Source organism: Crotalus tigris, unplaced genomic scaffold (genome assembly GCF_016545835.1).
Source record: "Crotalus tigris isolate CLP2741 ecotype Arizona unplaced genomic scaffold, ASM1654583v1 scf7180000017639.5415321, whole genome shotgun sequence".
In the NCBI taxonomy this organism is placed as follows: domain Eukaryota; kingdom Metazoa; phylum Chordata; class Lepidosauria; order Squamata; family Viperidae; genus Crotalus; species Crotalus tigris.
Genome location: NW_024096532.1, coordinates 1,178,687 through 1,311,348, shown reverse-complemented (window position 1 = coordinate 1,311,348; position 132,662 = coordinate 1,178,687). Strand labels below are relative to the sequence as shown.

Genomic DNA, 132,662 nt, shown 5'->3' with positions numbered 1-132,662 from the left:
CAGAATCTGAAACTAATGGTTGAAGCAACATTTCTCAACCTTAACAGTTTTAAGATATCTGGATTTCAACACCCTAAATTCTCTAGTCAGCATGCTTGCTGGGGAATTCTGGGAGTTGAAGTCCAGACATTTTAAAGTTGCCAAGTTGAGAAATATTGGCCTGAATTGTTTTGTTGAGAGTGTACTCTTTCTTAAAGTCCAAAACTCTTGAACAGAAATTGGGAACCAAAAGTCTTCTGTGTATTGTTAGAGACCATTAGTCCACAAATGAGTCATCATTTCAAAAACTATCTGGCTTTTTTTCCCCTTAAAGGATAAACAAGAGCAAACTTCCCTCACTATAAAATTGTAATATGCAGATGGGATATTGGAGATCTTGATTAAATTTTCTTTTTTTCCCCACAGCTTCCCTAGTTCCTTCCCCAGGTTTCTATGTCAATTTTATTTTTTTGGGCCACATTTGGCAATCAGATTAAAAAAAAAAAATCTTATGTTCCGAATATCCTTGTGTCTCCTCTTCCCACCTCCCACCCATCCTTTCTCCACCACATGGTCTTTGATGTTGGTTGGCTGCCATGCTCATCCAGTGTGATTGCTGATACAATTCTGCAATGACTGTGAAAAATTACAGCAGTTGAGATCAGACAAATTGCAAAGATCTGCTTGAACTCTGGGGAGTGAATCATTGTTCCCCATTCAGGAGAAAAATCTGTTCACTTGGCATTACTCCATAGTGAAAAAATTATGGGCTGACCCCAGCAACCCATATCTATAGCTTCAGGAAGTAGATAATTGTCTACCTCATTTGCTTATCCTTTTTTTCTCTTTGAAAATAATTGTTCATTGTACTGTTGGTGCCACAAATAACAAACTCAATTGGCAACCTAGAAAAAGCTAAACGTGAGCTTTTACCAAACGGCAGATGTAGCTTCAGTGGATGTTCAAATGGGTATCCACTGCACATTTGGTGAAATCCAAGCTTGGTTGTTGAGAAAAATCATAACACAATAATACTATCATTGTATCATATTGTGTGTCTCACTTACTTTGGCCATGTCATGTGGGGGAATTCACTGTAGAAAGAAATTATGTTTGGAAGAATTAACAGTAAAAGTAAACAGGGCTGTCAAAGAACACAGCTGGACACTATCAAAGCTGACACCAGCCAGAGCATAGCAAAACTCAAAGGAATAGTACAAGATCAGAGGATGTGGCGAGACCTGGCCCATCATCATCATCATCATCATCATCATCATCATCATCATCATCATCATCATCTCCTCCTCCTCCTCCTCCTCCTTCTTCCTAGCAGAGATTATTTTCAGGTTAACAGGAGCTCTCCATTAGAAGAGATGATGGCCATGGGTTTGAGCAACAGACCCTAGTTCATTCTCTCCAAGCAGAGAATTTATAGACCAGGAATCTCAAACCACAGGAGTCCCCAGTGGCTAGTCAGCATATCTGGAGTAATGGGTGCTCTCACAAAATGATTGCTATCTTAGATGTGGTACTGGGCCCAAGGAACAAGAACTATACAGAGTTACTTCTGAGTGGTTTTCTTCATTGTGTTAACCTTTTGACAGAAATCTTGCCAGATTAAAGCAATTATCTGCTTAGCTATTAGATAGACTCTGTGAATTGCTAGGGAGGTCTGCCTTAGCTCTTTTCCTGCTTACTAAAGATTCTTTGATATCTCTTTGCTCTTTGGGAAAGGGGCCCTCACTCTTGCGACCAGAGTTGGTTCCTTGAGTTAACACCACATCTAAGATGCCAATCGTTATGTACATTTCACTAATTATTGCCAATATGAACCCAAGGGCAAACTAAACATTAGGTTGATTTTCTCTCTTGGTGTGCATGTTGGCTCTGGTAGGTCAGGTCAGGAAACAGACACCCCTGGGATTCCAGAAATCCAATTTAAGAAGATAGTGATAACATTTTAAATGATGTCAACAACCTTCACTGCTCCCTTTGAAGGACAAAGGGAGGACAATAAGCCATGTTCTGAGTCTCCCTTCTCGTCCTTCTACATTCTTGCAACTGATAAATTGTTTTATCTCTCCAACTTTGTGCTCGAGGCTAGAGCTAAATTTCCCTATAGTGCAGAATCATGGAGGATTAGTTTTGTTCTAATGAAACTGTAGCTCCCTTGCCAGCCAGTAGAACTCAGACAAAATAATCATGTAGGCTGCTGGCATTTCCACTCTACATTCCCTTGAGTAAGATATGGCTCTTGGTCATTTACGAAGTTAGATTATCCAGTCTCTTTCAGTAGTGGAGATATAAACACATATATATTTAAAAACTTTGATCACATTAAAAGTAGGGCAGAATTCAGTTGGAAACTGAACCAAGACAGAAAAGCATAGATTATTGTGCTCTTAACATTCTCAGATTATAGTTTAATATTTCCAGGTAAAAGGAGACACAGGAAACATCGGTTTAAAAAAGATTTTATTTTGTATTTACTAGGTAACAAGTGCAACAAGGAATTTGCATTAGGACTTTTTGTTTTCCTGTGCTATGTTAATGTGCCACGGATTTTAATTCTCTGTGGAAATTTAGAAAATGCTCAAGCTTCTATCTTTTGTGCATACTGTGTATCAGGCAAGCACAGGAAGATGCTTCTTTTATGCAGAATATACTTGTGATCTATAATAACAATTTGGAATCTCTCAGCATCTCTTCTGCTAGAAAGCATTTCTTTGTAGCAGACCACTGCCATCTTATGATTTGCATGAAGTATTGCATTCTCTTTCAGAATGTCTGTGGAGGTTCTCAAGTCATCCAGGTGTTGGTTGTCCCAAAGGTGCTTCTTCAGGAGGAAACTGGACTTTCTTGCTTTTCTTTGAAGACATTTTGCTTCTCATCCAAGAAGCTTCTTCAGCTTCAAAGAAAAACAAGGAAGTCCAGTTGCCTCTTGAAAAGAGATCCTTTGGGATCTCTTTCAGAATGTTCTTTCATAAGATACAACATTTGTGTGATCTGATCAGCTGCATAATTTATCTTTACCAGCACTATTTGAATGTTAATATCTAAAGTATTGGGTATTACATTTATTTTTTATTTTTAAATAAAGTTTAGTTTTTTTAATATCTGGTGAGATTAATCTGTGTTCCAGGGAGATACTTAATCATCAGCCTCTATGCTCTGTGGTGAGGAGTTGCATCATTAAAATTGTTTCACTGTTTGCATTTTTAACATTTAATTTCCAGAAAAGTAGCAGAGGTTATTGGAACCCTGTCTCTTATGGTGTAGCACTCCCTGAAAGACATGGGGCTTGCAAGTACTATGAAGCTGCCAGCCCAAAGGAGGAGGCAGGACCAGGATCTGAAAACAGAAAGGACTTCTGGGAAAAGAACTTTGAGACCACCTTCCTTCCATTCCATAGGCTCAGCTATCTGCTGCAATTGCATTCCAATATCTTATAAGCCAACATTTCAATACCAATCTTTAAAAAAAAAAACAACTCCAGCCCTATATTAGATTTTTTTTTTAAAAAAATGAAATTAAGTACCTTTGATATAAGAAGTTTGACAAAAAAAAACCATGATGTAACTTCTTAGAATATTGTGATATACAACTCAAGTCCTTATAATTATTTTCTGTTCAGAGACATCACAGGACTTCTGACTTTCTGGTTGTTGTTTTTTCTTTGTGGGGGAATAAGTAGGCTTTATTTTACTTATTTCTCATTAGATTTCTGTTTTCTTTCAGTAATGAGGGAAAACTAGCAATTAACTATCATCATTCCACCACCAGCAAAAATTGACTAACGGAGGGGCAATTTCATTCCTTCCATACTGTAGCAATACTGAACAGGATGCAATTAGAGACGGAAGACACAAGGAAGATGCTTTGGGATGATGTGCTGGGAACAGGATTTATTTCCCAGAAAACATGACAGAAGGATCTTGCATTGTAGATTCTGCAAAAATGCTTCAGCTGTCCTAAAATGTTTAGCACAAAAGAAGATTTAATTAATGGGCAAATGATCTTGAGACTGGTCACTACTGTAGATTTCTTCTTTTCTCTCTGACCTCTAAAAGTATCATAATTACAGGTAGTTCTCGACTTACAACTATTCATTTAGTGATCATTAGATGTTACAACAGCACTGAAAAAAATGACTGAGGACCGTTTTTCACAGCAGCATCTCCCAAGGTCACTTCATCAAAATTCGGATGCTTGGCAACTGGTTCATATTTATGACGGCTGCAGCGTGCCCAGGAGTCACGTAATCCCCTTTTGCAACCTGCTGACAAGCAAAGTCAACAGGGAGGCCAGATTCACTTAACAACCCTGTCACTAACTTAACAACTGCACTGATTCATTTAAGAACAGAAGCAAGAAAAGTCATACAAGGGAGCAGAACCCACTTAACAATTGTTTTCTTTAGCAACAGAAATTTGGGGCTCAATTGTGCTTGTACGTTGTATATGTACTTGTCAAGAAATGCAATTTAAACCATATTACTTTAATTGTTCAAGAATGGTGTTTTAAAACTGGCTCAATTCGAAAGGAACTTGAAAGGAGCAGACTGCTAACATTTCTTAGAGCAGTTTTTTTCAAAAGAAAAAAATGTTTTTCACAGAAATTAGAAGAGTTTTGGGGCAAACTATACATGTGTAAAAGGATGAGGAAGAGACAGAGACTAAGTTCTCAAGATAATTGATGTCATATTGTGGTTTGGCTTCACCAAGGTGTCACAATTTGAAACACTAATTAAGCTGCTGTACAGCAGAGAGATTCCACCTTAACACCATTTAATCATGTTTTCTGGTAGATATACTCATGCAAACCACAGATGAGCGTTTGTCTGAACCAAGACTTGGGGGGGAGGAGAGAGAGGTTTAATCTTGATGTGATACTGTGAAGGACCTGAACTGGGCAGAGGATTTGACTAGATCAGGGGTCCCCAACCTTTCTGGGTTGGAGGCCCGGTAGGAAAGGAAGGGGCAGGCACTTGAATGCATGCATATGCACACATGCTAGTATGGAGGCACACGGATGTGTATAAACAGGGCTGTGAACATGCATGCTCTGCAAATGGGGCTGCTAGCACCGGCACGAGGCTCGCAGCTCGGCTAGTACCGGCATGAGGCTCGGCTAGCACTTGCACGAGGCTCATGGCTTGCAGCTGAGCTAGTGCCAGTGCAAATGGGGTAAGCATGCATACATGTGTGTGCACTGCCAGCCACTCATGCAGCCCGGGGGGGTCAAGATCCCATGGCCCGGCAGTGGGCCGCGGCTCATAGGTTGGAGACCTCTGGACTAGATGTCTTCAGAGATCATTCCAGTTCAAAGATTCTTCATGAACTTCTCCTCCAAGATTCTGGACATAGACTTGGGCTGGAGAAGCTGTCAAAGTGTTGTCACTCTCATCTTTTTTTCCAGCTTCAGGCTTCTGGAGATGGTGGCATGAAACAGGGTTAAAAGAGGGTGCAGGTAGCTCCAGCTTCTGACACTTCGTGGCAGGAGCTCCCTCCCTTTATGGGCCACCTCATATTTTGCTCTCCCCCCTTCCCCACCTCAAATGTTAAATAAAAGAGAAAACTAGCAGGTTTTGGGTTCCATGCATCTCAAATATGACTGGGATGGTGATCAAAACAAACTGAGGTTGTCTAGGATCCGCTATGCTGCTCTATATTAATGTTTTTCAAGCATGGCAACTTGAAGGTGCGTGAACTTCAACTTTCAGAATCAGCATTTTGGGAATTGAACTCCACACGTCTTAAAGTTGCCAGATTTGAAAGTTGGGTAAGTAGCTTATTGACCTCAGTGAGAGCAGGAACCTGGGCGCATGATATGCTGCATGGACATGTTGGGAGAACAGAACCAAAGGGGTGTGGCCAGAGGAAAGTCATAGCAATACAGGTAGTCTTCAACCTACGAGCACAATTGGAACTGGCACTTCCGTGGCTAAGCAAGATGGTCACACACATTTCATGACCTTTTTGCTGCAGTTGTTAAGTGAATCACCATGGTTGTTAAATGAATCACATGGTCATTAAAGAAATCCAACTTTGCCCATTGACTTTATGTTAGAAGCTGGCTGGGAAGTTTGGAAATAGCAGTCATGTGACCCCAGGATGCTATAACCATTGTAAATAGAAATTGGTTGCCAAATGTTGATTGTGCGATCGAGGGAATGCTACAATATTCGTAAGTTTGAAGATTGGTTGTTAAGTTACTTTTTTCAGCACCATCATAATTTCAAATGGTCACTAAACTAATGGCTGTAAGTCAAGAACTATCTGTACCAAAGTTGACTCAGCCTTCCATCCTTCTGAGGTTGGTAAAATGAGGATCCAGTTTACAATGCTGACATTGTAAACTGCTTAGATCAGTGGTGGTGAACCTATGGCATGCGTACCAGAGGTGGCACTCAGAGCCCTCTCTGTGGGCATGCACGCCATTGTTCCTGACAGAGGGACATGGGCACGGGCTGCTCCCATCCCCCTCTCCATATGCACAGAGTCTGGGAACAGCTGCAAGAGCTGGGCAGGGAGAAGGGAACCTATAAAAGGAGCAGGTTTTGGCAGAAGAGTGAGCGGTCTTTGGAAACGATGGTGGGCAGCAAGCGAGCGAGCACATGGCCTTTAGAAATGACCAGTGGTGGTTTTCAAATAATTTAACAACCAGCTCACCCGGCTGCCCCATCCACCAGAGACCCCCTGGAACTCCCCCAACCCTGCCTGGCTCCCACCATGAACAACATCAAGGTGGCCACACTCACCCCGGCCATGCCCACCCAGTCTGCCATGACCTCTGCAGCCATGCTCACCCAGTGGACCATGCCCACCTGGCCCCCGGAGATAAATAAGTGGGTTTTGGTTGCAGTTTGGGCATTCGGTCTCTAAAAGGTTTGCCATCACTGGCGCAGAGAGTGCTGTAAAACACTATAAATAGGTATATAAGTCTAAGCCTATTGCTATCGCTATTGCATCTAAGCCTGGAATGAAATATTCTGGCACAGAGACAGCTGATTTTTGTGTATGTGTTTCTGTGTATGCACATGTATGTGAAAGGAGTCAGTCTGATAAAGACAGCAGAGTGTTGTTGCATTACAAGCCTTGCCTCTTTTGCATGCATGGTGTAACATCACTCAACTGAAAGAGGGAGAATTTGCAAACCAAGAACACAGCACTGTTTTTGTCACTTTGGCCAAATGCAGCAGAAGTCTGCAGATATATTCCTGCTCCTATGTGTCTGCATCTCATGACATTGCCTTCATCTCATCTTCAGCTAATGAGAGAGACAGGCTTAAACTGTCCTTAGCTATATTAAAACCATGTTTTGCCCCTTAAGCCAAAGGCAACTCTTGGCCCTTCCAAGATATGTAAAATCGAATGTACTTTGCTGACAATTGTGTTGGTAGTGAAAGAAGAGTTTGGTGCCTACCAGTCAATACACAGGCATTTCTCCTCTCTTCAGCTCCCAGCAGTTTTCTGCTGCTATTCTTCTTTCCCCTTCTGGCAGAAACAGATCTCTGCAACCTGCCAAACAGGTGTTTGATAGCTATTGAGGGGGCTGCCAGGGGTTGAAAAAGTCATCTTTCCCTTTAGCATGTAGCTCTCCTAGGTTGCCAAACAGATGCTTAGTAAACTGTGAGGAGCTGTGGGGCTTCGAGTGTAGGTTTAGATTTGGGGCAGGCAGCCTCTCCTGCATTGATGTGCAGAGAGAAAAAGGAGAAGAGGTGGGTCAGCTGCCTATCAAAACTCAGCCACTGCCCGAGTCCCATTTCTGCATCTGTGTCCTGACTGGTTGGCAAGCAAAGCCACTCAGCGGTTTTGCTTAATGTGACCTGTACATGAGAAATCAGGGCACCACCATTGAGGGGCAAGCCAAAAGAGGTCAACAGCTCCAGGCAGGAAGCAGCACAGGGACCTCGAATTTTATGCCAATGTGGTTTCATGCTGACCTCAAAGATAGATGGAGAGCAATTTAACTTCACACTCCAACTGGAGAGCTTTAGAACTCATGTTACGTTCCTATTCCTTGATCTGTTCCCGATGAGGACTATGGACCTTTCCATAGGGGGATTCTGCACTGCTTCCAGAACAGCTCTATGATCCCACCGTACTGGCCAACTCAAATTACACCAAAGAACTTATCTGACTTTTTTTTTTTTTTTTTTGCTACAGGGAACCACTGCAGAACTTGTGGGATATTTGTTCCCCATTGTGTGTGTGTGTGTGGGGGGGGAGGGCTTTTGGTTCACCTCTTCTCCTGGCTCTTGAGTTTTAATGCTGGAGCAAGTTCCTTAAGGAGAATGAAAGCTTGACTTCACTGAAATCGATGAGATTATGATTGTTGTCATCTGCAGGGGAAGGGTGTGTGTGCTAGCTAAAGTATAGATCAGTGATGGCGAACCTTTTAGAGACCGAGTGCCCAAACCACAACCCAAAACCCACTTATTTATTACAAAGTGCCAGGGCCGCATCAGCATTGTGGTGTCCTCAAGGGAGGCATGGGGGTGTGGCCCACTGGGTGGGCATGGCTGCAGTTGTCATGGCAGACTGGATGGGCGTGGCTGGGGTGGGCATGGCCACCTCGATGTTGCTCATGGGGGGGACACCTGTGGGGGTCGGACAGGGTTGGGGGAGATCCAGGGGGTCTCTGGCAGGTGGGCGGTGGGCAGGAGGCCCAGCATAGATGGGGGGAGGCAAGCAATCTTAGCTGTGACTGTGGGGCCATGGCGCTGATGGGGATCTGGCTTTCCCTTCTCGGGGTGGCCTTTGACTTGTTGGGTGTGGGCGTGCTCTACCACCTCTACTCGAGCTTGCTAGCTGGCCACTTCGCCTGGGGTGGGGCTGCTGCTCTGGGCGATGGCAGCGGTGGCCTAATGGACCTGAGCAAGCTGCCGGCAGCGGCAGCACACGTGCCCACAGAGAGGGCTCTGAGTGCCACCTCTGGCATGCGTGCCATAGGTTCGCCACCACTGGTATAGATGAAGCACAATAAAAACAAAACACAGCCTAGCAACTGAAATAGCACCAGTACAAAAGTGTTTGAAGCTATGCAAGGAACTTCAGGAGGAAGGCGGCAAATTTAGAGCTCTTGGAAGAGAGTTGCTGAGATCTGAAGTGGCTCCGAAGACTAGATCACTTATGGGAAACCATTTTGTCCCCAAATGCAATTTTGTTGAGTTGGAATTCTCAGGACAATATTTGTGAGCTCCTTGGCGCTCTCTGAACTTGGTTGTTTTCCTGCAGATATTTCTTTACCCAACTAGGTAATGTCATCAGTGCTACCTAGAGTTACTTAGTTGGGTAATGCAAGAAAACAAGCAAGCTGAGAGCATCAAGGACCCCACTGTTTAACCCTGAGCTACAAATATTCTCTTTTATTAGGACAGTGCTTGTTGGGAAGCTGTGTAATAACAGATTCAGTAAACCTGAAAGGCATAAATCATTTTCAGTGGATCTCAAGACTATGGAGAGGTTTAGGAAAATAACAACTGGTTTGACCAAAAATTTTAGGATTGTCATCAAACACCTATGGCAGCTGAACTGTCTCTTGCTAAACCTAATAGGGAGAGGAGTGACTGTGCCCTCCCGTTGACATCTGTCTGCATGCAAGGAAGTGTTTCTGCGCTGAAAACCTGAAAAGTTTTAAATGGCAAAACACTGAGCTGAGTCAATTGGCCTTCCTCAAAAGATTTGAAGTCCTATTGAATGGGATTTACCTCCATTTTCAGTTTTGTTACTTTCTTCAATTGACTGGACTACTGTACTCAAGAAGTTGCCAAGGAAAAGGCTGGTCTCTTGGATGATTTTTCTCCAGAAAAATCCCCAGTACGAGGAAGAGGAGGAGGAGGAGGAATTGAGGAGGCAGAGAGAACTGGCACTAAATCCAGGGCAGGTGTTACCTAGGTGTCCAACACCCACATGCCAGTGTTGGCAAGAAAATTATCCTTTCAATGAAACTTCCTGCTAAGACCTGCCTACTTTACTTCTGACTATAGGATCATATGCTGTGTGCAGAAATTTTTCGTGATGAAAAGAAATGGGAGGAGGGGCTTGCATTCCCCGCAGAGGCAAAAAGAGCTATGCCCAACACCATGCCTGGGATCGCTTCCCACTCTTGTCCCTGCATAGCTCCTTGTGCCAGTATGGCATGGAAAGAAGTAGGTAGTGAACAAGAAAAGGGGCCCTGTTGGGTACCACAGCACTCCCTGTCCCCATGGCAACCGGATGATATTCCTCACACTGGGAAACATCAGCTAATTGAGCCCAATTGCCAATCCCCAGCCCCCTTCCTCCGGGCCGGATAAACTTAGGAATGGGGTTGAAGAGGAGGGGTAGAGGGAACAAGCAGCCTTAAAGCAAGAATGCCTTGCCTGGCATCACCATGTGGCTGTTTCTGGGTGGGGGCGGCTGTTTATATGCAGGAAGAATGTCATGAAATGCGATTCTGGGCCTTTCCTGTCTAGGAGAGATGGCTGAATGCCAGGACTAGCAAAAAAGGAGCTGAAAGAAAAAAAAAAATAGAAATCTTTGGGAAGGGGAAAGGTGCTGAAAGACAATCCCATTTGGAGACCTGCAAGGGCAGAACAGAGGTGGTTAAGCTGCAACTGTTCCTCCTTTAGCACCTCAGATAATTAAATCTGAGCATTTAATATATAAATATGCAGAGAAAAGAAGGACTATGGGTGACACAATAGCAGTATTCCAGTATTTGAGGGGCTGCCACAAAGAAGAGGGAGTCACCTTATTTTCCAGAGTACCAAAAGACAAGACAAGAAACAATGGATGGAAACTAATCAAGGAGAGAAGCAACCTGGAATTAAGGAGAAACTTCCTAACAGAAAGAACAATTAACCAGAGGAACAGCTTGCCTTCTTCAGAGATTGTGGGTGCTCCATCACTGGAGGTTTCTAAGAAAAGAGTGGATAGCCACTTGTCTGAAATGGTATAGGGCAGGAGTCTTCAAATGTGGCCCTTTTATGACATGTGGACTTCAACTCCCAGAATTCCTCAGCTAGCATGCCTGGTTGAGGAATTCTGGGAGTTGAAGTCCACAAGTCATAAAAGGGCCACGTTTGAAGACCCCTGTTATAGGGTCTCTTTCTTGAGCAGTTGGATTATAAGATCTTCAAGGTCCCTTCCAACTCTGTTCTGATTGATGATGATGATATGATGACGACGATGTTATCCATTCAATCGTGTCTGACTCTTGGTGATTCTGTGGGCCAGGTCTCTCCACATTTTCCAGTCTTGGATTACTTTGAGTTTTTCCATGCTCTGACTGATGTCAGCTTTGATGGTGTCCAGCCATCGTGTTCGTTGACAGCCTGGTTTCCTTTTACTGCTAACTCTTCCCAACATAATTGCTTTCTCTGGTGAACTCCCGCTGCCTGACATGGCCAAAGTAAGTGAGACCCTCAGGGACAGCCTCAAGCAAAACCTCTGACTATGGCTGCTATTCAAGAAAGAGCTTAGGAAGGTTGGTAACAGATCTCTAATTGACTCTCTCTCATACACACATATGCACATACCCTCCACACACAGATTCAGGATAGCAAGAGAAGCAGACTTCTATCAGCTTAAGGCAAAGAGCTAAGCCACCTCTGTGAGCATCAGATGCCCTTTTACCTTCCGAGCTGGTATTGCTCCTAAGGCCAGGCTCTTAAGCGATTGATTTTCTGCATCTCAAGTTTCCTCTGAAATGGCATGGATGCCAAGTGCACATAGACTCTCCTCTACAGCCCTGCGGCAGTCTCCATTTTACACTAACACTCAGAAGTCACCAGGGTGATGCTGCTGCTTGAATTCAGCTGTGGCTTGAAAAACAAATAGTCCAAACAGCAGCAGCCTTGGTCAAATTTGCTGCATTTCCAGACATAGAACCAACATACAAAGAACAGAGGCCTGCCACATCTGTGCTGTGACCCACTTCGCCGATGCACAATCCTACCCCAAGATGTTTGCAACCTAATGCAACTTCCACTTCATCTTTCCAGACACAGCAGTTTCACACATCTCCCAGTTATGAGATAGATAGCTGACAGGGGAAGAATGCATAACCTTCTTCAAAATCCTGGTGGATTTGGCATTTCAAAAGAATAGATCCTGCATTAACAAAGGATATTTTGTCCACTAGATTTTATAAGGAGATACCCAGTTTGGATAATTATAGACAAAGGGAGGAGGGATGTTGGTATTGAAATGGGCCAGCTGTAACAAACAATTAAGACAAACAATTGTGCCAGTATTAATGACTTGACAGCAAACATATACTATACAACTATGCTATTTCTCTATGTTATTTTTGGGTCTCTGAGTTGCTTAAGGACATGTTTGTTACTACCCACTGGTTCCATGTTAGTGGAGTTTTTAAAAAGTAGTGTTTTTTTTTTATACCCTTTCTTTCGATTTATTCTCCATAACACCTGAGGACAAGGAGCAATGAGTGGAAACTCATCAGAGAGAGATTCAACCTGGAACTAAGGAGGAATGTCCTGATGGTAAGAACAAGTAATTAATAGAACAGCTTGTCTCCTGGAGTTGTAGATGCTCCGTTGCTGGAGGTTTAAAGAAAAGATTAGATAACCATTTGTTCAAGTTGGTATAAAGACTCCTGTCTTGGGCAAGGTCTCCAAGGTCCCTTTATTTACCTATATTTCACACTTCTTAACCACCCATCTCCCTTCCAGCTCCCTTCCAGATCGCAAAAGGGGATCACATGACCCCAGGACACTGCAACCGTCATAAATATGAGCCAAGCATCTGTATTTGGATCACATGACCCTGGGGATCACATGACCCTGCAATGGTCGTGTGAAAAGCGGCCATAAGTGATTTTTTTTCCAGTGCCATTGTAACTTCAAATGGTCACTAAAGGAACTGTGAGCTACCTCACAGAACTACTTTGAGCTCCTGAAGGAAAGGCAAGATGTAAAAATCTAACTGATAAATTAATCTATTTGGTTATGTTAATTTAATAGCATACATACATACCCTCTTTCATGTTTTTTTTTTCAAATGCAGGAGTCTTAGATTTGTATATACCAGAGGTAGGCAATCTTGGCTCTTTTATGACTCATGGACTTCAACTCCCAGAATTCCTGAGCCAGCCATGCTGAGGGGAAAGGGAGAGATTTCCATGCTGAGCCCTGCTGGCTCAGGAATTCTGGGAGTTGAAGTCCACGAGCCATAAAAGACTGGATTCATGCAGTCTCATTCTAATTTGAAAATTAATCTTATCAAATATAATTTTATTAGCTGTCAGTCAAAAGGGATTCATCATTCCCCCATCAGCCTGCTGAATGTAGGGATAGAATGCAGTTTGAATAAGAAAGAGTTAGAAACAGAAAAAAATTGGTTGTTTCTTCCATTACTTGTTCTGTTCCATCTCTGTTTGCTCTCTACTGGATCCCAATGGATTCCTAGTAGATTCCAAGATAATGCAGCAGCCTTCCATAAACAATGTTCCCATCCTTTCTTTCAAGGAAGGTCACCCAGTGTCAGTCTAGATTTAATCTGTTATCTGCAGTCACTTCCAGCCTCTAATTCTCAAACCTACTGTATATGCACAAAGGACTATGTCTGTGTAGGGCTACGGGTGTCTCTGTGCATGTATCTGAGTGTGTGTGTTTGGGTTTGTAGATAAACATTGGTGACTTTGGTCACCACGTCATGTGGTTTTATCAATTCGATATGCCAAAGATGATTTTGAATACAAGTGTTGGAATAATCCTTCCCCCACATTCTGATTTCATTTGTGAGTGCAGAAGAGCATCTGGCTGGGGAATTCTGGGAGTAGAAGTCCATACATCTTAAAGCTGCCAAGGTTCAAAAACACTGCTCTATGACCATTTTAGATCAGTGCTGCATCAAATGCATCCCCAACCCGGATGCCCCTTCAACTCTTTCTAGAATCAAGAGCAACAACTGAGGATCATGTCTGGTTCTTCTTGGCAAGAGTTACTAGGATTGCATTTGTGGAGGACTTCCGGTCCTGTGTGGTAGTGACTGATCGTGGGCTTGCAGATCGCCGCACCCCCATGGCTAACTTTTGTCCTGCCTGGAGACCCTAATGGGTCCAAGCTGCCCCAGAGAGGTGGCAAAGAAAGAAGGGTGCCCAGTGACTCTGGAAGCCTTCTAACCCAACAGGAGAAAGGCCATATTTCATTGATCAGCCAAGCTACTTGCAACCGGAGTCCAAAAGAGCTAACCAGCACTACAGTAAACAGTGTGCTTGAAACTGGGTGAGGAATCTGATTTTTCCTTTTCTATCCTACATTTAATTTCCTGGAAAAGATCCCCAAGAAGCAAAATACCTCCGAAAGTGAAGGAGGGGGACGTCCACCCCATCCTTATACTAACGGAAGTGGCGAATTAAAATTTCTATGGAGGATCAAAATATATGGTAGTGAAATAAATTTATAAACTTGAAAGCTAAAATTTAACTTTGGACGAGTCTAAGATTGTTGAATGGTTAAGACTCTCATTTTAAAGACCATTGTTCATATTGAAAACTAAATAGATCCTGACACCTAGTGGTGGATGAAGATTATGACAGCTATGATTTCCAAGGAGAACTTGCCAAAACCTGGGAAAAGCTAATCTGTGTTTGTGTTTGTGATCTTCAAAGCTTTAATAATAAAGAACAGCTGTGACAAAAAAGATAACAATCTGGGCTGCAGACAAAGAGAGAATTTCAAACTTTAGAAAAAAATCTTTTTTGAACTCTTTGGATTACAAATATCTATTTAACCGGGTCTCTAAAGCTATTTGCAGATAAGAAGGACAACTTCAACTTTTGGCCATAATGGATCAGAGACATGTAGACAGAACACACCATGAAAACATAAATACCTCTCAGGAGGGAGATATATAGTATACTGCAATTAATTCAAATAACACTGAGTTCAAATCACAAAGAAATCCAAAATAACTTTGAAAATACAAATCAATCTATCTCTAAGTTAACTTTACAACAAAAATACTTCCAGGAAACAACAACAGAGAAGAAGCAGACAAAACAAATAAGTGGACATAAAATTGAAAATAGAGACTCAAAGATGGAACTTAACAAAGCAAGAAAACATGATTTAATCCTAGTGGGGAATTTTTTTACAAGAAATGGACAAAACAACTCATCTATTAAGATTACAAAATACATCTGAGGACAAAAAAACAGATTGGATAAAATGGAATGTAGAAATGTTGAAAACACTAGAAAGAAAGAAAGCGATAAGAGAAGCAAAGAAGGAGAAAAAGATTTTCAAGAAACATGGAAAGGCAAAAGCCTCACATAAAGACACTTTATTCGATTTACTTCTTATACCTACAGCAACAGTCATGAATATATGGAAAAACTTTTTGATTCAGCAAAACACATTAAGAAAGATACTGGTCAAAGGAAAAAGATCAAAGTAAAAATTAAGAAAATAGATGATCGGATCTACCAGAGAGAATATTTAAAAAAGGAACATTTGTTTGACTATGGTTAAAGAAATAGAAAAGATTCTGAATATATTCTAAGAGAGATGAATTTCTTAAATGATACTGTATGCTTCCCCTCCTTTTTTATTTTATTTCTTGATATAAGTAATATAATACTGTTGAAATGACCTAGATGGAAATGTTTTAGATAATTAAATGTGTCTGAATTTAGGGAAAGTATAATGTATAAAAAAGAAAAAATATTTTGAATAAGAGTTAAAGGATTAGATGACTAGACACAGAATATTTAAAGATTAAATATATTTTTAATCATGGTTAAAAAGAATAAGAAATTTTGGGAATGAATATATATTAGTTTAGGAGGAATATATATTTTAAGTAGTATTTTACTTTTTATGTTTCTTTACTCTTGCTCTTTTTTCCTTTTCTTTACCGTTTTTACCTATTCTTTAAGAAATGTAAAAGTGTTGAGATGGTTTATATGGGAAAAATGGATTTAAATCTTTAAATGTAATTATCTGTTGAGAAAATCTTAACCAGCAAGAATACTTTGAACTTTATGGAAGAAACAAATCTAAATAAGGACTGTAACAGGATATAAGATGAGGCAACCAGAATGATTAGATAGAAAAGAAATATTATATTGATGTGATCATTATTTCTAGGAATATTGGGAAAAAGTCACATATGTAACTGTTATTTTTCAAAATAATAAGAACTGTATTATTTCAAGGTTTGCAAAGAAGACATTTTTGGGGAAAGGGGAAATCAACTAAATATATTATGTGGATTATGGATTATAGAAACCAATTGTTAATGATTTTTCTTTACAAATGTAAACCCAGCAAACACACTGTTTACCACTTATTAAGTGATTAATGTTTTAAAAAATCAGTAAAATATATGGAGGGAAAAAGGATTGCATTTGTATTTTTCAGCTTGATATGAGACTCTTGTAATGCAATTCACGTAACTACTGAAGCAATCGTAGCACCAGGCTGCTGGCTAATTCAGGTCCTAACTCAATCAAGGTAATTGCTTATGTGCTGATAAATCTGTACTATATAAAATTTACAACTGCTAGAGATTCCACTGGGTACAATAATTAGTTGTCCAATCACCTCTTTTCTCCTTGGGGACTATTTTAAAAAGCAGAGATAATAGTCGAAGAAAGCAGTGTTATTTCTACATAATATTCTGAAAACTGGCAGATAGAGTCATTCTGTGGCTTCCTGATCACTTACCTGGCAAGGGAAATACCCTGCTCATACATCCTGATCTTTCTTCAGACTACAGGTACCAACATTTCTCTCCCTCCGCAGAAATGCACTGTGCTTATAATAATTGCCACGTCGGTTGAAGTGCAACAGGTGAAGTCTCCCCATCCACTGCGGTTGCCCTCCTCTAGGTGACTAGTTCATATGTCAAAACTGCCATGACTGATAATGAAATCTTTTCCCCTAAAGCTGAATCAAAATCAATTGTAATTGAAATGTAATTGAAAACTATTATTCCGTATCATGCTCAATATCATATCTCCTCTACTTATTCTCTCCTCAGGGCTAAACCTTCCTCATTCCTTCATGCTTCCTTACTGGGAAGATTCTGGAAAAGATAATCAAACAATGAATTAATGAACACCTAGAGGCAAATAAAGTCATTACCAAAAGCCAACATGGGTTTGTCAAAAACAGATCATGCCAGACAAATCTTGTTGCATTCTTTGACCAAGTGACAAAATTAGTGAACCAGGAATGCTGTGGATATAATTTACTTGGACTTCAGTAAGGCATTTGATAAAGTACTCGATAAGACAGAAAAATGTGGGTTAGACAGCATCACCACCAAATGGATTCATTGCTGGCTGACCGGCCGTACTCAGCTTATGGTCCTCAATGGAGGGAAGAGTGTAGTAGGGTGCCCTGGGGCTCTGTTCTGGGCCAAGTGCTCTTCAACATCTTCATCAATGATTTGGATGAGGGGATAAATGGAGAACTCATCAAATTTGCAGACGACACCAAGCTGGCAGGAATAGCCAACACTCCAGAAGATAGACTTAAGATACAGGAGGATCTTGACAGATTTGAACATTGGGCGCTATCTAATAAAATGAAGTTCATGAAAAAAGTAAGGTTCTACATTTAGGCAAGAAAAACTAAATGCACAGGTATAGTATAGGTGGTACCTTGCTCAATAGTAGCAACTGTGAGAGGGATCTTGGAGTTCTAGTGGACAATCACTTAAATATCAGCCAACAGTGTGCTGCAGCTGCCAAAAAAGCCAACACAGTGCTAGGCTGCATTAACAGAGGGATAGAATCAAGATCACGTGAAGTGTTAATACCACTTTACAATGCCTTGGTAAGGCCACACTTGGAATACTGCATCCAGTTTTGGTCACCACGATGTAAAAAAGATGTTGAGACTTTAGAAAGAGTACAGAGAAGAGCAACAAAGATTATGAAGTTTTTAAGAAGAGACTGGACAGCCGTTTGTCTGAAATGGTGTAGGGTTTCCTGCCTGAGCAACAGGTTGGACTAGATGACCTCCAAGGTCCCTTCCAACTTTACTACTATTACTATCAGGGGACTGCAGGCTAAAACATATAAGGAACTATTGCTGGAATTCTAGTTTAATGAAGAAAAGCACGAGGGGTGACATGATAACAGTGTTCCAATATCTCAGGGGCTGCCGCAAAGAAGGAGTCAAACTATTCTCCAAAGCACCTGAAGGCAGGACAAGAAGCAATGGATGGAAACTAACCAAAGAGAGAAGCAACCTAGAACTAAGGAGAAACTTCCTGACAGTGAGAACAATTAATCAGTGGAACAACCTGCTTCCAGAAGCTGTGAATGCTCCAACACTTGAAGTTTTTAAGAAGAGACTGGACAGCTATTTGTCTGAAATGGTATAGGGTTTCCTGCCTGAGCAGGGGGTTGGACTAGATGATCTCCAAGATCCCTTCCAACTATTATTATTATTATTATTATTGATGATGATGATGATGATGATATTGGTTCTTTGGATTCTTTGTTTACTACAATTATATTTCCCAGTTAAAACTGTTTGCAACTGAGCTTTTAGCACCTGTTTTTTAAGGAACTCCCTCATATTCTCCTATCATGGAATTAAAATCACTTTTAAGAAGTCTAAAATATGTGTCCAATTACATTCCTTAGTCCCTTCAAATCAAGTATTCAAAAATTATGTCATTACTTTCTCCATCATTCCTGTTACTACCATTTTGGTAGTATTAAGCTTTTCCTATTAGTTGAATCTTCTTTCTGAAAGTTGTCAGCAAGACAAGTGAAGAATTTCCTGGAAGACTCATACTTGGCAGAGATTATTTTCTAACATATGCCTGAGGTATTAAAGTCCCCATCTTCAGCTCTTGCCTTCTACCAAGACGAACACAATGGTAAGGGGAAAAATAATCTGACTTTACATTGACTAGACAAGAAAAGAGTCCACAAATTTGCTTCATCACTTCTAGCCCAAGGAGTTACTCAACTGAAGCTCACAGCTTCCCTGGGACTAAAAGCTAAAAGATACTACAGTAGAGTCCAGCCCCCTTTGTTGACAAGTGAACTGAACTATAACCCCTGCAATAAAAAAAAATCAAACAATAATCCCACTTGGTCAGAATACCACTATCTCCCTGTTAAAAAAAAAATACTGATATAGGCACAGGAGAACAGGGACTGTTACATGCTTCCAAACTTTATAGAATTGTAGCATTGCAAGGCAGACTTCTGCTGATCTGCAAATGAGCTAGAAGTAAATTGATTCAGCTGCCAACAGCCATAGGATCCCAGTTGAGCAGATCCAGCGTGTGAACACTGCTGAAGTCTGTTATAGGCATAACCCTAATTGCTACAGAGGTGACAAAATAGCTGCCATCATAGGGATGCCAAAAGGTAGGGTATATTTGCAAGATAGTGCAGACTACATACTATCAATTCTTCCACTATGGTTTTGGCAGATATTCAGAAATTCCCTCTACAAACACCACCTAGTGAAATATCTGGTGGGGCTGTGAGGTTGGGACCAGTTGCCACTGGCTGTTTTGTCTTTTGAAATGATTTCTACAGCAGTTCATCTCCTTATCTTTATAACATTTATGCAACATAACCTTCCAACTTTTGTCATTCCTCTCCCTTCCAGATACCCCTAGCCCAGGGGCAGGCAACCTTGGCTCTTTTATGACTGTGGACAAGTCATTAAAGAGCCAAGGTTGCCTACCCCTGCCCTAGCACTAGCCCATTGTAAGGTTCTTCTCAATTGTCTATGGAGCTTCTCAATCATCCAGGTCATGGTTGTCCTGGAGGTGCTTTTCAAAAGGCAACTGGATTTGTTTTTTCTTTGAAAACTGAACAGAACTGAAGAAGCTTCTTGATTGAGAAGCGAAGTGTTTTCAAATAAATCCTGTTACCTTTTGAAAAGCACTTTGGGGATGGCCTTCTCAGCTGTAGCCCCGATATCATGCAGTGGCTGTACCAGGAAAAAATTGCCTGTTCCCAGCTCTTACTAAATTTTAACGACAACCTTATTAACTCTTCTTATGCTGAAGTTTATTTATTCTTGCATTTGATGATTCTTTTTCTTTGGATGATTAATTAGCCATTAGTCAATGTTGTTCTTATGAACTGTATCAGTGAAAGTTAAGGAGAAGTATAGATTCTGTTCTGTATGACGGATAGTTATTTTTAACTATAAGATGACTTTGGGTGCATCTTTACTTAAGCAGCTATTCATAGCTTTAGCATTTCTTCCAGTCCTTTTTCATTACATTGAACCCACCATTTCCGATTCCCCAACTCCATCAGTCACAGTGAAATCCTGCTCTTCTGAATTATTTATAGCACATTTAGGATAGTCTAATTTATGAATTTTAGGGATTTATTACTTGCTTTTCAAGAAAACTTAAAATGGCAGCAAAACCCTCCCCAAAAAATGCAATGTAGGACAGCCGCCCAAAAAAGATTGGCAGAAACAAATATAAAACAGCATCAAATCAATCAGCAGAGGAAATAAAACACCATCTGCTTTAAAAGTCTGGGGAAATTACAGAAGAAAAAAAAATACTGGTATCAAAATTACATTGAAATAGGTGCCGTTTGGTCAGTGACAACCAGTATGGGTGCAAAACCCTTGCTTTTTCAAATTTTGGAGCAAAAGTAAATTTGTGTGTACAAAAATTTCTTTGTAAAATCTACAAGAAAAACTAAATCATGCTCTCTTTTTTCCATTCTTGTAAATGAATAGCTTTTAAAAAAAAGACACCAGAACATATGCAGATGCAAACTGCTCCACTCTTTTTCTCAAATGCAAGCTGTTTTTTATGTGTTCCCTTGGAATCATTCATCGGATCATCTATATTCAGATAGGAAAGGCTTAGGACTATTTCGGGAAAAGTCCAAATAGCCAGGTACATTGATCAAAACTTCAGGATTTTCTAGATCTCTTATAGATACATCGATTAAACTTCTCTTTCCTATCCTTTCCCAGAGCAGAGACAAGGGGGTGGGGGTGGGGATAGGAGGGTGTATATGGAAGAGCTAAAACGTGGATATATTGGGTCTTCTTTGACTGACAGATATCCCTGTCCAATCCTAGGCTTTTACATCTCTCTTTCTTTGCCCCATCTTCTTCTGCTGGATGTTCACCCGTTTTGTTAATGAATGCTCTTCCCACTCACCCTTTCCACTCCTTTGGGACTTGAATGCAGTTCAGAGGAAGACACGCAGGTTTGAGTGAGGGGCTGCGGTTCCCGTCGAGCGCATTTCCTTCACCAATCAAAACACTTCGCTTGCCTGCCAACCGTCCAATGGAATTCCTCAGGCATCTTTTCTAATTCATCCCTTGCATTTCCTTTCCAGAGTGAAATTTCATTTTTTTAATAGAAAGCACCGACTTTGGAAGTGGGATTTTCTCCCCCCCCCTCACTAAATGCTTCCTTCTTGAAAGGTGGAGAGGACCATCTAAAATTTCTGGTGTTTCCCTTTGAAATCAAACAGCACTCAGGAGCTGCAGAGGCAAAAAAAAAAAAAAAACCCTATACCACAGGCGAAGTATTTTGTATGGGATTCTTTTTTAACAGATCAAGGTAAGGTTTTGGTTGCTATTTCCTACTACGAGGCAACAATATTTTTGATAACCTGGGTTGGGTGTTTTGGGTGTGTCAGAACAGTCTTAAGTCAGAGAACGAGACTCCAGAAAGTTAGCTATAGATGTATTGTTGGGATGGTGTTACATATCAAGCGTGCCTTCAGATTTGACAATGTATGCTTGTAAATGTCAAAGTTTCAAGCAGGTGTTTCCCCCAGAATTTGGGCATACTTATGTGCATTTGGCAGAAAATGCTATTTTTTGCCTTTGATTTTACTATCTTTCTGATAAGCAATGTATTTACACAATCAGAAGACTGCATTCTCTGCTCCCTCGGTACCCATTCTGATGCAACTGCACCCGGGTTTGGTGTATAAGGCAGAATTGGTTGTGGGGGGGATTCGAATCAGCTGTGGCAGTGCTGTTGGGATGGTGTGATAGGATGGGATTCCTGATTTAACGTGTGTGGTGGGATAGTGTGGTGGGATAGCAGGGGATGTTAGCTTTGCATAGGGTTGTATCAATATGTGGGATTTGAGAGGGGGCTGGTTGTGAAATTGGTATTTTTTTATCCACTTGTTCGTATTTAATTTTCAGTCAAGCCTGATTGTGTATGTTTGTTCTATTTTTTTTAGTGCAGCTGATCTAGGTAGGTCAATTATTAATCATTGTATATGCAAATGTGTGAGAGGCTTTTTTGTTGCTGTTTGGGGCTTTTATAAGGTTTGTGTGTGTCTGTGTAAGAGAATGTGTTGTATTGCTGCAGTTCTGGGCATGTGCCAGTTCCTTTGTGTGGATATGCATATCAAATCATAAACTGTGCATTACATTTCCTGCTGCTTTGTATCCGTGGCAGCTTGTGTGTGTGACAGGTTGTGAATGTGTTACTTTGTATACGTGTGTGTGCGTGCATGTGTGCGTGTGTGTATATTCCTAAATATATTTGAGAGTGTGAGGCATTTTCAAAAGATCAGTGCCTATTCTTTTCACCCATGAGAATTCCTGATTATTGTACAAATCTTTCTTACGCACAGTCACACTCACTTTTTCTCGCAAATATGCTGAATGATGATACAAGCTGCTCTTATATTTCACAGGCTGGCAAAGCCGGCACAAATTAACCACAGCATTACTGTTTTATTCCTCACTCCCCCCACTTTGCAACTATCCAGCAGAAAATGGGTGCTAGAGATGAATTTGAAAGGCGCACATGAAAGCAACCATTCATGGCTATTACTTAATAAGCTTTCATCTACTGAAAACTGTTTCCTGGATCTCTATTTGAAAAGGGTTGATTCTGTATATCATAGACTTTGTGTGTGTGTTTGTGTGTGTGTATGTGTGTGTGTATGTGTGCGTATGTGTACGTCTGGTATGTTTGTGCTTGAGGCACTAAGATTCCTAGATAATTGCTGTGGGACTATGGGATGGATTGCACAGGTGGGCGTTCAGGCATGTGTGAGAATACAATGCACATGGCAGAGGTTTGTGCCGATCTGGGTGTTCAAAATATTTGTGGGAGCATAATGGTATAACTGAGGGAAAAATACCCTCGTGATTCTGCTTGTTGAAGTAAAGCTATTCGTGCATCGGGCTACAAGCAGCTTAGTTGTGTGCGGGTGAACAACCCAGGTCCCAGAAGCAGTGACAGATAGCAAATATAGGCCAGCCTTGTTCACAAATCAGTCCCAAAAGATGGAGGTGTGTTATAAGGAAAAGTTGTCAGGCGCACCCCAGGTAATCTCTGGGCAAGAGGTATAAAAAGATTAAGGGAATGTGGAGAGAGAAGCCAAAATAAGACATATGAGACAGGAAGATGGTGAGATAAAATGATAATATGAAACAGATTTTGAAGGAAATAGCTATATTAGCTTCCAATAGCTATGAAAGAAGATTTGGGGATGGAGTGGAGTGTGCTATGGGATTAAGCAGCCCATCATGTGGATAGTTTTCCTATGCTTTCTCATGGGATATATATATATTCACCCCTCCCTGCTTTTTAAAGAGCGATGCAGAAGCCTACTGCCTTTTGAAGTCCCCCTAATGGATTTATGGAAGGAGAGATTGCTGGAATTGTGAAGAAAGGATGATGATAAGGGTGAGGAGAGAAAATGGACTCTGCAGTTTCCATGGCAATGTTGCCATGGAAACAGCAAGGCTGCCTGGATCAGCCTCTCAGATGAATGAGGACCACTTATTGGGGAGAAGAAGGGGAGAAAATGGGGTGGTAAAAGAAAAGAATGAGTTACCCAGCTTTTAGAAATTGCTACAGGGAATTTTGCAGTGAGCTTCAGGGATTTCTGAAGTTTGGATTTAATTTCTGAGGTTCCATTGGTTGGTAGTGGGCTTGAGCGTGTACTGATGGAGTCAAACTTTTGACATATCGCATTTTTGGATATTAGCTGCCTTGACACTGATAAAATATGGGTGAAAATAAGAATCCTAATGGCAGAATGTCCATCTAGGCAAAAATAAAGCCTTAAAAAAATAAAGGGCTTTTACGAAATTCCATGGGTGAAAGAAAGATCTTTATTTTTGCGCAAAAAGGTTCAGAAGTGATTTAACAATCAACAAATTTCTGAACAAGGGGGAGGGTCTAAACTAAAGCTTTATAGGTTTCTTTCTCTCAGGAACAAAGGAAGCATAGATGGAATCTTACATTGTATATGGAATCTACTTTGTGTAACATTCAGATAGTTTCTCACACGTTAGGTCCATTTCTCATGGGAATACAATGAAGGCAGTTTTTACTTTTATACAATGTTTCTAAATATGCATTAGGTCATCCACGTACTGTTAATACAGCTTTTGGCTAACACAGCTTTCTTTTCAGAGATTATGCAGACACATGATTTTTGCTTTTAGTGATTTTTCATTATTATTATTATTATTTTACTTTATTCTTCTTTATTCTATGTTATTCTATTTCTTTCCCACATTATTGACACTGATAAAATATGGGTGAAAATAAGAATCCTAGTGGCAGAATGTCCATCTAGGCATCAGACCCTAGTGGGTCATATGTATAGTGACCATTATAAAGAACTGTTCTTTATTTTCTTAGTTTTGCTCTTGAATTTTCCTCTGTAAAGCAAAGTTATAAACATAAACAACTTTTTTTATCTTTATGAACCTCTCTCAGATTTGCCCCCTTTTCAGGTTTGCCCTTTATTTTTTCCCCCAAGAAAATATGGTCACTGTAGACCAGTGGTTCTCAACCTTTTTAATGCCGTGACCCCCAACCGGTCGTAAGTCGAGGACTACTCAACCGGTCGTAAGTCGAGGACTACTCAACTGGTGCAGCGCTGTTTGCAGAATGGGACTTTTGGCGGGCTCAGGAGGGCAGAGACAGCCTGGACAATTCCTATTGGCTTTTGAAAGCCAATAGAATTAGACTTTATTCAAGAGAGTCTATTCTATTGGCTTTCAAAGGCCAATAGAATAAAAGGGAGTAGCATAGTTAAGGAAAAGGAGGAAAAATGGCGGACTGCGTTGTTTGGCGACCCCCGTGAAATGGTCGTTCGACCCCAAATGGGGTCCCGACCCACAGGTTGAGAACCACTGCTGTAGACAAATGCCCAATATGATGTACAGCATTAGAACAGTTTGCAGATCAATAATATTTCCAATATTATCCAATAGGAAATATTTCTGTCTTGTTCCTCAACTATATATAGTCAGTTTACTTAAAATCATACAATATAACAAGATGAAGTTTTCTCAAAGTATGTTTGAACTACAATTCCCAGAATTCCCAAGTGTATTCAGTGGGGAATCTGGGGCTCATTGCTACTCCAATACATCTATAAGGTATCAAGACTGCCTTGGCATTTATTTTGGAGTAGGCTTTTGAATAATCTTCTATATAGTTGTACTGACTGAGCTTACAACAGAGCTGTATGAGTAACTGTACATTACATTCTTTTTGGCAAGAAAGGCAGCAAGAAAGATTTCTGGAAATTGCTTGTTCTGATAATAAATCGCTTCTCTTTTGTAGCCCTAGCTACAAAATAGCTGGAGGTGTTTAATATGCCAATATAAAATACATTTGATATATGAGGCAATGGATCTCAATTGGTTTGATCTGTAGCTTAACTAAAGGTTGTTTGATGAATAAATGATAGCCATTGATATTAATCAAGGCTATCATTTCAGAATGCATTTTCATATTTTTTTAAAGTTATGTTAGTTCTGGTGGGTTTTTCTTTCTTTCTGTTTTAATAAAATAGAATGAAAAAACATTTTTAAAATAACCTTTCTTTCTTAGAGATGATCAAGTTGTTTTTTTAGTTTGAGTCCTCTTCCTTTAATATCTAAAAGTAAAATTATATCAAAATGTTAGTATAAGATTATGAATACAGTGAAATATGCTATTATATTAAATATTGGCAGATTACAGAGTAATTCAATATTGTATGTTTATTATGGGAACAACAGATGATTGTTTTAGAAGATATAGGTAGCAAAATTTAATGAGAAGCTATGAATTCAAAATCTAGACAGTAACTTGCAAGCCTGGTGCATTCTAGGAAAATATTTTCTTGTGCTATAAGCCATTTAATTGAAGGAGAATAGCTCTCTTTTTACCTCTATGAATTTTTATAGTATAGTATTTGAAACAGCCATCAAAACAAAATTTGCATATGTGTCTTAAATTAAATTCAGTGCTGTTGCTTTATATGTTTCTATATACCCCAAAATCAGCTGTACAGTCACATGCTGTACAAAGCCATAATATGGTTTATTTGGTTTTGTGTCAGCATGTTGTATGAACTCAGGCACTGTGGTTTTTAAACCCTGATTTCTAACTTATGTCTTATTCCAAAAACCATAGACAAATCATGACTTAACCAGTTGTAAGCCCACCCATTAACATGCATCTGAAGACTTGGGCCATGTCAAGAGCAAATGTATTAGAACTGATTTCATTGGAATAGGATTGTTGTTAGGGACATAATATACTGCATTGTATATCCTAATTGTTTAACATGAAATCCTTCATTTTCTTAGTCACTCAACAGTGCTCTAAATCCAAATTTTCACTTCTAACATTTTAAGGGAAATACATAGAAACAGTAAGGATTCCAGTCTGCAAACGGGATAGGGAATGTAGAAATAGTGGTAGTTACTCTTAATTAATTAGCATGAAATACCAGAGTATGCTATTGTGTACTGATGTGTCCGGTGAGAATCAGTTATTCTAAGGCAGAGAGAACTATTCTGTAAATGTGAACTAGATGTCTCCAACTTTCACAATGGAGAGAAGCATTGATTTGAAAGGATGGAAAGAAAAGATCTAAGATTTAAACCTCATAATTGCATTATATATAGGCCTAATAGCTCTGTTCTGCAGTAGGTATTTATACGACTTCTTTCTCAGTGGAGCAATTTATCTAACTGCGTTGAGTTTGTGAAGCTTCTACTATTATCAAATGCAGTTTTTGGACAGTTGATATTTATTGCCTGGTGTGAAGTCTGACAGCTCCTCATTGTGCCTGTGAATTTTCCATTTCTCACATTGCACCTGGCTAATGTGCTTTGGAAGTTGGAAATGAGAATTAAATGTATTTTCCATGTAATAGCCACAAAAGTCTACTATGCACATTTTAACTCAATGATGATAATTCCAGGTTTGTAATATGCTCATAATGCCTGGAAGCAAAAGCCACCAATTCAATAGTATTTTATAGGTATGGTCAAACCATCCTTTCTCTTGTTAATACATCCCAGAAATCCCTTATATATATATAAAAAAGGAAAGGGACATTCTCCCTCTGCTTTTTAAGTTCTCATTTAAATAACTCTGACTTTCGACCAGATGGAGGGGAAAAGATAGGCACCTGCTCTATCAAAGAAAAAGCACACAGTGAACTGCACAAAGGCAGACACATATTTCCACACACACATACACACACACACACACAAACAACACACACTCATACACCACACAACACATGGCTATGTAGGGAAGTAAGTAAGAAAGGAAGTTAAATAAAAATCACATCATACATTAGAATGGACAGAAGACTGATATATAAGAATGAATAGAAATTGCTGCAATTAGAAACTCTGGCACATCTATATCATTATATTGACTTTTTAAAAATTAATAGCTATGTGTGTTTGCAGAAAAATACAGGACGATGTAATGCCATTTTTACTTGATATATGTAAAAAATAAATGTAAAGTAAAAAGTAAAAGCATATACCATTCACAGAGTTATAACAAATGCCCGTTTTTTCCCCCTTCTCAAATGCCTACCAGAGTACAGATAGAAAAGAATATTTGTAACTCAGAACTATGTTGAATTGTGGGTCCTTGGTGCTCTCTGAGCTTGGTGGTTTTCTTACAGACATTTCATTACCAAATTAGATAACATCATCAGTTCTCCCACTTCTGTCAGTATCATATGTGGGCGTCAAAGGCTTCAGAAAGCACAAAATGGGATAATGGATGATGTTACCCAGTTTGGTAATGAAATGTCGGCAAGAAAGCCGCCAAGCTCAGAGAGCACCAAGGACCCACAATCCACCAGAGTTTTACCCTCACAATCCTTGAATAGGCCAATCAGCACTATGATTTAGAAATCAGTACTGCTATGCTCACACTGCAGAGACAAAATGCCAGCAACTGGGGGCAGAGGAATTAATTATTTTAGCCAGAAACCTAAGAACACTGTGTTTTAAATCCCCATAACTGAAAGGGAAATAATCCAAATACTGTAAGAAGAGAATTCTTCTGAAGAAATTGGACTGAAGCTGATGCAAGATATACTATATCTGTATGAAGGAACTATGTATTATATCCAAAAATGATCCAAAATGTTGGGCACCCTTATTTATGAATCTCTTAATGAACGAGAAATCAATGTGGGGTGGGATAATATTTTTTAAAAAATATCCAAGAGAAATCTCACTCTGAATAATATCACCACCCTTGTACTTCTAGAGAAGAGCAACAAAGATTATTAGGGGACTGGAGGCTAAAGCATATAAGGAATGGCTGCTGGAATTCGGTAGTTTAATGAAGAGAAGGACGAGGGGAGACATGATAGCAGTGTTCCAATATCTCAGGGGCTGCCACAAAGAAAAGGGTGTCAAGCTATTTTCCAAGGCGCCTGAAGACAGGACAAGAAGCAACAAGCAAGGAGAGAAGCAACCTAGAACTAAGGAGAACTTCCTGACAGTTAGAACAATTAACCAGTGGAACAACCTGCCTCCAGAAGCAGTGAATGCTCCAACATTGGAGGTTTTTAAGAAGAGATTGGACAGCCATTTGTCTGAAATGCTTTAGGGTTTCCTGCCTGAGCAGGGGGTTGGACTAGATGACCTCCAAGGTCCCTTCCAACTTTACTACTACTACTACTACTACTATTATTAGTTTTTGCGTTTCAAACCAAAGCACTACAAGTGCTTCACCTTAAATGTTACAACCTGCCTCTTCATACAGTGTCACAAATGTGAGAATGAGATTCATTGTGAATAAATTTAAATAATAGAATTCAGCTTCACAAGATACATTGAAAACTACCGTGTTTTCTTTATTTTTAAGGACAAGAGCAGTCACATTCTTGCTCATACAATACCTAGCAATGTTGATCTCACCTTAGTCACGCATAAAATCCATTAAGCACCAAAGTACATGTTAGATCTAAGGGCCAACTGAGGAAAGATATGTCTTTACTTTTGCCTGGTGCAATCCTATTAAGAAAAGAATAATAAAAAAATAGCAATAGAGCTTTGCTGCAGTAGATCTACGTCTCATATGTTAACATCTCCAAGCAGGACTAAGAAAATCTGTTCAGCTCTAATTGAAATCTTGCAATTCCACAACTAGTGTGGTAGACTGATCAAGAATATGACTTGCTATAAGATAAATTCTTATATTCATATATGTGCTTGATGTTACTGTGTGTGCTTGATTAAAAAATCATGGGGATGAAATTACGATCTCATGAACTATGACACTCCTACAACTGGTTATTGACTGCATTTTGCTTTCCCTTATTCGTACAGTAAAGGAGTGGATATATTATTGGAGAAAGACTTCATATGAGGTGCCCTTCATGTGAGGTCCAAACTGTCCAGTAGCATTCAAAGTGGATTATGGGTTGGAGGTTCTAATCAAGGTGTGGGCAATTTTCGTCCCTTTATCAACTGTGGACTTCAACTTCCAGAATTCCGAGTCAGCACAGCTGGTTCAGAAATTCTGGCTGGCTGAGGAATTCTGGGAGTTGAAGTCCACAGATTGTAAATGGACCATAGTTGCCCACCCCTGTTCTAATCCCTGACGTATTAAACAATCTGTTCTGTTTGAAACAAATCAACAACCTAATATAGTTTCACTGGGTATTCAGCTTCAGCAGACTTTTTTTTTTTTTTAAAGTGGAATGGATTTTTAGTTGACATTTGAGATAGATTTCTTAAGGAAGGCTTGGTGCCCGCTTGACCTTCAAATGAATTAAATCACGCTAAAGATAGCAGACCTTTGCAGGTGTTAAAATACAAACATGACCACATATAAGTAAAGGAAGATTTATTTTAGAGGTTATAGCAGAAAATATCTCAATACTGCTCTTGTTAATCAAAACCAGAAAGTTATCACATACTCCATTGTCTCTGTCCACCCTCAATTCACACACACACAGAGCTTCCTGAGTGTGAGGGTGTGAGAATGTGGTTCTTTTATCTGCTGGGAAGCCATTCTATAAATAAAGACTTTCCACAAAGGATACTTTCTTTCAAGTTCCCACTCCTCACACCTCCCAAGGAATAGAAATTACCAGCAACTCTGCAGGCATGCCTTGGATAAACCAATTCCATTTGAAGTAAGCTGTCAGGTGCAAAAGACCAAGCCTTCATGTGAAGGTCTAATTAAACTCATTTATTTCTAATCATGCCTGTGCACAGGAATCTTCTTAGCTAATGGCTAGCGTCTTTGGAGTTAGGTAAGAGTCAACAAAATTCAAGGGAGATTGGTTTGCTTGTGGCTATGTTGGGATTCTAGGCTGATTACTTTTTTAACTCCATCCCCAAGTTCTACCACTCCTTCTCCTACATAGGTTATCTCAAAGGTAGCCAAGCCCCAATAAGTGATTGCTGATTTCTTCGACTGTACTCAGAATGCATATGCAACAAACCAAAATGTTCCCCGGTGAACCTCTTAAGACTGGGATTGCTTAGCACATTCAGTACTGATCATTTCAAAATTATATCCTAGCATTTATTACTGAATGATGCTGGACAGTCCTGAAATATCCTGAATCATGTCTCTGACAGATGTGGGTCTCTAAAATCAGGAGATGATGCGTCTATTCCCATCACCCCCCTTACACGCGTGTGCGCGCGCGTGGGCACACACACACACACACACACACACACACACACACACATTGCTTGCCAGAGGCCCTTCACAAGCCTGTTTCCTTAATAAAAGCAGTAAGACCACATGAGCTAGCTATACTGCTGAGGAGACACGTGGAAAGCTATATCAAGGATCCTCCGGGGCTCAATAACGCTAGAGATGTTCATTGTAAAATGCAAGCTTGTGATGTCATAGTATGGAATGTGAGACTATCACTCCCTGGTCTTTTGTGCCAGTGGGATGGGGTTAGGTCAAACTTTGTAAGCATTGTATTTTTTTTCCCATTTTGATTCAGGATTTTTTTTTAGTGAAACTCTGGGAAGATTGCTGCAAGATTGCTGTTCCCTCCATAAAAACCTGACCTTTTCTATAATGCCTTTGGCACAATCCTTTGGTTTTCAGCAGCTGCATCTAGAAGACAGTGTACAATGCTGGGTGCCTCATCTTGCAAAACGTATTGCAAAACCAGAAGAGGGGCAAACGAGGACAATTCCCGTCAAAACAGGGGGGGGGTGTTTCTGTTGAGGAAAGATTGAAATATACAAGATTTTCTGATGGAAGTACATATGTGTATCTTTGATGTAATTTTAGAAATTATTCCTGTGTATTGCCGGTGTGACAAACCATGAGGCTCTTTTTTTCCTCTTTATTCATTTGTTGTGGTGGAAAATATATTCTGAAAAACTGGTTTTTCTGATTACAATGACTAGGATGGATGTAATACATTTAGGACGAACATATTACAATTTTGTATTTCATACAAGGATATGTAGATTTCCTTTGGCCACATGTAAGCTACAGACTTTAAGAGGTGGCAGCAGTCAAACTAAATTTGATTGAAATTCCCTTGCATCTCAGTCTGATTAAAATTAAACACCATCAATAATAACCACCACTTGGAACTATAATTAATAATTTCCCCCTTCTGTCACATTAAAATTCACAATTGCTTAACTTTAGGAGGTACTTGGGAGCTTCATCCATTTTTTTATGGCCACATGTGGTTGTGATCCTCTGGGAATGTCCCTGTGCCAAAGATGTTCATTGTAGAATGCAAGATTGTGATGGCATACAAGGAAACGTGAGATTATCACTCCTGAGTCTTTTATGAGAGTGGGATGGGGTAGGTCAAACCTTATAAGCATTGTATTAGCACTAACCGATAACCAGAAATAAGTGACCCAGCGGAGAATAAAAGGACTACTACTCGGATGTGCTCTGTGTAAGCTGCTGATGAAAAAAAAACCCTCTTCTTTATAAGTAAATTTGAAAATACTGTTGACTGCCACCATCATGGAGGGGAAAAAAAGAGAGCCAGTTTGGTGTAGTGGTAAAGGCACTAGACTAGAAAGCAGGAGACTGTGAGTACTAGTCCTGCCTTAGGCATGAAAGCCAACTGGGTGACTTTGGGCCAGTCACCAAGAGACTCGAGTTCTAGAATCATAGGATTGGAAGGGACCCTTCTAGTCCAACTCCCCTCACCTCAAGGCAGGACCTTATACCATCCCAGTCAAATCTAGGAGAGAAGCAACCTAGAACTAAGGAGAAACTTCCTGACAGTTAGAACAATTAACCAGTGGAACAACCTGCCTCCAGAAGCGGCGAATGCTCCAACACTGGAAGTTTTTAAGAAGAGACTGGATGGCCATTTGTCTGAAATGGTATAGGGCTTTCTGCCTGAGCAGGGGGATGGACTAGATGACCTCCAAGGTCCTTTCCAATAGTAATAATAATAATAATAATAATAATAATAATAATAATAATAATAATAATTGTATGGTTGACCAGCATAGTCTTGAAAACCTCCAGTGATGGAGCACCCATAAGCCCAGCAGGCAAGCTGTTCCACTGATTAATTCTTCTTATTGACAGAAAATTTCTCCTTACTTCTAAATTGGATCTCTCTGTGACGAACTTCCACCCATTGCTTCTTGTCCTGCCCTCTGGTGCCTTAGAGAATAAGTCAATCTCTTCTTCCTTGTGACAGCCCCTCAAGTACTGGAAGACAGCTATTATGTTCTCTCTGAATCCTTCTCATTGATAGGCTAGAGTAGACCTTCCCAGCTCCCTCACCCATTCATCCTATAATTTAGCCTCCAGATACTTTGCCATCTTTGTTGTTTGTTCTAGTCCAGTGGTTCTCAACCTTTTTAATGCCGCGACCCCAAATGGTCGTAAGTCGAGGACTACCCAACCGGTCCCAAGTCGAGGACTACCCAACCGGTCGTAAGTCGAGGACTTTCCCTGCCCGGGAGCGCTGCGCATGCGTGGTGCCGCCCCCTGTGCCAGCTGAGGCGTAGCAGAGATGGCGCAGGCCGACCACTGGCTGGGCCACCAGCTGGCCCAGCCCAAGGGAGGTAAGGCACCCGCCGGGCCCCACGTGCGCCAGCAACCCTCCCTGCACCCGCCGGCCTCCCACCTCCCACCCCTGGCCCTCTTTTACTTACATTTTTAGTAGTTGTTCGGGCAGGGAGGGGCTGGAAACTTCCAGGACAGCTCGCCTTCGCTGCAGACAACTTGCAGCACCATTTGCAGAATGGAACTTTTGGCAGGCTCAGCAGGGCAGAAACAGCCTGGACAATTCCTATTGGCTTTTGAAAGCCAATAGAATTAGACTCTATTCAAGGGAGTCTATTCTATTGGCTTTCAAAAGCCAATAGAATAAAAGGGAGTAGCACAGCTAAGGAAAAGGGGAAAAAAATGGTGGACTGCGTTGTTTGGCGACCCCTGTGAAATGGTCATTCAACCCCAAATGGGGTCCCGACCCACAGGTTGAGAACCACTGTTCTAGTCCCACCTTAGTCATGAAAGCCAGCTGGGGGCCTTTGGACTAGTAGTCACTCCCTCTCAGCCCAACTCACCTCACAAGGTTATTATTGTGAGGAACATAGAAGGAGGAAGGGAGGAGTATTAGGTATGTTCACCACCTTGAGTTGTAAAAATAATAAAGGCGGAATACAAATAAATAAATAAATAAGATTTTGCAGCTTCCATCTTTTGGGGCGAGTCAATTACTATACTTATGACCACCCTCACAAATGCTAAATAAGCCAGGCACAAAACATCCCTTTGCCTTGAAAACCTGAAAAATATTCCACTCAAGAGGATACTCGAGGTGCAAACTTCCTTTGTAACACAGATGCTTTCCCTTTTGAAAATTAATATTTATTTTGACTTATTTGATTTTTTAGGTTACTAATGTCAAACATATGATTCTGGGTCCCTAACAGAGGATTAAAAGAAAAATATAAGAAATATTAGAAAATAAGTATTTTAAAATGATAAAGTATCAGTTCTGTGTGCAGCTTGGTGGAGCCAAGCAAAAATTGGTATCTACACATTTGGGGATCTCAGAATTTTTTTGCAATTCTTCTGACAACCTACTTTTTGGAGAGGCAGTCATTTGAGGCAAGTAACTTACTCTTTTTGATTGGTAGGCTGACCATGAAGAAAGAGAGTTCCCATTTTCCTTAGCCATAAAAAAATTAAAATGAATCAGTTGGTAGCACAATCGCCAAACATCCCGAACACCAGTTGAACACCATCAGCATTGACCAAATCACCATCAGTCAATTGCAAAAGGCAGCTTTGCTTGGAACAGCTTACATCCAGCAAACATATCTGTAACATCATAAAATAACAACATCTGCCTATCCCAGGTTCTTGAAAAGGGCTTGATATGTGGATAAAAATGCCATATCCAGTCTAAACAACTTAAAAATTCTTAATGGTTGTTGAGGAGTAACCAATTTACTTAACGGTTGTTGAGGAGTAACCAAAAGAGCTTGGGCAGCCTTTCCTTCGAAGAAAGGAATGACATTAGGAAATGTTTGTGTTTGGGGGGGAGGAAAAGAAGGGGGCAAGCTAAGAATCAGCATTATAGCAATGTGAGTACCACTGTTGGAGACAGCGTTCAATGGAAATCAGATACATAGATGTCAGGATTTCTATAAATTTTTATGGTAGTGTATCTAGACGGCATCAAGTTGGGCAAAGCCAGATTGTGACAGGGTTAGCTATTAGATATAAGTATTCACCTAGATATTCAATTGCTGAAACCAATAAAAATAGTATATTGTCAGTTACATAGCTAGCAATATTCGCCTATATTGGTTGTGTTAATTTTTCACGATGCATATATATGGAGGTACAGATACACATGTTTGTATATACACATTTGTATGCAACAAATACTTTCCAGCAACATTTTCAAAATTGGCACCCGTTCAACAAACAGTATGCTTATTTCTGCGTGGGTACAACTGAGATTGGATGTGTGTGTTAAATTTAACATCAGAGATAGATGATTCTTGCCAATTATGTAACTGTTTACTAACAGGAGGTTGAAAGAAGATCATTTTGGAGTTAATAGTGGGATTTCTGCAGACATTCCTTTGCTGTGGCACTCTGTTGGTTTGGGGCTTGCTTTCATACTGTACCAAGTATGAGTTGTTGAAGGCCATAGAGGAAGTGAGCAATTGCTTTTGAGTCCTACCTACTCTATGGACTTCTTGGAGGTGGTTGACTATTGTCTTCTGTAAGAAATTGATAGGATAGTTGAGTAGGTTGTTTCCTCCTTTATGGCTTTATCAGTTGTTGTTAACTGCAAAGTCGTGTCCAACCCATCGCAACCCCATGGACAACGTTCCTCCAGGTCTTCCTGTCCTCTACTATCTTCTGGAGTCCATTTAAGTTCATGCCTACTGCTTCAGTGACTCCATCCAGCCACTTCATTCTCTGTCGTCCCATTCTTCTATTGCCCTCAATCTTTCCCAGCATTAGGCCCTTCTCCAGTGAGTCCTTCCTTCTCATTAGGTGGCCAAAGTATTTGAGTTTCATCTTCAGGATCTGGCCTTCTAAAGAGCAGTCGGGGTTGATCTCTTCTAGGACTGACTGGTTTGAATGCCTTGCAGTCCAAGGGACTCGCAGGAGTCTTCTCCAGTACCATAGTTCAAAGGCCTCAATTCTTTGTTGCTCAGCCTTTCTTATGGTCCAACTTTCACATCCATACATTGCAACTGGGAAAACCAGGGCCTTGACTATACACACTTTTGTTGGCAGAGTGATGTCTCTGCTTTTTAGTATGCTGTCTAGATTTGCCACAAACATTTGGATGACTTTTAGGTGGTCGGAAAGTGATCAAGAAAACTACTTCTTATGGCCATTTAATGGTCATCCTGATTGTTGCTGTCAAATGTGAGAACCCTAGTCTTTTCCATATGTTATTGATATGCTTTGTCAGAAAGAAGTAAAACAACCTTTCCTTTTGTGGCATCCAAACTGTGGAGGTCCATGACTTTTCCTTTGATATTATGATCTCGCCCAAAACAGTTTGTATTTTGGCAGCTTATACTCCTGTATAACCCATCTTCTGGTCTTTGATATTAGCAGCAGTTCTTTCCCTTTAACTGATTTGAATCTGTGATTTCTGTCATTTCATTTCGTTATTTCATTTCATTTCATCTTGCTTTTCTGCTCAACCAAGTATTCCAGAGACCTAATGAAGCTAAGATTCAAAATATAGAATAAAAAAGGAAGGGGAAACAATTAATATTAGTAATAATAATTCATAAATCTTGGATGGTCTCCTAAAAGTTGACCACATGTAATATATTTGTATGATATACCTTATATAATAAACCCCAGAAGGTTTAAAAAAATTTTTTAAAAAAAATCTGATATAAAATAGCATAAAACCAATAATTTATATAAAAAAAGTTTAGTTTAAAAAAAGGGGAAAGCATTAGAACAAACATTCAAAATCTGCTCCCAAAATAGATGCTATCTGACAGATTTTAGAAGAAGCATCTTCATTTTTCTCCTAATTTAAAAGAAATTCCCCTTTTCGAATTTATGCCTTAAATTTTAATAAGCCCTTGCTTAAAACAATCTGGTGCTGTTTTTATAACTATTTGATTTTAATAAAGTGTGCTGATTAATGAGATATATCTTCCTAGCAGATCATTTTAAAAGAATTATAGCCCCTGAGTACAATTTACTTTAATTAAAATAACAAATAGTTTAAATTATTTTCTCCAGATTAAAGTGGATGCACAAATCCTGTTAAAATCACAGCTGCCATATCAAGTTTGACCGTTAATGCACCAAGTTCAGTATTGTTTGTAAATTATCTGATGCAATGGATGTATGGAGGTGAAAATAATGTCTCAATTGTAAAGATAACTGTGTTTGTTAGAGGAATGAATAATTGAAAATTATGCACCAATGGAAAAAAAATGCAAGGACTAATCCAGGCAATTGCAGGAATTAAGCTGTCTGACTAAAAGGCACACCCCCAAACAGCTATTTTTTGATATCTTTATTGAAGATAGGGAAATGGATTGAGAAATATTAAATATGCCTATGTTGGTAGGATAGTCATGGGTAGTGTTAATCTATTGCAAGGAATACATGTCAGAAGATGCAAAAAAAAAAGAGATTGCATGTACAAGTATGTTTTTATTTCTTTTGTTATATACAATAACATTTGAGTATATAAAAGTAAGTTGAATGCATGGGGAATGGGGTAATTAAGAAATACGTATGGCATAACAAAAAGCAATAGAGAAGAATGAATGGGTGTTAAATGAATGTGAACTGAATACAAAAGTGAATGACCAATAGAAAAAAAGTACTTTTGAGTTTTTCATATTGCAAAGAGAATGAATGGAAGATCAAGTTGCAAAGCAAACACATGAATGGGTTGAGAGCAATAAGAAGATAAAGAAAGAGGTGGCAGGGATGAGTTCATGAGACCTTCAGAAAAAAAAAAAGGAGTTAAGAGAATAAAAGGCAATGTAAAGTATGTGGTAGATGAACATAATAGAAATAAGCATTGCTTTTCAAGGATAGAAAAGTGTGTGTGTGTGTGTGTGTGTGTGTTTGCGTATGCATACACGTGCACACGTGTGTGGGTGTGTTTAATTCTTCTATACTGCCCAGAGTTACCTGAGTGAGATGGGCAGCTACTTAAGATGTATAACGAAAAAAATTAATAAAATGAAAAGTAATGAATGCTGTTAGTGTAAATTCCTTCCTTCCTTCCTTCCTTCCTTCCTTCCTTCCTTCCTTCCTTCCTTCCTTCCTTCCTTCCTTCCTTCCTTCCTTCCCTCCCTCCCTCCCTCCCTCCCTCCCTCCCTCCAAAGGAACAGTGTGGTGCTATTTATGTGATTAGAAATTGCACTTTTTCTATCCGTTTTTTACCCATCAGGAGATGCAGGGGTCCTTTCATTTACATATAAAGCTGGATTGACAATTATGGGAGCTGAAGTTCTACCAAGTTCTGAATACTCTACCATAAAAAACAATCTACTCATCCATTCCTGATATCATTCCTGATATCTTGAATTCCAGGAAGATGTTCATGAAGAGTGTCCAAGTACTCAGGAATATTTTTTTTTCTCAACAGTAGTAATTGTTGAAGCCCCTTACATAAAGGAGAATCTCTAAAAGTACAGTTGATTTGAGAGGAGCATGTTGATCAGTATTTTTCATTCATGACAGTATAAAATACAGCAGGTAAACAGCCAATCAAGAATTACTTTGGATGTAACCAAACACTTCTGGCTTTTGATTTCAGTGAAGAACAAAAGAAAAAATATGGACGGAATATTACATTAATATAAGCTAGGATAGTGTCTCTCAACCCTGGCCACTTTAATGACATGTGGACTTCAACTCTCAGAATTCCTCAGCCAACATGCTGGCTGGGGAATTCTCGGAGATGAAATCCACAGTTTCTTAAAATGGCTAAAGTTGAGAAACACTGGGCTAGGGTGAGGGAAAAAAATGAGAATGGGGTGGGCTCCAATTGATTTGCCATAGATGTCTTGAAAATATAAATGGATCCTACTTAAAAGCCAGGAAAATGGGTGTGGGGGAGATATGAGAGAAACTGTGGGGGAAATTGGAAATGTAGTCCTTTGGCTGGAAGGGAAAAAATGAGATGCTGGCAAGATTCCAATTCTGATCCTAATCCCTAAGTACATTGCTAAGATTTCACTTTGCTGCCACATGCAGTGTTTCTTTATTTGCGGCAGCTTGTTGCCTCAGTTAAAAGCCAGAAAACCATTTATGCTTTCAGCTAAAGTTATATTTGATAACCGTAATGACCAATGACAAGCTCTTTCCAAATGCAGCTCAAGAAAAAAAAAAGCACCTTAGCCTTGGGTATGTAAAATGTCAGACCATGTAACATTAGTTCAGTATTCCTGTGGCACCTACAGTATTGTGGACCCATTTCTTTACTCATTCGAAAGGCCAGCACATTTGTGGTTCAGTGAATAAATGGATGTGTTTTATTTCTGCACATAATTCTCCTTTTTTTCCCCTCTCTCTCTCTCTGGTGGGGCTTATATTATGGAGCAAATTGCTGATGGCATTCAAGTAGACTCTTTGCTCAATAAAAGTTGGGGGTTTTATATATGTGTGTGTCTTTTTTCACCAGAAAATATAAAAAAGATGTTGAGATTCTAGAAAGAGTACAGAGAAGAGCAACAAAGATGATCAGGGGGCTGGAGGCTAAAACATATAAGGAATAGTTGCAGGAATTGGGTATGTCTAGTTTAATGAAGAGAAGGACGAGGGGGGACATGATAACAGTGTTCCAATAGCTCAGGGGCTGCCACAAAGAAGAGGGAATCAAGCTATTCTCCAAAGCAGCCGAAGGCAGTTCAAGAAGCAATGGGTGGAAACTAAGCAAGGAGAGAAGCAACCTAGAACTAAGGAGAAATTTCTTGACAAAACAATTAATCAGTGGAACGGCTTGTCTCCAGAAGATACTCTATCACTCTGTTATTCTGTTAGAATGTTATACATATTATGATGCTGGGGTTTGGTTTCATGTTATTTCATTCTGTTTTGTAAACTCCCTTGGAGCCATCGGTAGCGAGACCACAAAACTACGAAGTTGAGATGTGTTTGAATATTAGTCGCTCCAGTTAGTCGTTGGGCTGTTTGTTTGATCTCCGAGCTTGGTGATTTGGCTGCAGACATTTCATCTCCATTCGGGGGGGGGGGGGGATATCTTCAATGTGCTTTGATGTCTAAACTGAATATATTAAGAGATGGGATCCTTGGTTGGTCTCTTAGCTTGCAGTTTTCTTGCAGATATTTTATTACCTGTTTCTTCTTAGCTTGTTTGTCTGAATTGGTAATTCATTGATCAGGGTAAACAACAGCCTAATCGAGGAATCACCAAGACCACTCCTGCCAACACTGACAGGGAAAGCCACTTGTATATAAACAGAGAGCAAACCCCACTCCCTTCTAGCACTGATGACGTTACTTATTTGGGTAATGAAAGGTCTGCAAGAAAACAGCCAAGTACAGAGAGCACCAAGGACCCCACACTCTGTGAACTGCTAGGGAGGGGCCATCTTAATCTACTTCCTGCTTACCAGACATTCCGGGCTCTGCTGCCTCTTTGTCTTCTGGGAAGCAGCCCCTCCCTCTTGGGACTCCAGACTATCTTCCTCCACAGATTGCAATGATAGAGTGAAGATGTCATTTAATTACGTGAAAAACATCCTCCTTTTATCTGAGACAAAGCCAATGTTTGCCCAAGCATCCTACTTACTGGAAGAGAGTCTATATATACAGTTGCATTTATCAGGCTGGCGAAATGAAAAGAATTGGGGAGCAGGAATCAAGATTCACTTCTCCAGGTGGCAGAAAATGTCGAGGAGACTCCACTGATTCATATTTTCCTCTTGAATGAAAGAGAGTGAGAAAGCAGGAAAATTTATAATGTCTTGGAATGATCAGTTTGAACAGGAATTACAGGGATATTATCTTGAGCCTTCTCTTGGCCACTTAGCCTTGATTTGATACGCATTTCGGTTATTAGTTGATTTATGAGGGCAATTCGGAAATAAGCCTCCATTTGGTTATCAATGACAGACACTCGCAGATACAGAAATTTTATTATGCACATTAGAAAACTACCACATTACATTACTTTGCGACATAATCACCATTCAAATTGAGGCACTTGTCATAACGTCTTACATGTTTTGAAATTCCTTAGTAGTCGTTGCTCAGCACCAAATCTGGGCCATGGGGGGGGGGTGATCAAAAACATCCCAATGGAACTGCCTCAAATGTTCTTGGGTGCGTCTAGTGGTGTGCGGACATTATCGTGAACTAACACCACACCGGAAGTAGTGCCATAGAAAATCCCGCCAAATGTGAAGATGCCAAAGGAGCACTGCTAGTGAAGTTCATGGAGCGTGGTTCAGAAGTCTACTGTGAAACATTACGAAAACTCAGACGAGCCATCCATAACAAGCATTGGGGCATGCTGACTTATGGTGTGGTGTTGGTTCACGATAATGCTCACCTGCACACCGCTAAACGCACCCAAGAACTTTTGAAGCAGTTCCGTTGGGATGTTTTTGATCACCCCCCCCATGGCCCAGATTTGGCACCGAGTGACTGCTATTAAAAGATTTCAAACCTTGTAAGACATTATGACAAGTGTCTCAATTTAACTGGCGATTGTGTCGAAAAGTAATGTAATGTTGTAGTTTTCTAATGTGTATAATAAAATTTCTGTATCTGTGAGTATCTGTCACTGATAACCAAACGAATTTCCCGAATTGCTCTCATATATCAGTCAAAGCAACTGAATATATGGCTTGAAAAGAGGTTGGCAAAATGACTCTATCCAACATTAGCAGTGTTGAAAAAAAATTGGATTTTTTTTATATATATATATATATATATATATATATATATATATATATATATATATATATATATATATATATATATATCCAGTTTAAGTGAAATATTGGAAAAATAAGAATTCCCTTGCTTTCCTTCTTCCCCTGCCAAATATTTTCAGGATTATTTTTCAGAAGGTCAAATATACATAATTTAAGAGGAAGGAAGGAAGGAAGGAAGGAAGGAAGGAAGGAAGGAAAATTACAATATATTACTTCTTACTATTCAGAATGGATAAAACTTAGTGATTTTGAAATATAGGTATATGTTGTGTGTTTGTGTATGTATATATGTTTGTATGTGTGTGTGTGTGTGTGTATACAGTATATATATAAATAAAGGTTTGAAATGATTAAGCTGACTTTCTGCTAAAATAAAGAAAGCCACTTTCATTAACGCATTTATGAAATAACATCTAGTCTATAATCAAATTATTTTTAAAGATGAGTAATGGTTTAGCTTTTTTATTTCTGAAAATGAATTCTGATTTGTTTATCTTTTTTTTAACAAAAATGGGTTTATTGAGATGATTTTATTTAAATTATTAATACATTTTATTTACTTGTTTAAAATATCCTGGGAGTCTCTGGGAGCAAGAGTGGTATAGAAACATTTAGTTTAAAAATTATACTGTTTTATTCTGGTGAGCACACTTATTTCTCTCTTATTGAAAAGTTTGAATTTGAATTGTAATATATTCATTATAGCTTTATTGACCAACTTGAGAACTATTTTAAGTGGGAAGATAGCAAGATAAATCAATACATTCCATTCCTATCTAATAGAATCTGCCAATGAAATAGACACTAGAAGATTCAGATGCTGTTCAGAAACCCAAATAATTACATTCCTCCTTCATGTTATATGAATTTTTAAAAACAGTGATTTGCTGAATAAAGCCCAGTAGCTTGATTCACCTTGATTCATGCTGGCTCAGGAATTCTGGGAGTTGAAGTCCACAAGTCATCAAAGGGCCATGGTTCCCACCCCTGACCTATGCCATAAACCATAGCAACTGAATCCAGACATCACATTAAGACGGAAGCAGATAAACCATGTCATGCAAAGCTCTAAAGCAGTGGTTCTCAACCTTTTTAATGCCGCGACCCCCAATCGGTCGTAAGTTGAGGACTAAACTGGTCGTAAGTTGAGGACTACCCAACCGGTCGTAAGTCAAGGACTTTCCCTGCCCGGGAGCGCCGTGCATGCGTGGTGCCGCCCCCTGCGCCGGCCGAGGCGTAGCTGGCAAGTAGCAGAGATGGAGCAGGCCGACCACCGGCTGGGCCACCAGCTGGCTCAGCCCAAGAGAGGTAAGGCACCCACTGGAAAAGGGGAAAAAATGGTGGACAGCCTTGCTTGGCGACCCCTGTGAAATGGTCGATCAACCCCAAATGGGGTCGCGACCCACAGGTTGAGAACCGCTGCTCTAAAGCATGAAATACTGTATCATTCAATTATTATGGAATTTGCTGCTGAGAGTTGTTATCCTGGCTGTGAGCTGAGATCAGCCATTCTGAAATGACGCCATTCGGATTTTTAAACCAGAGTTCTCATCCTGGGTGATCTCAGGTTGAGGGAACCTAGCAAACATTTTAAGGGAGATGTTGATTTGGGAAACTTCATGAGGAAGAAGCTCATCATCAGCAGTTGTTCCTGATGGCTCTATCATAGCTTTCTCCAACCTGATGTCCTCTGACATGCCATTTGGGGAGGTTGAATTTTTGGAAGACACTAGAGTAGGGGTTTTCAAACTTGGCCCTTTTATGACTCATGGACTTCAACTCCCAGAATTCCTCAGCCAGGCACGCTGGCTGAAGAATTCTGGGAGTTGAAGTCCATGAGTCATAAAAGGGCCAAGTTTGAAGACCACTGCACTGGGAAGGCTAACCTGTGCTGTTAGTACAGGTAGTCCTCAACTTACAACAGTTTGTTTAGTGACTGTTCAAAGTTACAACAGCACTGAAAATGTGTCTTATGAGCGTTCTTCACAGTTACGACCTTTCCGGCATCCCCATGATCATGTGATCAAAATTCAAAGCTTGGAACTGGCTCATATTTATGACCGTTGCTGTGTCCCAAGGTCATGTGATCACCTTTTGTATCCTTCTGAAAGCAAAGTCAATGGGGAAATCAGATTCACTTAACAACTGGGTACTAACTTATCAACTGCAGTGATTCCCCTAACGGCTGTATCAAAAAAGGTAGCAAAATGGAGCAAAACTCACTTATCATATGTCTCACTTAACAACATAAATTTTGGGCTCAATTGTTGTCGTAAGTCGAGACTACCTCTATCAAACTGAGGAGCATTTTGCATTCACTCCACCAGGGCTTTTCTTAACACTCATTTCTTTGTCTTTATAGGGTTTTGCTTCCTTGATCTCTTTTATATACTTTCTAAAAGACCCACCACATTGGCCAGTCTGGCTTGAGCTTCTCAGCTCCATACTGTCCGCCATCATGCATCAGTTGCTGACAGTCATGCTCTACGCATCCCTGGAAGCCTTGGCTGGGCACACAGCCTTAGCTGTAGTTCAGGCACCACATTATACAAACCAGAGTTGGGGACTGCCCAGCCTACTAGCCCATCTGAAGCGCTTGACAGCACCAAATTCTAACTCAACCACTAGCACAAGCAGCAGAGCCCGGCCCTCTGAAACATGCCAAGGCTACTACGATGTCATGGGGCAATACGATGCGACCTTCAACTGTACCACGGGGGGTTACCGGTTCTGCTGCGGCACCTGCCAGTACCGCTTCTGCTGTGACGATCGATCCAGGAGACTGGAGCAAGGGAAGTGTCGTGACAACCCCCAGTGGTTCGCAACCACCATGGCTGGCTCAGCCACGAATGGGCCCGATGTACGCAATGGCAGCAAGCAGCAGAGCAATAGCACCGTGTACGTCATCTGTGGCGTCATCAGCTTCACCTTTGCTGTGGGAGTCGGGATCAAGTTCTTTTTCAGCAAAGCCTCCAGGAGACCCCATGGAAGAGAACTCAATGTGCCCAGGTAAGGATAAGGGCTGCAGAGAAGGACCCAGAAGTATTCTGATCCATTGATCGGGGGGATAGATCGTACCCTTGAGTTGCTTCCAAATCTAAAGGGTCTCCAGATTTGGGTTCAGTTGGATATATTTTCACTTGCTGCTAAATCTAGGTGCAAATGGAAGAAAATCAACCTATTGCAAGACAGCCTGTTTTCCTAAAATAGGGAGACCAATATTTCCCACTTGCATTAGCAGTAGCCTTTCAAGATGTAAGAAAGTGTCTCTCTTTCATCACATATTATTCAATTTCTTGGACTCGAGAGAGTTGGCCTTCAACATTGTGTTCTGTCTCAAAGCTGTAGTCTCTTCCGCAAACCAAGGATTCATGATGGGCTGTGAGAATAACTTTGAGGAAGAGGTGGAAGAGCTGCAGCCAGATAAAAGAAATCTAAGTCCAAAGCGGGAATGGAATTTGAGGAAACATCCCAAAGTTGACCCTCCTGGTTTTCTTTGGGGTAAAGGCAGGGAAGATGGAAGTAAACTCAGAGTTGCAAGATTCTCTTCCCATAAACCTATAATAAAACTAGTTTTAGTATTCCCAACTTTGATGTCTGACAGGTCTACTTTGAAGAGCTGAATCAATCTTGCAACTCTTGCCTTGATCCTAAAACACAGGTACCCAATCCTGGCAACTTTTAAGACTTGTAGACTTCAGCTTCCAGAATTCTTTAGCCAGCATGGGGAATTCTGGAAGTTGAAGTTTATAAGTCTTAAAGTTCCCAAGATTGGACACCCAAGTTCACCTAAAAATCTGTCAGCAAGTAGTTTCAGGACACCCCTGTCCTAAAGAGAATTGGGAAGGGTCAAGTCTGGAATGCTTTCTCAATTCCATTCTGACTCTCCTTTGGGCTGAGATATCTCTTACCTGACCTTTGTAGCTCTTCTTCCTCTTCCTCAAGGCTGTTCTCACTGCCCATTACTGTATTTCGGTTACCTGTTCCTGGCTGCATTTTGTTTTCATGTCCTATGAGTAAAACTAAAGCATGCCTCTTTCAGAGATGTGGAAGCCTATCACTTAATATTAAAACAATTACAATGGAGAGCGCTAATTCTTCTCTCACCAAAATAAAAATCTTTCAGCAAAGATTTGCTTCCAATGTGCAGCAAACTTGGGTAGGTAAATTACAGATTGGTGCCTCATATTTTATTGTGCTCCACCTGCCTTGAGTGGAAATGTCGAGTGAGATCCATAGATTACTTCCTATGTCTCCCAGTGAGTTCTTCATGTGAACAGGGAATACTTGTGTAAAATTCCAGTTATATTAATATATTGGCTGTGATTCTGTCATATATCCAGATTTTTAAATTATATCACATCAAGTAGACGAAGAACAAAACCAGAATCATCCTAAAGTGGTTTTTTCAACTTCCAGAACTTTAAGCCATGCAGACTTCAACTTCCAGAATTCCCGAATTCCCCTAGCATGCTTCATTTCTGGGAGATGAAGTCTGCATGTCTAAAAGTTCCAGAGATTGAGAAACATGATGATGATGATGATGATGATGATGATGATGATGATGATAATAATAATAATAATAATAATAATAATAATAATAAAGTTGGAAGGGACTTGGAGGGCACTTGCCAACTGACATGTATTTACAACAGTTGCAGTATCCTAGGGTCATGGGATCACCATGTTCTTCTGATAAACAATGGAGTTAACAACCACATGATTTATTTAACAACTGCAGTGATTCAATTAACAATCATGGCAAAAAAGTAATAATAATAATAATAATAATAAAGTTGGAAGGGACCTTGGAGGTCATCTAGTCCAACCCCCTGCTCAGGCAGGAAACCCTACACCATTTCGGACAAATGGCTGTCCAGTTTTTTCTTAAAAGCTTCCAGTGTTGGAGCATTCACTGCTTCTGGAGGCAGATTTTTCCATTGTTTAATTGTTCTAACTGTCAGGAAGTTTCTCCTTAGTTCTAGGTTGCTTCTCTCCTTCATTAGTTTCCATCTGTTGCTTCTTGTCCTGCCTTCAGGTGCTTTGGAGAATAGCTTGACTCCCTCTTCTTTGGGGCAGCCCCTGAGATATTGGAACACTGCTAGCATGTCCCCCCTCGTCCTTCTCTTCATTAAACTAGACATACCCAATTCCAGTAACCGTTCCTCATACTGTCCTAGAGTAAGGCTGGCTGGGTTCACAGAGCATGCTTAAACTGATTATTGAATTAACCCATTTTCTGGGTTGCCACAATAAATAGAATCACAACCTAAAAAAATTGGCTGGGTTTGCATAACATGCTAAACCATGAAAAATCAGAAACAAACCCCAATCAAAGTTAAAATAGCTGAACAAAAGTTCTGGAAATGCAGTTGCTGGTGAGAAAGATTGAATGAATTTGCCAAGCTGGGTTCCCATCAACACCAAGGTCTATCAATAATCTATAGTATTGATCCTCAATCTGGGCAGCTTTAAAATATGTGGGCTTCTGCTTCCAGAATTCCCCAGCTAGTTTCAGGTTGGCTGGAGAATTCTGGGAGTTGAAGTCTACATGTCTTAAAGTTGCCATGATTGAAAGATACTGATCTATAGGCTCAAAGAAGCAGGGTTGAAAGTACTGGTATGTTCTAGAGCAAAAACTAAATATTGGATTACAAATGGTATCATCCCACATTGCTCTAAGTGAAATTGCACCAGAACATATCTATATGGCAGAGAATTGAGGAATATATATATATATATATATATATATATATATATATATATATATATATATATATATATATATATATATATATATTTCTGAGGTTTTTGCGGGTATTTGTATATAGGTCTTTGGTTGTTCGGGTTTTCTCCCGCGTAAAATTGGAAGTGTCTTGGCGACGTTTCGACGAAGTCACATTCGTCATCTTCAGGCTGGTGTTTTCAGCTTCTTGCTTTGAGCAGCAATGTGTGCTGCTCAAAGCAAGAAGACCACACATTGCGGCTCAAAGCAAGAAGCTAAAAACACCAGCCTGAAGATGACGAATGTGACTTCGTCGAAACGTCGCCAAGACACTTCCAATTTTACGCGGGAGAAAACCCGAACAACCAAAGACCTATATACAAATACCCGCAAAAACCTCAGAAATATATATATATATATATATATATATATATATATATATATATATATATATATATATATATATATATATATATATGTTTGAGAAAATTAAAAATATGAACCCTGGGAGTATTCATGGTGAGAAATAAAATGATCACCAGGGTAATAAAACTATAAAATTTATTTAAAAAGCGCCTAGCTTTCGCCGTCACCTGCCGGCATCCTCAGGGCTAGTGCGCCAGGGAGTGAGAGAGTCGCTTTTATAGGTGTACTAAAGTCTGCGCACGACTCCTCGACCTCGTCATCGGGCCTAATAATAGAGGCATTTACCCATCCACCCCAAGATTGGGGGAAAGAAGGATGGATGAGGATGAACATGCGATCGAAATGAATGGGAAGGAACAGATCAGCCGTGCGCAGTCATACCAATTAGGCCCGATGACGAGGTCGAGGAGTCGTGCGCAGACTTTAGTACACCTATAAAAGCGACTCTCTCACTCCCTGGCGCACTAGCCCTGAGGATGCCGGCAGGTGACGGCGAAAGCTAGGCGCTTTTTAAATAAATTTTATAGTTTTATTACCCTGGTGATCATTTTATTTCTCACCTATATATATATATATATATATATATATATATATATATATATATATATATATATATATATATATATACACACTTTAATGGTTAAACTTCATAGTTGGTGATAGCAAAGCCAAATTATTATTATTTTTTTTGCAAACTAAATGGGTTTGCTAGAAAACAGAGGCATAGAATCAAGATCATGCAAAGTATTAGTACCGCTTTATAAAGCCCTAGTAAGACCACACCTTGAATACTGCAACCAATTTTGGTCACCATATCACAAAAAAGATGTTGAGAGTTTGGAAAAAATTTAGAGAAGAGCAACTAAGATGATAAAAGGCCTGGAGACCAAAACATATGAAGAACGGCTGTGGAACTTGGATTTGGTTAGTCTAAAGAAAAGAAGAAATAGGGGAGACATGATAGTAGTATTCCAGTATCTGAGGGGCTGCCACAAGGAAGAGGGGGTCAGGTTGTTCACCAGAGCACCAGAGGGAAGGACCAGAAACAATGGTTGGAAACTGATCAAAGAGAGAAGCAACCTGGAATTAAAGAGAAATTTCCTGACAGTGAGGACAATCAACCAGTGGAACAACTTATCCCCAGAAATCGTGGGCGCTCCATCACTGGAAATTTTCAAGAAGAGACTGGACAATCACCTGTTTGAGATGGTATAGGTTCTCCTGCTTGAACAGTAGGCTGGACTAGAAGACCTCCAAGGTTCCTTCCTATTCTATTCTATTCTATTCTATTCTATTCTATTCTATTCTATTCTATTCTATTCTATTCTATTCCATTCCATTCCATTCCATTCCACTCCACCCCACTCCACTCCACTCCACTCCATTCTACTCTATTCTAAAAAATTCCCCAGAATCTTGTGCAAGATGTCCAGGGTTCTGTGCTACAACATAAAGTGTCATGAAAGTGTCAAGTATCAAGAAAAAATAGATAATTATTGTTCTGAATAATAGACAAGCAGGTCTATGCTACAATGGGATTGGATAAATTTATTTATATTCATTCAAAATCTTCCAGAGAGTAGAGAACAAATTGCCATCTCCTTCTGTGGGACAGTGTTAAGGAATTGTGCAGCAGGTATCCAAATGAAGTCAGAGACACTGACATGAACTTGTAGTTTTATAGAAATAAATATATTTTATATCAATGTATACAGCAAATTATATAGTCGGGCACATCACTACATCATGAGGTAAATTGTCAAATAAATCACAGAACAGCCTACAGAGAAGAAAAGGACAGGGGGAGGGAAACTCTCCCTTTACACCCAGCAACCAATCATAATGTAGATTGCCTCATGTAGGAGCCCACCAATCTGTGTGTTCTGGCCCATTATCCACTTTACTGTTCAAGCTATTAAATATCTTAACAGACAGTTCTTCACATTTGTAGTTTGTTCACTTGCCTTCATCATCTTTTGTCCTTCACTAGATGAAATATACTAGCTTCCAGAACCTGTCTTCTACATCTCTGACCAAAAGCATTGCCATTCTTTGAAGCTATTTGACTCTGTCTATCTCAGGGATCTTCAAACTTGGCTCTTTTATGACTCATGGACTTCAGCTCCCAGAATTCCTCAGCCAGGCATGCTGGCTGAGGAATTCTGGGAGTTGAAGTCCCTAAGTCATAAAAGGCAGAGTTTGAAGACCCCTGGTCTATTGCCTTTTTCACAGGGCGCTTAGGACTGGATATAGTACTAGACACAGAAGGGCCTAGAAGACCTTGAACTGGTTTCCATTTAAAACATGTATTTTTGATACAGCACCATCTTGCTTCTCCCCTTCCACAACTTAGTGCTACCTAGTTATATTTAACTATACGATTCTGCACTGCAGAATTGAGAGTGAGAATATGAAACTCTGTTTGGTCGAACAATTTCCCCATCAACATGCAGATGGTTAAATGTGTGCTCTAGGTTCCTCAACAGAACCCATGTATATACTTTATGATTTCCACTCCATGAACATTTGGCTTCTTTTTCTGGCCAGGGCTTTGGTTGACATTCTCAGGCATCAAGCAGGCACCACCTCATGTTCTGAGCGCAACAACAGCCTTGTGATGAACTCAAACTTCCAAGACAATGGTTCAGCTCGTCCTCCGAAGAATCTGTACAATGCAGTGAAACCTTCCAAAAGTAGTCATGGTAAGAGAAGAAGATGTGGGGCTGCTGGGTAAGAGAGTGACTTTCAAACTAGCCACTGAATTTATGCCTTTATCAGGTGCTTACCTTTTCCAAAGGCAATTTTACAGTGGGGTACGTGTGATCTATTCTTTACTTTGTTGACCTCAGCAGACCAGTGATTTGATACTGTCACTGGTGTGTGTTGGTTATTTTAAATTTTGGGGAAGGGGGCTTAATGACTTCTAAGCAGCAGAAATAATGCTATAATAAATATCTTGCTTTTTCTATTTGCCCCCCCCCAAAAAAAACAACCCCAAAACCAAAACATGCTATGAAATTCCAGCAGTATGACTTAAAAGTGAAGATGCAATAAGGCGATGTTTCTCAACCTTGGCAATTTGAAGATATGTGGACTTCAAGTCCCAGCAAAGCTGGCTGGGGAATTATGGGGAGTTGAAGTCCATCCATCTTCAACTTTTCAAGATGCAGTAAGGGATCTCAGGCTCAGGAATAGTAAGTTAAACATCTTGGCCTTGGTTACTTGGAAATCATTTCCAAATTCTTGATTAGGCTGCAAAAGTTCTGATAAAAATAGTTTGCATCAGGAATAGTGTGAGTGATATATCTCAGTTTCTAAACTGAATATAAGCTTTGAACTGGCCAATGATCAAATGGATTTTTTCCCCTTTTTATGACCCTGTAATCCACTTGGCGATAACACAAAACCATGGTATGTACAAACTGAGAAATATAATTCCCCTCTTGCAAATCTTGGGAACAGCCATGAAATCAAGACAGAAGATACAAGTTTTCAAGAAACATTTTCCTTGATGTTGGTTCACTGTTGAATCAGACATACTCAAAGAAGTCAAACAAGGTAAAAGTTTTATAATATTGTTTGTAGATCTGCCACTTCCATGTTTTGGAGTCTAAATTCTGATGAGAACAAACCTTGGATATTAAGATCCAAATGGAAGATCTTTTCAAACCTCTTTGAAAAAAGTGTTAGATAAATGTTACTGAGAGCACAAACAACAATATATCTACACAATGCAGTACGCTTTCCTAGAATCACTGAGATAACTTTTTGCCAACTACCAGCATTCTCCTGCGCCCATGTTTTGTCTCCATCCTATCTCCAGGTCCTTCCCCTCTGCAATTTCCCCCTAAGAGTATCTCATGCTAACTTCTGCAACTTGGAGGTTGCAGCGTTTAAATTATATATGTATCAGCAGCAGGAACTAAGCTGCAAAAACTCACAGGGAAACAGCCTGATTGCCATGACAACCAATTCTAACTGTCTGGCTGTCTTTGTGCTGGCTCAAACATTAATATTAGGGTAGTGAGGAGGGGGAGAGAACTGCATTCAGATACAAAACTGCTCCTTTTCCAGGTGAAAAGAAAAAGAAAGTGGGGTTTTCTATTCAAGGACATTGCACTTTCTTCCCAGAGATGTTAAGAGTCCAGCCAGGGAATCTTGACCATAATCATTCTAATAGCAAACTCAGGTGGTGAATACAGTCAAGACAGTAGCCCAAACAGAGTAACAAACAAATAATAGGAAGGCCAGCAGCATGCACAGGAGAATCCAAGCTTCGTAGGAGATGGGAGTGGATGAATGTCAAATCTGCTGTCCAAATGCTGAAAAGCATCCTGACACTGTTCCTTGTTTTCTGTGTCTTTGTCTTCTCTTCGTCTAACCTATTTGAAAAATCACAGTACTGTAAGAGGAAAGGGAAGACGGAATGCTAGCACCAGACAAAACCTGGGAATCATAGAAAGTTGCCCCCTTTTTCCCCTTCCACTGAGCTGCATACCTGTTACTGCTCTGTAAGCAGTAGTGTTCAGCTTTCTAGGGCGAAAAGAATTCCCCAGTGATTTCTGCAAATCACATTCCTCCAGCACGTGCCATCTAGAAAAACAAGTTTCAGAAGGAGACCCAATAAGACCATTTCCCTTTGCAGAGAGCGTTCTGAGCACTGTCATGTTTGGACACAGACCAAAAGCTGCAAAGAGGAGGACCAAATAAACGCCTTTGAGTCCTCTCTGATTTAACGCAGCGGGATTGGTACCCATATTCCAGAACTGGTGCTTGGAAAAACCTGAATGAGATGACCTCTAGTGGCCACCTGCAAGAATATGCAGTGCGGCCCCATGCATGCTTCTCTTTTTTGCCTTGCAGATAACATGCATCACAATTACATCCATTTGAACGTCAACAGCCCTAAGCACCACACAGCCACTCTGGGTAAGTGTCCAGTGGTGTCTGATCCCTAGCTAGCCACTGATATAAATAGAAAATGTCGAAAGTGTTGGGAGAGTCCCGTCAAATCACTGATTCATTATATACCTTTTCATACATTTATCATTCGTTTAACACCCAGAGCTGTATTTGTATGTAATTGTGCCTATATATGCTGGTTCTACTTTTCAATTGAAAAGTTCCCTAAAGTGATATACAACATACACAGTCTTTTACAACCTCACCCTCACCCCAATAGTATATTTAGGAGTCCTCAATTTTCTGCAATCTATTGGAAGAATAGGAAATTATTGTTGGCTATGGCTATCCAACAAGAATGTACCATAAGGTAATGCTTCCCAAAGCTGGGTAAATTACCCCAAACTGGGTAAAATTGGTTTTCCTTTGGATAACAGCACATGAATCCATTACTGATCATAACAGGGACATTTAAATCGACTTCAAAATTGTCACATGTACTAAAATATATTCAAAAATCTCCCTTAGTACCCCACATTATGATGAAAAATCAGGGAAGTTACCAATGGTAATTTAGTGAAATGACATAAAAATAATTCAGTGGTGTTGGTTTTATAATTCAAGTAGTTCTTGAGTTACGACCATTTGTTCAGCAACCGCTCAAATTTTGATGGTGCCAAAGAAAGAGACTTACCACAATCCTTGAAGTTCAATAAGACTTTCTGATAACTGGTATGGGGTAATGAAGGAAAAAGTTTGGGAAGTGCTACCATAAGGAGAGTTTATATGTTGGATTTCTGATCTTCTGTGCTGTTTTATTTAAAAAAAACCGGCTTAAGAACCCCCCTGGATCAAAAGATGATTCTGAGATAGGCAGTTTAATCCTCTTCCCTTTGTACTGGGGTGGGTCACCAAATAAAGTAGACAGAATTGAATATGGACGTTGAGAATAGAAGTCTGGTACAAACTGCAATGAAGAAAAGAATGACAAAATTACAATGTCATGATCTAAATCTTGGTCTTTTCTATTTCTGACTCAATGACAGATGCAAGTACTGTGTATGAACCAAGGGATTTTATGTTGTGACCATGATGATCCTTGTTTGTCATTTCCCCTCTTTCCATCCTCACAGGCACCTATGATTTGAAGCAGAAAGTTAAAGCAGTTATCCAGATTTGAGGGTTGCCATCAAAAAAAGTTTCGAGGAGTTGAACTTAACTCTTGGAGAGTAGACAGACATGTCCATTTTGTTTTAACATGAGCAGAGCCTTGTTGGATCAGAGCCCTGGCCCATTGTGTCCTGCAGTTGGTTCTCACAGTGGCTAACCAACTATACAAGGAAGTCCACTAGTTAGTAGATGGCCTTCAGAGGTAGTTCTACTGTCAACAAGGCATTCGATCCTCGTGACTTCCATGAATCGATCTAACCATTTTTAAAACTAATAGGCTGCACCATATCTTGTGGTAGCAAATTCCAAAGTTGAATTATATACAGTCAGGAGGACAGAGGAATAAAATGTATGGTTTTATACATTTAAATTAAATTATAATTGTTTTAAAATTTCTTAATAATGAAATCTAATCACCTCAAGGCTGAACTAACATGCCTTCGGTATAAAGACGTGTTATTGGGCTTCGCAAAACTGTCTACTTCCTTTTGCTCTAAATTATTTTAATAAAACATCAAGCAAATGCTCATTAACAGAAGCCACCACAAAAATGGAAGAAAATACTGACCATTTTAATAATGATCTTCCCCAAAATGCCCAGTGTTTAGTGAGTGCCCCTACAACTACAAAAGAAAGAAAAAAAAGTTAATGGTATGTGTGTGTTTGTCTTGTATCTCCCTTCCTTCATTCTGACAAATTCCTATTCAGATAGACACACACCCAATTATACATTCACACATAGACACCCACACATGGCTGCATCATAAAATAAGCTAAGCCAACACACATTGGGAGACAGGAAAAATGAGACAAGGAATATGCAAATTCTTTGGAAGCCGTCTATCTTCATTGACATCCATTCCTGAGAATGGAGGCCTGATCAATTTCACATTATTGATCTGGTCTGGATGTGGACATCCAGAGGACCAAGCTCAGTCTGCCTCTGCTGCTACTGCCTTATCTAAACCAAGACATGTTTTAAGAAAGGAAACACCATGGAACAACATTACAGTGAAATTTAATAATTTAAAATACAGAGAACCCTTAGCCACTCACTCCGCCAGGGGGAAAATATCCCTACCCATTGGTATTGCTGACAAAAAATGTTAAGGTTGATCCTGACCACCCAAAAGCAGCCAAAACCTGTTATGGAGAGGCCAGTTTTGTGTCACTGGAGCAGTGTTTTCTCAATCTTGGCAGCTTTAACACGTATGGACCTCAACTCCCAGAATTCCCTAGCCAGCCCTGCTGGGAGTTGGGAGTTGAAGTCCACACATCTTAAAGTTGCCAAAGTTGAGAAAACACTGCATTGGAGGTTATGGTCACCCAGAAGACCAAGTAAAGGCTAGCACAAAATGAAAGGGGTGGAGTTGTATGCAAACAGGGGTCACATAATTTATTTCCTGCCCGCTACTCATGATGGTCACAGTGAATGTGACATGAACATTTTTAAATTCTGTTTTCGCAGAACTGGGAGTTGAACTATGACGGAGAAATGCAAAATAAGCATTGCAATCAAACAGATAGCAATGGATCTACTATGTAGGTCCAAAACTGCAGAGCACCATTTTCAATATTACAATAGCTTAGCTCCTATTTGAACCCTGAATCAATATTTCCTACAAATGGCAACTGGTGAGAAATGAAAATTTTGAGTAAGAAATGGATTTCAGGAATGGTTAAACCCTTCTCCTATCCCTATAGTCCAAGTTTGTATCAAGGCTTCCTATCTCATGCCTTATTTTTCAATGGAAAAAGGTGTGATGAATGCCAAACTTGGACACAAAAAATTTTCTACTCCCTCCTTGTGCATAAGCCTGAAATGATAGGATTACACAATCCTATATATGCTTTCTCAGGAGTAACCCTCCCTGAGTTAAATATTCCAAGCTACATAAATATGATAATAGAGCAGGGACCTAGAATGTCACTATTCTTTTCAGGAATAATGTTTTGACTTTATGGAATAATGTCTTGACCTTATTGAATAATAAAGTTGATGTCTTGACTTGTTTCCATTTTAAGATGCTCTCACCATGTTGAAGTATCCTGCTATCAGGACGTAGAATTATTTCTTGGAATATGCTCGTCTATGACCATAATAAAGATTTTGATTTGATTATTTCTCAGAAGTAGATAATTTATGGTCTTTCACATCTTGGCTCCTAGCATCATTCTTCACAGTTGATGATTCTGACTGAGGCTACTGTGAGCTTTAGTTTAGCTACATCTGGAAGCCGACTCATCTGGTGTAAAAAAAAGTGAGCTAGGTTTGAAGTTTTTAGTAAAGAGATGGAGGAAGAAACAACAAAAACAGAAATTATAGTGGCCTTCAGAGGAAAGATAAGGTGGCAGGAACAAACAGAGAAGTTGGCTTGATAGAATGATCCTTCCTTCATGGAAGTCGGGTTGGAGCTCAGGGATAGAAATTAATCCCAGGTTTGAATAATAATAATAGTAATAGTAGTAGTAGTAGTAGTAGTAGTAGTAGTAGTAGTAGTAGTAGTAGTAATAGACAAGCACCTGCAACATAATACCCCGGACTTAACAATTGTCGATAAGAAAGACAAAAAAGTCTGGATAGTGGACGTGGCAGTGCCTGGAGACAGCAGAATAGACGAGAAAGAACTGGAGAAGATAACAAAATACAAAGACCTACAAATAGAAATAGAAAGACTGTGGCAAAAGCAAGCAAAGGTAGTACCAATAGTCATAGGCTCCTTGGGTGCAATCCCAAAACAACTGGCGCACCACTTGAACACCATTGGCATTGACAAATTTGCCATTAGTCAATTGCAAAAGGCGGCCTTACTAGGAACTGCTTCCATCCTGCAACGATATCTGAAATACCATCAAACATCCACATCTGCCTATCCCAGGTCGTTGGTAAGACTCGATAGGTAGACAAAAATGCCAAATCCAGTCTGAACATCTGACTGATTGTGCGATGATCAATAATAATAATAATAATAATAATAATAATAATAATAATAATAATAATATTGGGAAGGACCTTGGAGGTCTTCTAGAATCATTGATCCTGGCACCAAGTTGCTTTGGCAGAAGGGAAAATGAATCTGTACCTCAGTTAGCCCAAACGCCAAAGCTGGAGGTTTCCTTTGCTCAAACAAAGCTTGTTTCGCAGCAGTGGTTTGTACTTGCTAAGCAAGGCGAGGAAACTTAAAGCAGTTTGCTGCCTGACCTTTATGCCATATGGAGCTCAGCCTTGCACAGCTTGTAGGACTGAGAGCCTCACACTGAGATGGCCTGGAAGGAATAGACTTCCACTCTTGCAGTTGAGGCAGTGATTCAGTGATGGCACTGGATGAGACCCAGGGCTGGATTTTGCCAATGCCTTGGGGGTGCTTTTGGGAGGGTTTGAGTTTTGGTATAGAACTCATTTTGGTTAGTCTTTTTAAAACAAGATCGGGTAGGCCAGCCTTTAGATTATACAGGTAGCCCTCGACATATGACTGCAATTGAGCCCAAAATTTATGTTGTTAAGTGAGACATGTGTTAAGTGATTTTTGTCCTATTTTACGATTTTCCTTGCCACCTTTGTTAAGTGAATCACTTCAGTTGTTAAGTTAGTAACCCAGTTGTTAAGTGAATTCTGGTTTCCCCATTAACTTTGCTTGTCAGAAGGTCGTATAATGTGATCACATGACCTTGGGACACAGCAACGGTCATAAATATGAACCAGTTGCCAAGCATCTGAATTTTGACCGCACGATCATGGGGATGCTGCAAAGGTTGTAACTGTGAAAAATGGTCATAAATCACATTTTTCAATGCCATTGTAATTTTGAACTGTCACTAAATGAACTGTTATAAGTCAAGGATTACCTGTATTTTATTTTTTAACAAAGACTAGTGGGCTATAATTTGGTAGATCTGTACTGTCTTCCCAAATCTGAAGTATGTTCAGCATCAACTTTCCAAATCTCCAGCTAAAATTTCTAAGCAATGTTCACCTGTGTTATGGTCATTGTCTTATTTTTCTACCACAAGGTGAAATATTTAAAGCATAGACAAACAGGCAAATATCTCCCATACATTCTAGGCTCAGCTCCTGTGATATGCATTAGCCCCATGCAGGAAACTTGGTGTGTCTCTTTTTTGTCTCTACTTTCTATCACAAACTTTTTGAATTTGTGCTGCTGTGCTATTTGTGTCCTTCCTATAATCTGCTGCTGTTTGATAAGTGGGTTTTGTTCACTTCGTTTGTTTTAAATTGTTGTCCTTTTGAAGACTTCTGTCTGAGGGTTTCTAATATACAGTAAATAAACGAGTTTCAGACCAACCCTAACAAGATCACAAACATTGTACTTAGAATTCACATACAGGTAGTCCTTGACTTATGACAATTTGTTCAGTGAAGGTTCAAAGTTATGGCAGCCTGGGAAAAAGTGACTTAGACTCTTTCTTGAAGTTATCACGATTCCACCAACACCCACAGGAATGTGATTGCAATTTGGGTGAATGGCAACCTACTCACATTTACGATGGCTGCAGCATGTTGAGATCACATGACTGCAAATTGTCAGCCAGATTCCAACAAACAATCCACAGGGGAAATCTGATATTCTTAGCAATTGTGTGGTTAATTTAATGACCTGAATATTTGCTTAATGACCAAAGTAAAAATGGTTGTAAATTCAGATCCAGTCACACAATGACTCACTTAATGACTGAGATTCCAGTCCCAGTTGTGGCCAGAAGTCGAGGACTATCTGTACACAAATCTTCAGTGGTTTCCCACAGATTAGCCCACCTTTTGCCTGTTTATTCAAAAGGCTTGCTGTATTCAGTGGGGCATATGGGATCAAAGCCTTAATGAGTCATTTGCTCTATTTTTTGATAGCAAATTGATATTTTTTTTAAACATCGTTACAATAAAAATGAAATGAAATGAACAGAAAGGTGGGATCACAATACATACTGAAAGATAATTTCAGTAGTGCTGAGCTTGGATTCAAAAGAATTTCAAAACAAAGGAGACTACAAGTTTTTAAACAAAGGTCTGTTGCTTTTTCCCTATTTCCTTCTCCAAAAGAGATCCTTGCTATTGTCAATAGTGCTGCCAAAGTCCAACAAAATCAATAGACTCATGATATCACTGGTTTCATCCATGCAATCATGTTCTCAGTTGGGTCATAAATGAGATAAATATTTCTGTTAGATGACAGTGGATTGTCCTCGGCTTAACACATTTGTTTAGTGCGCTGAAAAAAGTGATTGATGACTGTTTTTCACTCTTGTGACCCACTGCAGCATCCCTATGGTCACATGATTAAAATTTGGGTCCTTGGCAACTGGCATGCAACAGTTGCAGTGTCCCGGGGTCATACGATCACCCTTTGCGATCTTCTGACGAGCAAAATCGATGGGGAAGCCAAATTCACTTAGCAACGGTGTTACTAACTTAACAATTGCAATGATTCACTTAATAATTGTGACAAGAAAGATTGTAAAATGGAGCAAAACTCAGTTAAAAACTGCCTTCCTTAGCAGTGGAAATTTTGGAGTCAGTTGTGGTTCAGTCTCTTATTTTTGCATGGTCCCTATCCAAGTATGAACTGGATTTTAAAAATAGCATCTAACTACAGGCATTCTAAAATGATTATTTACTAATCAACTAGCCCGGGGGTAGGCAACCTTGGCTCTTTTATGACTCGTGGACTTCAGCTCCCAGAATTCCTGAGTCAGCGTGGCTGGCTCAGGAATTCTGGGAGCTGAAGTCCACGAGTCATAAAAGAGCCAGGGTTGCCTATCCCTGAGCTAGCCCAACTGTTAATTGTATGAATAATGTCACAGCACTTTTGTATTTAGGTGTTGAAGAATTGAACAAATCTCCCTTTCTCTCTCCCCAAAACTATCCTTTCTTATGAGAGGTGGACTCCATTTGTATCTACCTATATCTACCTACAGCAGCGGTTCTCAACGTTTGTGTGACGGCGACCCCTGTCACACAAACGTTATGCGCATGCGCCGTGCCGCCCCATGCGCGGCGTGCATGCGTGGCGCCGCCACCGGAGGGGAGAAAATGGCGGATCGCCGCCTTTGGCGACCCCCGAAAAATGGTCGATTGACCCCAAATGGGGTCGCGACCCATAGGTTGAGAACCGCTGACCTACAGGCTGCTTCTGTGTAATGGCCAGAATTGGGAACAAGGTGGAGAGTAAATGAGTAAAAAAATGGATAAGGTCTGGGGAGAAAGAAAGGATTTGTTCATTTATTGGAAGGGTATATGGTCTTTGAGGCTGCTGAGGTTGTAGCCTGGAACAGGTGGAGGGGAATATGAACAAAGGAAGTGGTTCTGAAGGACTAATGGAGGCTTGCTCATCCTAGCAGAAATACGTTGAGTAGAAAATAAAGTATTTTAATGTGGCTGCCGAGATATTTGTAATGAATCAGAGTTGCAATCATAAATGAAGACCAGTCAATAATGAAAGGCGACAAGCAATTTCTCAGACTAAAAAAAATTAAATGAGCTACTACAGAATCTGCCAGAGGGGAAAAGAAAATAGGTAATTAAAAACTGCCTTCCTTAGCAGTGGAAATTTCAGCAGTTGGTCATGCTGAATTGAGTAAGAAAACAGCTGATTTAAAAGGAAAGTTTCTCAGCTAGTGCTGAAGAGACCCTGGCACTCTCCACCCTTTGCTAATTTCCCTGGTGGCAAAAGTTACATTGAGTTTTGATTCAAAGCTCCCCTTGAAAGGTTTGTGAATCAAAGCTCTCCTTTGGATCAAACTGTCAAATTAGCTCATTGAGCCAAATTAGTTCATTGGGCCAAACTGAGCTGGTGTTTTTGAATGAATTCAAAGCAATGCAGGATTCATGCTATTGCATGTTCACTTTTATTAAAGGGAACAATCAAAGCAGTTTGCTGATTTGAATTGCCCAGTCAACTCACCTCTTTGAATTAAATTGTATCTTGGAATGAAAAGCATTACAACTGGTGCAGAGTGCGGCAGCAATTTTGGAGGCTCCTAGAATGACCCCAATAACACCACTGCTTCATGAGTTGTAATAGTTACCAGTCTCCTTTTGGGTGCAATTCAAGATTTTGGTGATCACCTTTAAAGCCCTTCATGGCATGGGTCCAGGTTACTTGTGGGACTATCTCACCCCACTGGGATTGGCTTGTCCCACTCATGCTGGCAGACAATGCCTGCTGCGAGTTCTGTCAGACCGATTATTCCGGCTGGCGGGGTCCGGGAGGAGGGCCTTCTCTGCTGTTGCTCCTGCCCTCTGGAACATCTTGCCCCCCAGTGTGAGGTTGGCCCCAACCTCCTATCCTTTCATAAGGGCCTAAAGACCTGGCTCTGCCAGTTGGCCTAGGGCCCCAGTGCGGGAACCGCACAGTGGAGGTAGATCCCACCTCCCCCCATTAAACAGATCCCACTTCCCCCCATTCTGTCCCCACCCTCCCCACGTGTCCTTAGGTTTTAATGTTCGGTTTTAATTTATTCATGTTTTAGTGTATAGATACATTTTAATGACTTTAAGCCGCCCAGAGTTACCCTATGGTAAGATGGTGGCCAATAAATTTTATAAATAAATAAATAAATAAAAATAGGCTTTATACATGCTCTCCCCAATTTGAAGTGGGTTGTGGGTGTTTTGCGTAACCCAAAGAGATATCCTTGGAGGACCCACCTGGAGACCATGAGAATGGAACAGAATGTGAAAACTGCCATCTGGGTTCTGCACCAGAGCAGAGTGAACAAATGATTTCCATCCCAGACTCAATGGTGGGTGTGAAAGCAAGTAAAGTAAAATGCAGCAGAAATCAAATCTACATAAACTAACAGACTTTTCTCTAATTTCTCTGCTCCCTTAAAAGACTGGCACATGAATGATACCCCAAGCCATTCCTCAACCAAATACAATACCCTCAGCTGTTCTCGTTCATTTCACAACCTCTCCCATCTGCCTCCATCCTACGAGTCAGCCATCAAGTCAGAACTCAACCGTTACTCCTCACTCAAACGATTGGGTAAGTTGAATTATTTACAAAAAGAACTGAGGTGTTGGGTTTTTTTTTTTTAAAAAAAAGGTGACAAACCATCTTACAAGACTGTTCCTTGGGATTAGTAGCTCTTAATAAGTGATGTAGCATATTTCTTCTCACCTAGGTACTTGTTTCAAAATCTCAGTCTTTGACTTCTATTCCTTAGGTCCCATCTCCTCACAGTTAAAGAATTTTAGCACCCAAGCCTTAAGCTGCCACACTGAGATTCTCCAGAGATATTTGTATATGATTTTGCTGAGCCTTTTATGTAGAAGAGGAGCATAATTTATCATGCCAGGGGGGCATTTGACCAATATACATCTCATAAATTGTCCCATTCAGATATAAGTGAAAGGGTGTGTGTGTGTGTGTAAGGTGGCTGTTGTGTTTCTTTTTTCATAACAAAAGAACTATAAATGAGAAATACACACGCACACACACATGCCCAGTATATTTCTTTGTGATCCATTGTTTTAAGCAATTTTCTCCTCATTCTCCCTGTGGTAATGATGAAAAATGAACTGAGCAAGGAAAATAGTTTTGTGCCTTTGACTTTTCAGCAAGAGCTGCATTTGAGTAGATCTTGGCCTCTTATTTCAGATATCGTGGTCACTGTTTTAACTTTCTACGGTGCCCTGTAAAAACCTACATTTGGGATTTTTCCAAAGAGAGCACTGAACTGCCACCAATTAACTCACAGCTGCCAACCTATACGAGAATGAGTCGATTGGAGGAATAGGATATTTAATAAGTCCTAATCTTTATATATGAATGGAACAATCCAGTGGATAAATATGTACTGCACTTCAATCACATTTAATGTACTAGTATGGTTCCTTTTAGACCTAAGCTGTAGGATGGACGAATACTTTCAATGCATTGGAATACAATCTAAGGCGCCAGAACTGCAAGTCATTCCAGAAAATTTAGATGCAGTTCCCTGACATCTCCAGCAACTGTTATCAAATTGCAATAAATAAGACAGAAAATAGAAATTATGAAATGATTTCATTTTAATTTTGTTTTACTATAAAATGAAATCAAGTCCACATTTGATCTAACCGCTGCTTTTTGCATTGTAGTTTCTGGCACAGCATGTAAAAGCCAAGTGGGATCTTCAGCCCAGAAGACATTGCAGATTCCTGCTCCCTAAAGGGATCTATACCTTTGGGATTGTTCCTTCTGAAAGAAGGCAATCTCACTATAATTGGAGAAGAATAGAAACACTGAAAGAACACAGCCATTGACAAGATGTTGTGTTGTGTTTATGCTCCTTAAAATGGAGGGCATGGCAGTTCTGCACTAAACATTTAGCGCAAAGCCACTTGGGTCCATCCATCTATGACTCTAACGTTCCTTTCTCCTGTTTTTTAATCTCACCTGTCCATCTCCCCATCATCCACTGACATCTCACTTTTTCTCCACGTTTCTCAGCAGCGGAGAAGGACTTGGATGAATTCTATGCCAAGCGGAGGCACCTTGCTGAGTTGACTCGAGGGACGCTGCCCTTACATGCCATGAAAATGAACTATGATAGGGATAGCTATTCTGAGAAGTCACACAATCCGCGGCGGGTCATGTCACAAGAACACATCCTTTCAGACGGTGGAAATGGAGGGGGAAGCTACCGCCCGTCACATTACGACTACACCATTCCAAGAGAGCATGTCATATCTCATGAGCACCTTCTCTCCCGGGAAAACTTGCATTCTCAGGAGCACTTGCTTTCTCCAGAGCGTCTCCATCAACACACGGGTCCCTTCCAGGAAATGCACCTGGGCCATCAGAAGGCTCTTTCTCAGACCAATGTCTGTGCCAGCAGCACCCCCATGCTTGACCACCATCACATGATGATGAAAAACTCTCATCCCGCCTCCAACAATTCTCCCAAGGCAACTGCTCCTTGGGAGACTAGTAGTAGTAGTAGTAGTAACCAGGCAGCCGCCAGGCGCCAAGGCTTTGCTTCCAAGAGGCAAAGCACCATTGATCAAGTTCAGTTCATCCCGGGGCACCACCCAACCCAACACCTTCCTACTGGCAGCAAGAATGAGGTCACGGTGTGAGTTGTCCCTATTCCCCAACTCAGGTTGATTGGACTTTCCAAGGCCATATTTTTCTCCCTTTTTCTGATTCACCCCACCCTTTATTTGGTGCTCATTATCTTTTCTTGGGGTTTTCCCTCTTATTTTAGTCTTGTGGCCTCCATCTTGGTTGATGTCAAGTCCTAGCCTGGTCTTTGCTAATGGCACTATCACAGTCTTCACTGACTTTTGATTGGGTCCATTTGACCTGCCAGGTCCTGACAATCTTTGATGATGATATTGACTGCTGGTATTTAATAATATCAGCATTACAGCTCATGATAAGATGTGAGTATATCAAGGCCTGCTTGGTTTCATAGAAGGCATCAATTATGCAGTATTAGTCAATTTGTGAAGATGTCAAAATTAGTTGGGTTCATACAATTAATGCTGCTACTATCTCTTTCTGTGTCTGTTGACATTGTGGCTAACCAGGTTTGGTAACACTGAATTGATTTTTAGTGACCAGGCCTATGGATCCTTCCAAAGCCATGAAGATAGTTTTGCATAAGATCAGTTACTAGGCCCCATCAACCTTTGATTACAATATTAGTTTTGTCCATCAACATTTGATGACATCATTGCTCTGGGCCTTGTCTCAGATTTTTGAAGACTGAAGACATCACTTGTGGATTTATGAAGTTGGCACCCTTTGCCTCTTATAACTCTAAGCGCTGTGAACATTGCCAATCTTAGTGAATGCTCCATTGACCAAGTGACACCATCGACACCATCAGTGGTGTCAACACTGTGGATTCTGTCAGCTGCAGTTCATATAAGCGCTGTGGGTCTTGTTGGCCTTTGATGCCCTCACCATCAGTCTCTGATGGTATCAACACTGTGGACTTTTGTTGACATCAACACTGTCTGACTTGTCAGTGGTAGAAGTTGTTAATGGAGAAAGAGGTTTGTTAGTGCACTGGTTATGATAGAATACTATAGTGTGTCACATGGACTGATGAAGTCAGTTACAGTATGTGGGTTCTGTACGGTGAAGGGCAAAATCAGTCATGTTGATGTTGGAAGAGGCCATGTCAACATTTCATGATAGTACTGCCAATCTTGATAACTAAGAATGCTATCAAGGTTCCTGTGCCTGTCACATTTTGATGATTTCAGCACAATGGACTCAACCAATAGCTACAGATTTCAAAGTAGCCAGAAATTGGCAACGATGTTGACTTTTGGTGATTTCATCACTGTACACCTCACTCATCATTGACATCACTGACTGTTTTCAGCTCATCCACTTTGCATGAAGCCATCTCTATGGGGCTTCATCCTTTGGGGCTGGTTAACAACTTGGACCTGGTTCATATCGGCACTTTTGTTGAAGATACCTGGTGCCCTTAGTGGTGTACAGACAAAGGTTATTATGATCTTCTGATGATCTAACTATCCCTTTGCTCATACAGTGGTAAAGTGAATAGATGAGACCCCTCCCACCTCTTCCTCTTCCTTCCAGATGCGCTGTAAGAAGGGAATGGTGGCCATCTTATCCTGTTGTCTCCAGTAACAAGTCTGGTCAGTGCTGAAATTGGAGGAGCTTGAGTATCACACAATACACAGCTCTTTGCCACTCTCACTCTATCTTTGTTTTATAATGGGTCCATAACTCTGATGATAAAGATCTAGGGCGCAATCAAGTCCACCCATTCTGCTGTACATATCTTTATATATTGCTTACATTCCATCGATTTTTCTAGTGCTTTTTATTTAGCTTCCCATTATAGGGGATATCCATCCATATTGAATTTGTGAGTGCAGTTTTTAAAAAACTCTGTTATTTCAAATGCAATCATTACAAGTAAACTTCATCCTAAGCCTACCTGCTTTCTCTCCAACTGTGCATCATCTATGATGCTCAGGATGCTTAAAAAATCCTTTCTGCATTACATTTTTTGAATGGTCTGTTCTTTCTTAAGCATACAAAGACATAAAATGTATGGCAAACTTCCATTGGGTCATGGTGTTTCATTAAAAGTAAAAACATGGAAGATAAAAGTGATTTCTAAAAATAACCCCCCACCCCAACCTTAAAATTAGCCCTTTGGAATATATATTTTATTTTGTGAATAATTTTGATAAAAGAACATTTGCTTGGTTGAAATTTTGCTTTCAGCCACTACTACTTTCATTAGTTTAAACATTCATATTCAGGCTTTTCTTAAGCAGATCTAGGGCAGACACTGAGATCTCAATTTTAAATAATAGTTTAATCATCATTGTACTTCTCATATGTATTTCCAGTGTAGGAGAAAGATACACAAGGATTTGTAGGTTGATTACTGTCCAGTGTTGGGAAATACTCTTTTCCATATTGAAAACACCAGCTACTTCAGATGTAACATTAAACCATATTTCAACAATATGAGCCTACATGGCTCTATAATTTTCAATCTCTCTTCAATCCCACATTCCTTTCAGGACAGCTGGTATAATAATCTAGACTTGTTTGCTTCTCTTTTAGATTAACCATAATTTGCCATATTTTCAAAGCAGACTGACAAACTGTGGTTTCTATTGATTTCATTGCAAATAACCCAACTTCAGATCTTAGTTTATTTGCATTTTCACTCACTGGAGTTTAATGCTTACGTGGCATACTAAATTACAGTGGTTGTATTCAGCTTAATTGTTAACTATGTTAATGGCATAGATCACACCTAAATCAAGAGTGGCCAAACTAGATAATTATGTAAAAAACAGAGAAACTATGTAATTCACTTTGCCAAAGGAAGAGAAATATAGAAAGAATGGAACAGATGAGAGAACATTACTTGTCTTTTTCTTATAATGCTACATGTTGGTGTAATGTTATGGTGTATGCAACCATCATTTAAAATCTTTTCATTTCCCCACCTTTGTGAAAGGAATGAGTGTGCAGTACAAACATGGCTTCTTTAAAATCTTGGAAAATATTTTTAAGTGTATAAGTCTGGTATGAGGGAGAATGATTTTTTTATGTATTCCCCTCCCCCCAAAAAACCTCACTACAGATAGTCCTTGACTTACACCCATTAGTTTAGTGACCTTTTGAAATTACAATGGCACTGGGAAAAGAAAGACTTATGACCAGTTTTCACACTTCTGATCTTTGCAGCATCCCATGGACATGTGATCAAATTGGGGCCTTGGCAACTGGCATTTATTTATGACTGCTGCACTGTCCCAGGATCATTGTGATCACCAGTTGTAACCTTCCCAGCAGGCTTCCGACAAGCAAAGTCAATGGAGGAAGCCAGATTTGCTTAACAACCTCATGATTCATTTAACAGCTGCAGTGATTCGCTTAACAACTGTGACAAAAGTTGTAAAATGGGGCAGAACTCACTTAACAACTGCTTTGCTTAGCAACTGAAATTTTGGACTCAGTTGTGGTCATAAGTCAAGGACTACCTGTTCTTTTCTTAGTCTTGATTAAGATTGCCAGACCAAGAGGGGGAGATCATTGCATTAGAGGAAACCAACTTTGATATATTGAATGTATATTTACTCGTGTTCTCCCCTAAACCGTTGACATTGTAGCTTTGGTGGAAAAATAATTTTGCTGAAAAAAAAAAGTGTCCAAAATAAGTCCAAAACCTTGTCAGGATTTGAAGCAAAGGCTATCTAGAAGGCCTGGAAAACATCATTATTTCATAGTCCATTCATTTCTTATACATGTGGATTTTGTTTGTCTGTTCCAAGGTTTTATTTTTATCATTTTATGATCTGCACTAACATATCTTCAATTTTTGATAGTATTTTAATGCTGTTTCTTGTAACTTGTAAAAGGTTACGGAACCTTGTCCATTTTGGAATAATCTACACTGGTGATCCCTATTTTCCCACCCACCAATCTCCTTCCCTGATGGGTTTTGTATATACAGCAGAATCAGCCTATAATATGGGGTGCTTTAATTTATCTTCTCTTCCTCAGAGGAACCAGATTATGAGGTTGCTATCGTCTAAAGCAGAGGCCCTTTATAACTTGTGGACTTAAGCTCCCAGAATTCCTGAGCCAGCATGGCTGGCTCATGAATTCTGGGAGTTGAAGTCCACACATCATAAAAGGGCCATCGTTTCCCACCTCTGGTCTAAAGCCATCTAGGCTCATTCCTGCCTCATATTTTCCTTCCCCATCTTGCGTTCCTCCTTTCCTCTTCCCAAACTCAAATCAAGGGCTAATGACCTCCATTTTCACCCCTTTGGGGGGGGGGAGTGCTGGCGGGTTATTACATTTTTCATTTCTGAATTTCTTAATGCAAAACCTTGAGGGAGCAATAGAGAATCTAATTTGCTAAAAGAAACAGAGAAGTTTTCAAACTTGACTTTGGGGATTCTGAAATAATGCTTTAGACAGATATGCAAAACTCCTTTCATCCTTGGGCCAATTTGCATGACTTTTCAATATTAAGAGGGGAGCAGAATTAAAAGAACTTTAAGTATTTAGCAAAGTGCTATGTTATCATTGGCCAAGGTTCTTCTTTACTCAAGAAAGTTTGAGATGGAGAAATACTCATTAATGTCAATTAAAACTTCCTTGTTTAACTTCAGTCTGTCTTATTGCTTCCTGATAAATGCTGTGAAGGAATCAGGAATGAATAGTTCATTAATTTCATCTTGAATAGCTTATCTTAATAACTCATTATTAATTTCTTTCTGTATTTGTCCAGTGCATATCTGAAGGGGAAAAAAATGCCTTTAATTATGGATTCCTTGTCATTATTTTTGGATTGAACTGCCTGTATTTCTCTTTCTTAAAAAAAAAAAAAAAAAAACCAGATAATGACAGGAAATCAGTATTTAAAACCTCATATAAATATCTGATGAATCCTAGTTTTAAAACCATTGATTCAGATCTTCAGATCTGTCTCTATTCTTATTTAAATCTGTTTATCTATCATGTAACTGAACTGGTGGGGTTGTCATTTAATGTATCATAGAAACTCACCCCTCTGGAATGATTCATGGGCTCACATGTTGTGAACATAGCTTAAACTGTTGTTTAGGATGAAGCTTGCACCTACCAGTATAAAAAAGTAATTAAAATGTTGAAATAGGATTGGAGAGGACCAGGTTCCAATGCCCAGTCAGTCATGTAACTCACTAAATAACCTTGAGCTAGTCTGTTGCTTAGCCTAACCTACCTCTTTAGTTTTTGTGAAGCTAAAATGAAGATGAAGAAAGCTTATTCAAACTTCCTTGGTTTGGGTTAGTTTAATTTGGGCAGGGGCTGAAAGTTGTGATTTCTGTCTTAGTGAGTAAGAACAGTCCACACAGGCTTGGTTTATCATTCATTGCAATCTGGTACTCTCAGGCTTTCTCTTGCAATCTGACAGCAGCTCATAGAAAGCAACCCCAATCTCTGATTGACACAAAGGAATACTTCTATTTTATTTTCAGAGGGATGCATATTTGCATTCTGAACTCTTGCCTGTGCTTTTCTGGTGTAGACTGACCTCTGCCAACCTACCACCTCCTCAGAATATGGACTGCAGACCTGGAATAATGTGAGATAGATGTGTGAGTTGGTTGGGTTGTATGGAACGGTTCAATGTTTACTGAAGATGCTTCCAAAAAATATCTTTGAAGTTTTCTAGTCTTATGTGTCCAAGAACAGAATTGATATATTACTGGCTCAGTCATAGTCTATTGGTAGCTGTACCAGATTTTTTTTTTTCTGGAACAGCTATGGATCTAGAATTTTAGTGGTCCTTTCTCGCATTGATAGGAATTCAAATCATTCCATCTGCTGGCTTCTTTCTCTTCTCCTACAGAGCTTCAGACACCTTAATGCTGTTTTCAGTTTGTTGGGTAGATAGAAAGGAAGATTATCTTCAGGTTAGCTTCAGACCAAGACAGAGCACTAGAAATTAGCACGATAAAATTTTTATGAAGAGTGGCTTTAGTAGTAGTAGTTAGAGGTGTCAGTCAGCTGTATCCGGAGAGCTTAATCCATGGAAATTCCCTTTTGCCTATTGATTTGGGCACATGGAAGCATTTCCCAGTTTTAATTTAAGAAGCCATTTTCTGTGTCTCGCCAATAGATGCTGTAGCTCAACTTTTTCCTCCTTCCAAAAGAAAGAGGATGGAACAGGAGGCATAAGTATAAAACCAAACAGGTTATGTATGAGAGAATAAGATAACAGTTATGTATGAGTGAACTGGATTTCAGCATCCCAAAAGTTCTTAAACAAAACTTTTTGCAATGTTTCCACAGTTCATTAAAAAATCTCTTTCTAAATTTCTCAAGCGTCAACAGGGCATTTGAATGACTGATTCAAATCATATTTTAATATCTTCTTTCTGATAATCCCAAAGGTGCTTTTTCAAGAGGCATCTGGACTTTCTTTATTTTTCCTTGAAGACATTTCACTTCTCATCCAAGAAGTTTTTTCAGTTCTGAAGAAGCTTCTTGGATGAAAAGCAAAATGTCTTCAGGGAAAGCAAAGGAAGTGCCAGTTGCCTCTTGAAAAAGTATTTTTGGAACAACCATGACCTGGATGACTGAGAATCTCCATAGACACTCCTTTCTAAATAGTATCTCTATTTAAATCCATCCTCTGAATTCTAGCACTGTTTGGATACCAATATTCTGTTAAGAGGCCATTTGCAGAATTGCACTTCCCAAAAAATAACATGGAAGAGACAAATAAGGTGGGGGGAGAGTGGAATCTTTTATGTGAGAAAGAATGTGGGATTTAGTTAGAATATGTCTGTTGGACAGAAGTTATTATCAGGAAAAAAAAATGTGTATGTGAAAGGAGGCTGACTTTGTTATGGGAATGTATAGAAAAAAGTTATTTTTTCTCTTTAAGGAACATGTGAGGGAAATTTGTAAAAGAGGACATGTATTTTCTGTTACTGAGAAGAAAGGAATGACTAAATATGATTTCTTTTGATGTTGGTTGTATGAAGCAAGGATTGCTTTGTCCCCAGAACTAACCTCTGTCTCACTCTTCCCATGACTTCTAGTATTATTTCATGATTTTGGGTGAAAGTCGAAAATATATTCTAAAGAACACCCACCGTAATTGGGATTACACACTGAGAAGTCTGTTATCCTTTTGAGACTGCTCCATTAAAGGCATTTTTTCCCTTCAGAGTTCCCCTTACATTTCTTTTAAAGCTGAATTACTGAATTGGTTCCCCTTCTGAGCTTTCTGCAAATGGGTTGGAAATTTTATATTTATAGAGATGTGTTGATTTTTGCATGTATATTGTATAACAAGAATTTTGATCCTTCTTCCTTCTAGAAATGAGTCCATTGTGATCAAATTGGGGTGGCATTTTAATTTCATCCTTCTGCATATGGGTGCTTCCTCCCACTAGAATGGATTTGGACAACTGAGAACCAGTCTGGGGTAATAGCTAAGATGCTGGGATACAAAATGGGAGGCAATGAGTTCTAGTCCTCTCTTAGATAGAAAAGTTTGCTGGGTGGCTTGGTCTTTCTCAGCCTATCTCACCTCACAGGGTTCTGATTTTAGAGAAAACAGAGACGTAAGCATTAGATATGCACATTACCTTGAGTTCAGCAAAGAATAAAGGCAGGATAAAAATCTAATCAACTTTTTTGAAAGTTACATACAGTAGACGAACCTCTAACAGCCCCTCCTGAGTTGCTTTTCTTCTCTTCCAACTATTTTCAGTGGCAGTTTGAGGAAAGTAAAAAATTTCTAAAAAATGCCAGCATGCATCTTTATCAATAGCTATCATTTTGATTACATTTATTATTTTTATTAGGGTTGGGTTTTTTATAGATAAAAAAGAAGAACCATGTAATATATATGTATTGAATGGTACCTGAGAATCATTGGTGTCTCTTTCTTTTGGGCATCATTTAATAAAGGACTAAAATTAGGCATTTGCATGATCATAGCAGTAAACCAGACAGGAGCTCAGGTGAAGTAGATGTGACCATATAGGTTGCTGGGAGGTGTTGGTGAATCCCATAAGCTTATGATTACATAGATGAATGTTACTACTTTTTTTTAGCACTTTCTTCAACTCCCAAATTCTAAAATCAGGAATGGGGTTATTCTCTACTTTATCTTTTGCCTTCCTGAAGGCCATGTCTGTCCAGGAAAGTTGAGATGATAATAAGGGTGAATAAGGAGCATGCTGATATATGCATTGGCTGCTCAAATCAGTATATTCAGTGTGCTAATAATTTCTGTTGTGTTTCTAACAATACTGCATAGCAATTATCTTATGGGAGATAAATAGTGATTGTAGAGAAATGAGCTCACAATGATTTTTTACAACAACAATAAAAGGACATTGTCGCAGATCTGTTAACTTCAAAACCTTTGGCAGATGAGAAGAACCCTTCCAGATGGACAATTCCAAGTACTACTAGGCAAAAATGTTAGGTAGCTCTTCCATCTATTCCTATTAGATGAAAGAGGGTGTGAGCTTGTAGCATGCATAGGCGTATGTGCATAAAGAAGAAAAATTGGAAGAAGCAGTGACAAAAGATGGGGAAACATTTTCCACTAAGGTTCCAGTGGACTACCATGAATGGAGCAGGGCAAAATGAATGTTCAAAGCCTAGCAGTATCTCAGTTCTGCAAAGCTATTCAGCATGAACATATAACATTAGAACAGGTTGTCTTCAGAACAATATGGCATCTTAAAGGTTAGCTGATTGGCTAGGAGGCTGTCCATGTGCTTGGAGCAGATACTCTTTAATCAGTTTGCACAATATTTATTTCAAGTTCTTAACATTTGAATATTTCCCTTTGAATTTTCTGTTTTCTTTTGGCTAATATCTCCTTGTCCTCTGCTATGCACAAACTTTATTTTGCAGCATTTTCACTGGAAAATATTTTTTAGTGATGCATGGGAACCCTACTGCTGTATCCACCTGAGTTAGGCTCCATCCTGCTCCTGGAGAAGCTTTGGATGGTAACCATAGCGACTTGTGGGGACAGAAACAAAATTATGTGTGATCCAGCCTCCTTGGGTCAAATAATGTTTCATGAGTTCTTCTCAGATTTTAAATGGAACATCCCCAAAACACTAAAACCCCAATCTTCTTTGGCTACTTTTCATTGAAAATAGACTGTTGGCATAAGACAACTGCTACCCCTTTTCTTCCTGCCATTGGTTCAGGGGTGCATTAAATTTTTTTTTGATCATGGCAGGGCCACCATTTTGATCTTGTTTATTTCCCCTCATAGACATTCCTAGTTTCGTTTATTCAAAAAGCCCTCGGTTGCCTTTTCCATCCTGGGAGAAAAAAAATGAGATTCCTTCACTGGAAAGTAAAGGGGTGTGTATAGAAAGACAGTTTTGAAAAAGAAAAACGAGGACAACATGAAACAGCTTCTTCCCACAATCACACCCTGTAAGCCTGCTTGGCATTGAACCAAACAAAAGGAGGAAAAATCATAGAACTGCCTACCCCATGCCAATTGCTTAGATTCACACCTAGCTGAGCTCTAGCCATCCTTGTACACTCTCCCCAGCTGAAAATGTGTGGCGCACAACATTCTGGGTCCTGATTTATAGTGCAATTCTATACACATTTCACTCAGAAATAATTCTCACAAGGTTTGATGGACTCTTGGCGGACTGCAAATAGAGGTCCACAACCATAATTGGGGAACACTCAATGCTTTTAAAAGCAAATCTATGTAGAAATGAATACAAAAATTGAATGGAATCAGCTGTTGGAGCTGCAAGGGATACTCCTTAATATCTGGGTCTATTTTCCTGGGGGCCCAAAAAGTTGATGTTGTTTAAGGACTAGATCCAGTTGTTATCGAATTCCTCTTGAATTGGTGTGATTTTGTTTTAAATAAACTAATGTTTCCAGCTACTGGTTGTGGAATTTTTTTCCCCTGGGTGGTCAACACTGCTAATTTGGATTAGTAATTAAAGATTACTTAAATAATGGACTGCTGTTCATAATCCTGTTTGTCTTGCATTAAGAGCTGTATTTCTATATTGTCATAACACATACAGGGTTCTGTTATGAAGGAGAGATTTTTAAGACAGCATTAAAGACCAGGACATAGATGATCAATACATTCATACACATCTGAGAGTGATCTATGTTTGTATCTTGCTTTTACACCTAAAGCATAATTTTAGTCTTTTGATAATGAAAAAGAATAACTGATAATTTGCTTTTTACATAGGCCATGAACAGATGCATGGTGATGGAATCATGGATGGATATACATTATCATTTATAGCGCAACTAGGTAATTTTATATTTTGTCTTAATGAACTGGTTTTAGAGAGGAACCTTTGAGATTATTGTATATTTTCATTGGGAATAAAAACTATTTTTTTCTGAAAAGAATAATAGTTTCAGTAATAATGAGGAGGAATAGATAAGTACAGATCTTTGACTTACAGTCATTCATTTAGCAAACATTCAAAGTTACAATGGCATGAAAAAAGTTACGAGAGAGAGAGAGAGAGAGAGAGGGAAGCAGGGAAGCGCAATTGCCTCTCTCTGTCTCTCTCTGCAAATGGCAGAGGAGGCTGGGAGCCACAGGGGAAGGCTCAAAGAGCCGCATGCGGCTCCGGAGCCGCACGTTGCCGACCTGTGCCCTACACTATACCTTTGCATTTGGTTTTTCTTGCCTAAATGTAGAACCTTGCTTTTTTCACCATTGAATTTCATTTTGTTAGATAGTGCCCAGTGTTCAAGTCTGTCCAGATCCTTCTGTATCTTAAGCCTGTCTTCTGGAGTGTTGGCTATTCCTGCCAGCTTGGTGTCGTCTGCAAATTTGATGTTCCCCATCTATCCCCTCGTCCAAATCGTTGATATAGATATTGAAGAACACTGGGCCCAGAACAGAACAGAGCCCTGGGGCACCCCACTACACACTTGCCTCCATGTAGATGCGGTTCCATTGAGGACCACATGCTGAGTACGGCCGGTCAGCCAGCTACAGATCCATCTGGTGGTGGTGCTTTCTACCCCACATTTTTCTATCTTGTCAAGTAGTAGGTTGTGACCTACTTTATCAAATGCCTTACTGAAGTCCAAGTAAATTATGTCCACAGCATTCCTCTGATCCACTAATTTTGTCACTTGGTCAAAGAATGCAGTAAGATTTGTCTGGCATGATCTATTTTTGACAAACCCATGTTGGCTTTTAGTAATGACTTTGTTTGCCTCTAGGGCAGTGGTTCTCAACCTTTTTAATGCCGTGACCCCCAACCGGTCATAAGTCAAGGACTACCCAACCGGTTGTAAGTCGAGGACTTTACAACCTGCCCGGGAGTGCTGCGCATGCGTGGTGCCGCCCCCTGTGCCGACCGAGGCATAGCTGGCAAGTGGCAGAGACGGCGCAGGCCAACCACTGACTGGGCCACCAGCTGGCCCAGCCCAAGGGGGGTAAGGCACCTGCTGGGCCCCACGTGCGCCAGCAACCCTTCCTGCGCCCGCCGGCCTCCCACCTCCCACCCCTCGTCCTCTTTTACTTACATTTTTAGTAGTTGCTCAGCAGGGAGGGGTGGAAACTTCCAGACAGCTTGCCTTGGCTGCAGACAACTTGCAGCACCGTTTGCAGAATGGGACTTTTGGCAGGCTCAGCAGGGCAGAGACAGCCTGGACAATTCCTATTGGCTTTTGAAAGCCAATAGAATTAGACTCTATTCAAGAGAGTCTATTCTATTGGCTTTCAAAAGCCAATAGAATAAAAGGGAGTAGCACAGCTAAGGAAAAGGGGAAAAAAATGGCAGACTGCGTTGTTTGGTGACCCCCGTGAAATGGTTGTTCGACCCCAAATGGGGTCCCGACCCACAGGTTGAGAACCACTGCTCTAGGGGTTCATTGATTCATTGTTTGATTATCTTTTCCAGGATCTTCCCAGGTATTGAGGTCAGGCTGATAGGTCTGTAATTTCCTGGGTCCATTTTTTTTCCTTTTTTTAGATGGGAATTACATCAGCTCTTTTCCAGTCCTCTGGTAGTTCCCCTGTGCTCCAGGATCTTTGAAAAATATAGTTCAGTGGTTCTGAGATCACATCTGCCATGAACATGACACATTTAACATCCTTTAATAATGGAAATTCTAGTCCCAATTGTGGATATAGAGTAAGTTGAGGACTACCTGAAGACCTATCAATAAGCAAACAGAATGATAAGTACAAATATCTCTTTAAGTATCTCAGAATTCTTATCCAAGGTCATGATGGCTAGCCCAGACCATCTGCAAACTACACAGATCAGTCAGAACTTTGAAAGTTCTTCCAACTGACAAAGCAATTTCCCCAAGACCTTTCTAGAAACAATTCAGCTTTGTCAGGGACCTGAGAAAGCTTTCTTAACTGTTCCATTATTCTGTAGAAATCCAGGATAAGAAACATTCCAAAATTAGCCAGGCAGTTATCTCTCTACATGTAACTTCTTCATCTTCTGTGCAATTACACAGCTTATACTGGGCACTAAAATTAAATATTTTGAAGAACTTGGCAATGGCAATTGGTTAAAAACTCAATTTTCTAATCTTTCTGCAATGTTACTCCAAGTCTTTCTAATTTATAAAGTAAATACTTCAGAGTTCAGATTATATTAGAACAGTTATATTTCTTCCTGACAGAGACTTTAAAATCACAAGACAAAATTCAAAAGCGACATTTTTATTATCCATCTCTCCCATGAACCTAAAGTGTTGGATGGCTGCCAGTTACAGAATTTTCTGACTACATCACATATTGTAATGTAAGGATTTAGGCATAAAAAATGAAAATGTAGATGCCGCATTTATGCTTCAGGCTGTATTTATTGCACAGGTTCAAGGAAGAAGGGTAAAAACTTAGGTTTTTTTCATAGAGGTATTCCACATTAATAGATATTGACAGCCATATAATACACTGGGTAATCATGGCTGATAAGGCACATTTTTCTCTCTACATCAGTCATCGTTCAAAGGGGGAAAAAAGTCACAGATGATAAAATAGCCCTCATCAGACCAGGTATATTCAGCTCAGGCAAATGACTGGACCTTTATGAAATATTCACATTTGAGATGATCTCTTTTTTAATTCAAATAGGGCAGGCTCTACTAATACCCATCTCCATTTCTCATTAACATGCATGATTATCTCTCGGTGCCAGCAATTTGCATCCATCATCTTATTAATTTTCTTCAGCAGTTTGTCTCAGTTGGGTCTGCACTTGAGATTCCCCTCCTCCTTGCTAACCTCTTCTTTAATTCATTAATATTCAAGCTTCCTTTTAGCGAGCTGTCAAATGTAAAACCCTAGGGGTCTGATTAAGTCCCTCAGGATTTCTTGCGCAGCCTCTGGCACCTTTTGATATTCCATCTGATGCAGTCATTTGCAAAATCAGAAGCTGAGCAAAGGAATGGTTGACGGGGAATGGCTGATACTCTGGGCATCAACATCTGATCCTTCCCCCCCCCAATTGTGCTTAATGACTATTAAGTAGAACCTGCATCTTGAACAGAAAAACTTGCTGAAAGCACCAGCCATAACTGAGCCTGTACAATAACTGAGATCTTAATTTCTGCTCAGTTTTCTCTGTACCCCATCTCTCTCTCACTGCTTCCAAGTGTGCATCAGAACTGTTCTCTGTACATTTGTAGTCCACACATTTGACAACACCCAGGTAAGTACCAAGGTTTTTCCAGGAGTAGGTGGCCCAGATTGATCTATCTCTTTCACTAACAACCTCTAGAGGTGATTGATTTGTCAAAGAGAGAAACTGCAAAAAGAAAATTGGAAGAAGAAATGGTACTGAATTAAGGTGGAATTCCATAAAAAAACTCCTTCATTTGTAAGCATAAAGCAGTGATGGCGAACCTTTTAGAGACTAAGTGCCCAAACTGCAACCCAAAAACCCACTTATTTATCACCGGGTGTCAGGTGGGTGTAACCCACTGGGTGGGTGTGGTCACCTTGATGTTGCTCGTGGGGAGGGACACCTGTGAGGGCCGGGCAGGGTTGGGGGAGATCCAGGGCATCTCTAGCAGATGGGGCAGTGGGCAGGAGACTTGTCCTGCGGAGTGAGGTGAGGCAAGGTGAGGCAGGGCAGGGGTACCATTGTTGCAGGGTAAGGCGAAGCAGGGGCCGGAGCAGCGGCTGCCTGACACCATCAGCCCCTGCACACACAGGCCAGCGAGCACATGAGAGGTGACAGTGTCCGTCAGCAGCCACAGCCTGCCGGCCCCTCGACCAACACACTCGGGGGCTCCACAGCCAGCTGCTAGTTCAGAGAAGCCGCTTCTGAGCTGGACAGCCGGCCAACACCTGAGGAGGCAATGCAGTGGGTCGTGCCCAGGAAAAGGAGAGCATGTGAAGCTAGGAGGGATGGGATGGGGGGGAGGGAAACCAGCTATGTTGGGATGCATCCAGCCATGTGGGACCTCAGCAAGTTAGTGGGCAGTTGGTTGAAGAGGGACGGTTGCCATATCTGGGGGATGGCATGCATGCCCACAGAGAGGGCTCTGAGTGCCGCCTCTGGCACATGTGTCATAGGTTCACCACCACTGATATAAAGTGATAGTGCTGGTTAAGTTGTATTTGTGACTAGGCACAATTGCTCCAGTTGGGTCTGGTGTTGTCTGTTCTATTTTTGAGGAGATTAAGCATAGCCCTCTTCTGTTAAGTCCTGATAAAGTTACCTTTCACAGCACCAACTAGCAATATTGAGTGGGAAGGCTAGCCAAGTTTTCCATTTCCCATATTACCTGAGAAATGATAAGTTAGGAGCATTGTGGAAAATTAGAAAGGGTAAAAAACAGGTAGTCCTTGAGTTATAACTACATTTGAGTCCAAAATTTATGTTGCTAAGTAAGACAGTTAAGTAAATTCTCAGTACATTAACCATTCATTCAGCATGTGATGAAATAAGATGCTACAGAAAAGAACAAGATGTCAGCCTAGATATATGAACTCAGATTTTGAGTACAACTAAAAAATTAACTGCACAAAACATAATAGAAGAAGTGGAACAATTAAATACAATGACAGAGGATTCAACAAATACAATCAATGGAAAGTCCAAAAAAGGGACTGACAACATTGAAAATGGAAAAGACTTTCTATATAAGCCAGAAGAAACTTGAGGAGCAAGAAGAAGAACAGACTGAAGGGAAGATAAACATACCAGGACAATTATGGGGATCTGGAATAATAGAGAGACGATTTATTAGCCCTTCCCAAAAAATGGCGACTGGATGGGCTCTTTTATTTCAAATAATATATATAATAACAGAGGGAGATCTATTTGATGACCTAAAAGCACTGATATGGAGGGCGAGATGGCAAAGGAAGAAAGCTAGAATAATGCTGAAGAAAATTGGGGTTTTGATTTATTAGCGAGGATTTTATATTACTAATTAAAATAAAATATACTTAAATAGACAAGATTTGTACTTTGAATACCAGATTTTGTTATGAACTGAGATAAAGAAAACTTTGGTTATTTAAAACTTGGAAGTATAAATACTAAAAGTTGAATATGAACATTGATGGGAAATTAAAAATTGGGGAAAACAAATAAATAGGATATTGATTGTTTATAAAGATTGAATGTAAAAGTAATTACGATATGTAATAAGCTAAAAATTTATTGATAAATGTAATAAATGTTTTTATTTAATTGAGATAATAAGAACTGTATTAGCTACAATATGTGATAGTAGATATCAAGAGAAAAAGAGGAAATATTTAATGTTGAAATAGGGAAAATTTGGTCATTAAATTTAAGATATTTGGAAACTAGTTGAAAATAAGAAATGTTATATTGTATTATTAATTAGATGATGTAAGATGGTGGGAAATGGAATATACTCAAATAGATAAGATGTGTATTTTGAATATTAGACTTTGCTAAGAATTGTGATAAAGGAAACTTTGGTTACCAAAAATTTGGAAATTATAAATATCAAATGTTAAATTTAAATATTGATGGGAAACTAAAAATTGGGGAAAACTAACTACAGGACATTGACTGTTTATAAAGACTGAATGTTAAAGTAACTAGGATATGTATAAGCTAAAAATTTATTGATAAAAGTAACAATGCTATCTTTACTTAATGGATATAATAAGAATTGTATTAATTTAAATATGAGACAGTAGATATTAAGGGAAAAGGAGAGGAAATATTTGAGATGGTAATTTGAGATTTGTACTAAATATTTTTGTATGTTATTGAATTATTGATTAACCCAGCTGCCATGTTGCTTTTTAAATACTTAAATGTAAAATTAGAAAATCAATAAAATATTACAAAAAAAGTTAAGTATTTTCTACCCCATTGTAAGACCTTTCTTGTCATAGTTGATAAGTGAATCATTTCAGTTGTTGTTAGTAACATGGTTGTTAAATTTGAAGACAAGAGAAAGGATTTGACGAAGAGACAAAAAGTTACAAAAGAAGTGGAGAAAAGAGGAAGGAAAAAGCTTTCTAATTGAAAGAAGAGGGCAAAAGCGCAGTACAGAGACATTGATTTACTTTCTACATCTACAGTAAAACCTACGATCATATGGGAAAACCTTTGGATTCAGCAAAGTACATTGATTAAGAAAGATTCTGGGCAAAGAAAAAAGATTAAGATGGAAACCAAGAAAACAGATGATGGGACATATCAGAGAGAATACTTAAAAAAGAAACATGTGTTTGAATATGGTTAAAGAAATAGAAAAAATTTGAAACACACCACTCTAAGAGGGATGAAATGTTTTAGATACTTAAATATGACTGAATTCAAGAAAAGTATGTATACACACACACACACACACACACACACACACACTTTATTTTGCTCCTAGAAGCATGAAACTGAAAACACCAGCCTAACGTCACCAAGACACTTCCAATTTTATATATATATATATATAAATATATATATATGCTTTGAATTAGAGTTAAGGGATTAGATGACTAGATCTATTGAATAGAATGTCTAAAGATTAAATATATTCTTAACTATGATTAAAAAGAATAAGAAATTTGAGAAAATAAATACTATTAATCTAGGAGGGATATATATTCTAAGTACTATGTTATTTCTTATGTTCCGTTATTACTGCTTTCCTCTCTTCTTTTTTATTTTTTTTATTTCTTTTCATTCTTCTTCTTTTCCCCTTTCTTTTTACTCTTATATCCATTACTTAAGAAACGTAAAATTGTGAGATGGCTTATATGGAAAAAATAGAATTAAGTCTCTCAATGTAAATGTAACTAATTGCTGAGAAAACTTTTACCATTAAAAATATTTAGAATTTGGTGGAAGAAATAAATTAAAATAAGGATCGTAACAGGATCGATGATAAGGCAATCTAAATGGCTGAAAAGAAAAGTATTAATATGATGATTATTTTTTAGGAATATCGGAAAAAATATATACTAAATTGTCATTTATTAAAACAATAAGAATTGTATTAACTCAATGTTTGCAAAAAAGGATGTTTCGGGGAAAGAGGAAATCAACCAAAATTAATATATGGAATACAGACTATAGAAATCAATTGTTAAGGAGTGTTTTTACAAATGTAACCCAGACAACACACTGTTTACCAATTATTGAGTGATTTATGCTTGTGTAAAAAATTAATAAAAAATATAATACAAAAAAAATAACATGGTTGTTAAATGAATCTGGTTTACCCATTGATTTACTTATCAGAAGGTTGCAAAAGGTGATCACATGACCCCAGGACACTTCAGCCATCATAAATATGAGTCGGTTGCCAAGCATCTGAAATCTGATCACATGACCAGAGGGATGCTGCAGCAGTCATAAGTGTGAAAAATGGTCATAAATCACTTTTTTCACTGCTATTATAATTTCAAATGGTCACTAAATGAAGTGTTGTAAGTTCAGGATTATCTGTATTCAGCTCACTCTCTCCTTTTCTCTAAATTTGGCAAGGTAAAAGAGTAACTAAGTAAATGGCCAACCATGATAATAGCCTGGTTGATCTTCTGTTCATGGCAAAGGTGCCATTAGCAGATGACCGGGTCAATGGTTTAAACTATTTCTAATGGTTTTGCATTACTCTTGAGATATTACACTTATAACTTGGGGATGTTTCTGAATCCTTCTGTGACAATAGAGGTAAAATTGGCCTTGGTGGACCTTTCACTATCTTTGGCTGATGCCCCACTATAGCTCTACTCAGAGAGCCTTGCAACAATATTTCCAGAAAATATTACTCTGGTATGCTATACGTGGCCCTGCTCCTGAAGTCAGTTCAGAAATTTCAAAAAATATTTGCTGTTTTTAAGAGTAGTTGAGCTTGGTGGTTTTCTTGCAGATGTTTCATTACCAAACTAGGTAACATCATCAGTGTTAGTAGGGAGTTAGGGTTGCTCTCAATTCATAATATAATCTTGTGGCTTGCCCTATTAGTATTAGTGGGAGCGGTCTTGTTCTTTGGTTGGTTGTTTATTGTTTGCTTTTTTGCCACTTCCTGGATTGGGGTATTGTTTGCTTTGTTATTGTTAGTCTAATGTTAATTTTAATCTCTGCTCATCTGGGTGTTGATTGCTAGTGAGGAGGTGTTTAGGTCTTTTTGTCCCCCCTTTGGCTTGTTGATTGTCTCTTTTGAATGGTGTGCAGATGTTGTTTATGTCGATGTGCTTGTTAATGGCTGATTTGTCAGAGTGCCAGGCTTCTAGCATTTTGGACTTGGTTTCATCTGAAGATGGTCACAAATTCTCAACATCTGACTGCTAATGGGAGTTCATGAATGTACAAATTTCCCATTTGCCTGACCCTTTCCACTGCCATTACAATTGTGTTGCTTTTGATGTGCAGAAGAGCAAACAGCTTACTTTCTTGCAATCCCTTCCTCTCCAATCTGTCTGCTCTGCAAGAAGGGAAGAAAAGAAGAAGAAGAAGAAGAAGAAGAAGAAAAAAAAAAAAAAAAAAAAACTAGGCACAAGACAACATACATTAACTGTAATAGTAATTGTGTGACTGGGGAATGCTGCAAAGATCATATATAGTCAAAAATTGACCATGAAGTTATTTTGTCAGCACCATTATAATTTTGAACAGCTGTTGAATGAATGATTGGTAAACAAGTACTAACTGTACAAGAAAAGAAAGCCTGAAGCTGTCTATGGAGATTCTCAGTCATCCAGGTCATAGTTGTCCCAAAGATGCTTTTTCACGAGGCAACTGGACTTCCTTGTTTTTCTTTGAAGACGTTTTGCTTCTTATCCAAGAAGCTGCAAAAAATATTCTGAGAATATGGAATGTAAGAAGAATGATCAGGAAAATCTCAGTAGAGGAAGTTTAAATGAAACAATTGTAGACATTTTAGACATCAACAAACTGAGATAGACTGGGATTGAACACTTTCAGTCAAAGATCACAGCTGTTTATTAGCACATGATAAATAAACAATGAACAGCATTGCTTTTATACTGTACATAGGAAAGATATAAAAAGAATAGTACTTGGCTACAATTGATATTGAATAATATCAATTAGACTTTGAGGACAACCCTTTACTATGAGTATCATTCATGTTTTTAAAATTCTTTTATCCAGCATGTTTAGCTGTGTTGACTATTTTAAAAACTCAGCTCTATATTCTATTGTCTGATTCTATATTAGGAAGGTATGAATATGTATCATACTAGAATTATGCGATATTGGCCACAAAAATCTAGATTACATCAATGAAAAAGAGGTAAAATCAATAGGTTTTTACAAAGAACAGACACTATTCGATAAAACACTTTTGAAAACAGATGATAACCTGATTAAGAAACTCTACAAATTTCTGCTAAGATGGAAGATGAAAGAAGAACAAGTAAAAGAAACAATAGTAGTGTGGGCAAAAAACTTTGGATATTCTATAGATCTAGAAGACTGGGAAAAGCTTTGGGATAGAAATATTAAACTTACTAAAGCAGCTTCATATAAAGAGTATCTATATAAAATGGTTTATAGATGGTATATGACACCAGTTAGATTAGTGAAAATGTTTAAAAATATATCGAATATCTGTTGGAAATGTAAACAAAAACCAGGTACTTATTATCAAATCTGGTGGATATGTCCTAATGCAAAGAAATTTTGGTTCAAGATCCATATATGGCTGGAAAAGATGACTAAAATACAGATAGAATTTAAGCCAGAACTGTTTTTGTTAGGAATATTAGGACTTAATTATGGGAAAGAGAATGAATACTTAATACTACATGTATTGACAGCTGTGAGAATTGCATTTGCCCAGTTTTGGAAAAATGAAAATTTACCACCTGATGAGATTATAATCACAAAAATCTTAGAATGTGCAGAAATGGATAGATTAACTTTAGAGATTAAAGAGAAAGAAGATTCAGTGTATTTTAAAACATGGGAAATTTTTTTATCAATGGCTAGCATCACGTTAGAACGAGAAAGGATTGTGAAATTTAACAGGATGAATGATATTTACTGACTAAGCTTTACTTCTATGATTATTGTTACTATCAGTGATTATAATTGTTTAGTACTATATTAATTACTGTCATTCAATATTTGTACCCGGACAATAGTCTGCTTGCTAAAGCATTGAATTCTTTGTGGGGAGCAACCCCACTATTTTATCTACCCTTACCCTAATCCCAACCCTATTCCCCAACCCCACCCACTACGTATAAAAATCCTATCCTATCTCTATCCTTATAAAACCTAATAAAATATTTTTTTAAAAAATCTAGATTACATCTGAACTCAGCAAAGAGATACAGAAAGTGCACCATCTGGTGATCATCCTGATTTTTGCAACTAGGACTTGATAGATCTAATTAACATTTTTTAAAAAATCACCCTTTTGGAAGCATTTTTTGGTAGAAATCAATATGGACATTTAACATGACACCAGCTAATGTTAATATTTGCTCTGCCCCTTACGTTGCAATCTATTAATCCATTTACTCTGTTGAATTCAATATTGTCAACTGTCCTCTGCAAGCTGCCGACAAACTCCAAACACAGAAGGAACAGGTGACCAGCAAACTTTAATGCAAAGAAAAAGTCAGCACTGGGAGTGAACTGCTCCCAGTGCTTTACATAGATGTGCCCCACCCACCAACCCCAGCCCAATCAGCAAACCAGCATCCGGTCCGTATGGAGAAAAGGTGCAGTTCAACATCTGCATTCCCCCCCTTCAGACGCGCCCATGTAGCCTCTGCTGTTCCAGGAGTCTTCATCGGCAACCAGGCAGCATTCTGCCTCCTCCCCCCTGCATCCGGTGGGAGGGAGAGGCAGCCAAGATGAGGAACAATTCCCCCCTCATCTGACTGGCTTGGCCCAAACGTCCAGCCAGCAGCAGGAACAGTCCCGGCATCCCGTTCTTCAGGGGGAGGCACCCGTGGCGTTTGACAGCCATGCCGAGCCTCAGCTGCTGACAGGGAGCCGGGCCAACTCCCAGCTGACTGCCAGAAGCCGGGCCAACACGCAGAGGCTGGGCCGGCTCCCAGCCAACCTTCGGGAGTCGGGCGGTGCGCAGCGTCTCTGCCAACCCCCAGCTGGTTCTCACGTGCTGGCTGTCGAGAGCTGGCCGGCATGTAGCTGCCTCGCTGGTCCACCGCTGAACTTCAGACTCCGCCCCGATTCCCGCCTGCCTGTCGGGAGTTGGGCGGTGCGCAGGGCTCCTACACGGACGTCCGTCGGCTGCTGGCTGTGTGCTCTCCATCACCCGGCCCATGGCAAGCCCAGGGGCTTGACAAATATGAAATTCACTTTCACAAGACATCATCAGACAGATTTTTGCAATTTCTGCATCCAGAACTGATCCAGAAAGTTGCAATTTGTTTAATTTATTCCAAGAGTGATAAATTATGAATTCTATACTTATTAGAATAACTTAAATAATACTGCATTTCCCTATTGCACAGTAAAATCAATGTGATATTTGTTTATAGAGACATGCAATCTATGCAAATGTTATATTTCTTGAAAGTTGTGAAATTCAGAACATGTTTCCGATGAGAAGGTTTGGATCATAATTACTTTATGGGATATCATTGCTATGAGGAAGTTAGCCCAGAGAAGGAAATATTAAAAGGGCAGGAAAATATATTTTTCTCCAAAAGGATTTTTAAAAGCTTTTTTTTTTGAAAAGCAGAAACCAAATCTCTCTGGCCTCAAATCTCTGCCCCAAGCAAGAGCCAGCCCTATACAAATGCAAATGTAAAACAATCAGGAAGGTTGGAGCCAAGGAACTCAAGAAATCAAATAAACTCTTAAGAGTCATTAGCCCAGCCCCAGGGAAGCAGGATATGACTTTCTGGACATAATAGGACTAACTCATTACCATCAAGTATACCATGAAGGCACACTAAACTCAGGTCAGAATACGTGACACAGGAAATAGCCTCAAAGTTCATGCCACAGGAAGAGGAAACTATTCCAAACAAAAAGCTAGAGAGGGTATAAAAACTACTGCCCATGTGCTCATCCCTTCTTTCCTCTGCTCTTTCTGCTTCTTCAATAAACTGTATCCATCTTCCCAAAGCAGTCGCCATGTTGCTTATTTATTCCCGGCTTGGATGAACCAGGATGAAGACTTTACTTCTAACAGCTGTTTTGTTCCCAATTAATTCACAGCATCCTTCAGTAGCATTTGTCCTTTGTCCTACATGCCAGGTTTTCAAGAGTTCCTTGAAAACCTATCCATTTCACTCTAAGGCAATATTTCTCAGCTTTAGTGATTTTAAGATTTGTGAACCAACTCCCAGAAATCTCCAGCCAGCATGGGAGTTGAAGTCCACACAATGTAAAGTCACTGTAGCTAAGAAACACTGCTCTAAGCGTACAGGAAGTCCTTGACTTACAATCATTCATTTAGTGACCATTCAAAGTTGCAATGGCACTAAAATAAAATGATTTATGATCATTTTTCACACTTACAACCATTGCAGCATTCCCATGGTCATATGATCAAAATTCAAAAGCATGGCAAACTGGCTCATATTTATGACTGTTGTAGTGTCTCAGGATCATGTGATCACATTTTGTGATCTGCTGACAAGCAAAATTAATAGGGAAGCAAGATTCACTTAACAACCAGATTACTAACTTAACAACTATGGCAAAAAAGGTGGAAAAATGAGGCAAAACATATATGTGGCTTAGCAATGGAAATTTTGGATTCAACTGTGGTGGTAAAAGATTATCTGCACTTCATCACTTATGGTGTGCTACATTTCTACTGTTCACTTCAAAATATAGCATAAAAGTGCCAGACAAAGGAAATTGCACTGGGAAAGAGGATCTTTCCCAAATGAATCCCAAATGAATATGTAGTGAACTGTAAGCTTGATTATATATTCTTTAAATGCAAGAGTTAGACAAAGCATGTTCAAGCGTGGTGCAATGTACTCCTGGCTTCAAGTATTGTTTTGCATAATTTGTATTGCTGTGAGAAATTAAAAGAAACTGGGGACGAGCTGCTCAAAGTAGCAGACAAGCGACTTTCGAACTTTATTCGTTTTGCCCAAACTGCTGCCCTTCAGATATTTTGAAATTCAACCCATCCCATTTCCAAACGCCCTGAGGGTTCTGGGAGTTGTAGTCCCAGTACATAGGAATGTTGGAGAAATCCTGTTCAGAATGGGAGACGTGAGTAAACCCCAAACGGTTGTGCCTGAGCCATGTTTCGTTTTGTTTTTCCTGTCAAATCCTCATGGCATCTCCCGACCTGTGCATTATTATCAGTACTGTATCAACACATTTATTTTTCGTTCTCAGTTTTAATTAGATGCTTCTTCCGTCTGGTGGGAGGGATTATTTTTTCCTCTGGCCAATTAGGATCCTGCCCGCTTTGTTTGAATAAAAGGATTAAAAAAGCTTCCCTCGTTGGCCACTTTGTTATCGTCCATTGGCTGAACAGCCATCTCAGTTCGATTTCTTACCTGAGCGCCTTTCGGCCACACTTGTATTCTATTGACAAAGCTTCCCATCAATCCAACAAACTGAAACCCACCCTCGTCTAGTTCCTTCTTACAACCGTTAGTAGATAAACCATCTTCCCTTTAAACGCCACTTTGCCTAAGCGTTCATATTCAAATTCCTCCAATCAAGCTCCATGGCTCCGCCTCCCCACTACGCCTATCCCCATTGGCTGCCGACTGTCGCGGACATTGGTTGTCAACGGTTCTCAGCGAGGAGAGGACCCAAGAAGGGAGGGGGTCGACCGGACTCCCTCCGTTCTAACGGGCCTGATTGGGTAGCCGGGGTTCTAAAGGGGTGTGGCTGATCTTGACCGAGGGTTATAAAATCGTTTGTTGCTCAGGGGCCACCCTCATTTAAGTGAGGGTGGCAGAGTTGAGTTGGGAGGGGGGGCTTACAGAGGGGAAGAAGTAGGGGGGGGTGGCGGGGAAATTATCAAAAAAATATACATTTTCAAACTTCCTAAACAAGAAGATCCAGCATCCATTCGGTGGGGACTGTTTGAACCCCCAAGTCAGTTAAGGATAGGTTCCTGATCGGAAGGAATCTAAGTATCGATTAAGCGCGTATGTGAGCCCTCCAAAGATCAGGGTAAATCGCGCTACTTTGCAACCTCTGTGCAGACCCAACACAATGGTGAGTGGCTTTTAGTTGTGTGTGTCCTTTCCTTACCCACTTGTTTGAAGTTTCTGCTTGGTCTCTGGGACTCCCCAGAACTTGGGTGGATTTACATGGGTAACTTTCGGGATGTGAGAAAACCTTAAAGGATGGTGAACTTAAACTCTTTCCCAAAAGCAGAATCTGGAGAGCTTACTTGGTTGTGCTGTGCAGGCACATGTGTAAGTGCAAAAAACCAGTAGCATGGAGTGAGTGTCTTTCTGTGCCTGAGTTCTACTACTTATTAACTGGGGACCAAAATCAAGTTGCTTTTTGCAAGATTTTTTTGGAGTGTGATCTTTGGGCTTTGAGCATTAGATTTCTTACACTGAAAATGTGTGAACTGTTATCAAAGTTTTATTTTGGAACAGGATGGTGCCTTTCAGTACTTCTCAGTACTGTATATTGGATGTTAAATTGAGTCAATGATTGTAGGGTGGGGTATAAATAATACAGTAGTATTGCAGGGAGATGGACCCAAATACTGCATTTTGAGATGTGGCATGGCCTTCAGCCTTTCTGAATGTTCAGTTAAAATTTTAAATCTCTGCAGCTTAAGTTGTCTGAAGAAGGTTAAAGTTTGGTTTAGACACTATGGACCGTCCATGAAGTATGTCACATTTCATACCAATGTTTGAAATTATTTTGTTTTTTTATTTCTTTGTTCTAACTTTATTGCCCCCTCCAGGCTCTTCTCCTGAAACATGAGGTGTGACATATCTTATGGTTAGTTCTTATGAAAACTTATTTTCTGGAGACTAGAGGGTGATATTTTTAAAAACGACTAATACTTATACAGGAAAGTAGATTTCTAACCACTAACTACATAAGTAAGCTTGATTTTTCTGGAATGCAGTGCTATTAGAAGCACAGCTTCTAGCACATCTTTACTGATACACAATATCATCTGAATATATAAATGTTAAAGTGGTGTGCATTTTTCTTTTTGTTTGGCAGGCATCTAAGTAGCTGCACGTTTTCTTCCTGCCAGATATGAGAAAATACCCCTTTTCTCAAAGAGGAATATTCCATATTTGTCAACTTTTTCACTCATTAGCACAGTAAATGTGGATCGCAGTAATCAAAGCTGTGAATTTGAGTGGATTCATTAACAATACTGTTTTAAGATCAGTCTTTTAAAAGTCTTTTGCTCTGATTTCAGCCATTTAGGCCTTTAGCTCAGTGCACAGTTGTGCTTGTGTGCACGGTTTCACATTTCCTTTTAAATATTTTCTCTTGGTATTTGAATCTGCACAGTCTCTGGTTCTGCATGCTTTCAAGTGTATTTAAATTTGGCCTTTTCTCAAGGGATTAGACTTGGTAAGTAGTATATGGGAGTGGGGAGGGGACACTGAAGATTGAAGGTGGCTGTGGGTCAGGTCAGAACTAAGATTCTATGCTAACTTCATCTCCGTATTCAGATTTCATTGAACAATTTTTTAAGTGGGTACAAAAAGTGGTGTGTGTGGGCGGGGGAAATGAAGCATTTTTCTTGTACAGGTAGTTTTATTTAGCATCCATAATTTGGCCCAGCAGCTTGGTCGTTAAACAAAGCAGCTAAGTGAAACCATGACCATGCTTACAATTTTATTTCAACTTTTCGTTGCTTTACAGATTTGAGAAGTAAATGCAAGGATTGATCATAAAGTAATTGTATCATCACTGTCCCAACTGAACTGTTACTAAACGAGGACTAACTTTAACTTAAAAAGTTTTCTTGGCTTATGTAGGCAAACTGGGAATGTTAGGATAGGAAACCACAACAATCTTGCCTGAATACTTTGTATTATTCTTGCTAGATTTGAGCTTACAGTATTTTTGTCTTGCGGTTGCACCCAAGAGATAGCACTCTCATAACATCCAAAATTATTCTACTTCTGTTTATACACCTCATATGTCAGTGACATAAGACAGGTGCAGACACTTCTACCATCATTGGTTATAGATTGTTGTACTGTAACATTTTTTGTTATGGTTAGTCTCTGAGGAGAATCAGATTTTGTGGGCACAAAAGCTTCCTAAGGAAAACAGTAGCTTTGTGGAGCATCCTTTTCAAGTGTCAAACTCTGTATTAAGGTACTGGGTAATTAGTAATTCAAGACCCCAAAATATAGCTCTATTTACACTTCAGCAAAGAGCTATTTTGATGTACCACCCACAGTTATTATATTGTAGCCAAGGTTTCTCACCATTCCACCATCAGGCATAATAGTTTTTGTGACCTATGATAGTGAATTAATGTGGCATTTAAGAAAGATATAAAAAGGGAGGCCCGTGACAGAAATTAACCATGGTAGGTCTCAAATGGAAGTAACAAATTCTTACAGGGAAAGCAGAAACGTCATGGTACAGAAGGCCCTGCTCCTTTCCATATTTTATTTTCATTTTAAAAAAAACCCTCTAATTTTTAGAATTAAACTACTACTCAACGTGGCTTGTCATCAAACATTTTAAAAGAGAAATACAGTTATATTTCAGATGTCAAAAACATGTAATTCATCTTGATTTGCCAGAAAGGTTAAAAATATCAATTTTTGAAATATTTATTTGAGATTCTAGAAATAATAGTGAAATACAGCTAGAAGTACCTATAGTGTAAGGCAGGGGTGTCAAACTGCCGGCCCATGGGCCGGACGTGTCATCCGGAAGCCACACCCAACCGATTGCCGGCAATGGAAAAACCATCACGTGACGTCGCGAGTTTAACATGTCCGGTGTAAGGGGAGAACTGGGGGTTTTCTATAGTCTGATGTCACAAAGTACAGGACGTTTCCCTTAGTAAGTGTTGTCTATTGTATGTTGTCCATCAGTGCAATCCCTTGAATTCTTTGTGATCTTCTGGTGGTTACATATGGTTGACAAGTGTCCAAAATTTAGTACAGGTAGTCCTCAACTTATGACCACAAATGAGCCAAAAATATCTGTTGACAAGTGAGACATTTGTTAAATGAATTTTGCCCCATTTTATGACCTTTCTTACCTCAATTGTTAAGTCAATCACTGCAGTTCATAAATTAGTAACCTGGTTGTTAATTGGATTTGGCTTCCCCATTGACAGCGCTTGTCAAAAGGTTGCAAAAGATGATGACATGATCTTGGGACATAGCAATGGTCATAAATATCAACCAGTTGCCAAGCATCTGAATTGTGATCACATGATCATGGGGATACTGGAAAGGTCATAACTGAAAAATGGTCATAAGTCACTTTTTTCAGTGCTGTTGTAACTTTGAATGGTCACTAAATGAACTGTTGTAAGCTGAGGACTACCTGTAAGCGTTGAAGCTTCTGTAGATGATAAGAGTTTTGATTATTATTTAGCGCAAGGAATAGGTGAGTGCAAGTTGATTTTCTTTTCCCTCATCACTGCAATCCAATTTTGCATGGTTGGCAGTGTGACACATGGATGCCTTAAGCCAGGGGTCTTCAAACTTGGCAACTTTAAGACTTGTGGACTTCAACTCCCAGAATTCCTCAGCCAGCCATGGCTGGCTGAGGAATTCTGGGAGTTGAAGTCCATAAGTCTTAAAGTTGTCAAGTTGAGATCCCTGACTTAAGTTCTAAAACACTTTCAGGTGCTTCTGGAACCTAGCAATACAGCCTTTCAAGTTTTTATTTTTAAAATTGTTTTTTAAAAGTTTTATAAGTCTTGGAAGTGAGATGTTGAACATTTAAAAAAAACACTATGCAAAATCACGGGATGAATTCTTGTGCCTGGAAAAGGTGGCTGATTATGAATACTCTGTATTTGCTTGAAGAGAGAATCTCTTCTCTCAGGGGTGTGCAAAATATTTGTCGTTTGAAACAAATCATTTTTCATTTAAAATGAGCTCAAAAACACTTTCAAAGTGATAGCCTGCCTGTTTCAAACATTAACTATTATGCAAAATGGGGTGTTTCAAATTGTTTTGTACATTACTGTATGTGCTACCCCCTCCCTCCCCCTCCCACACACTTCAGCCTCGTGGACATCCCAAGAGGAGAATAACAATTTTTTGGTGTTCATTGATTAGTAAGATAGATTAAGTCCAGAATAGGTAATTGGCACAAGAAAAAGTTTTGAAACTGCTTTGTTTCTAATCCAACACTTTAATGCAGGGGTAGTCAACCGTGGCTCTTTTATGACTTGTGGACTTCAACACCCAGAATTCCTGAGCCAGCATAGCTTTAATGCAAGAATGGGGTGCAATTCTGCAGCCTGGCAAGCCACCACTTGAAGACATGGAATGGGCAAGTATAGCAGTAATGGGCTATCATACTGCAGACCTGTGCAACACATGGTGATCTCTCATCACCAATACAACTTTTTGCTGGTTACTTATAACAAGACTTCCTGGACACACCTCTATTCCAGGCATTGGCATCTTACTGATTATGTCGTTATCAGGAGAAAAGATAGGCAGTCACCAAGACCAGGTATGGTGCCAAATATTGGACAGATCACAGGCTCGTTGTCTCCAAAATGAAGCTCCATATCCAATCCAAGCGGTGATCACTAGGAAGCAAGGCCATGAAAAGAACTAATAGGTCCAGGATTAAGAACCCCAGGACAGCTTCAGCACTGGCTGAAGACTTAGAAACTAAGCTTGTTGACCTACAAATTGTTGGCAGGGATGAGGTTCAGTGAGAATGATGAAGAGGTTATAGCAGTGATGGCAAACCTTTTAGAGACCGAGTGCCCAAAACCTACCCCGCCCTCCTCAGGGCCACCCACCTCCATGGCCCGCCACAGCAGATCGCCCAGACGGCCTAGCAGCACCATGGCAGCCACGACCTCCGCCCACACCCTGCAGCATCATCTGCGTGTGAAGGGGCACGAGGGCGGAGTCTTGTCCCCACTGTCCAGCTGCCATGTCCTTGGCTGCACTGCTCTGCGCAGGCCGCGCCTGAGGGCGACTCCTCTGAAAGGGCTGCTGGTGAGGAGGGGGCTGTGGGGGGAGGTGGGGCTGGGGCGACGGCATGTGTGCCCACAGAGAGGGCTCTGAGTGCCCCCTCTGGCATGCGTGCTATAGGTTCATCATCACCGGGTTATAGGCTTTACTTCTTGAAAAGCATCACCTTTGTCTTCTTGTCTATCAGAACAACTTGTTGTTGGCTGCCAAGAAAAATCCCTTTACCAGTGTTTGTAGGATAGTCCAGAATTAGCTGCCTAAAGTACAAGATGTCCGGGCTGAGTACCAAGGCAGACAAAGTATAGGGATATTCTGATGAAAATAACTTGAAATGGTTCTGTGAAGGCCTTTACACTGTCTACAAATGTCAGTATCAGGAGTTTGCCCCTCCTCGGTAAAAGGTAAAACTCATTACAGGTAGTCCTCAATTTACAACCACAATTGAGCCCGACGTTTCTGTTGCTAAGTGAAATTTGTTAAGTGACTTTTGCCCCATTTTACAAGCCACAGTTGTTAAGTGAATCACTGCAGTGGTTAAAGTAGTAACACGGTTGCTAAGTGAATCTGGCCTCCCCATTGACTTTGCTATTCAGATGGTCATAGATGCTGATCACATGATCCCAGGACACTGCAACTGTCATAAATAAGAGTCAATTTCCAAGTGTTTGAATTCTGATAATGTGACCAGGGGGATGCTGCAATGGTTGTCACTGTAAAAAAAATGGTCATAAGTCACTTTTTTAAAGAGCCGTTGTAACTTTGAACGGTCACTAAATGAGCTGTTGGAAGTTGAGGTTTACCTGTGTAGAGACGGCTCAGATCCTGCAGAGATGAGCTGAACACAAGAACCATCTTCAACTGACTGTCTACTAACAGTGATGTGATAGACAGGATTCCCAAGGTTGACGTCAACGACTCCATGGATGACCTACAGTAGTAACTGAAGTTGCAGAAGTGTTAGCCAGCTTTCCATTGACAAACACTACACCTGCAGAGGTATACAAGGTCAGTCCTCTATTTATAGAGAAAACCATAGAGATATTTGAGAATTTGGAAGCAAGGGTCCCTTCCTCAGGAAGTTAAAGATGCATCCATTGTACATTTCTACAAGAGGAAAGGCAATTGACAAGTATGTGACAACCACTGAGGAATCTTGCTGCTCTGCAGAGGCTTTGTTGCCACTCGCCACAGAATTGTGAGTTCTATACAACTTTTTGTTGGTCTCATGAAAGCCTGTAATACTGTCAGCTGCCAAGGCTGTGGAGGATCATGGCAGACTTTAGCAGCCCCATCATATTTATTCAGACACAAGTAGTCCTCAATTTATGACCAGTTGCTTAGCGACCATTTGAAATTCTAACTGACCAATCGGGGGGTTACTGTATTCAAAGTTTTGACAGTTCTCTTCCCTCCCTTCCCTCCCTAAAGTTCTCTCTAGAGCAGGGGTCTTCAAACTTGCCAACTTTAAGACTTGTGGACTTCAACTCCCAGAATACCTCAGGCTGACTGGAATTCTGGGAGTTGAAGTCTACAAGTCTTAAAATTGCCACAGTTGGACATCCCCCGTTCTAGAGCAAATCTACCACCAGGTCTACATACTGCTGATGAGCCAATGGGCAGGTCACATCATGCCAAATTAGGGCATACTCAAGCAATTCCTTTTTTGAGGAACTCTCTTGCTCACCTGGAGGGCAGGCAGAAAGTAACAAAGATACAATAAAGGCTTCCCTGAAGTTCTTTGACATAGACCCAGGAACATAAAATCAATCTACCTAGCATGGCCTCATCCATAATAGCTGTCAAGCTTACGAAGTGAAGTGCACTGGAGTAGCACAATATAACATCAGCTGCACAGATCTAGAGCCACCAGTGCAACAACTACAGCGTCTACACATGTTTGCCCAACATGTGCCAGGACATTGTGCCCTAATTAACCTGTGCCCCATACTTAACGTGATTAATAGTGTTGAAGTCTTTATTGGTAACAATGCACAAACAATAACTGAACACTGATCATGAACTGGCTTTCCTTTGCTAACCTGTTTTTTTAAGAAAATAATGTTGCGGTGATTATTACTATTAATTAATGTTCCTACTGCTTTATTACCATATTTATAGCTAATCCTCAACTTAAAACTGTTCATTTAGTGACTGTTTATGACCATTTTTCACACCTACGACCATTGTAGCATCCCCATGGTCATGTGATCAAAATCCAGATGCTTGGCAACTGATTCACATTTATGACTGTTGCAGTGTCTCAGAATCATGTGATCACTTTTTGTGACTTTCTGACAAAGTCAATTGGGAAGCCAGATTAACTTAACCATGTTACTAACTTAATTTAAGATTAACTTAACCATGTTACTAACTTAACTGCAGTAGTACATTGAACAACTGTGTCAAGAAAGGTTGTAAAATGGGCCAAATTCACTTAACTGTCTCACTTGGCAAAAAAAAAAAAATAATTGCTCAGTTGTGGTCATAAATCAAGGGCTAGTGTATTTAGTAGATTTATGGCCACCATTTTAAACTAGTTTGGGTGACTTACAAGAAATGCTTCAATACCATCCAATAATATATATTCTCTTTTTTATTCAGTCCTTTTAAAACAGTTACAGCTTAGTGACTTATGTTTCTTGGTGCATAAACTATTTAACCTTTGATCGGAAGTGTGGACCATGATAGAGGGATCTGTGCACTAGCAAGGCCCCAGGGGCTCAAGAATATATAGCCTATTCATCGTTAGAAATTCTGTTCGCATCTTGGTTTGAAGTTTGGGTAGACTTTTTTGGGATTTCATGGATTACAAATCAGGGATGTAAAATTGATGGGAAATACTGATTCTGGGACATCTATACAAGCATATGAATGGCTTCCTGTTCATATAATTAGATGTTTAATTGCTATTTAGAATGAAGTATAGCTTCTCTTTTGCATCAGTGTTCTTTTAAACTTTTCCTTCTGTCTTAATGAAAAGAAAACTCCATCTAAAACATCCTTGCTCTCCAGTTCATGCATAGTTTTCTTGTTAATTATACTGAAACAAGGGCTTCCAATTACAAGAGGCTACTAATTCTTGCTTGCTGGAATGAGCAGGTGAGCTTTATAATTAAAAGTTTGTTTAAGGTTGCATGTGGATGTTTATGCATCTTACAAGATGTGTGGTACAATTTAATAGGTAAAAAGATCTCCCTGGGGTTTAGAGGTGATAATCATATAAAAGTAAGCTGTTCATAAATAAATTTTGCCTTCCGCATACAGGTGGTCCTTGACTTAGAACCATAATTGAGCCTGGAATTATGGCTGTCGGTCCTGCTGGTTGTTAAGTGGGTTGCCACATGACGGCATCTGATTTTACAACCTTTTTTGAAGCAGTTGTTAAACAAATGCAGCGTAAAGTGAATGCCGCTATTGTCTGCAATGGGTAGGGGTTTTTTTGCTGGAAACCAGAAGTAGGTACTGATTTCTAGCAAAAAATAAAAAAAAAAAATCGTAAAATGTGATCATGTTTTGGGTCCGTGCAAATAGCTGGTTGCCAAATGCCCAAAATGTGACTGTGTGACTGTGGGAGGGGCAGCCATCAGAACACTGAATCTGCATCATAAGTAGCCCTGGAAAGGTCTGTCATAACTTAGAACGGTCACTAAATGACCAGTTGTAAATTGAGGACCACCTATATCAGGCATATTGCTGCCAAGTGTTGGTAGGAAAAAGTGCACATTGGAAATGGATGTCCCCTATTTCATGAATTATTTGGAACTACTAGATGGAAAACATTGAGAAATGGCCATGCGCTTTGCTGCTTGGATGGGCTGGATCAGGGTTTCAAAAGTGAAGCACTCTGATTCTTAATCAAAAATGACAAGCGTGTGGGAGGCAACATTTTTCCTAACATATTTAAAGAGATGCAACTCTGGGATAAGATGATAAAATGGTCTTCTGACTGGGATATGATGATGCTGAAATGGAGCCTCTCCCTTCCTCCCTCCCTCCCCCCCCCTCTCATTTTCTGCACCTCTTTCTCTCTTTCTATTTTCTTGCATTTGCAGTAGACAGTTGGAGTTGAGAGTGTACTCTTGACAGAGATTCAATTTCTGAATTTAATCTAAAGTTGCAGGCTGCCTATTCCTATCTTAGATAGACAAAAACCCAGGAGCATTTCCAGGTATCTGTTGTAATAAGTGAGTGTTATTTCTATTGAAACGATTTCTTCTTTCTCCCATCTAGCGGTGGAGGCTCTGGAATCTGTTGGTCTCACTTAATGTTTTTCCTTTTTATTCCTGAGTTAGCCTTAACTCCTTCAAAAGTTGTAATGGACAAATCCACATCCTAAAGAATTATCTTTAGAGGGTGCATATGAATAAAGATAAAATGAAACATTTACTTGAAAAGACATTTTAAAAGTATGCTTTGATCATTTAGATCAAAGCCTATACATTCGAATTATTAAAATGTAGATTTTTAAAAAATCTGTACAAGCTTTGCTTTTGTAAGTATTCTTTGAAGAAGACATTGCTGGCCAAAATTTATTAAGGCCAGAATAAAGATATTACAGTGTCATGGAAAGTTGTCTTTCTTGTGTTTCAGTGTTTTGGCCAGTACTGTTTGGAGTATTTTGACCCCTGCTGTATCCAGTAAGATATTCCTTTAGATAAGATGCACATTCTTTATTTTATTTTCCCATCTCTCAATTTCTCTCTTTCAGAATTCCAATGTTGAAAACCTGCCTCCACATGTGATCCGGCTGGTCTACAAGGAAGTCTCCACTCTAACATCAGATCCACCCGAGGGCATCAAGGTGTTCCCCAATGAGGAGGACATTACAGATGTGCAGGTCACCATTGAAGGACCTGGTAAGAGAGGGTTACTTGAAGAGGGTTCATCTTTGGGAATTTCTTCTAAGTGTTGCATCTCAGGATTGAACTGTAGGTGATTATGCTGCTCTAGTCAAAGAATCATACTGGAGAAGGCAGCCCATCTTGAATGATTGGTCAGTAGGAAGGAAAAAGTTGGATGTTGGAAATGTGAGCCTTACTCGAGAAGATATTCCTCATAGAGATAGCCCTTCAGTTTATGAGTATAATGGAGCCAGGCCATCGTGTTGTAACCCATGCTGATTGTAAAGGGAGTCAGTCACATAGCAAAACATGATTTTACTTTCTTTTTTGTGGTAGCCAATAAGCGAATCCATGGTCGTTAAGTGAATACCACAGTCATTAAGTGAACCATTGTTTCACCGTTGGTTTTACTAAAAACCGGAAGTAAGTGCTGGTTTTTGGCAAAGCTGCTGTAAAAGGCGATCATGTGATCCCAGGATATGGTCTGGTTGTCGAGTGCCCAAAGTGTAGTCCTGTGATCAGGGGGAGCAGCCATTGGGACTTTAAATGCAGGTCGTAAATATCCCCTAGGTGGGTTCATTGGAATTGCTCATAAGTCGAGGACTACCTGTACTGACAAGGATCCCCCCCCCTTTTTTTTTTCTTCTTCTTCTTCCTTTGTAGAAGGTACTCCTTATTCTGGTGGCCTCTTCCGCATGAAGCTGATTCTCGGCAAAGACTTCCCTGCCAGTCCACCAAAAGGCTACTTCCTGACCAAAATCTTCCACCCCAACGTGGGGGCCAATGGGGAGATCTGTGTCAATGTGCTCAAGAAAGACTGGAAAGCAGAACTGGGCATCCGACATGTCCTGCTGGTAGGTAGTGTTTTTAACTGGGTAGATCCCAGGATGGTAGATAGTGGACCCCCAGAGTGGTTATTTTATTCTTCTTCTTAGGCCTGTGCACAAACTCAGTTTACTATCATAATTTAATCCAGAATTATGTTCCAGTTGTTAAGTGGGCCATTATGTGACCAATCTGATTTTAGGACACTTTTTGTGATGGTCGTTAAGTGAATTACCATGGTCAATAAATGAACCCATTGTCCCAATAAATGCTGCTTTTCAGCAAAAAATGATAAATTGTCCCATGACTATGGCATGCTGCAATCTCTTGTAAATGTGGACCAGTTGTTCTGTGCCCAAAATCAATCTGTCTGTCTGTCCGTCCATCCATCCATCCATCCATCCATCCATCCATCCATCCATCCATCTATCTATCTATCTATCTATCTATCTATCTATCATTATATCAGTGAATGTACTTGCCTGGCCCAAACTGACTCTCAGTCTGCCAGCAAATTTTACACAAAAATATCACAGTATCTGTCTGTGTATCTGTCTACTCAAAACAAAGTGGATCATGCAGCAAGACAGTGACCCAAAAGCATGTAGTCTCATATAGTCAGAATTAAAAGAGGTATAAAGTAAATAGTTTGGAAAGTCTTGGCCTTATTTGTTTGTTGTTTAGTAAATTTATATGACTAGCCCTCTCGTATACACAGCTCTGGATGGCTAACAATTAAAATCAATAGAAACAAAGCAAATAGCGACCAATGATATAAAACCTAAGTAACATAATCCTATAGAAATGTGGAAGGATCTGAAGCATGGAGTTCATATGGAGATTCCCACAAACATCCCTAACTTGAAGTGTTCTGTAAGGAGGAATGGGCTAAAATTCCTCCAAACAAATGTGCAGGACAGTTACTGAGAACATTTAACTGCAGTTATTGCTGCTCAAGGGGACCACATTATTACTGAAAGAAAGGTTCACCAACTTTTGCGACACGCCAAAATGTAGTTTTGAATTATTTTTATGAATAAATAAATGGACAAGTACTGTTTGGATATTTGTTTAGTTGGGTTTTTCTTTATCTAGTTTTATAATGTGTGTGGAGAACAGCATATTTTAGGTCATACTTACGTAGAAATAAATGAAAATTCAAAAGGGTTTGCAAAGGTTTTAATGTGTAAATGTGTGACTTTCTTCAAAATATCTCATGGAAAGATTTGGAATGAGCTGCTGAGGAAATTTTTCCCCCAAAACTATAAAGCTAGTCCTTGAGTTACAATGGTTCATTTAGTGACCACTCAAAGTTACAATAGCACTGAAAAAAGTGTCTTATAGCAATAGCATTTAGGCTTACATACCGTTTCATAGTGCTTTACAGCCCCTCTCTAAGCGGTTTACAGAGTCAGCATATTGTCCCCAACAATCTGGTCCTCATCTTACTAACCTTGGAATGATGGAAGGCCGAATCAACCTTGAGCTGGTAAGAATCAAACTGCCGTTAGCTGGCAGTCAACAGAAGTAGCCTAGAGTAGACCTATGCCCATTTTTCACACTTACAACTGTGGCAGCATCCCCACGGTCACGTGATCAAAATTCAGATGCTTGCCAACTCATGTTTATGATGGTTGCAATGTTCTGAGGCAAAGTCAATGGGGAGGCCAGATTCACTTAACAACCATGTTACTAACTTAATTGCAGTGATTCACTTAACAACATAAAATGGGGCAGAATTCACTTAACAACTATCTCACCAAGTAACAGAAATATTGGCTCAGTTGTGGTCGTAAGTCAAGGACTACCTATATTATTTTTTTCAAAAAATGTATAGCAGAATGTCTTTTTTATTCAGGGAGTTTCAGGAGGCAGAAATGATATTCTGCTTTGCCCATTTTCTTTCCAGATGAAAAAGCAGAGAATGGGTGTTCAGTATTTACACATAGTTGTGTCGAAGAAATAAAAAAGGACAAGGTTGCATGCAGAAAGCATTTTAGTTAAGAGACTTTGTATTATTGGATTAATTTATAAGATGTATTCTGGTTAATTTCTATGCTGGTCTGGTGCAGCTTTGACTTTAAGAAGAGTAAGTGGTCTTAGACATCAAAAAATGGTGCTTACGAGCTTTGGTAATATGGAGATGTGTTTGCATTTAATTAAACACTTAAAAGGCACTATAAATTTGGAAGTCATTTGTAAACTGCCAGGCATCTCTGGAGATTCAGTGGTATACAAATGTAATAAATAAAGGAAAATCAATAGTCATTGGTGAACTCCATTAAGAACAGCCAACACAGTTTGCAAAGCTTATTTCCTCATTTTTCCTACTGCCAGTGTGCAGCAAGAGGGGGGATTTAAAAAGCCATATTTTGTCCTTGTCTAGCTTTTCTCCTGCTTCTTCCAGCACACCTTTCCAAGTCCTGCGATTTGAGTTCTAAAGTCTCGGGGCTGAATCTGAAACATGGCTTGGGGCCATGGGGTGGTTCCACCTTCTGCAAAAAGGAAATATAATGACCACCGAAGGCTTGGATTCAAATTTCAGGATTGGAAACAGTAGTGTAGTTGTAGAAGTCATGATGCTCCTCTCACTTGATAAGGCAAGAGAGATAGAGGGCGGGTTTGAAATCAGTCAGAACTGAAGAAGCTTCTTGGATGAGAAGCGAAACGTCTTCTAGGAAAAAAACAAAGTCTAGTTGCCTTTTGAATAAGCACCTTTGGGACGACTGACCTGGATGACTGGGAATCTCCATAGACATTTAGCTGGTTTGAAAAGCTTTCCATTGATTGAGTCTTCTGGATAAAAGGAAGCTAACAAGTCAAAGAGTCTCTGAGGATTGGGGTGAAAACTGCACGATCGTGGGCACAGTGTTGTGATTGAAGCCCTGCCCTTTGTGTATATGTGTACATTACAAATTTTTTTTTCAAAGGGATAGAGGTTTGATCACAATGTTTCACCTGCCGTCTTGCAGATTTTGACTCACCACTGGTGTCTCTGTGTGTGGGCTTGACTCCCTAGCCATTGATCTACCGTGTTAGCTCTGTGGTTTCAGAAGTGAAGTATACTTTCCTCACAAACAGAGATTGATTCTGGAAGGGTAATGTGCTTGTGAAAATGGGCTGTCTTGTTCCTAGTTCTGTTTTTATTCTACAGAACCAAAAGATAATGGGAGCTAAAAAGTTGAATGTTTTATCTTTTTAACTATTGATTTTTATTATTTGCATGGGAATGGAAACATTTTAAATGTAAAATTGTGTACCCTTTTTAAAAAAATATAGTCAAGCAATCGGATTACATTACTGTACATGGCTGTGTGTCCAGTTATGCTACTGAGATAAACCTTGTTCCAAGAGAACAAAATGGAGTAACAAATAATATGCCGTAGAAATTTAAGGATATGAGATAGAGAAAAAACATACAGCTAAGGGTATTTTATACCAATACATCTCCATGCTATTTTATCTTTGAAAATCACTACACCCATACAGTGCTTTATATGTTGCCTTATATCTCCCAGCTTTGTCTTTTTAGAGCTCTTATCGATTCCTTCTAGATATGACTTCCTTAAACTTTCTTTTCCTCTCCACTCAAACTTCCTTCATGTACATTGGGATCTTGATACTCAGCTGCTTTGAAACATCAAATTTGGTACTCAACGCATTTTGACATGAAAATTTTATCCCAGAACTCAATGTTTGGTACTCAATGCTCAAGCTAGAACTTGTCAGTGTCGGCTGCCTTGTGACTCACTACATTATTCCTTTATGAGGGGAAAATGTGTTTGGTATGCAGTGTTTGATAGCCACAGCACCTCTGAAACCAATTAATGATGAGTACCAAAGTACCACTGTACTTATTTTGTGATTTCATCTTCATTCCTCCTGTATCACTAAACCAGTTCAGTGTATTTCATTCTTAAAGATCACTCCCTTTTGTATTCCGTCCACATCTAGATGCTATCTTGATGCTATCTCTTGATCAATCACATACACACTTCCATTACATCCAACTTTTATGTTTGTACGCTTCTGTACAATAAAAATGAGCAGAAACGCACGCCAGGCGATCATTTTCACTTCTTTCATCAAACCTTCGTTCCTGGCAACTGGACAGATATGCTATCCATTACTTCACTATCAGCATTCAAAAGACTTCACATTTCTCCAACCGTTTCCTCATCTTCAGTAAACATTGCATCAAATTGGGCAAATTCACCTTGTTTGCTCGTGGTTCTTTTGTTTTTTTAACCATTTAAGAATAACCTGCAATAATCTGCCTTATTTTTCTTGTCAAATGTAACTGTCTTGGTTTTGGATGCATTGATTTTAGATCAGACTCCTTGGGGTGCCATACAGCTTTCAAGCCTTTGCTGCAGATCAATTGTTCTTAGCCATCCAGGTGGCCTTGTCTGCCTACAAAAGCACACGTACATCCATACCCGCAACCAATACGCCTCTAAATGTTGCCATAAGCACTCTTCGTGTATTCATTTATAAACCCATTTGAGAACTGTAGCTTTATTGCAGTTACTATGATTTGCTGAAAGAGAAAAATCTGGGTTTGAACGTCCCCTGCCCTGCATGGCTAATTCTCAACTTACAACAGTTTATTTAGTGACTGTTCAAGGTTACAGCGTCACTGAAAAAAGTGACTTATGACTGTTTTTCACACATAATGACTGTTGTAGATACCTCGTGGTCACGTGATCAAAATTCAATGCCTTGCCACTGATTCACATTAATGACTTTTGCAGTGTCCCAGGATCACATGATCACCTTTTGCGAGAGCTTCTGAAAAGCAAAGTCAATGGGGAAGCTAGATTCACTTAACAACCATGCTAATTTGACAGCTGCAGTGATTCACTTAACAACGGTGGCAAGAAAGATCACTGTAAAATGGGGCAAAATTCACTTAACCGCTGTCTCAACTTAGCAACAGAAATTTTGAGCTCAACTGTGGTTGTAAGTCAAGGACGACCTGTATAAAGCTGCATTGTGCTTCCCCAGTATCTAGAGTTTTGTATTCTTTGTGACCAAAGCCTATTATGTCTCTTCTCCATTCCTTCAGGAGACTGAAGAAAAACCTCTTTGGGGGAAGGCAGAAGGAAATAAACTCATCAAGGGTGGAAGTTAGTCTAGTCCGGGGGTAAGCAACCCTGACTTTTTTATGACTCGTGGACTTCAACTCCCACAATTTCTGAGCCAGCCATGCTGAGGGGAAAGAGAGAAGTTTCCAAGCTGAGCCATGCTGGCTCAGAAATTCTGGGAGTTGAAGTCCACAAGTCATAAAAGAGCCAAGGTTTCCTACCCCTGGCCTAGTCCTTGGAGGGAATGGGAGACTTACCATCTTCCACTGGCCCTGAATGTCTGAGTTTTGTCTGATGATTTCTCCCTCTTCCCCAAGGTGCTTTTTCAAAAGGCAACTGGAGTTCGTTTTCCCTTCAAAACATTTTGCTTCTCATCCAAGAAACTTCTCCAGTTCTGACTAACTTCTTTTTTGGGGCGGCCATTAAGCGAATCTGTGATCACTATATGAATGCCACAGTCATTCAGTCAGTCAGAATTGGAGAAGCGAAACATCTTCAAGAAAAAACAAAGTCCAGTTGCCTTTTGAAAAAGCAGTTTTGGGGGCAACCATGACCTGGATGACTGAGAATCTCCATAGACATTCCTCCCTCTTGTAACTGTGATTTCCTTATTTTGCTCCTGCTCCAGACCATCAAGTGTTTGCTGATCCATCCCAACCCGGAATCTGCCCTGAATGAGGAGGCAGGGCGCCTCCTGCTGGAGAACTATGAGGAGTACGCCTCCCGAGCTAGGCTCCTAACCGAGATTCATGCCCAGCCCTCCTCTGGCTTGCATACCAAGAACCCTGCTGAGCCTTGCTCTTCTTCGGCAGGTGCCTCTGGGGAGGGTCCCATGGCCAAGAAACACGCAGGTGACAGAGACAAGAAACTGGCTTCCAAGAAGAAGACTGACAAGAAGCGAGCTCTCCGGCGGCTTTAGGGAATGGGGGGTGGTTGAGGGTGTGAAACAGGCGTGTTGTGGGCATTGGGGGTTCCATAGTACATTTTCAATTTCTCCTCTCTTTTCCTCTGCCATCTTCGCTTTGAGACTGCAGTCCAACTTTGTCTTACCCTTGTCGGATTTTTCTTCTTTTCAGTCTTTAAGTTATTTAAATTATAAAAGCAGAAAAATCTATTAAATGCCTTTGTTTTCTAAGGAAGGCTCTTAATGTATAGTTATGCCATCATATAAAGCTGGGTGGGGGAGCATGTGCGGGTACCTGGTTCCCCTCCCTAAAATGAAGTCTTCTGGAAGACCAAAAAGGCAGACCTCAGTTGAGGTGGGAAGAGGTACCTTTACTTTTTGGAAGAGGATTGGAAAAAAGCTGCTGTTTTCATTTTAAGGGAAGAAAACATCAAGGAGGGGAATCGGTATGGTTTATAAAACTGTACAAGGGAAGGGTACCATGACTTCTTAGAGTCACGTGTCACTTTATAAAATCGCTTCATATAAGAAAAGGAAAATATTTTTTCAAGTAATCCCTGAATCAGAAGTTTGTTGTTGCCATGCTTTTCAGACGTGGACGTGAGGGCAGGTATCTATATAGAGGGGAGAATTATATGTCTTAGCGACAGGTCAAAATGAGACTCTTACGTTTAGGGGTTCTGTAAATCTAGATGTTCAGGTAAGGGAAAGCTGGAATGACTGTTCTGGGAAACATCTGTTTGGCTGTATGGCAGCTTGCTGGAACTGATCTCTCTCAGTTTGTTGAAGGGTAAGTTCATTTAAAACATGGGTGTCCTAAGCAAAGAAGATGGTCCTCTGGGTCATTTTAGTGCAGGTGGTTTTTATGATAGCCCTCAGAGGGGCTTTCCGAGAAATGGCTGGCCAGAATTTCACACTTAAACATTAACTTGCAATGATTTAAGATAATTTGAGAACTTGCTGGCCATGGGTGCAGTTCTGTGCCAGAGGTTCAGGATAAGATGAGCAGATAGGCCTATAAAACAATTGATGTTCCTATTTGCCCCATCCAGTCAGCACTGAACAACATCAGGTAATGTATTCTGCTTGGAAATCTAATATTTATTGCACTCAGTTTATTTTTACAGTATTTCTGTGTCCGTTCAGTACTCAACAATTCAGACCCTTCATCATTGCCTACAAATGCCATCACAGAGCGTCTCAAAATCTGCTTGCCTTTATCATTTTATGACCTAGTTTTTATTGATGCTTAAAAACTTTTATATAAATATTTTGTGGAGTTTTCCCAAAGCAGTAAGTCCATCAAAGATTTTTTTTAACCTATTTTCTGAAATAAATATAATATATAAATGGAAACAAATAAATAAAATTAGAATTTCAGTACCATTTATTCAAAATAAAGCAGATTGTACAGGTTTAGAGTGCTGATTCTTTTGAAATGGAATAGTTTTTGAAAGAAAGAGAGAAGGCCACAAGGTGGATAATAATCATTAGATCTAAGAAGGAAAGCTTTAAAGCCATTCCTGAAAATTCCTCTTTATTTCCACATCTATCTACAGTGGAGAGTCACTTCAGCTGAGATGGGTGGCATATAAATGTAATATTTTCATGTATCAAGAGTAGAAGGAATAGGGCTTTTAAGTCTTCAGTCCATATAGGGATTTGGCTTCAAATCCAAATGTGTCAAAAGAACGTTGAGGTGATTTCTGATTTGTCCATCGAGACCTCTTCAAGTGAACAATCGCCCTGTAACTACAGAGAAGTTTGTTCAGCATGATTAATTGTTGGTGAGGTATCAAGAAATGGGTATCTTGCCCATTCAAGCTGGGTTCCTTTCGAGCTTGAGAAACACAATGGTCCCTTGATCAGACTCATCTGCATGAGAATTGGTGAAGCATAACGAGAAATCAAAATAAATTTTCCCAGTTCATGCTGACGTATAATGGCAAAGGGACATTGCACTGCAGAGCCAGAAAATAGGCTGCTAAAAGTAATCCAAAGCAAGAGCTATGAATCAATACATAATGCTGGGTTTTGGGGGAAAAAAATAGTTTTCTCAGTCAAATGCAGATCACCCAATTAAAAACTGAACCATCTAAGTCGTTTGCAATAGAAAATGCTTTTGGTGCAAGGAGTGATAATGGACACTGGGTTAAATAATTTTAAACAGCCTATGAAATTTGGTCCCCAAAATTTAGATTTAGGGATGGAAGCCAGAAGTGATGTAGAAAGGGTGAGTTGTATGATGAGACTTGGCTTTTCTTTTAATGGACTTTTTGTTAGGGCTTGTGTTAACATTCTGCATAGTTCCCATTTCAAAACAGATGGAGAACTCACTGGTTCAGCACCACAGAAGCTTGGAGTCCCCAAAAGTTTGAACTGTGTGTTGTGTCCTCCAACTTAGATAGGCCTAAAAGATAGGGAGAAATAACAGTGATCTGCAATTGGCAGATTCAAAAATATGGATATGTCTACCTTTTTCTGGAGAAACGCTGCAGACTGTGATTGTTGACTTTTTCAGAGGCCAGCAGAGGGCACTGCTGCATTTTGTATGTTTGTGTATGTACCTGTTTAATCCAATATTAGGCATTTTGAAGCAACTAGAGGTGTTGGCTTTTTACCCTGCAGCAAAGCAATGGGAAAATTACATTTCTTAAGAACCTGTTTGGTGCTGTTTTGGAATATTCAGTATTGTTTCTCCCACAAATCCTGAGCAGTACAGAAAGCAGTTAGAAACACTAAATGAGTCCATTTCTGTTTCATCACCTGGGGCCTAAGTTTTAAGCGGCCCGGCCTCCCTTGATTGGTGTGCAAGGAGAGCACAGGTGAGGCTTAGGCCTGGGTCAGAATCCAGCAGTGTCAGCCAGTTTGCATCTCTCTAGGTGGAAAACATTAGAAAATAATACTGACTTCACTTACCCTTTTCTCCATGGGTCTCACCTACACATGGATATGCATGCTCATACATGGTCTGTCTACTGGGCATATTCAGAGCAATAGTCCCACTTGATAGCTATGGAGGGAGGGGATGTTGAGAGACCACAAAAATATGAATATAAATTAGGGTTTGGAATTCTTTGCCTTGGAGGGTTGTATTTCTGTCAGCCCCATTAGATGGATCAAACCAGGAAATCAACTCCACAGGAAGGCCAAAACTGCTTTGATTAACTATAATAACAATCTTCCCAGTCTGATTGTACTAACTAGACCATCTGCTTGTATCAGTGAATTAGACGTTCATTCATTCATTCAGTGAATTAGGTAATGATTCTTGAATATTTCTGATACATTCATATTCCTTGTTCTCTGATATTCTCTCGGAAGCCATTTTGGGGGTTGCAACCATGGGGAAGAAATCTTCTCCATGGAAGCATCTGACAGATACTTCACTTGTGTTCTGAGTTTTTCTCCAAGGGACATAGGCAAAAATGTGAAAATAAATAAGGTAGGGAGGATCTGAAACTACTTGCTGACAGATTTTTAGGTGAACTTTAGGTCAAAGACCATGATTGCTTGCTCCCATTCTAATGTTCTCCCCTTCAATCTTAGCTCTTTGCTTTTAGACCCTTTCTCTGCACTACCAAAACTAAGGCCCTAAATCCTTGAGTTCAGGAACTGGATTTTTTTCCCCACCTCTCCCACTAACAAAATATCTTTTAATTCTCCCCCCACCTTTAACAAATCTGGAACTTGAGGTTTGCTGAAATTGTTGGCAATTCTCTCCCCATTCCTTTTTTTAAAAAAATTAAAAATATTTAAAATTTATCTCCTGCTTTCTCAGGCCCTCAAGGCCATGTACTAGTGATGCTCAAAACTAAACTTTTTGCACGGCCCTACAAATGTACATACTTACTATTATCTAACAAAGATGGGCAGCTGGCCTCTTTGGAACCTGTGGATTTTAGCTCCCAGAATTCCTGAGCATGGCTGACTCAGGAATTCTGGGAGTTGAAGTCCACTGGTCATAAAGGGGGCATAGTTGCCCACCCCTGATCTACTAACCCTGCAAAGTAGGCTAGGCCTACCTAGCATAATGAGTTTCACGACTGGGTGGCAGTTGAGGATACTCCTCTCCGGTCTTAATTCAAGATTTTTAATTGCCGTTTTCCATAGGCTTAATTCAATTTCAGTGGGAGGTGTTTTGAGCCTGGCACGTGCCCCTAGAAGTTATTTGCGTATCTTTGAAGCCACAAAGGAAGAAATAAATTGAAATGAGTTCTGGGTAGATTTTAATCTTGTTTGTAGAAGTGTATTCCATTTTTAGTCTTTCCACCAGGTGGCGCTTATGGTCTAAGGAATGAAGAAGTTTTATTATATTATTTGTCATTTTTAAGAGATGACTTTGATCATTTTTGAGCATATGCAAGATGGAGGAAGAAGCTGGTAGGAACGCTGGTCAGGTGTAATTTCAGAATGGAAAGGATTAGCTGTGCTTTTTCTCTCAACCTTGTTCTAACTGACCACAACAAGCTCCTTAGATCCATGTTTACTACACAGGCAGATTAGTGCGGATCAATTCTTAACTTGCTTATGTTTAAAACTCATTGGAGGAAGATGGGACAAGCTTGTTTATAAAATCCCTGCCTTACCTACAGAATCTTCCTTGTGTGAGGTCAACATAAAGCTTTAAAAGTGCCCAAATTAGGTTAGCAAATGGCATAAACTCAGTGCCTTTAATAGCTTCAAGGGCAAAGGGACAAGGAAAATAAAAGGGATTGACTCCATACTTGTTGAAAGTTTTACTTCATTCTAGTTCCTTTAACTGGAAGAAACTTAAAAAAAACCCTGCCCAGATCTGGAATTCATAACCACAAGAAGGCAACCATGAGCTATGCTGGTTTGTTTACTCGAGTCAGAAGCATCACAATTAAAATAAGGAATACTATGTGATGTAAAATTTAAAATATTAAGCTGGTGAAAATAAGGCAAAATATCCTTAACTTCTTTAGATCTGGAAAAAAGCTTTGCCTGGTAAATTTTGGTGGCTTCTGATGCTGCTGTGGCAACTCAGACTCGAGTGTGTGTGTATGAGCCAGTGGGACCTGGGGTAGTAATATTCTTGAGGGATCAAGGATATTCAAGTGTGACTGAACGACATTTAAAGCAAAGAGAGGCGGAAGTCCTGTAGGTTTTTGTAGATGAAGAATGGAAACTATAATTCATTTGCCTTGATTTGGACTCACTCTGTAGCCCAGTTTAAAGCAGAAATGCTCCCAAGCTGGGTGAGCCCCCCCAATTAAAATGGGTTTTATGTTCTGAGGAAACATCTAGATGCCTGCAGTTAGAACTGAAAGAAGTTGCATTAAGGTCCTTCCATGTTGGCCCATCCAATCTGTTTGTAATCAATACAAGCCCCCTGACTACCCTCCATAAGAGGTGCCAGATCCTGACAGATTTTATTCCCTTGATGCTGTTCTTGGACAATGTGGGAAGAAGGGTGGTGGTGGAAATAGTGTCTTAATACCAGGACAGCTAAGCAGAGTTGTCTCAATCATGGGCTAGGGATGAGGGGAAGACAATGTCCTTGGGACACAGCAGAAAAAAAGGTACTACTGGGTTATGTTTATGCCATGATGAGATTTAAAATGGAGAAAGGCTCTAAATCAGGGGTATCCAATCCTGGTGACTTTATGACCTGTGAACTTCAACTCCCAGAAGTCCCCAGCCAGCCATGCTGGCTGGGGAATTCAAGGAGTTGACGTCAACATGTCTTAAAGTTGCCAAGGTTGGTTACCACTGCTTCAAATCATTTTTTTCCTTAATTGGCTGTTTTCCACATGTTTGGTACTAGGAATGCTGTGTCCTCAGCCAGCCCTTCCACAGAGGATGGGATGTGGTATACGATAACGAGAGGGCACTCAGTTGAGGTAAGGTGTCCTAAGAAGCCCATCATACAATTTTATTGAGGAGCTTATGGGGTGATTCTATAATAAAATAAGTTGCATTGTTCCCTAGAAGTGAGCTTGGTGCAGCACTGTTAAATATTCTGTGATACGCAGCCCACTGTTGAGATACCTTGCAGCTACCAAACATCCACTGTCAGTTGATTTGTGACTATTCTCCTTGGTGAATATTCCTTTCAGCTCAGCAGCCTTTATTGAAAAACAGACATCGATTTTGAATGTGTCCTATTTTATTACATTAAACCCCTGCACCCAGCCCTGAAAAGTAATCCATTTCTTAAATAAACAAGAAATAACGCTAATGTGAGAGATGAAGGGAAGAAGCAGAAATGCATAAATATCCCCAGGATGATGGGGATATCCAGGCCACCTGTTTTGCTAAATAAAGCTGGAGGGAAAATTGTCAATGCACGTTTTAAATGCACCATTGGGAAGGAAGAAGAAAAAGCAGGGACGGTTTCCTGTGCTGATAAATCCTTCACACACGCAGAACTATCGATCAAAAGAAATATATCAGGAATTAGTAGAAGGTGAATCCCATTGGTCTGAATGCTACTTACTTCTGAGTAAACATGTTTTGCAATGTATCTGTCAGCATCTTTTAAGGTGGGACCGGCAGCATTTAAGGGTGGATCTGGTTTTGCAGGTAGTTCCTGACTTAACAAACACAATTGGGGCCAGAATTTCCATTGCTAAGTAAAATGATTGTTAAGGTAAGTCATGCTTGATTTTATGATTTTTTTTGCTACAGTTGTTAAGTGAGTCATTGCAATTAATCACACAGTCGTTCAGTGAATCTGGCTTCCCTCACTGACTTTGCAGCTGGGAAGGTCCCAAATGGTGATCACATGATCTCAGGACACTGCAGCTGTCATAAATACATGTCGGTTGCCAAGGGCCCAGATTTTGATCACGTGATCCTGGGGATGCTGTGATGGTTGTAAGTGCAAGGACCTGTTATAAGTTGAGATTCTACCTCTATATGATTATTTTAACTGATATTCTTTCCCTGTAAAAGATTTTAGAAATAATTGACAAGATACTACGAATCCTCCAATATGATGTGCCTTTACGCTCCTAGGTTTGCTGTTTGAAAAACAGCAGCCAAGGATTTCATTGGTAAGTGTGAGCTCTGAAATCATGAGAAATGAAGAATGGGGCACCAGTATGTAGCAAGTTAACACCTGGGAGCAGTAGCTTATGAATGCTATTTACAGAAGGGAAGTGTTCCACTTGCTGTATTTGGATTTTAAAATAGGTTATCAGATAGTGGACTAATAGAAGAGAATATTTGTAGCTCACAGTTGAACTGTGGGATCTTTGGTGCTCTCTGAGATTGATGGTTTTCTTGCAGATATTTCATTACCAAACTAGGTAACATCATCAGTGATAGAAAGGAATGGGGTTTGCAAATCCCGCTCCCTTCTACTACTGATGATGTTACCTAGTTGGTAACGAAATGTTTGCAAGAAAACCTCAGAAAGCACCAAAGACACACAGACGCTGGGCTTTTCAGGTGGTTTTTGGAATGAAGAGATCTTAATCCCACAGTTTATCATATTGCTATTTTCTTTCTTTCTTTCTTTCTTTCTACAAATAATACAACTCAGGATCACAAAAACTGCTTTCCATTGTTCATTGAAGAATTCTAGAAAACCACAAGATTAAATATGGGTTGACTGCTATGGCTAACAGAACAAGTAATGGGACTTGGAGAAAAAAAAAAGAACACTGTTTTGGAGTTGTATTTTGTCTTTCATATGATACACAAAACAGACACATACTGAATTCCCCCTGCCTGTTCATCACATGCTGCCTTTTCACATCTCTTGTTTTTTTGCTTCCTGTCCAACTTGGGAGCCCCTATTTATTTTCCTTGGGGATATACTGGATGAGGTGCATTATTTTTTCATTCTTCATCACTCCGTCAATAAACTCCTTTTCAGCAATTTTATCTGTAAAAACAAAACCAATGTGTACAATTAAATGAATATTTAGGTAGCATGAAAAATAAAGAAGGGAGCAGGGTAGAGGACTAGAGGTGAAGACGCTCGCTTCCCATTTGGAAGGTTGAGAGTTCGATCCTAGGTAGTGGCAGATGTTTCTTCTCTCACCAAGAGAAAAAATTTGCTGTGAACTCTGCGTTGGTGTCAGGAAGGGCATCTGGCCAGTAAATGCTCAGCTCTACCCAGTCACCCTGATCTGACCCTGAATTAAAGGGACTACAGGGTCATAAAAAAGAAAAAAAAATCCAAAATATAAGGAAGGAATCAATGAGGGCTAATTGGTAACAAGTAGAAGTTAAGAGATACATAATATAAATTATTTAAATGTTTTTAGGCCTAGACCATTTCCTATTTTTTAAAATAGATTCTGGATATTAAATCGGTACAGAACAAGAGATAGCTAAATGTGCAACAGACAAGTTGAAGAGTTTTGACAACATCACTTGGAATGGATGTTACAGACATTCCTGTATTAATTGTGAACATTTGGAGATTATGAAACTATAGTAGAGCTACCATATCTGGGGGTGCAAATTTTTAGGCAGTTACTCGCATGGTAGCAAAACATCTCTGTGCTGCTCTCTCTGCCGCTATCTACTGGCCTTTCAGATTCCTACAGCCTAGATATGGTAGTCCTGATGATGGTTGCTGTCTTCTGAGAAAGTCTATGTAATCTTGGGAAATGGTATAAAAATAGGTAAGCTTTCAGGGTGGAGAACTCTACCCCCTTTTTCCATTCTATATTATGCAAATATTTAATGCAACTCAGAAGCAGGCCAAATCTTTCAAGAAATATTTATAGGACTAGCTTCAAAATGGTAAATATTTTTGGAAAGAATCCGTAAATATGGATTCAATTCAGATTAATTTGACTAAAATTATGCTAATTGGGTTTAAACCTTAGATCTAATTATAATGTGATTTCTTTGAGGTGGAGTAGTGAGTTGCATGAAACCACCTCTTCTAATTTGTTAACTATACTTTATTTATTAAATTTATGTGTTTAACCAGTCAACTCTGGTTTAACCATGGTTAAGAAGCCAAGTGGTTGTATATAATATGAAACTAATTCTTGACCATTCCTAATTTCGAGATGGGCTAGAATAGGCTTTTATTGTATAACCCTTGAAAAATTATGACAAGGTGAGTGAGTTGCAATCTGCCCTTTCTGATTTTGCAAGACAGAGAAGAATAATATCTTACTTTATGTATAGCTAAAACATTGTAGGGTGACATAGCAGATAAGATTATTATCCTCAAAGCATGGCAAGATTCTTAGCCTGGTGTGCCTTTGCCAAAATAGGATCCAAGCTGGAAAGATAGATTAATATCTCTTTATTTATAGATAAGTGAAAAAGAGGTCTTCCACTGATATAAGGTGAGAGACCCCTTAAAGAGGGGGGAATCACTGTATCTACAATTCAAACATTGAGTTTGGGATGTGTTCTTCAATTGGCCAAAATCATTTTGAGTCATCAAACATCTAGAAAGCATGCTCAATAACTTTATATGCAACGGTTCATATCCCATAATACTCTTAGCATGATCTTGTTAATGCTTAATTGCACATTCAGGAGGTGTGTTTGCCACATTATAATGAATTCAGATTGTTTAACCTCCTGCACAGACTTTGCTTTTGGCTAGCCTGAACCGGTTCTGATCAGAATCCACAATCCACATGGGAAATTTGCTTGCTACTAGAAACAATCAGAGGCACTGCTTGTTACTGAAAACAGATATTCAAAGAGGCCATCTTCTCATAATCCCATGAAAAGTGCTGGATTATGAGAAGAAGACACGGGTTCTAGTCTACCCTCAACCACTTAGTGGCTTTGGGCTGTCCCTCTGTAGAGACAAAATAGTAAAAATTCTTCCTCCAAAGTAGGCTTTTATAGAACAGGTATACATTGTTTTATATGTAGGTCAGTATATGTAAAGTTCTATAACTAGTAACAATAAGTGGTAGGGTTGGGCGATGAAAGGCAAATTTACCAGCATCTCCCTTGTTAAAATATGCCCACAGCTTGTTAGCCCGTTTCTGCGGGGTGTTTTCATCTTCAGGCAGGGCTTTCTGTTCTTCTGGAGGAATCATCTTAAATATTGCCTGGCAAGATAAACAAAAATAAAATTTATAGTCATTCTTTCTATACAGCTAAGCTTCTTGATATTTTAAATCTTTGCACAGAATACCTGGAGCCACTGATTCTCAGTAATGAATGTCCTACCTGCCAGAGTTGTAGAAGAGCCAGGAGCCCTGCCCTCAGCATCTAATCTTCAGCTCCTGGTCCTCCATGGGCTCATATTCTCTAAACATCTATGGAGCCCATGGATAAGGTTTCTGAATGTACTCAGAATGGTAGGCTTACAAATACTTGCCTTATTTAGGAACTGTAAAGCTTGGGGAGTCATCTAAATTTAAAAGGACAGGTAAATAGGAGAGGAAGGGAAGGTAAAGGTAATGTGGAAAAAGGAGGAGAGACTATAGAAAAATAACGGTTGAACAGTTTGCAAACAGAGAAAAGGTGTAAGAGAGAGGATTTTTAAAATTACATTTATTCCCCTGTGTTCTTGTTTGCAGCCCAGACATAGCAAACTCAGGGAAGGAGGTGCTGGCTTTGTACCCCTGTGTCCTCAGTTTTGCATGTAGGAGTAAGAATTTCCCGGCTCCTGCAATGAGAATTTTTTCTTGCACATTTAGCATAATTACAGCACCTGATTATTTAAAAGCTGATGTCTTTTGAGTCAGGTGTATCTTCTGATGACTTTGTTGGCATGACTTGTGGTTTCCAGTGGAAGTGGTTTGCCATTGCCTTATTCTGGTATGTTGAGTTCCCAGAATGGTTTTTCGAGTTCTTGGTTGGTCACCCACTCAAAAAAATATCTAAAGGACTCAAAGATAAACTAGTTTACAGCTAAGTTACAGAATCTGTGACTATGGAATTATTGGCCTAGGGTTCAAGGTAATACAGTCAACATCTGAAGATCTTTAGGTTCCTTGCCTTTCAGTTTAACTCTACTATATCTAATAGTGTTATTTAGTAGTGAAACCAGCTCCCTATGAGCCGAGTGATAGGAATTCTAGTAAATGTACCATATCTGGGCTGAAAAAATCCAGATGTTCACTTGATGGCAAATAGTTCAGATATGATATCCTTGAAGTTGAGGAGCATCAATGCATCATGGATACTTAGTTGTGCATTTTGACTTGTGGTGGTATCTTTTATATGTGTGGGACTGGAACTCTCACAATTCCCAGCCAGCAAAACTGCCAGTTCTACAATTACATTATGGGTATAAGTCTTGCGAATTATTTCTGTGCTGAAGAACATGAAATATGGATCCTGTGTCCTGGAATGATGGTCTGGTACATTTGGAAGACAAGCGTGACATCTTCCAAACTGAATCTTAATGTTGAAAGAGGCTGATCAGTTAAGGCTGGTTCACTGAAATATTTCTCTTGCAGCCAGTTACAAATATCTGATTCTTATATGATGAGGTAGTCATGATAGGCAGTTGTGCTTCTTAAAGTGAACATTCATCATTGTTCATCCTGGTAGAAGGTAGAATTCTAAAATATCTGAAGCCCCCCCCCAATCTGTGATGCCCCTGATTTTTCTGCTGTTCATCCATAAGACAAGGTCAGTCAAAAGATGGAGTGTATTTGTTTAAGATCTTGGGTTTATTGCCTTTGTCTGACTGGAAGGGCTAGGGGATGCTTACCATGGGGTCCCTCTTATGGCTGACATCATAAAAACCTAGATGTTAATGGTTCATCTTGTGAGCTTTAATTGTGAGTCTTTCATGGCTAATCATCCTCCAAGAACGTTGGAACCAGAATTCCTGAAATGTCCATCTGACCACGCCAGTTCTGGGGAATTCTCAATTGTCCTATAAGCAAAAACAAGAGCTCAATAACATCCGATTACGAATTGGCTGCCCATCCGAGGTCACCTGAGTTCTTATCCAATCTTCTTTCAGTTTATCCCAGATTGAGCTTGTAAGCCCTTCTCTGACGGAGACTTAAAGATTCCCTGCATTCAATCTCCCTACAAAATAGTGCATCTTTTTAGAATTTCCATCTGCCGTTGCCAGCATAAAATCTGCTGGGCTGCTTACATATTTGCTCTTGTGTTTGTAAAGACTATTGAATCTAATCCTGTGCTTTTGATGAAGCAGTCTTACTGTACAAAAGATAAATAGGTTTTATCTTTTGTACGATAGATAAATAGGTTTTTCCACGTTTGCCCACAAGCACCCCCATAGTTCTTTCTCTCACTCTCTCTCATTTGTTCTGATAGAGTTGCTAAATTTAAAACTTTATATTTGTCCTCCTTTTTATGCTTTGAATTACAGCTTGACACCTACAAATTAAGCAGATCAAGTTGTTTTCTTCACACATTTCTATGCCGTTAAGCCTTTTATTTCTGCTTATTAAATGCCTGCTGATAAAGGTGCAGGAGCAGAAACAATTAAGTCACAACTCAGCTCACCATTTGTAGAGAGTAAGGAAAATGACCTTGAGGGAATTGATAGAATTGCGCCAGCTCTGTTGACAAGGGGCAAAACAGCTTTTAAATTCACAACAAACAGATAATATTTTGAAGAGGTTCAGCCGGACACTCCTTAATTCACTGAATAATAAGTAGTAGTAGTTGTTGTTAGTTGCGAAATTGTGTCCGACCCATCATGACCCCATGGACAACGTTCCTCCAGGCCTTCCTGTCCTCTACCATCTTCTGAAGTCCATTTAAGCTCATGCCTACTGCTTCAGTGACTCCATCCAGCCACCTCATTCTCTGTCGTCCCCTTCTATTGTCTTCAATAAAACCTAATCAGAATTATAAGATTCTCTTATTGTAGCCACTCTCAATAAAAGTCATTTTAGTCTTCTTGTGGACTTGATTTCATGATTTGGTCTACTTGTAAGGGATGATATCAATCTTCCTCCAAAAACAGCCCTGTGAGGTGGGTTGGTCTGAGAAGAAAGCAGTTGGGCCAAAGACACCTATCTGGTTTCTTTGCTTAATAAGAGTTGCTAGTTTCTAGTTAAGCACCTTAATCATGGCCCCATGCAAGTTTAATGCAGTGTTTCCCAACCTTGGAACTTTAAACATGTGGACTTCAACTCCCAGGATTTTCCAGCCTGGCTCTTTGAATTTCCTCATAGCTTGAAGTGTTCTAAATATATACACAGAACCGATATGTAGTGTGCCATAAACCTTTAAGACTTATAAACTTATTTGGGATAAACTAGAGCCTCTGTATAGAATTTATTTCTTTTAGCATCAAGGAGGCAAAACTAGTTAAGAGTGGTTATTTGCTTTGATTTTATTTTCATTCTTCAAAGCCAACTTCCTAGTACTTATAACTTTTTAGAAGACTAATTAAAGATGTGTTAACAATTTCCACTGGTAGGTGACACCAATCAGTTCCTAATGAGATCCAAAATTCGTAAATCCTGCCTATGAAAAAGATGCCTAATTGATAAAAACTAGTTTTGTTGTGGTTTCATAATGTGAATTTTGGCTTTAGAAAATTGGGAATTTTTGAAGTGCAATATACACATGCACACCCCCTGCATATTAATAAACTAATGTACGGCATGAGGCTGATGTAATATGTCACATCAAAATTAAATAAAACTTGGATTCAACCAAGCAGGTGATAAATGTATAGAGTGTTAGAGATTGACTACTGTACATCTGTGAAATAGAGCAATACAGGCCTATCTTAAAAGTAGTATAGGTAACAGGGCCTGCCCATCATGGCCCTAAGTTTTGATGGTCATAAAACGGATTAGCCACATCACTGGCCTGATTTTATGACCTTTTTTGCTGGCAATCGTTAAGCAAACACCATGATCATTAAGTGAATGCCACACTCATTAAACAAACCAAAGGTTTGCTGTGGACAGCTTTTGCTCAAAATGGAAGTAAATGCCAGTTTGTGGCTAAATATTCATAAAACATGGTCACATGATGGCTGGATCTACACACAGCTGTAAATTGTATTTATAATTTTATTATTGTAAACTGCCTAGAGTAGCCCACGGAGAAAAGGAGGCAAATAAATGTAATAAATAAATGCAAGTAAGTTGCCAAACACCCAAAGTGTGGACATGTGATTGTGGAGAAGGAGGTTCAGTTGTCGGAACTGTGGAACTGGGTCATAAATACCCCCAGGGAGGAGTGGTGGGATTCAAATATATGAACAACCGGTTCTTTGTATGGATGCCACTTCCGGAAGTCCATTCTGGGTCTGGGCAACAAAAAATTAGCTACTGCTTCTGTCAGACTGGTGCGAACCAGCTGAATCCCACTACTGCCAGGGAGGTTCGTTGTAACTTCAAACTGTCACTGACCAGCCATAAGTCATAACTACCTATATAGCATAAGAGAATATTTTGTTCTCAGTTGTGATTTTCAGGCATTCTGAAGACTCCGAAGCAGAAAATACTGGACAGAGGTGCCTCCAAATTTCAGAGCTTGTGGTTTATTATTGCTGTCCCAAACCTTTCATTCCAGATTTCCTGTACATTGTATGGTTAATACCCTTTCCAACCACTCATTTCTACACAGCTATCTCTATCCAGCTATTTGTCTAGCTTAGTTTCAACAAAAAGCCAACTTGGGCTTGATATTTATTTTATTTATTGCACTTATACACCACCAGATGCAACAAAACCATGACATCTGATGGTTTATATTATAAAAATATAATTAAAACATTTCTAAAAAACATAAGGCAATAAATGCATTTGTGACTAAGAGCTAGGACTTGCATTTTCACTAAATAATTTTTGCAAGAAGTTACTGATTCAACATATGTGTTTGGATTGAAAAAAAAAGGGAAAGGAAAGCTAATTTCAAAACCACCATCTCCCAGACAGTCTGCTTTGTCCCATTAAGAAGAGATGGGGAACGATGCCCCCCTTTATGACTTGTGGACCAACTTCCAGAATTCCTGGGTCTGCTTCTGTTCCCTTTGTTTCTCCCCTCTATTAAAAATAATAGTAAAAATAATTAGGTCTTTGCCTGGATCTGAAAAACCAACATGGTCTACGTATTTTTCATGCCTTTATCTTCTTAAGATCAGAGGAATGGACTCCTGGTTGAAATAACAAAATTGAAAGCACTTCACAAATGCTGTACAGAGAGAATCCGAGCCTTAGGTTCACCTAATCCAATATTAATCTGATTGCTTTGTTCTTCTGTGATTTGTGGTGCACAATTGGGAGGGAGCTCTAGAAGCTGGAAAAGTAGAATTAAAATGACTCTTTTTCCTTTAAAAAAATAAACCTTTTCTCTCAGAAAGGAGTGGGTAGAAGATGGTTGACACCCAAGAGAGAAAATTATGAGGGGATTTAGGACTATTTCTATTGTAAGAATTGTGCTCATCCTATTAAATAAGCACAATCAGTTTCACTGCATATGGGAAGGGTTAATCCATATAGGAGGCAAATATTAGCGTACACAATCCATTAATTGACCATCATCTAGAAGTGGATTGAGAAAGCCACACAACCATTAATTATTATTCCCTCTCGATGATTACAACTGTTTTTGGCAAGTGACCCAGCCTCTTGTAAGAATGGCAGGTTGTATGGCTTAAGCTGGTCCAGGCAGGATGAGACCTGAGACCAGTTAAGTTGAACAGGACCACATACTTGAATGGCAAGAACTGGATTTTACAAGTTTCCATCTACTAAAGCAGGCTTATTCTAAAGGATGTAATTCAAGGGACGTTGATGCAAGTTTCAGAGGGACCAGACAGTAACAAGAAGGAACTTTTCCCACAAACTTTTCTCACCAAAACCATTATGAACATCCACAGTTAGTTATCACTGTATTATTGTGCAAGAAGACATTTTAATCACAGATTAGGCAATGTCCAGCCCTTAAGAGTTGTCCTGAAATCCTCCCAACTCCATGTCCCTTCCACACAGCACCACCTCCACTTCCCTGAATATTCTCAGCACTCACTGCAATGATCTCGAGAACTTCATTCTTGCTGATTTCTCCACTGCGGTCTACATCGAAAAGCGAGAAAGCCCATTCCAGCTTAAGGTCAGTCTTGCCCGTTGAGGTCAGATGCAATGCGATGATGTACTCCCGGAAATCAAGAGTCCCATCATCATTGGTGTCAAAGCTTCGGAAGACATGCCGAGCGTAGACCTTGGGGTCAGAGTTGGGGAAGAAATTGGCGTAGATCTTTTCAAAGTCAGCTTTACCGATGCGCCCGTCGGGGCATTGTTTTTTGAAGGTTTCGTACCATTTGACCAGCTCATCCTCTGAGTACGTTGTGTTCATTTTCAGATCCTCAAGGATCTCCTTGGAGATCATCCCACTCTTATTATTTCCCATTGTTTGGTTGGATGCTCACCTTCCTAACAACACTTCACCAAATGCTGCTAGAATTAGCCTGTTTTCTCTTATCTCCACTGAGCTAGTGGAAGGACAGGTGACCAGAATACCTTCTTATATAGACTGCTTAGGATGGGCCTTTGAACCTGCTCCATGCCTCCCCTAATGGTCATGAATGCACAAACCCGGATATCACACATATAAAGGGCGAGACTATTTTGGTTGTGCTGATCACAGTTTCTCCAAGCTCTTTAACACAAAGGGAATCAGCTTTAGACATCACTGGCCCATCCACCCTCTGCCCCCTCAATCCCTCTAGCCTTTTAAAAACAACAACAACAACAACAAAAAACAGCCAGCTCTATTTCAGATGGTGTCAGTACCAAGATACATAAGGGTGCTGGAAAAAACAAAACTATGAATGGGGAAAGGTGGACAGACAGATGGACAGGCAATTTTTATCACTGATGTGTTGGTCATCGAAAAGCTACTGAAGTATGTTTCAAATAGTTCTTTAGGATTTATTTCTAATAAGGAGAAGGAAGGAAGGAAGGTAGGAAGGTAGGAAGGAATTATACATCATGTTAAATTGTCTCCTGTCATCCTGCTTGACCCACATGGAAAAAAATATCAGCATCCAAGTGTCTTAATTAAGATATATTCCCTTTCTACATTTTCAAATTAAGTAATAGTTTTTTATCTAGAAAAATAGACATTGTTTTCAGGAAAGCAATGTTGTAAACTTAAAAATAACCGAACAAAGGTATTTCAGCAGACATGATCTCAGTTACTGTATAAATGGCTAATCAAGGAATAAAAGAAAGCTTTATTGGGTTTTTTTTAATGAATGTGTACCACATGTAATATAACTATATACATGAACAGGGAGTCCTTGACTTATGGCTACAATTGGAACCATAATTTCCATTGATAAACAAGGTGGTTATTAAGCGTATTACTGCAGTTATTAAGTTAATCATGCAGTCATTATGCAAATCTGACTTTCCCAATTGGCTTTGTTTGTCAGAAGCTGGCTGGGAAGGTCACAAATGGCAATCACATGATCCCTAGAGGCTGCCTCCATTGTAAATACATACTGGTTGCCAAGTACCTGAATTTTGATCTTGTGACCGTGGGGAATGCTATGATGGTCATAAGTGCGAGGACCATTCATAAACCACTTTTTTCAGTGCCATTGTAACTTCAGATGGTCACTAAATGAATGGTTGCAAGTTAAGAATTACCTGTAGTACCCTATCCTGACAATCTTGTCATTAGTGCCTTTCCTACCCCTTATTTGTATTTACGAAGTACTCAAGGCAGCAAATATATCCAACATATCTTCCTCCTCCTATTTTCCCCAGAACAACAACCCTATGAGGTAGGTTCGGCTGAGAGAGTGACTGACCCAAAGTCACCCAGCCATCTTTGATGGCTAAGGTGGGACTTGAACTCACATTCGCAAGCTTTCTAATCTGGTGCCTTAATCGCTTCGCAAGGATAGGCAACCTTGGCTCTTTTATGACTTGTGGACTCCCAGAATTCCTGAGCCAGCATGGCTCAGCTTAGAAACCTCTCCCTTTCCCCTCAGCATGGCTGGGTCAGGAATTCTGGAAGTTGAAGTCCACGAGTCATAAAAGAGCCACGGTTGCCTACCCCTGCACTGCACCAAACTGGCTCTCATAATAATATTTTTCTTCATGAGTACAAGGTCTTAGACAGAGAGGCCTCTTGGTAAAATCCTTTCTGTGACATAAGCTCACATAGCCTTCCAAGAGCATTTAGGAATGTTTCTGTTCCTTTGTGAAGTTGGTTTCCTGAACTGTGGTTTAGACAGGTGTGTCTATTATGCATCAGCTTCAGAATTTTGGCCTGTTGATCATCATAATTGTGGTTTCAAATGGGGGTCACAAGTCAAGAGTATCCATGATGGTGGGGGGGAAACCAAAATAGTTAAAATGGCAACTGACGATGTGGTCAAGGCCTTACCTCTTTTTGCATATATTGCAATAAAAAAAGCATCAAAGACTTGATCATGAATTTAAGAGTACCATATTGATTTTTTGATATCCCCTCTGTTCCACTGTTGAAAGTTACAAAAGCCCTGAAAAAAGTGGCTTATAACCGATCCTCGCACTTATGACTGGTGCAATATCCCCACAGGCACATGATCACACTTCAGGCACTTGGCAACTGGTATGTAGTTACAATGCTTGGAATATTGCAGAGTTACACGATACCCATTTGTGACCTGCCCAGCCAGCTTCCAAAAAGGAAACCCAATAGGGGAAGCCAGATTGGCTAAGGCATCACATGATTCGGTTCACATCTGCAGTAATTTGCTTAACAACCATAGTTGAAAAAGGTCATAAAATCAGGTGCAATTCGTTTAACGACCACCTTGTTTAACAATGGTCCCAATTGTGGTCATAAGTCAATGACTGCCCGTTCATGTACATAGTTACATTACATGTGGCATACATTCATCAAAAAACCTGATAGGGCTCTCTTTATTCCTTGAGTAGCCAGGTAACAACCATGGAAAAAATGATATAAAATCAGGCATGTTCATAAGTGAAGAACTTTCTGTACATTAGTCTGCATTCATGGGGAAGAAAGGAGGTGTAAATGGAATAAAATCTGTTTAGGATTGGATCGCATTAGAATACAGGCGATAAATCTGAGAGGCTTAAAGATTCTCATGCTGGATCTAGAACAGACATGTCAAACACAAGGCCCGGGGGCCGGATGCGGCCCGCGAAGTGGTTTCATGTGGCCCGCGAAGCCATCCTGGAAACAGTGAGGGAACTCCAGGCCAGCTGGGAGCCAATGTACAATTTTGTGGTGGCCATCTTGGCACTTCCCCTGGTGGACCATGCCTTGGCACTTGCCCTGGTCCCACCTCTTCTGGCAGAGACCCTCAGATCTGTCCCACTCCTGCCCAGGCCCCCACAGGCACCCTTGACGCAAATGATGTAGAACTGGCCACCCCCACCCAGTAGGTCACACCCACACTATCCACGCCCACCCAGTAGGCTGCACCCATTCTGTCCACACAGCCCTGCCCCCCCCAAGGGCAACCGCAATGCTGATGTGGCCCTCAGTAAAATTGAGTTTGATATCCCTGATCTAGAATGTTCTTCTCATTGCTTACACTCCTTCTAATATGTCTCTTCTGAAAACCTGCCAGCAACAGCTCTTGCCTTATTGTTCCTCTTATAACAGAGTAACAGAGTTAAAAGGGACCTTGGAAGTCTTCCAGTCCAACCCCCTGCCCCCATATCATTCTGGACAAATGGCTGTCCAGTCTCTTCTTAAAAATCTCCAGGGTTGGAGCATTCACAACTTCTGGAGGCAGGTTGTTCCACTGATTAATTGTTCTAACTGTCAGGAAATTTCTCCTTAGTTCTAGATTGCTTCTCTCTTTGATTAGTTTCCATCCATTCCTTCTTGTTCTAGCTTCAGGTGCTTTGGAGAATAGCTTGACTCCCTCTTCTTTGTGGCAGCCCTTGAGATATTGGAACGCTGCTATCATGTCAGCCCCTAGTCCTTCTTTCCATTAAACTAGACATACCCAATTCCTGCAACCGTTCTTTGTATGTTTTAGCCTCCAATCCCTTAAGTCCCCCTCTTGTAATGAAACCACAACTCACAATTCTCTGGCTCTTCAGCCTGGCCAAGAGACATCGAGGCATTCACTCCCAAACTTCCCACTTTAATGCCTCAGTTAAGACATTCTTTTTCATGCTGATGTGAGGTAGTATGGTGTAGTGCAGGGGTCTTCAAAGTTGACAACTTTAAGACTCATGGACCTCAACTCCCAGAATTCCTCAGCCAGTCATGCTGGCTAGGGAATTCTGGGAATTGAAGTCCACAAATCCTAAAGTTGTTAAGATTGGTGATCCCTGGTGTAGTGGGTAGGAAGAGGGTCTGGGAGACCTAGGTTCATAGCCCTAGAGGCTCATTCAAATGATATTGGGCCATTTAAATGCTCTCTCAGCAAAGCTGCCCCACAGGATAGTAGTTGTGAGAAATTTCCCAGAGGAGAGTGCTAGATGTAGGCTACCTTCAAACTTTCTGGAAGAGAAGCAGGAGAGAAGTCTTACACATAAATAAAACTTGACATACTCAAGAGGTTAATTGCTTTGGCCCACAGCTAATTTGGCTGTCCCTTGCTATCTTTGACCATATGTTCAATCCTCTTTGCCCTTCCAGATCTGTCAGTAAAGCAGTATTAACGTCACATGAAATCCATCAACACTCAGTTGAGTATTTGTGTGTGTGCTTGTGTGCATGTACAATATAAGCAGTAGAGATAAACTTCCTTTGCATTGTGGAAGGAGAGGGAAATACAGGAAGAAAAAGTTTCCAGTCCCTATTCTCTCTCTCTCTCTCTCTCTCTCTCTCTCTCTCTCTCTCTCTCTCTCTCTCTCTCTCTCTCTCTCTCTCTCTCTCCCTCCCTCCCTCCCTCCCTCCCTCCCTCCCTCCCTCCTTCTTTCTTTCTTTCTTTCTTTCTTTCTTTCTTTCTTTCTTTCTTTCTTTCTTTCTTTCTTTCTTTCTTTCTTTCTTTTTTGCACTTTAGTGGCAGTGGATCCATCCAGCTACATGGCCAATGTGTTCACTGAGTACTGTAGTTTAGGACGTCTTCAATGAACTAAATTGTTTCTGCATACAGAAAATTCCTCAACTTACAACCATTCATTTAGTGTCTATTCAAAGTTAAAATGGCATCAAAGAAAGAAAATTACAGGTAGTCTTCAACTTATGACTACAGTTGAGCCCCAAATTTTATTGCTAAGCAACAGAGTTGTTAAGTGAGTTTTGCCCTATTTTATGACATTTCTTGCCATAAATGTTAAGTGAATTATTGCAGTTATTAAGTTAATAACTCAGTTGTTAAATGAATCTGGCTTCCACACTGACTTTGCTTGTCAGAGAATTGCAAAAGGTGATCATATGACCCCAGCATCTGCAACTATTGTAAAGACATGCCAGTTTCCAAGTGCCTGAATTTTGATCATGTGACTGGGGATGCTGCAATGGTTGTAAATATGAAAAACGGTCATAAGACTTTTTTTCAATGCCATTGTAACTTCAAACGCTCACTAAATGAGTGGTTGTTAAGTCAAGGACTATCTGTATGAGAGATCCTTGCACTTATAACTAGTGCAGATCCCTACAGTCATGTGATCAAAATTCAAATGCTTGACAACTCGCATGTATTGACAAGGATTTCAATGGGCTTGGGTTGTGTGATCATCATTTGAAACCTTCCCAGCTGGTTTCCGACAAGCAAAGTCAATGGTGAAAGCTGGATTCACGTAACGATCATATGATTCACTTATCAACTTCAGAGGTTTGTATAACAGGTCAAAAAATTGGGTGTGACTCTCTGAACAACCTTGCTTAGCAGCTTGGAAAATCTGGTTCCAAATGTGGTTTTATTTGAGGCTTACCTGTAAGTAGTTACCTTATAAATACCTCTCTTGTATTACAACAAGTGGGCAGGGATTCTTCTATAATACAGGAGAAACATCTGGGGATCCCTTTGAAACGCCTTGATGTTCTGCTGACTGATCACAGCAGAGACAATCCAAGATCCAGGCTTTAGATTTGAAGTCTTCAGCTTGTGGAAACTATTTCCTTACTTAGCTATGGCTGAGGAATTCTGGGAGTTGAAGTCCACAAGTCATAAAAGAGCCAAGTTTGAAGACCCCTGTGCTAAGGAATTTCTACATTTGGTGACAGTTTGAAGCAATGGATAGAAACTAATTAAGGAGAGAACTAACTTAGAACTAAGGAGAAATTTCCTGACAGTTAGAGCAATAAATCAGTAGAACGACTTGCCTCCAGAAGTTGTTGGATGCTCCAACACCAGAGGTTTTTAAGAAGAGACTGGACAGCCATTTGTCTGAAATGGTATAGGATTTCCTGCTTGAAGTCCTTTCCAACTCTATTAACTCCTTGCTTAGAGTTCTACAAAACATTTCTCCAACATGGTCATAGATCTAAGGCTAGACTTGCAAACATCTTAGATAATTCAACTTCATTTCCGCATCCTACAAAAATTAGGATATGATTTATTCTGCAGATTGTGAGAACAGGTAAACAAAATGAAGCAGATAAAGTCCCAGATTTTGGATCAGATCACTGGGATTTCTATATCTAATCCGGGATATAGAAATCTATATCTAATCTGGGATATAGAAATCTGGTTTATATCCCATCAGTCAGCTAGCCAATACTAACTGGGTTTACATAATGCACGCAACTTAGTTTGGTTTTGATTGATTGCTGTGCAAACTCAAAAAATTGATGGAAATTCCTGCAATGCCCTCAAGTTATTTTATACTGTATTACAGATATTTACCTGGGCCGTTCAAGATTTTGGGGGACATTGTAGGTTGGATTCAAGTTTAATCATCTTTAAAATATCAATAGTTCTAAAGTTAATCATGATTAAAATTTGATTTTGATTGGGACCAAGTAGAGCTGCTCTTGTTTGTTAGATGTTATATGTTCTTTATATGTTCTAGCCTCCATCCCCTAATCATCTCTATTGCTCTTCTCTACACTCTTTCTAGAGTCTCAACATCTTTTTTACATCATGGTGACCAAAACTGGACACAGTACTACAAGTGTGACTTTACAAGGGCATTATAAAGTGGTATTAACACTTCACATGATCTTGATCCTAAAACATATAAAGAACAGTTGCTGGAATTGGGTATGTCTAAGAAGAGAAGGGCATGATAGCAGTGTTCCACTATTTCAGGGGTTGCCACAAAGAAGAGGGAGTCAAGCTATTTTCCAAGGTGCCTGAAGGCAAAACAAGAAGCAACGGATGGAAACTAATCAAGGAGAGAAGCAATCTAGAACTAAGGAGAAATTTCCTGACAGAACAATTAATCAGTGGAACAACCTGCCTCCAGAAGTGGTGAATGCTCCAACACTGGAAGTTTTTAAGAAGAGACTAGACAGCCATTTGTCTGAAATGGTATAGGATTTCCTGCCTGCACAAGGGGTTGGACTAGATGATCTCCAAGGTACCGTCCAACTTTATGATGATGATGATGATGATGATGCAACTTTAAGACTTGTGAACTTCAACTCCCAGAATTCTCCAGCCATCCCCCTGATTTAAACCATCCTTGTGAAATGGCTATCAGGACTCTTAATAATCCTCCAGAGAGGAAGAATTCACCATTTTCATATCTCAGACTTGTGGCCTTGCTGTGCAGATCTTACTATCAGAAAGTTTTTTTCCTTGTATTTAAACTAAATCTAGGCAGTTGTAACTTTTACCCATTATTTCTGTTTCTGATTTCTGTTTCCCTAACGCCCATCTCACCTCACTCAGGCTAGGCCCAACAAAAGTGAAAAACGGTACATTTTTTAAAAGTCTAAGATGAAAAGCAAACCATCTTGCTAACTATTATTCTTTTTCTGTTTAACATTTCTACCCTTTTCACTCATTCCCCCTTTTCCACTGAGAGCTTTAAATCTGGATGCAGCCTCTCTATTCTAAAGTCACTTAGTTTTCAGACTGGGCTCTAAAGAATTCGTGGAAGCTTATCAGGGGCTTGCTCAGAAGAATGTCAGTTTATATTTATGCATTACAGGTTATTGAATGGGGTCTGGCAATTTATTTACAGCTCTCTCTCGCTAGCTGGGCGTGTACCTGCCGTGCACAATGTTCTCCATTCCTCACTCTGTGTATTGTATCCAAGTTTCTCCGATGGCCACTAAAGTTACAGGAACTCCTTAATTGCCACCTTATCAGTCCATCAACCGAATTCCAGGATGATTGACACAGAAATCAGGGTGGGGGAGCCGGGAACCAAATTTAAGATCAGCTGCAGCAACAACAGCAGTAGCCAGGCTGGCAGGAGAGACCAACAGAGTTTTGTCTGGCGCTTAGTTGACTGGAATCCAAAGAAGATAGAAAGTAGGATTGTGGCCAGGCGCTAAGGATCTGGAACGAATGGGAGAGAAGTAATTTCTCTACAAGGAATACTGACTCTCAGTTAAGGTAAGTAAGAAATAGATGGACAAGAATATACTTAGGAGTTACACTAGGATTTGCACATCACAGCAAAGGTCGCCCTCCAAATTGGTGTGCTATTGTATCCAAGGGCGTGATGGCTCATAGGTTAAAGATGCTGCAGAGCTGACAGCCGGGGGTTTGAGACCTGAGCTCTGCGCAATAGGTGAGCTCCTGTTACTTGCCCCAGCTCCTGCCCACTGAGCAGTTCAAAGCATCCAAATGCGAGTAGATAAAGCATCCAAATGCGAGTAGATAAATGCTGTTACCTTCCCACTTTGGTGGGAAGGTAACAGCATTCCTTTGGTGTATAGCCATGCTGATCACATGATCAGGGTAACTGTCTTCGGACAATGCTGGCTCCCTCGGTGAGATAAGCACTGCGCCCTAGAGTCAGACACGACCAACATGGAAATTTTTACCTTAATATCCAAGGGGAAGGGCTATCGAGGGGTAAAATTAAGTTAATGGTACTCATTTTGCCCTTTAGCTCTTTCTGACAACTTCACAAATGGTAGGAGGGTGGGAGGAAGTGTTTGATCTTATCCAAGCTGAAGGTTTTGTGGCAGGCTGGTGTGATCACACTTTTGGTACTTCTCTGCAAGTGAAAGGGATGGGGGAGATACATGTTTAGATTACTTTTCAGTGTAAAACAATGTACCCAGCTTAGCATTTTCAAACCCAAATGCGGCCTTTGTTTGAAATATCCAGGCCTCCAAATGTTATGATGTAATTTGCCAACTATTTAAAAAAAAGTGTATTCAGGAACAGTTGGTACAAAATGCATAGTGTCATGAAAACAATGTATATGGTTGCAAAAATAAGAGAAAACATTTGCCAAAAATATGTACATTGGGCAAAATTGCAAGTGAAATATGGTTATTCAGATCTTGGATCGAATGAGGATGTTTCAAGTAGAAAGTCTCATTGGGCCAGTTAGTTTTTTTCACAGCAACCTGTTTCATAGAATGATTATTATGGTGATATAAATAGTCACTTTCAGGTAGTGGTTAAGGCACCAAACTTGGAACCAGGTGACCATGAGTTCTAGTCCTGCCTGAAGCACAAAACTAACTGGGTGTCCTTGGGCCAATCATTCTTTCAGCCCTAGGAAGGAGGCAATGGCAAAACATTTCTGAAAACTTTGCTAAGAAAACTGGAGGGACTTGTTCAGGACTCAGAAGGTACAATAAATGAATAAATATAATAAAAGACATAAATAATAAAGGCATCTCTTAAACCAGCTTGATCTAGTTGTAAAACCATAAAATGCTGAAACAGACATATCCTCCAATGCCAAGCAGATGATTCCACTAGATCCTCTTGGATATTGTTGTTTCTGTTACAATACAATGAGAGTTAGTGTGATCAATTGTTGAACTGGGCTCATCCTTCTGATGCCAGCATTCTGTTTACTACAAACTTTTTATTTTTGATGATGGCACAGCAAATGAGAGTATTTTTTTTTTCGGAGAAGTCAGCTGAGTTTTCCTTTTTCTCTTGGGTTTCAGTGAATGCTCTATGCTCTTTAATTTTATCCTTAATATAATCATCTGCCAGCAAATCTCACTGAAAGAGTAAATCTCATTTTTAATCACTCAGGACACCATTTTTAAAGGTTTTCTACAACAATAGTTTGAAGTTCTTTTGTTTTTGTTATTTATTTGTTAGCTATTTATGCAGAAAGTATTTAGGCATTGCAGGGAATTATTTCAAACATACAACTGTACAGTGAAAATACAAATACAAGTTGTTGTTTTTTCAAAGTCAGTCTGAGAATACATGGCTTTTTTTAAAAAAGAAAAAAAACTTAAACTAAATTACAACTACTGCAAAGAATCAAATATGCAGCCACCCATCAGTGCACCAACTTGCCTCAAAAATATTCCTTTACTAACTCAGCCTGTAGCATAACTATCAAGGACCTTCTTTGGTTTCCTTTATTTTTTCAGAGGGCCACCCTACACAATTAGGTTGCCAATTAACTGGAAGTAAAAATAAACAGTCAGTCTTGAACAATCACCTCCGACAACAGGGGAAAGTACAGAATTAAGCAAAATCCAAATTTAACATCTGCTAATGGCTGTCAACTGTGGTTGTTCCAAAACCAGATTTTTTTTTTTAAAAAAATTGACTATTCTTTATTCCCAGCATCTTTTTGGTTGGGGGAGTTACAAATTCATTCTTTTGTCTTTTAAAAGCGTTGTTTTCCATTTGCAACCACAAGGCTCTGTTCACAGGGCCTGGCAAGGCTTTTGTTTTGTTTTTTTAATCCCTGGCCTGCTGTCAACTTTCTTCCATAATTTCATCTAATATATCTTCCTGGCTTTTCTTTTAAAACAAAAACTCCACACTTTCCCTTGGGAATGAATGGATCCCACTAGCTGGGTTGTAATCTCAGCTGAAAAGATTATTGAATAATGTCATCTTGGCAGAAAAAAGCAATTTTCTGTCCTGCCTCCTCCTCCCCCTTTCCAAATCCCCTCTGATGATAATTTATCTCTTGTCCATTGCCGAATAAACTTACTCCATGTATCCACTCAGTTTGTCCAAACATTTTGATGGTTAGGAGACAGACCAAAGGCAGACATATATCCTGCGTGTGCGGAAACATTTTCAATACACAGTCTCCAGCTTGGAAAAACAAACGCGAACCACACAAACAAAATCTGGAAATACAATAAGCGGGTGTGTTAAAAATGCTTCCAGCCTCCTTTACAATGCCACATGTGATTTTTTTTCATGCTTAAGATAAAAAAAAAAGTTTTGATCTGCCTGACCTAGCTATGCCTCACATGAATGCTGTCTAGAAGCACTGAACTGAAGCACTGTGATTCTCTTCTGGCTGGGGATGCCTGGAGCTGTAGTCCAGGTATCAGTTTAAGGGAAACTTCTCCGAATCTATAGCTTCAAACCTGCTTCTTGAAAGATTAAACTTACACAATGGATGTCAGATCCTCTCATGGATCACATTGTACAGACTGGCCTCCAATAGTCTTGTTTATGACCTCCCTAAATGGTCTTATGAATTTATAACAGTGGTTCTCAACCTGTGGGTCGGGACCCCACTTGGGGTCAAACGACCATTTCATGGGGGTCGCCAAACAACGCAGTCTGCCATTTTTTTCCCCCTTTTCCTTAGCTGTGCTACTCCCTTTTATTCTATTGGCTTTTGAAAGCCAATAGAATAGACTCTCTTGAATAGAGTCTAATTCTTTTGGATTTCAAAAGCCAATAGGAATTGTCCAGGCTGTCTCTGCCCTGCTGAGCCCGCCAAAAGTCCCATTCTGCAAATGGTGCTGCACCAGTTGAGTAGTCTTTGAC

General features: G+C 39.8%; 3 protein-coding genes and 1 long non-coding RNA gene across 5 annotated transcripts in view; 3 read left to right on the top strand and 1 right to left on the bottom strand.

The window, feature by feature from the left end:
* Positions 1–21,130: 21,130 nt before the first annotated feature.
* On the top strand, positions 21,131–66,941 carry SHISA7 (shisa family member 7). Its single transcript, XM_039335033.1, has 6 exons — positions 21,131–21,521; positions 43,977–44,623; positions 50,313–50,467; positions 52,629–52,694; positions 61,688–61,840; positions 63,290–66,941. The coding sequence occupies exons 2-6, from the start codon at positions 44,073–44,075 to the stop codon at positions 63,916–63,918; spliced, it is 1,554 nt and encodes a 517-aa protein (XP_039190967.1). The 5' UTR covers positions 21,131–21,521; positions 43,977–44,072; the 3' UTR covers positions 63,919–66,941.
* Positions 66,942–88,248: 21,307 nt separating this feature from the next.
* On the top strand, positions 88,249–105,253 carry UBE2S (ubiquitin conjugating enzyme E2 S). 2 transcript variants are annotated; one of them, XM_039335031.1, is made up of 4 exons: positions 88,249–88,452; positions 98,074–98,221; positions 98,870–99,060; positions 104,747–105,253. In XM_039335031.1, the coding sequence occupies exons 1-4, from the start codon at positions 88,450–88,452 to the stop codon at positions 105,035–105,037; spliced, it is 633 nt and encodes a 210-aa protein (XP_039190965.1). In that variant the 5' UTR covers positions 88,249–88,449; the 3' UTR covers positions 105,038–105,253. The 2 variants fall into 2 exon arrangements, with proteins under 2 accessions (XP_039190965.1, XP_039190964.1); XM_039335030.1 differs by lacking the exon at positions 88,249–88,452 and adding an exon at positions 92,572–92,703.
* Positions 105,254–112,647: 7,394 nt separating this feature from the next.
* Positions 112,648–121,432, bottom strand: RCVRN (recoverin). The gene is made up of 3 exons (XM_039335032.1): positions 120,914–121,432; positions 114,924–115,035; positions 112,648–112,880 (listed from the first exon to the last, which is right to left on the bottom strand). Exons 1-3 carry the CDS (start codon positions 121,292–121,294, stop codon positions 112,789–112,791), a joined length of 585 nt encoding a protein of 194 aa, XP_039190966.1. The 5' UTR covers positions 121,295–121,432; the 3' UTR covers positions 112,648–112,788.
* A 7,601-nt stretch (positions 121,433–129,033) lies between these two features.
* LOC120304454 overlaps positions 129,034–132,662 on the top strand; it is a 9,568-nt gene continuing 5,939 nt past the window's right edge. The window contains exon 1 of the long non-coding RNA XR_005555729.1: positions 129,034–129,326. This is a non-coding gene — a long non-coding RNA (uncharacterized LOC120304454). The remainder of the gene's footprint in view (positions 129,327–132,662) is intronic.

Coding starts and splice junctions, on each gene's coding strand:
- RCVRN (XM_039335032.1), bottom strand. CDS start 121,294: ATGGGAAATAATAAGAGTGGGATGATCTCCAAGGAGATCCTTGAGGAT. Junction 115,036..120,913: donor AAGTTCTCGAGATCATTGCA/GTGAGTGCTGAG, acceptor TTATCTTGCCAG/GCAATATTTAAGATGATTCC. Junction 112,881..114,923: donor TTTTAACAAGGGAGATGCTG/GTAAATTTGCCT, acceptor TTGTTTTTACAG/ATAAAATTGCTGAAAAGGAG.
- SHISA7 (XM_039335033.1), top strand. CDS start 44,073: ATGCATCAGTTGCTGACAGTCATGCTCTACGCATCCCTGGAAGCCTTG. Junction 44,624..50,312: donor AGAGAACTCAATGTGCCCAG/GTAAGGATAAGG, acceptor TTTTCTGGCCAG/GGCTTTGGTTGACATTCTCA. Junction 50,468..52,628: donor ACCTTCCAAAAGTAGTCATG/GTAAGAGAAGAA, acceptor TTTGCCTTGCAG/ATAACATGCATCACAATTAC.
- UBE2S (XM_039335030.1), top strand. CDS start 92,644: ATGCAAGAATGGGGTGCAATTCTGCAGCCTGGCAAGCCACCACTTGAA. Junction 98,222..98,869: donor GGTCACCATTGAAGGACCTG/GTAAGAGAGGGT, acceptor CTTCCTTTGTAG/AAGGTACTCCTTATTCTGGT. Junction 99,061..104,746: donor GCATCCGACATGTCCTGCTG/GTAGGTAGTGTT, acceptor CTCCTGCTCCAG/ACCATCAAGTGTTTGCTGAT.